Source organism: Anolis carolinensis, chromosome 2, assembly GCF_035594765.1.
Source record: "Anolis carolinensis isolate JA03-04 chromosome 2, rAnoCar3.1.pri, whole genome shotgun sequence".
NCBI classification, from domain to species: Eukaryota; Metazoa; Chordata; class Lepidosauria; order Squamata; family Dactyloidae; genus Anolis; species Anolis carolinensis.
The window spans coordinates 213,224,030-213,345,925 of NC_085842.1; the positions used below are offsets into that span (position 1 = coordinate 213,224,030).

Sequence of the window (121,896 nt, forward strand, 5' to 3'; positions counted from 1 at the left end):
AAACCAAAGGGCTTCCAGTTTCCAGAATTAATACATCTCTTTTGTCTCATTTCTTGTAGCTAACTATCCTGACACGCTGCAGTGCTTAAAGGCTCCTGTACTGTCTTCTACTCAATGCCAGAATGCTTATCCAGGACAAATCACAAACAATATGATATGTATAGGATTTTTGGAAGGTGGCAAAGATGCTTGCCAGGTAAATCTTCTTCCCCACTTCCTCAAATACAAACAGTATTTGCAACCTCTCATGACTTGTGTGTTCCTCCTCGGTCATAAGTTTTACTATCTTGACCTCACTCTGATATTGTTGGACCACACATGTCTCAGTTTCTACCTGTGACACGTTACAAAGTATGTAAGATGTGCGATTCAATAAAATGGTTATTGGTATGAGTTTATTTTAAAAGCCAGAAAAGGGCCGGAGTTTAGAAGATCAGAGCAGGTTTGTTTATAATTGGATCTTTTGTAGATCCATATGGTCTTGACAAATAATAATAATAATAATAATAATAATAATAATAATACACATCACACAGTCCTTGGGAAGTGTTCGACTTGTGATTTTGTGATACGAAATCCAGCATATATATCTTGTTTGCTGTGCCATACAATGTCATTGTGTCAATAATAATAATAATAATAATAATAATAATAATAATAATAATAGATCTCTTATGGTCTTGACAGGTTGGTTGATTTGGTAGCTCAAGTGTGGTAGATAGCATTACAGGAGTGTTCTTTGGTGCTTTATAAAGCAATTAAAGTTTTCTGTGTTCATTCAATGCAGAAAAAAAACCCTGACTTCTTCACTATAGATTATTGCACTGTATATACTTTCGTGTGACTAGAGAAAAGGTCCATGGCATCCATCAGGGTGCAGCACATTTATTACATGCTGCCACCACTAGTCCTATCTAATTTTGGGTGGTGAAGGAGATGCATTTTTGAATGCAAATAATCTTCTCTTTCTGATTGTATCATTTACATAATGTGCTTCCTTCACATTTCTTTACAGGGTGACTCAGGTGGCCCTGTAGTCTGCAATGGACAGCTCCAGGGTGTCGTCTCCTGGGGCATTGGATGTGCTCAGAGGGGCTATCCTGGAGTCTATACCAAGGTCTGCAACTACGTTTCATGGATTCAAAACACCGTACGTTCCAACTGATCACAGCTTTTCTGTTAGTTTGGACTGAGAGCTATGATTCATACAAAGTATTGTCATTAAAATAAAAGTACAATTCATGCAAAGCTTGGTTTGGTGATTATTTATGCTTTCTCTACATTGCTGGTGGAGTGGTTTTTTTCCCCTGAACAAGGTCACAGTTTCTACTTAATTTTATTTATTTTTGTGATCAATTGCTAACACTTTGTTGTTTAACAGTGTCAGCTGATATATCTTCCATGTCACCAATCACCATTAACAGCTGCAGAACAAAAGGCATTGTAAGGCCAATGTTTCATCCTCTAAGGTAAAGGTAAAAGTTTGCCCCTGACGTAAAGTCTAGTCGTGTCTGACTCTGGGAGTTGGTGCTCATTTCCATTTCTAAGCTGAAGAACCGCCATTGTCCGTAGACGCCTCCAAGGTCATGTGGCAGGCATGACTGCATGGAGTGCTGTTACCGTCCCGCCAAAGCGGTACCTATTGATCTACTCACATTTGCATGTTTTTGCACTGCTAGGTTGGCAGAAGCTGGGGTTAACAGCGGGAGCTCATCCTGGTCCCTGGATTTAACCTGCTGCGCCACGGGGGGGGGGGGCTCTATATTCTATATTTCCATATAGGGTTTTCTTGGTAAGTTTTATTTTGGAGGAGGGCTTACTTTTGCCTTCCCCAGAGGCTGAAATAATGTGACTTGCTCAAGGTTTCTATGGCCAGATGGAGATTTGAACCCAGATTTCCAGTCATAGTCCAACGCTTGAACCATTACGTCATACTGGTTCTCACTACTCATTCCCAAGGCACACTGGGGGGTTTTTGTAGGCAGTTTACAGATTCAACTGTAAGTCTTTTGTGTGACAAAAGGTAAGTAAAGAATAATATAGTGATATCTACGTGCCCTCTTACCCCACATGCCTATTAAGCTCTGTTAACTCTTCTGCTGGTGATGCTAGGAATCCTAAGAAAATAATCAGGGTCAACAGAAATGTTGTAATGTTTGGATATAAGCTCCAACATAACAACTCTCACCAATCCTAGCCAATGACAAGCAATCTTGGGAGGAAAACTCTGGCAACCATTTAAAAGGCCTCAAATTCTACATTCCTGGTGTTGATAAACAAAGAAGACATATATTGTCAACATTTTTCATGGCCGGAATCACTGGGGTATTGTGCGGTTTCCAGGCTGTATGGTCGTGCTCTAGCAGCATTTTCTCCCGGCGTTTTACCTGTATCTGTGGCTGGCATCTTCAGATGAAGCCGGAACATCAGGAGAAAATTTGCTAGAACATGGCCATACAGTCCAGGTTTTTTAAGCATGTGTAGAAGGGCCCAAAGGAGCCCCGGTGGCGAAGTGCATTAAAGTGCTGAGCTGCTGAACTTGCAGACCGAAAGGTCCAAGGTTCAAATCCCGGGAGCAGCGTGAGCAGCCGCTGTTAGCTCCAGCTCCTGCCAACCTAGCAGTTTGAAATTATGCCAATGTGAGTAGATCAATAGGTACCGCTCTGGCGGGAAGGTAAGGGCACTCCATGCAGTCATGCCGGCCACATGACCTTGGAGGTGTCTACGGACAACGCCGGCTCTTCGGCTTAGAAATGGAGATGAGCACCAACCCCCAGAGTCAGACATGACTGGACTTAACGTCAGGGGAAACCTTTACCTTACCTAGAAGGGCCCAGAGAATCATAGTATCATAGTTGCAAGAGACCCCAAGAACCATGCAATCCAGCCCTATTCTGCCATGCAGGAATGTACAATTAATGCAATCATGGTTGGTAGCTATCCATTCTCTGCTTATAAACCTCCACCACACTCAGAGATATAATAGCTGTTGCCTCATGTTACTTCCTGGCAAGAGACACTGATCTGGGTCTTTAGGTACTAAAAATATCTTGGGTAACTAACAATTCAGTTGTAAAAACAACAATAACAGAGGGTTGCTGTGATCTTTCGGGCTGTATAGCCATGTTCCAGAAGCTCTCTCTCTTGACGTTTCGCCCATATCTGTGGCAAGCATCCCCAGAGGTGTGAGGTATGTTGAAAACTAGGCAAGGGATGTATCAAATGCTAATCAAGGTGATTAATTACACCATCCACACCTTCCTCCAACAGACAAGAGTTCTTTCTCCCACCCTGGAACTTATACAGATATATAAACCTCCCTTGCCTGGTTTCCAACATGCCTCACACCTCTGAGAATGTCTGCCATAGATGTGGGTGAAACAGCTTCTGGAACATGGCCATACAGCCCGAAAGACTCAAAGCAACCCAGTGATTCTGGCCATGAAAGCCTTTGACAATACAACAACAACAGAGCTGGATAACAGCTGATTTATTTTATCGTCTTGGGTTCCCATGTGAAGAGGTTTATGTTCAGCTTCCACATTGGTTATCTCACTGTGTATTCTCTCTTGGCACAGAAGTAAGTGCCAGTGTCTTCCACCTGAGCATTCTCCAATGACAGAGGCAATTCATAATCCTTCACTCCAGTGGTCTTGAAGCGGTTTTTAAATTCCTTTTCAACATCATCCTTTCCTCCAAAACCTTCAATTGAAAAAACCACCAACTGAAGCTGCATATCCTTTCCTCTCTCTTGCTTATACCAGAACATGTAAGTATGTTGGGATTTCTTTTGAGAACAGTTCAGAGTCACGGAACTCCCTTTCTCTATTATCGTGTCCAGAGATTGTTCAAGTGCAGAACCTGTAAGGAAACACAACAGTCTGACACTGAATCAGAAGATTTGGAAACCTAGGTCCCTTCTACCCTGCCATATAATCTAGATTATCAAAGTAGATAGCCCACTATCTGCTTTGAACTGGATTATATGAGTCTATACTGTCATATAATCCGGTTCAAAGAAGATAATCTGGATTTAGAAGGGGCCTAAGAGATTTGTTATACAGTAGAGTCTCACGTATCTGACATAAACGGGCTGGCAGAACGTTGGATAAGCGAATATGTTGGATAATAAGGAGTGATTAAGGAAAAGTCTATTAAACTTTACGTATTTAGCACCAAAACATCACAACGTATTGAAAACATTGACTACCAAAAACATTGGTTACTAACAAATTGACTACAAATAAAGATAGAATTGTATAAAATGAACTTACAGTAATAACATTGTCAGAAATTAAATGCGTAAAAAGTTCAGTCCTTGCTGCCTAGAGAAACAGCTGTGGATCTGGGCGGCAGGCAGACTGTGTTGGATAATCCAGAACATTGAATAAGTGAATGTTGGATAAGTGAGACTCTACTGTAACTTGAAAAACATTCATTTTTAAATGGTGAAGATTCATCTAACATTGTAAAGTATAACACTGAAAGCTGCATTCGCATAAACAAGGGACTAGTTACATTGAACTCACATTTTCATCTATATATATAAAAGAGTGATGGCATCACGGCAATTCACAAAACAACAAAAGTACAGGCCCCCCAACCTCTAAATTTGACAACACAACCCATCATCCATGCCTCAAGGTTGATACAACAAAAAGAAAAGAAAAATAAAGTCCTAATGAGAGGGAGAGCAATAATTTTTTTTATCCAATTGCTGCCAGTTTAGAGGGCTAATCTCTGCCCACTTGGTTGCCTAGCAACCAAGGGACAGCCAGGTTTCAGTTAGGGGACAGGCAGATTTAGGCCTCACTTAGACTTCTTCCACAGATTATCTAATTTGCACTGGATTATATGGCAGTGTAGACCCAAGGCCCTTCCACACAGCTATATTACCCATTTATAATCTTATATTATCTGTTTTGCACTGGATTATCTTGACTCCACACTGCCCTATAATCCACTTCAGTGTGCATTTTATACAGCTGTGAAGAAGGGGCCTCATATAATCCAGTTCTAAGCAGATAATACAAGGTTATCAATATACAGTAGAGTCTCATTTATCCAACATAAACAGGCCGGCAGGATAAGTGAATATGTTGGATAATAAGAAGGGATTCAGGAAAAGCCAATTAAACAAATTAAGCACCAAAACATCATATTATACAACAAATTTGACAGACATGATGTCTAACATGATGTTTTGTGCTTAATTTGTAAAATCATAACTTAATTTGATGTTTAATAGGGTTATCCTTAATCCCTCCTTATTATCCAACATATTCGCTTATCCAATGTTCTGCCGGCCCGTTTATGTTGGATAAGTGAGACTCTACTGTACTGTATTTACAAATTTACCACAAAAATATCACAATGAATTTAAAACACTGACTACAAAAACATTGATTATGAAAAGGCAGACTGCGTTGGATAATCCAGAACATTGTATAAGCGAATCTTGAATAAGTGAAATTCTACTTTAATATGAAATAATTACTGGGATAGAATAATGCAGAACAATATAATCTCTAAAACCAGGACAGTAAATAAACAGGGGAATTCCACACAGGAAACAATCAGGACCAGCTAACACCTCCCAACAAAGTATTCCCATCATCAAAGGCTGGCAAATCCTCTGTTTTCTCAGGGCCACAGACAGTAGAAGCACATAAAATATCGCAAACAACACCACTCTCAAAACAAGGGAATTCCAGATAGGAAACAATCAGGGCCAGCTAACACCTCCCAACAAAAAATTCACTCAGGGAGGAAACAGCCAGGCTTTCAAGCTGCAAGCCATTACATCCTAATCATTTTGCCTCCAACAGGCAAAAAAACCAATCAGAAATATTGTATATTCACAACCTTTAGGAAATAATATCCCCTGATGGCGCAGCGTGTTAAAGCACTGAGCTGCTGAACTTCTGGACCGGAAGGCCGCAGGTTTGAATTGGTGGAGCGGAGAGAGCCCCCACTGTTAGCCCCAACTTCTGCCAACCCAGAAGTTCAAAAACATGCAAATGTGAGTGCATCAATAGGTACTGCTCCGGCGGGAAGTTAACGCCGCTCCATGCAGTCATGCCACATGACCTTGGAGGAGTCTACGGACAACGCTGGCTCTTCGGCTTAGAAATGGAGATGAGCACCAACCCTCAGAATCATACATGACTGGGCTTAATGTCAGGGGAAAACCTTTACCTTTACCTTAACTACCACCAATTCCTCAAGACTTTATCTCCCATACCACCATACTTTGCCACAGCAACGCGTGGCCGGGCACAGCTAGTTATCTTATATAGGACTATACTATCAAACATGCTATTTCTAACACAATACTACAACCAATTTATAAGGTTAGAATAAAAAGAAATACAGAAAAGGGTCCAAGTTTAAGGGGAAAAAATATTGTTTTCTTCTTGCATAGTTTCAGCATCTACTTTGAAGCCAAATTCTATGTTCTGGAAACCACACATCTGCAATCTTATAGGATTCTTTGTGACACACAATGGAATCCTGTACCAACTAAATATGAGTTACTTTATTATTACTACCACAATTTTATTTTTCAGCCTTTTGTTGATTTCCCCCCTGAACCAGCTTTAGCTGAGACGCTAATGCAAGTGATACTTGCGTTGCACAGCCTTAAATTTCTTTAATCATGACTAAATGAAATGCAACGACAAATTCAAGGACACCCACCATATTTCAATTTGGGGCCAAAAAATGCATCCCAAGTTTGGAAAGATGGTAGACCACAGATTTAATGATTGTGGCAAATGACTTACCTGATGAGAACAATAAAACAGCCAGCAAATGAAAGCCTATTGGAGTAATGGGGCATTTCATCAGCCGTTTGCCTAACTGGGCCAACTGCAGAAACAGCAACAGGAGCATTTTTGACACACGCTAAAGGGCTCATGTGACAAAATACTCATGTCAGAACAGGAAGCTGTGTGGTGGGCAAGCATCATATAGGTGCCATGGAAACAAGTGCGGTAAAGTCACAGCCTTCAGGAAGAGGATTTGTTTAGACACAATACCATAATAATATGCAATGAAGACTCATTCAAGCTGGATCTACACTACCCTATATCCCAGGATCTCATCCCAGATTATCTACACTGTCAGATAACCCAATTCAAAGCAGATAATCTGGATCTTATATGGCAGTGTAGAAGGGGCCTTATCTGGACTTTCTCCAAAAACTGTGTATTTTTATTCCAGGTGTGGAGAAGGAATGTTTTTATTAATTAAATATATTATATAACTGCTGCCACCAATGTAAAGATGTTTATTTAAACGGTGTCACCAAATATAAAGGCTTTATAATGCTGCCACCAGATGTAAAGGGGATTATCAACGCTTGCCACCACTATGGGAAGATGCAGCCACTAACTGTCTCAATGAGGAGATCTTTTAAATTTTGTTTTTCTTTCTTCTTCTTATTTATTCTTGATGGTAATATATGTGACAGAAGCTGAGATCTTTGAAAGAACAATAACACATTTATTCCGGCACAGAGCTTAGTGGTTACAATAACGTTTCTACTTAAAGGCACTTTGTTTAACAGTTGCAAAGCTAGAATGAGGTGTTTCAAACTCTTTAAAATGTCACTTCTTTCTCTATTGCTTTAAACTGCAGTCACCCTGTGAATTACAATCACAGATTGTCTGTTCCTCATCAGGAGACAGACTACCTTAAAATAAGTCACCAAACTTATTTTAAATGGACTCAAAATAAGCAACTGAGTCTCCCTGATCCCTTCAACTGAGGATCAGTCTTCATTGTACCTCATAAGGGCACAGACTAACTGCTTCTTTTCAAACCTGCACTTCTCCACCAAAACGGCAGTTGGCTCCTCCCACTTCTCCATGGCAACCAACTCTTGAGTGAAGAGATGTAATAACTGAAATGTTGACCCTTTTAAAACACAATTAAACATGACATCTGTAAATTAAAAAATTCACACTTCATTACACCAGGGCTCTTCAAAAAGTCTTGACATGTAACACCAACCAAAACTCGTGAAGCATTTATTTTCTTGTTTATCTAAATATGTGTGTAAATATGATGGGTTTTCACTTGGGTTCAGTTTAATACAATTGGATGGCCCACACCGACTACCATATCTAGAAACGGATGGCAAGTAGAACTTTTGTGGATCTTTTAAAATTAAACTACTATAATCACATGAATTGGAAATAAAGCTGACTGTAGCTTTAAAAACAGGGAAAGATTTCAGTCCAGTATGCACTGGAAACTTGGATTGGATCTATACAGCCCTATATCACAGGATCTGATCTCAGATTATCTGATTTGAACTGAATGATATGTGTCTACTAGGGTTTATTACAGATTGATAATGATAAAGTGAACCTCTTTCATGTGCCCATGACCCAGAGTCACCCGCAGAACAATGACGTACCATCCAGGTTTGCAGAACAAAAATACAGGAACTTTACTAATTCCAAGAGAGCAAAAGAAAAGTGGCATTTACAATGGTCCCTCTGATTGCTTACAGAAGTCCACAGTCATAAACAGTCCTTTCTCAGTCCACAAATCTGCTTCAGAGAAGAATATAGTCCTGGTACTTCACTCTCTTTTTCTCAGCAGCAACAAGCCTCAAAAGTAGCAAGGCGTCTCCTGAGTACACCGCTCTCTTCACCAGCAGTACTCAGTCAGTATTGAAAGAACTTGTCCAAAGTGGTTCTGCAGCAGCAGAACAGAAACAGAATCAAATCAATCCCCAGGTCTTTTGCAGGCTCAGCCAATTGGCTTCATGCACTTCATTTTCCAGTTAACACACACAGCACAGTGCCTTTGCAAACCATGACAGGGTTGTGCCTTTGGTTTGTAGTCTTTCTTGTAGTCTTTTTTTAAAAAAATGTTGTTTTAAAAAACTTTGAAAATTCCCAAAAAATTAGAGAATGTGTGAAACATCATGAAACTTGATAGGCAAATGGTGATAAGTGTGTTCTACCACTGTAGGAAGTTTCACCCAATAGCTTTAAATATGTGAGCGATAGCAGCACCTGACGTTTCCCCAGTAATAACTGAGGAGCCATATGCTGCTTTAAAACTACATTTCCCAGATGCATCAGCATCAGCATCAGAAGGCAGGCTCCAGTCAAGATAGAGAAGTTTGCCCCTCCCTAACACCAGTCACTGAATCTGCAAAGAGGATGGCTGTGAATGATCTATTTTCTTTATTGCAAACAGATGAGGAAAAACACAAAATGGAGCATTTTATTTTATGGGGCTCCTGCACTAAATCTTTCAGGATTAAGGGACATCGTTCTATAAACAGCACATTTTTCTTTGTTGAGTCTCTACCAATTTAACAAAGTTTCTGCCGCAAGAACAACGTTTCTGGAGTAGAACTATGACTATGACTATGACTTTCAAAGACCACCCAATCAAACAGTAAATAACTCTTTCAAACCAAGAACAGATTTCTTTATTAAGAGGCTGATGGCCATCTGTCGGGAGTGGCTTGATGGTGTGTTATGATTTCTTTTCCTGGGTGATAAATGTCATTTCCTAATTGGTTCTGTCATAGAAACATGGTAAAACTTTATTACACTGCCAAAATTTTGTCTTTGCGCAAAGGATATCATCCTATAAATAGCACATTTTGCTTTGTTGAGCATCCCCAGATGATCCTAAACTCTGAGGTGATTCAAATGAGTACTAAATGTATTCAGCATGAACAAAAAAACCCACCTGGCTTAAACTCAGCTGAATATGAGGTCCTTATAGATTTGACATCTCACAGCAAACTCAAATTTGTGTTTCAAAACCAACGTTCACCAAAATTCAGACTGCATTTGCAAGGTGAATTCAAAATCTTGTCTGAGAAAGCAAAATTAGTATTGCTGCCTTTCTCAACTACAGATCTCTGTGAAATGGGATTCTCCGCCTTTACAGGTACCAAAACAAAACACAGAAGCCGCTTCGATGCAGAACCAAACATTCTCCTACAATTATAATGATCTGAACTTAAAATAAGAAAACTGTGCAAAAAATACAACCATAGGTACTTCTTAAATGTTTATACATTATTTTATATTATGTCTTAATTTAAGCCGACTGTTGCATTGCAGTGCACTCTAGTTCTGTTGTTGAGAAATCTAGATGCCCAAGGTCATCCAGTGAGTTTCTATGTCTGAGCGGGATTTTGAACCCAGATCCCCAGAATCATAGTCAATATTTGGACTAATTGTAGTCAATGATGAGGAATTATAATAGGTAGGTCTGGCAGCCATCAAATGGGTTAAATATTCTACATTCAAAGAAGGCATGCTCATTCTATTGAGGAGAATGGATTTGTTGTAGTGAATAACATGGCCTCCAGACAGATAACAGAGTGGGAGGGCCATTTGTAAAACATGGGGTTCAGTCCATTGGGGAACATTCCCATAGAAGCCTTAACTGAAGTACAAGCAGCTGTGTAATGGCTTCATCTGAACATGGCCAGTGCTTGTGACCCGGAGACCCCCAGTCACCCACAGATCAGAACCATCTTAGCAATTGCCATGGATTATTCCAAATTCTTCCCAGGAATCAGGAGCAAACTGTTGCATTAGAGAGCTGAACCACCTTTTCCACCACACACGACACTTTGTCCAAATAGTCCAGTAAGATAAAGTTTATTAAAGATGAATATATAAAGAAATGAATAACTTTATAAAATAGCATCAAAGTGCAAAAAGTTATTCCAAAGGAATCCCAGAAGGCCAAAATCCAATTACAGCACAGTCTTCATAATTAATCCATAAACATGATAGCAGGAATCCAAGGCAGGCGACCTAATCTGCACATGAACTAGAAATAGGAACAAATGTGAAATCTTGGATACATGAAACAAAACCTAAGAAGGAACCGAGAGTTGTGTTTTCCCCTTGAATGCAAAGTTCCTCTCACATAGAATTGTACCAGCAGAAATCACTTAAAATAGCTCAATCCCTCCTATTACATCATTCCTCACACACCTGGCATTCCTCTCCTTATCTCTTAAGACGCTGAGAAAAGCGAGTCTGTCTCTGTTGTACATTCTGCCTCTGAAGATCTCACATATCTCTCAGCCTGTACTTCTAGCAGGTTCTCGTGAGAACTGATATGCTTTCTCTGGTCTCCTGGGAACTTCTGTGAGATTTCAAAACAACTCTCTCCACGTCACTTCTATCTTACTCTGGGCATTCAGGTTCTATCCCAGCATCCCCTGCAGTGTGGATAGGAGACAAGTTGCTGACCGTGGTATTGCTTGTATTTGGCTTCCAATAGAGCAGTTTTTCTCATCCTGGGGGTTGGGACCCCTGGGAAGAAGAAGTGCCAGAGGGGTCGCTAAAGACCATCAGATATTTCTGATGGTCTTAGGAACCCCTTTGGCAGAGAAGGCTGAAGATCCCTTTGCCTGTCCTTCCCTTCCTTTTTGGAAAAATACTGCCACCAAAAGCCCAATTTGCCCAATTCTTTCATTGGTGGGGTTCAAGAGGCTCTTTGATTGTAGGTGAACTATAAATCCCAGCAACCACAACTCCCAAATGTCAAGGTCTATTTTTCCCAAACTCCACCAGTGCTCACATTTGGGCAATTGAGTATTTGTGCTAAGTTTTACCCATATCCATCATTGTTTGAGTCAACAATGCTCCCTGGATGAAGGTGAACTACAAAACTAAAGGTCAATGCCCACCAAACCCTTCCAGTATTTTCTGTTGGTCATGGGAGTTCTGTGTGCCAAGTTTGGTTCAATTCCATTGTTGGTGGATGATTGTAGGTAAACTATAAATCCCAGCAACTACAACTCCCAAATGACAAAATACCCCCCCCCCCCGGCAACTCCACCAGTATTCAAATTTGGGCGTATCCGCTATTTGTGCCAAATGTGGTCCAGTGAATGAAAATACATCCTGCATATCAGATATTTACATTCCGATTCATAACAATAGCAAATTTACAGTTATGAAGTAGCAACGAAAATAATTTTACGGTTGGGAGTCACCATAATGTGAGGAACTGTATTAATGAGTCGCAACATTAGGTAGGTTGAGAACCACTGTAATAGAGCTAGGATGTGAACATCTCTCTGACTCATTTGTGTTTTGTTTCCCACAATAACCCTACCATTCTTATTTTGTCCTAGTTCTGAGTTGGCTTGTTTTTTGTTTTGTTTTTTTACTTTTTAAAAAATTCCCCTCATGAAAAATTGAGGGGACTACCTATATTTTTAATAGTACATTTTGTTGCATATTTTTCAGAGGCAAGATGTGCTTTATTCTATTGCAAATGCCAAGAGACACAAAATAGACATTTTTGTAAGGAGATTACATTGCTGGGGTGTTTATACAGCATTGCCCTCTACTGGAAATGATCAGCTAAAGGGTCTGATCAGAATATTGGTACAGAAACAATTAACAGACATTATTTGGACAGGTCACATTCATACTTGTCAAGGAAACCCTATGATCGGGTCATTGTAAGTCAGAAATGACTGAAGACATACAACAAAAGAAATACGTTTCTCCCAGCTCCACCCACCAGTTTTTTAAAATTCCAAATACAAAAGAAATAGGAGCTGGTTTCTTAGGATTCAACCGCCCTCTCCATTTTCACTGTCCAGCAGTCTATTTGACATAACCCAACCTGGATTGGCCATGAATGACTAGATTGAATGAGAGTCTTCTTGTGTTAACTAACACCCACAGAAAGTTTTAAGCTGCTTAAACCCATAGGAATCATAGCTACACAGCAATATAATGTGATTAATGATTAATGCATATGGCATCTTAGATAGGGCCACCTTTAACAGAAAATGTTACCAGAGCTAGCTGAAAAAGGGAAAGAGCTGGGATAGGTTCTTACACCCCAAAAGTGAACACTTCAACATATTTCTGAATTTTTTAATTCACATTAACTATGTTTCATTTCATAGATAGATAGATAGATAGATAGATAGATAGATAGATAGATAGATGATAGATATGCGGGAGTCTTCATTGGCTCAGCGGGTTAAACTGCTGGGTTGCCGAATTTTCTGACCGAAAGGTCGGTGGTTGTCCGAATCCACGGAGTTGGGTGAGCTTCCGCTGTTAGCCCCAGCTTCTGCCAATCTAGCAGTTCAAAAACGTGCATATGTGAGTAGATTGACAAATACATCTCTGGTAGAAATGTAACGGTGCTCCACGCAGTCATGCCGGCCACATGAACTTGGAGGAGTCTATAGACAACGCTGGCTCTTCGGCTTAGAAATGGAGATGAGCATCAAACCCCAGAGTCAGACACTAGTCTTAATGTCAGGGAAAAACCTTTACCTTAACCTTTACTATATAGATTTGCATATGTATGAAATGAAACAGACATATTAATTTAGGACCCTTCTACACTACCATATAAAATCCAAATTATTTGCTTTGGACTGGATTATGTGGCAGTTTAGAAGGGACCTAAACCTTGCCTAAAACTGTGAACCATCTAGTAACCATGTTAAGACTTCTTCCAAAATATTTCCAGGTGACTTTTTATTTTTCATCAACTTCCACATTTTTAGAGATCTATATGCTTTAATATTTTGGGAGTAATGAGGCAGGCTTATCTGCTCTCCTTTCCCCCCTGTGTAACTGTTCATTTGCATGCTCAGTAAGACGTGCTTATGACATATCTTGCTTACCTTGTCTTTTGTCGGAAGGCACACAGTGTCACAGTAAAATTGGCTATTTTTTTTTTTATTTATTGTGTCAGAAGTGAATTGAGACTACAGCCATAATGTACAGAAAAACCACAAAGTTAAAAACTTGGCATTATACTAAATGTTATTTGACCAGTAGCTGGCCACTTGGAGTGCCTCTGGTGTTGCTATAAGAAGTTCCTCCATTGTGTGTGTGGCAGGGCTCAGACTGTGTTGTAATAGGTGGTCTGTGGTTTTCTCTTCTCCACATTTGCATGTTGTGGACTCCACTTTGAAGCCCCATTTCTTAAGATTGGCTCTGCATCTCGTGCAGTCTGTTCAGCGCCTTCCAGGTCACCCAGTCTTCTGTGTGCCCAAGGGGGAGTTTCTCTTCCGTATCAGCCACTGTTTGAGATTCTGGGTTTTAGCCTGCCACTTTTGGACTCTCACTTGCTGAAGTGTTCCTGCAAGTATCTCTGTAGATCATAGGAAGCTTTAGCATGGCTGGTAAATCACGAGCAGTAATAAGATCTACCAATCGAAAGGTGGCCAGTTCGAAGCCTGGTTGGGGTGAGCATCCAACTGTCAAGCCCAGCTCACTGTTTACCTAAGCAGTTTGAAAACAGCTTTGAACTATAAGTAGAGAAATTAGGTACCACTAATAAGCAGGGCAGGTATTTTAAGACACCATAAAAGAAAAAGACCAGAAATGCCGGTGACCAAAAGAAAGAAGTCCTGATAGCTCTTCGTCATAGAGAATGGAGCAACAGCACCCCCCTGTGGCTGAATCCAAGCACAACCTTCATGGCATTGAAGCTGGACTTCGACACAACATACCTCCTTCCCTTCTGTTCTGTCCTGTCTGTCCAAACGGCATTGAATGTTTGCAGTGTATGTGTACTGTGATCCGCCCTGAGTCCCCTTGGGGAGATAGGGTGGAATATAAATACAGTAGAGTCTCACTTATCCAAGCTAAACGGGCCAGCAGAAGCTTGGATAATCAAATGTCTTGGATAATAAGGATGGATTAAGGAAAAGCCTATTAAACATCAAATTAGGTTATGATTTTACAAATTAAGCACCAAAACATCATGTTATACAACAAATTTGACAGAAAAAGTAGTTCAATACACAGTAATGTTATGTTGTAATTACTGTATTTATGAATTTAGCACCAAAATATCACGATATATTGAAAACATTGACTACAAAAATGGCTTGGATAATCCAGAAGCTCGGATAAGCGAGGCTTGGATAAGTGAGACTCTACTGTAAAGTGTTATTATTATTATTATTATTATTATTATTATTATTATTATTATTATTATTATTTCTTGATTTAATACGTTGGCATGCTGGCTGATATCCGAACAGAGGATGGGCCAGAATGTCAACGCCTTGGTCCTTTCATTGCTGACTGCTACTTCCCCACGGATATCAGGTGGTACAATACCAGCTAAATAATATAATTTCTCTAGTAGAATTGGCTAGAATAATTGAATATAAAGTGCCATAGGCTATGTTTCAGAGCAAAAACTGGGCAAAACACCACTGAGTATTTCTTGCCTTAGACAACCCTATGAAATGCCTAAGTTGACAGATAACTGCTGTTCTGTTGTGCTTTTGAGTAGACAAGTCCGTTATAACCTGGTCCATATCAACACTGAAACTTGCCCTACTTACTTTTTAGTTTGATTCCCATTCAGATTTATCTTCCCTACCTGTTGTATCTATTTGATGTATGCCCTATTTGTAATAGACACTCCCTAAATCAGTTTTGATTATCGCCCAGATGTTATCCTATAATGCCTGGATGATTGTTTAACATTTTAACTATGTCGATTTTAACTATGAGTTGTTTAAATTGTTTTTAAATTGTGTTGTCTGATGTCTAAATTGTTATTTTATGATTTTATGTGATTATATTGGGCTTGTTCCCCATGTGAGCCGCCCGAGTCCCCTGCTGGGGAGATGGAGGCGGCATACAAAAATATTATTATTATTATTATTATTATTATTATTATTATTATTATTATTATTATATAATTGAAGACACATACACACACATACAAATCTCATACACACAAAGGAATGCAGTCAATATTTTATTTGTCAAGTCCCAAAATATTTTGAGCTGGTGCTGTGTACATACAGTAGAGTCTCACTTACCCAACGTAAACGGGCCGGCAGAACGTTGGATAAGTGAATATGTTGGATAATAAGGAGAGATTAAGAAAAAGCCTATTAAACATCAAAATAGGTTATGATTTTACAAATTAAGCACCAAAACATCATGTTATACAACAAATTTGACAGAAAAAGTTGTTCAATACACAGTAATGCTATGTAGTAATTTCTGTATTTACAAATTTAGCACCAAAATATCATGATATATTGAAAACATTGACTACAAAAATGCATTGAATAATCCAGAACATTGGATAAGTGAGTGTTGGATAAGTGAGACTCTACTGTATTTGCATTCTGCTGTGAGAAGGTTTATGCTTGGCTTCCTCAGCAATTACCTCTCTGTGTAATCTTGCTTTGCACAGAAGTAGGTGCCCGTGTCTCCCAGCTGGGCATTCTTCAAAGACAGAGGCAATGCATATTGTGTCATGCCAGTGCTACTGAAACGGCCTTGAAATTCCTTCTCAATGGCTGGGTCTCCCGTAGAACCTTCTGATGTTAAAATAATCAGCTGAAGGCGAGCATCTTTCACCCTTTCTTGCTTGTACCAGGACATGTACACATTATTGGTTTTCACCTGTGAACAGGTAAGACTAACTGGCTGTCCCACCCAGACCACCACATCCAGAGATTGATTCAGAGCAAACCCTAGGGAAAAAAAAGAAGAACAGAGTAGTTGAAGATTTCATCAACTGAATCAAAAATAATTCATGATTAGAAAATGGAATGAATTTTCTGCAAAACCTGCCTCCCAAGGCATGCTTTTATCACAATACAGTAGAGTCTCACTTATCCAACACTCGCTTATCCAACGTTCTGGATTATCCAACGCATTTTTGTAATCAATGTTTTCAATGCATTGTGATATTTTGGCACTAAATTCGTAAATACAGTAATTACTATACAGCATTAATGTGTAGTGAACTACTTATTCTGTCAAATTTGTTGTATAACATGATGTTTTGGTGCTTAATTTGTAAAATCATAACCTAATTTGATGTTTAATAGACTTTTCCTTAATGTCTCCTTATTATCCAACATATTCGCTTATCCAACATTCTGCTGGCCCGTTTATGTTGGATAAGTGAGACTCTACTGTATGTAGAAAAGTTGGAAGAACACAGTAAAAGATATAGCACAAATGTAGATGGACAAAGACATTTTACAATTTATTTGTTATCCAGTTTCTTATCTTTGTCTAGACATTTAAATGTTGATTAAATTGATGGTTTAATTAAGTCACGTAAACTGAACATGGTGAGCAGGGTAACTATATATCACTCAGGGCCCTTCCAGATTCCCAGGATCTGATCCCAGGTTTTCTGCTTTAAACTGGATTATATGAATCCGCACTGCCAGATAATCTGGGATAAACAGAAAACTTGGGATCAGATCCTGAGATATAGCTTTACAAGGTCTCTAGTCTTCTCTGCCAAAGAGTGCTAGCGCCGTCACAAACTACAAATCCCATTATTCCATAGCATTGAGCCATCGCAGTTAAAGTGGTGCCAGACTGCATTCATTCTGCAGTGTAGATGTATCTGTACTCTACTTTCTCAGATGCATTTTAAAATATCATTTTCTCTTTTGCTTTTATTCTTCAGCTTGCTTCAGTTGCTATAAACCCAATTCAAAATGTAAAAGCAGTTTGCGCTCAACAGAGATCTTGCCCTTCCCAAAAAGGCTCAGGCAAAAACAAACATGCAGTCACAGAGTTTATGCACTCTTCCTCATTCTGATGTAGGACCCTTCCAGACAGACCCTATATCCCAGGATCTGATCCCAGGTTTTCTGCTTTAAACTGGATTATATGAATCCACACTGCCAGATAATCTGGGATAAACAGAAAACTTGGGATCAGATCCTGGGATATAGGGCTTGTCTGGAAGGGCCCTAAGACAACTGCAAAATCCTCTTAAAGGCTTTCATTGATCTTTTACAGTTTTTCAGGAACTGAATTGACACAAGACGTACATGATATAAAGATTCTGTACACAATGGCAAAGAACACCTCTATGGTGCCATTTCCACTCCTTCAGAAATTGTTGTATCTACATACATGCATAAAAACAAATAGTGTTGTATTTCAGGCCAAGTTTGAAAAAAATAAACTCCAAGACTGCAAAGGTTGATATAAGTTATGGGAGTGAATCACTTACCAGATGAAAAACATAAAATGACAAGCAAATAGGAACTTCTCAACATCTCTGCAGAAAACAAAAAATTGTCACTATGGACTTTAACCCAATTGGACCAACTGCATACAGAGCAACATCTTTGACTTGCATCAAGAAGCAAATGCAACAAAATACAGATGTTGAGAACAGGAAGTTACAAGGGGGAGGAAAGGGAAACCTCACATGCCAACAACTTAAAAGCAGAATCAACTGGGAAGATAATTGTCCTATGAGGATACACAGGCACACATATATAGACAGTAGTTTGGTGAAGCACTAGAACCCTTTAATAGAGAATGTTAGAGACCTGATAAAACTATACTGCCAATAGCTCTATAACATTGAGCAGTTGAAGTATTGATAAAATGCATTAATTCTACAGTGCAGATGCAGCCAAAGGCAAAGGCAACCCGTAATACTAATTTATGTTGAAATAAATGGTATGCACCTCAGAGTAATAAATAATAATAATAATAATAATAATAATAATAATAATAATAATAAACTTTATTTATACCCCGTCACCATCTCCCCAACGGGGACTCGGGGCGGCTTACATGGGGCCATGCCCAGAACAATGCAATATAACAAAATATAATAGAACAACAAATCATAGCACATTAAACAACACAATAAAAGAAAATATACACTACATTAAACAAGATCAAAAGAACAATAAAACCAAGGGCGGGCCACATAAACACTAGATTAAAACTCGAGGTGAGAAAGGAAATAGGAGTAAAAACCACAGAGGACAGGGTCATAAAGTGGCGGTGCAATCTGGAGGACAAATATTGAAGGAGAGCAACAAAAGGGATGTATGTAGTGATTACTCTCCAAAGGCACAACGGAAGAGCCATGTTTTCAGGTCTTTCTTAAAGGCTGCTAGTGTGGGGGCTTGCCTAATCTCACCAGGCAGTGAGTTCCACAATCGGGGAGCCACAGCAGACAACTCCCTCTCCCTTGTTCCCACAAGGCGGGCCTGAGATATTGGCAGTGGCGACAGGAGAGCCTCCCCTGACGATCGAAGGGATTGGGCAGGTTTATGATAGGAGATACGGTCACGAAGGTAGGTGGGTTCCAAACCGTTTAGGGCTTTATAGGTGATGGTCTGCACCTTGAATTGGGACCGGAAAATAAATGGCAGCCAATGGAGCTCCTTGAACAAGGGAGTAGGTCAGATTCACTTCTGGCTCTTCCCTGGTCATGAACAGAACCTACAAAAGGTTAAATAAATGAACAGATGAATGCATTGGCCAACACACATCGGTGCCAAATGTTTGCCATGTTTCTGATATATTTCACCTGCTAATTCCAAATATGATACTAGTTTCCCTCATATCAGCTCTAAACTTCATCTGGTCACCCATAAAAGATAGAACTGATGTGGTCTGTCCAATGCAATTTTCTGAATCAACACCCCAACAAGCCCAGAAACAGATCTAAAAACCAAGATACCAGGATTTTTTTGGTCAGCTGTGTAATTATTTTTATATCAAATGCATTTTGCAACTTTTGCTATAATATATTTTAAGGAAATGAATAGATCCTATAAATAAAATTTTTGTGCTTGTTCAAACTAAAGTACTACAAATTCATCAGGAATTTTAAAATCTTTGGTTTTCTCAGTGCAATATGTCCATCTCCATATACTGTATATATACCTGGGAAAACTTATTGACTTGTGTTTTGACTTCGGTTTTTAAGACTCTGGATTAACAAGGTCTAGTGAATGAAAGGACATTACCTCGGTGCATGGTAATGTTTATTATTGTATATTGGTTTTTATGATGTTTTAAATGTTTTTAGTTTTTAATGCCTATTGTATTGTTGATGTGATGGCACTGTGTTGCCAACTTGTAAGCCGCCCTGAGTCCCCTAAGACTCTGGTAGAAACACCAGAAATAAATAAATAAATAAAATATAAGATGAGGGTGGGAAATGCAGCAGCTACTGGTAAATTTCAAAAATAAAAATAAAATATACGAATAAAATTACATTAATTGAGGCATCAGTAGGTTAAATATTTTTGAATATTTACATAAAACTGTAATTTAAGATAATAATAAGACTTGAATAAGATAAGACTGTCTAACTCTGATTACCTATATACTCAAGAATAAGCCAAACTGAATATAAACCAGCCAGAACCCTCACTCGCGTATAAGCTGAGGGAGGCTTTTTCAGCCCTAAAAAAGAGCTAAAAAACTCAGCTTATACTCGAGTATATATGGTAAGTTTGGTCATACCAGTAGAGGAGGAAGGGACTGATAGATCAGAGGGAATGAGGGAAAAGATTGGCAGAGAACAACAACAAAGGGAGGAAAGACCACAAGGATTAGAGAAAGTAGGATTTAGACTGGAAATAGAAACCATTTTCTCAGGAAGTTAAAGTTAGTATGAAATCAGTATCACTTCTGATTAGGTGCATAAATTCTTCTCTGCCCTCAAAAACTTTACATTGACACTGGATCTACACTGTCCTGTATCACAGGATCTGATTCCTGACTATATTCTTATCTCAAATTATCTGGCAATGTGGACTCATATAATCCCGTTCAAAGCAGAAAATCTGGGATTAGATCCTGGGATATAGGGCAGTGTAGATTCAGCCTGACTAATCAATAGTAGAATGACAAAAATATCACAGAAAAGACCATTTTGATTGTATCACCTTTAATGCCCTTAAAAAGGGGCCATTCAGTCCAACCCCCTGCTATGCAGAAGCACACAATCAAAGCACCTCCAATAGATGGCCATCCAGCCTCTACTTAAAAACCTCAAGAGAAAGAGCACCCCTTTCCGAGACATCATATTCCCCTGCCAAAAAGCTCTTACTATCTGGAAGTTTTTCCTCATGTTTAGGTGGAATCTCTCTTCCTACAATTTGTATTGCTCCATGTCCTAGTCTACAGAGCAGCAGAAAACAAGTTTGTCCCCTACTCAATGTGACATTCTTCCAAATATTGAAACATGACTACCATGTCTTCTCTCAGCCTTCATTTCTCCAAGTTAAAGATACCCAGCTCCCTAAGCCATTCCTCATAAGGCTTGGTTTCCAAACCTTAAATCGTTTTGGTCACACTTTTCTGGACATGTTCTAGTTTGTCAATATTCTTCTGAAGAGAACAATAAAACAACAAGACATTGGTAGGGTTACCTATAAAGACTGCTTGATGGTGCCATTTGCAGGCACAAAGACATCTTTGGTGTAAACAATTAATGCAACCAAACATTGATAGGAAAGTGTGATTTCTTGTGACTGGCTACAAAATGGGCCCTGTAAAGGAGGGAAGGGGGCTAACAGGGCTCAAGCTGGGGACCCAGGATTGGGGAGAGGAACAGAAGATAAAAAGCGACTTCATTAAAGAATGACTTTTGTTTTATCCATCCAACTAAAATGAACTACAGTAGAATCTCGCTTATTCAACCTTCAGTCATCCAACGTTCTGTATTATCCAACGCAATCTGCCTCCCGCTCGGATCCACAGCTGTTTCTCTAGGCAGGCAAGGATCACAGATTTTTTAAAAATCTTCACAGGACTGAACTTTTTATGGATTTAACTTTCAATAATGTTATTACAGTAGAGTCTCACTTATTCAACATAAACGGGCCGTTGGATAAGCAAATATGTTGGATAATAAGGAGGGATTAAGAAAAAGCCTATTAAACATCAAAATAGGTTATGATTTTACAAATTAAGCACCAAAACATCATGTTATACAACAAATTTGACAGAAAAGTAGTTCATTACACATTAATGCTATGTAATTACTGTATTTACGAATTTAGCACCAAAATATCACAATGCATTGAAAACATTGACTACAAAAATGCATTGGATAATCCAGAACATTGGATAAGTGAGACTCTACTGTACTGTAAATTCATTTTATGCAATTCTATCTTTATTTGTAGTCAATATTTTAGTAATCAGTGTTTTTGTAGTCAATGTTTTCAATACATTGCGATGTTTTGGTGCTAAATTCATAAATACTACATAACGTTACCATGTATTGAACTGCTTTTTCTGTCATTTGTTGTAAAACATGATGTTTTGGTGCTTAATGTGTAAAATCATAGCATAATTTGACGTTTAATAGGCTTTTCCTAAATCCCTCTTTATTATCCAACATTCTGCTGGCCGGTTTATGTTGGATAAGCGAGACTCTACTGTATTTCCATAGTCACATATCCTCTCGTCACTCTGACATTTTGCAGTGATTCAGCACTGCCCCCTACTGGAACAGTAATTTGTATGATCCAAATCAAGAGAAATATTCATCAGTCTTGTTGATTAGAGTAGCACACACTTGTTGACAAATTCACTCATCATTTTATTTATATCCCACCTCTTTCTCTGCGGGTGTAACACACAGCTGAATCTCAACCTGACGATCAATTTGAGATGAGAGTATTTAACTTAGGTTGGGGTACTTAATGGATGCAATAAATATATGCAAATTGTATTGCACATTCATTTTAGTTTGCATTTGTCTGAGAATCTGGGATGCATGAAGCTACTGCCTCTCTCCTTGGTTCAATTCCCCTGCCTGCCCACCTCTCTTCGTATCAGTTCCTGTCACATTATTCAGATGCACAATCATAGAATCATAGAGTTGGAAGAGGCCTTGTGGGCCATCCAGTCCAACACCTTGCCAAGAAGCAGGAAATCGCATTCAAAGCACCCCCGACAGATGGCCATCCAGCCTCTGTTTAAAAGCCTCCAAAGAAGGAGCCTCTACCACACTCCGGGGCAGAGAGTTCCACTACTGAACAGCTCTCACAGTTAAGACGTTCTTCCTAATGTTCAGGTGGAATCTCCTTTCCTGTAGTTTAAAGCCATTGTTCCGCATCCTAGACTCCAGGGCAGCAAAAAACATGCTTGCTTCCTCCTCCCTGTGACTTCCCCTCACATATTTATACATGGCTATCATGTCGCCTCTCAACCTTATCTTCTGAAGGTTAAATATGTCCAGCGCTTTAAGCCTCTCGTCATAGGGCTTGTTCTCCAGACCCTTGATCATTTTAGTCACCCTCCTCTAGACACATTCCAGCTTATCAACATCTTCCTTCAATTGTGGTGCCCAGAATTGAACACAGTATTCCAGGTGTGGTCTGACCAAGACAACAGAACAGAGGGGTAGAATGACTTCCTTGGATCTACACATTAGACTCCTACACATTAGACTCCCATTGGCTTTTTTAGCTGCCGCATCACAAAAACCAGACAAATGTAGCCCATTTATCACAACCACAACCAGTTCCTCCTAGTTGGCATGAGCACACATGCCCCTTCATCCTTAGTAGTGTGGCGTCTCAATGCAGCCTTTGTCACCCATGCAGACTTAAGCTTCACTGTTTGCCTTCATAATCCATTCTGTGCCAGTTGCCAAGTCTTCTACAGATGTCTTTTTGTTCATTTTTAATTCTTTCACGTATTTTAATCACCCCTTGTTGTCTCCTTTTCCTGGAGACAACTCAGAGGTTCCTAAAGCGCCGAAATAGAGATATTCAATCTTGTTCAATATTTCCTCTTTTCAGGGACTGCTTTATTCTTATCTTTTCTTAAACCATCCCGGTTATAATCCTTAAACATGATACCTTTCCAACACCATATCAAAAGCAGGCCCCACATCAAATACTTGCGTTCTTATGCAGGAGATATTTTCTTCCCCAGAAACATAATGAAATAGATAATCAGAGCTCTAGAAATGACTGCTGAAAATTTAAGATATAGATATATAGAGTCCTATACTTAGATGTTAAGTACAGCCTATCATTCTTGGGGTGTAGTTATGCATGTTTATTTGTTGGTTTGCTTTTCTTTGCTCTGCCAAAGTACATAGCAAACACAGGTTAGATGCTGCTATCAGTGAGATAGAACATGATGAGTCATAAACATTATGCATTACATATCAACCAAAGTTGCTCACAATTTGTCACTCAGATTAACATACATAGGGAAGAATGAGGAGAAAACAATATTTTCCTATTTGCAAATTAAGGCAGAAATCTGAACTAAATGGTCTAGTCCTATATCAAGGTGAAATGGGATGGATTATTCCCCAGTGGCACTGTGGGTTAAACCGCTGAACTGCTGAACTTGCTGACTGAAAGGTTGGCAGTTCAAATCCGGGGAGCAGGGTGAGCTTCCACTTTTACCCCCAGCTTCTGCCAACATGCAAATGTGAGTAGATCAATAGGTACCGCTCCTGCGAGAAGGTAACGGCGCTCCATGCAGTCATGTCGGCCACATGACCTTGGAGGTGTCTATGGACAACACCGGCTCTTCAGCTTAAAAATGGAGATGAGCACCAACCCCCAGAGGTGGACACGACTATCACTTCATCACATTGAAGCAGGGAAGTGTAGAGCTCAGTCTCACTCAGTTTTTAAATGAAATGGATGATTTCCCTACCTTTATCACGTGGTTAAATGTATCTGTGGTACTCCATGGTACTCAGCATTCTTTCAGTAGATTTGCCATCACACTTTAATCACTAGGCACTGCCCACCATCCCTCCTTGTGGGGAAAAAACCTCTCTTTGCAATGTCAGCTGTTATGTGTCTTCAATTCTGGAAGAAAGGAAACAGGGATGGGGGGATGGAAAGTGGCGATGGTCTCTCTCTTTCTCTCTTTCTCCTCCCCCTTGGCTGCCCCACAGAGAACGATATGGACTTTGGGAAACTATAACTCCCAGGACCACATAGTATGGAGCTGTGGTATTTAAAATAAGATCCAAGAGCATTCATTCCATAGTGTAAATGCACCAAGGGAAGGGTATGGACCTTAGAAAACTCTGAGTGCATATTTTAACTAAGAGGTTTAAAGGGAGTATATATCTTTTGGGAAACTTCAATTGCAAACAAACAACCATCCTCTGCTAACCAAATATATGTTTGTAGGGACATGTCTTTACCCTTGACAGTCTAAAGACATGGTTCTTCACTTTAACAGCTGAAGTCACCTGTGTGCCATGATTGTGAATATCACTAGTTAAAACAGTTGACTTCTAACAAGGTCATGCTTTTCTTAACTAGACGTTTCCCAAAGGTGGTCTCCACAGATTACAGGAGATTCACATTTGCCAAAAGGATATGTGCCCACAGACTGGGTGCAGTTATGTTCCAATACTTATGCAATAAATTATGTTTTGCAATAGGCTATGGAATGTCCAATAAAGTGCAGTATTTTCAAATCATAAGAATCATAATAATCAGGTGTAATGAGGAGAGTGTGCATCCCATCTCAATATAGTATCCATCCAGTCCTAAAAAAATATGGGATGCATACCGATATGAATGGATGAGGCAGGCTTCTCACTAGAGTTTTCAGGAAAGAGCTTGTTCCCCCACCCCAACCAATGCACGTTGTGCCCCATCACTGCCCGCCTTGTATTCTTGGGATGCACCCGTACTTGGCAATCTCAGATTTGGCATTGTATTTGATTCTGATCTGGACCAGCATTAAAATGTGGTACACTGAGGTGCTTCTTCTAGGATTGGATTAGGTGGCACATTGCATCTTTAACATCTTTGACTATTATTGGACTATACTTTGAGGAGTCTCTTTGAAAAATAATCTAAAAAGCAAGCTTTTAAAGGGTTGTTGTATGGTCATGTTCTAGAAGTATTCTCTCCTGACGTTTCGCCCACATCTCTGGCAGGCATCCTCAGAGGTTGTGAGGTATGGAGAAACTAAGCAAGTAATGTTTATATATATATCTGTGGGAAGTCCAGGGTGAAGGAAGTACTCTTATCAGTTGGAGGCCAGTGTAAATGTTCCAGTTAATCACCCTAATTTGCATTGAATGGCTACATCTACTGGCTACTTTCTGCCTGGGGGCATTCTTTGTTAACTACCCCTAGTTCCCATGTCTCAGAATATTGCTTCTTATTTACTGTTCTGATTTTTGAGTTTTTTAATACTGGTAGCCAGATTTTGTTCATTTTCATGGTTTCCTCCTTTCTGTTGAAGTGGTTCACATGTTTGTGAATTTCAAGCTTTTAAAGATAACAGTTGTTGATAGGATCTTCTTTTCATTAGTGGTCTGTGACTCCCCTTATCTGACGGGTGTGTTTCCTGAAGACAGGCCTCAGTTCTTCCAGCCAGTGATTCATTTTTGAACTGCAAATTTTCCTTGTGTGTAATGTCTGTTTTTCTAATAAGATAACCATGGAATGGCTTTAGACCATGATTTTTTGGATGGCGTGATTTTCAACTATTTGTAATGTTTAAAATTTTTATGTCTTAATTTTTTTAAAAAAATATTTAATATTTCAAGCTTTAATTTTATATGTGTTTTGGGGCATTGAATTGTGCCATGTGTAAGTCGCCTTGAGTCCCTTTCGGGGTGAGAAAAGCGGGGTATAAATAGGGCAAATAAATAAATAAATAACCAGTCTACAGGTTTGAAGCCCACCTGTGCATATAGTTCAGGCTAAAGTGTTGTCACTTAATTTAAAGGCAGAATTTCCTTTTGATCTAATGAAAAAGGGGTCACATATATGCCTACTTTTTTGTTCCATAGGTCCTATAGAAGTAGCTGCCTTTGAAGACTGTTCAGAAGAATCAATTGGTCCAATGGGTGGTAGCCAGGTTGGTCACCGGAGCAGCGTACAGGGAGCACACAACTCCCCTGTTACGCCAACTCCACTGGCTGCCAGTCTGCTATCGAGCACAATTCAAAGTGCTGGCTTTAGCCTACAAAGCCCTAAACTATTCTGGCCCAGCTTACCTGTCTGAACATATCTCCGCTTATGAAACACCTCGTAGATTAAGATCATCTGGGGAGGCCCTGCTCTCGGTTCTGCCTGTTTCTGTGGCTGGCAGGGACACGAGGCATGGCCTTCTTAGTGGTGGCCCCTCGGCTGTGGAAGTCCCTCCCCAGAGATATAAGATCAGCCCCCTCCCTCCTGGCCTTCAGAAGGAAAGTAAAAACCTGGCTCTGGGATCAAGCTTTTGGATAACTGTGTGCAGTGCAATAATAGATGTCTAATATGTATAATGACCTCGGAACAGCTTTAGACTACGATTTTTTGGATGGCGTGGTTTTAACTGTTCGTAATGTTTTAAATGCTTATGTTTTAAATTTTTAAATCTTTAATATTTTAAGCTTTATTTTATACAGTAGAGACTCACTTATCCAAGCTAAATGGGCCGGCAGAAGCTTGGATAAGCGAATATCTTGGATAATAAGGAGGAATTAAGGAAAAGCCCATTAAACATCAAATTAGGTTATGATTTTACAAATTAAACACCAAAACATCATGTTATACAACAAATTTGACAGAAAACGTAGTTCAATACACAGTAATGTTATGTTGTAATTACTGTATTTACGCATTTAGCACCAAAATATCACGATATAGTGAAAATATTGACTACAAAAATGGCTTGGATAATCCAGAAGCTTGGATAAGTGAGGCTTGGATAAGTGAGACTCTACCGTATGTGTTTTGGATCATCAAATTGTGCCATGTGTAAGCTGACTGGAGTCCCCTTCGGGGTGAGAAAGGTGGGGTATAAATAGGGTAAATAAATATCAGGATAATTATCTCACAGACCTACTTTATCAGAGTGAAAATTACACTGAATTTTTTTTCTGAATGAAACTCTAGACAGTGATGTAATGAGAAAAGGAGAAATTTCGTTTCTTTCAGCTCAAGACCAACTGGAAAGTTCTGGTCCCAGTAACTCTGAAGATAGAAGAGAGAAAGATTATGAATATGGACCGACTTACATATTGGTTAACACCCAACCACAGCTTACCCAAGACAGAAACTAACTGGGACCTTGTAAAAGATTATCTGAAACAGGTGAAGATAGACCTCATTTGTTGAAAGTATGCAATCTCAAGGAATAGAAGAAGACAGTGGGGAAGTAGAACTGAAACGAGAATATATGGACTGGATTTAAATTATAGGACTATCAAAGTAAGAAGGAAGTCAACAAACTTTTTTTTAAAAAAAATTTAATCCTTTCTTTTTTTTTCTTCTTTTTTTTCTTTTAGAATTCACTATTGTTAGATAGAATCTCCTTTTTAAATATATACATGCATATATCTTTTTTCTTTTTTTTCTTTTTTCTCTCTCTCTTAGCCTCTCTTTTCCCTTGTATTCCTACTTTCTATACAACCAAAATGTTCTCACTCTTTCGTTGTAAACTTATTTTATTTTATAAGATTAAAAGCCCAATAAATATATATATATTTAAAAAGACAGAAAGAGTGAGCATCTCAGGCCCATTCTACACAACTGTATAAAATCCCGATTAGCTGATTTGAACTGGATTATATGGCAGTGTGGACTCAGATAACCCAGTCCAAAGCAGATAATGTGGATTATCTGCCTTGATTTTCTGGATTATATGGCTGTCTAGAAGGTCCAGCACCATACATCTCTCTTTATTTATTTATATGAATTACTCATTCAAGCATGTCAAGTTGCTTTTTCAAGACCACCTTAATACATAAAAACTATTAAAATCTATTAATAAAACTCAATATGAATAGCTTTTAATAAAACAATTTATAATGAAGCAAAGTAATATTAAACATTGTTAGAAAACAAATTTACAGATGAAGGTTTAAAATCTAATGGGTTCAACTATGTCTCTTAGGATGGTAGGTCACTGCTGAGGGAGTTCACTCACTAGTGTAAGTGTAAATGGTTTTGGGTCATCATATTTAAGCCTGTGATTCCTTATCATTGGCTTTGGGATATGATAACCATCTTTAAATCTCTGATGACAGATCCCTTTCTAGGATGGCATTAAAAATTCAGCCCTTGGAATTCTGTCCTCGCTCCAACTTAATCCTTTCCTGGGTTGGCTATTTGGGCATTGGACTGATTATATATGGATAAATTATACATGGATAGATTCACTATATATATCATGATAATCTCCCCACCAATCTCCCTGTTGATGTGAACAGGCAGAGCCAACGGCAAAAGCCAACCAACAAGTTGAAGTTGATGAAGATACATGGAATTGATAACTTAATCCTTGAACCTTCAATCCTCCCCAAACCCATGTGCTTCTTTCTCTGTGTCCTGACTCTATACCATCTCTTCTCGATCTCTCTGTCAAGGGAAAACCCTCCCGCTTCAGAGGCAATAGCAAACTCACACTGGACAAATCTTTCCAAGAAAACCCACTGTAAAATGGAAAAAAAAACTTAAAGGTAAACAACAACAAAGAAAGAGGAGAGAGCCAGGATGATGTAGTGAGTTGAATCAGGACTCTGGAGACTGGGCTTCAAACTCTCCTCTTCTTGGAAAACTACTTTGGGCAAGTGGTCCTCTCTCAGCCTCAGAAGAAATGACTTGAAAGCATGCAACAACAAAAGAAGTAGAAGCCGCATTCAGAGATACAATATTCACCTTTTGCAAACTCACTTACCTTGCTGCCTTTCTGCAGAATCGTCAGATTATTTGAGATCCTGTAGTTCTTCTTACACTATATGATGTAATGGGACAGGCTATATCTTTCCCCACAATGTACCATGGATTGGCACAAAATTCATGTCTATTAGGTACGGGTGTTGTTTTTTTTTAATTATTATTTGCAAGGGAACCAGCAGGCAACGGCTCAGGAAACAGCACTGGCCATAGGACCATCCGCTTGAGGAACATTGTTCAAGATCAATGCCATTTAAAGTAATGGATTGGGAAGCTACATGAGCCATTGGCTACAGGTCTCTGGGAAAAATATACCTGCCAACCCCACAGTTTGGATGGCTTAATGATTAATGCTCTGGCCCCAGAGCTTTTCTTGCAGTCAATGGAATGGTCTCTTGAAATAGAAACACACCTGAAAAGAGGAAAATAATAAACAGCAATGGCAGAAAGACTTTTTCTTGTTGGAGGCTGAAGTCAATTTATGTGACTACGAACTCCAGAATCCTCACCATCTGCGATTCTGCTTTGCTTTTATCTAGAGTTAAATGGCTTGGGACATCATGTGGAGTGGAGACAACTCTGAACAATGCTGAGGTGGGTATTTTTTCTTATTTAAAAAAATCTAAAAGCTTTCTGTCTCATCTCCTCCCATCCTCTCCCTTGACTTCCTCTTTTTAACAAGAAATTATTCTTATTTCTTGATGGCCTTGTCTTTTAGTAGCTCCAGTAGGAGACATGCACTCTTATTGCATGGATGATCTTGGTGGTTTTTCTGTAGTCGGTTGCTTGGCCTTTGTGGAGCACAACACTGGCTTCGATAGGTCTGGTCCAGAAGGACTGTCTCTCCCATCCTTATCTCCTTCTTCAGATGGAGACAATGGCTTTTTAAAGGCGGCAGTTTTTGAATTCAAAATCCCAAAGCCAGCAGGGAGACTTACGTTGACTACTTTTCAAGTGTCTATCCTGCTTTCTGGAGAACAATCCTCTATTTTGAATTCATTCTGACCTGTCATGGCCACAACCTTTGAAATCCTGGGATGTGTAGTTTAGTGACAGACTTAGGCCCCTTCTGCACTGCAATATAATCCAGTTTCTGATTCCAGATATTCAGCTTTGAACTGGATTGTATGGCAGTGTAGATCCAGCCTTAAGTGTTCCCTTCCAGAGAGTTCTTGAATTGTAGAAAAGTTCCCTAGAGGGTTCTCTGGTGGAGAAGTCAAAGTCCTCTGACAAACTACAAATCCAAGGATTTCTTGGAAGGATCCGTGGCAAGTTCTTTATCTATACCCATTGCTTCTCCATTCAAAGCATTTGTTCAAACCGAAAACTCTTTAAGATGACCTTAGTTGCTCAATGCTGATGATGAACTTCAGTTGCCTTGGGGTTCATGCTTAGCATTTAGAAAATAGGTCACAGAAAAGGCAGTAATAGGACACTTGCACACAATTTGCTTGCTATGGAGAAAAATGATGTGTTTCTAATTAAGGGTGCATCTACACTGTAGAATTAATGCAGTTTGGCACCACTTGAACTGCTGTGGCTCAATGCTATGGAAGCATGCCAATTGTAGATAGCTTGGTGAAGCATCAGCAGAGAAGGCTAAAGAGAACTTGTAAAACTATAGCATAGAGTCATGAAAGTTAAAGTGGTGTCAAGCCGGACTAAGTCTATGGTGAAGGTGCACTCTTAAGTTGCAGTAACTATTCCTCAGATATATAACACCTCCCCAAAAGATAGGAATTGCAGTTTCTGCTTCATCCTTTGAAATGTGGTTGGAAATGGCCCTGGATGATGTGCCACTTGATCACTTGACCCTATTTGCAAGAGCCACATGGTAGGAGACATGTATAGGGTCTCTGTATGTACAGCAGATGATGGAGAAGTAACTCCGGGACTTGGTGGCTGCTTATGGATGGCTCAAGAAATCCAACAAGATGAGACGGACTCAGTACCTCATGTCATGTACAAACGATTGTACATCCAACAAGAATTTTCTAGGATCTCAGGGAGGATTTGCAAGGGAAAGATGCAGAGGCAGCAACAGCCAGAAGAAGGGGTCAAGCACACCACTCAATTCATTCACTGTCTCTCTTCTGGAAATAGCTGCTTCAATATCCACATTTTCCCAAAAGTCTGTATTTGGTGGCCAGCATTCAATGCCCTACTGGATATTGGTGGAGCTCCCCCATTAAACTTAAGTTAACCAAGAAAGTCAACTTGTTCGTCTCAACTGTGCAACAGCATTGGGTGGATATACCCCATGGCAAATCAGTGTCCATTGGGGTGGGCAAAGGGGGACAGTTATATTGTGTAGGCAAGCAAGAAGTCTCACAGAAGGAGGTACTGATACAAGGTGATGGTATTTAAACAGATGCAACCAGGGCCGTAGCCAGAAAAAAATTTCGGGAGGAGTTTTGAAAATTTCAGGGGGGGTTGAACCCCTGACCCACCCACCCACCCACCCCCACCCCGGGTTCAGACCTGTCAATATCTGCTTGAGATAGTGCCTGGAGAGACTCTTAATGTTTTACGTCTCATAGATTTAGCATGGGGATTTGGTTAACCAGTTAAAATTCATGAGTAAACCAAGTTTTTTTTAATAACCTGAAAAATTTCAGGGGGGGATTGAACCCCTAAACACCCACCCACCCCTCGCTACAGGCCTGGATGCAACCTGTTCTTCCTCCAGCATAAGTTAATAAGATTTCTGAATCCTGTATTAATCCCAGTTTAGGATTTCTGACATAAAATGAGTTCCACCAGAGAGCAAATGTTGCCCTTTCTGAACTGATGCTTTGAGAGCAGTACAACCAAATGAAAGAAAAAGAGACAAAAAGAACTGTTTTTGTGGTTGTGGTTTTTATTAATTTTGCATGATCTAGTTGCCAAGATCGATTTGGCAAGTTTTAAACGTAATATGATTAATAACATTCCTAACTGGTGGCCGCTGCCGGATGCCCAGAAGAAGGCGAAAAACCTCCAGGGTCCTGGGCCAATTGGCCCTGGAGGAAAATTCCTTCCCGACCCCAAAAGTGGCGGTCAGTGCTACCCTGGGCATGTCGGCAAGGGCCACAGACCTCCATCCCATTGGCTCAGAGAAGAAACCCTGGCACCCATTGTGTCCTGCGAATTGGCTTCCCCCCACAAGAAAAGTTGACCCAGATCTGCAGATGATTCCTTTTCAGAGGCACCAGATCATGGCCAGATTCAATACTCTTATCCTATTCCTTGTAACTCTTTCTTCTGGACCAGTGCTTCTTTCTTTTATCTTTTTGACGTTGAGTCTTCTCAAGTGAAGAATACGTCTCTCCCATCTTTCAGATACCCACCACGAGGTATCTGAAAATCATCACTATCATCATCACCACCATCATCATTATTTCTATTATCTAAAGAAATTGAAATCTATACATTCGAACGTCAATATAAATTAATCTTCTCATAACAGGATGGTTAAAAAGGACCTAGCCAGAAATACGTACAGCCACATGTATGCTTTACTTACCTGGTAGTTAGAAATCATTCCTTGAAAATCCCTTACCTGATGATTGCAAATTGTTCCTACAGATCTTCCACTTGGTGCATAGATTCTTGGATGTCGACACGGTTATTGCCGCCAGGTGAATTTTGAATTTGAGAGGAAGAAATTCCTTCCTCATAAAGATATTAAAGAGAAATAGATGCAGACAATCACACATTAATATATTCATATATCAATGTGAAAGCAAGACAGGATGGGAAAATAAGTCCTTGCCAGAAAGACATATATCCACAAGTAGGATGGGAAGAATGAAAGAGGAATCATGCGGATTGGGAAGAGTCTCTCTGAAGCAAGACAGATCGACTCAGGAAAACAGTCTCTTCACGCTTTTCACAGATCAATATAAATGCGCCTTTATAAGGATAGCTAAAGAGAATCTAGCCAGACATATATTCACATATAGGATGAAAAGAAGAAAAGAGCGGTAAGGCAAATTAGGAAGAGTTTCTCATATGCAGATAATCGCAAATCAATACATATTCGCACGTCAAAATAAATGCACATGACAGGATGGCTAAAGAGGACCTTGCCAGAAATGTGTATCTCCACATGTATGGCAGAAAGAAGAAAAGAGCGATCATGCGAATTGGAAAGAGTTCCTCAGAAGCAAGATAAAACGGATCAGGAAAACAGTTTCTTCATGCCTTTTGCTGATGAATATAAACGCACCTCCGTAAGACGGGATGGCTAATGAGGATCTAGCCAGACAGGCATATATCCACATGTAGGACAGGAAGAAGAAAAGAGCGATAATGCGAATTGGAAAGAGTTCCTCAGAAGCAATATAAAACGGATCAGGCAAACAGTTTCTTCATGCTTTTTGCAGATGAATATAAACGCACCTCCGCAAGACAGGATGGCTAAAGAAGATCTAGCCAGACATGCATATATCCACATGTAAGACACGAAGAAGAAAAGAGCGATCATGCGAATAGGGAAGATTTCCTCAGAAGCAAGATAAAACGGATCAGGAAAACAGTTTCTTCATGCTTTTTGCTGATGAATATAAACACACCTCCGTAACACAGGATGGCTAAAGAAGATCTAGCCAGACATGCATATATCCACATGTAGGACAGGAAGAAGAAAAGAGCAATCATGCGAATTGGAAAGAGTTCCTCAGAAGCAAGAAAAAACGGATCAGGAAAACAGTTTCTTCATGCTTTTTGCAGATGAATATAAACGAACATCTGTAAGACAGGATGGCTAAAGAAGATCTAGCCAGACATGCATATATCCACATGTAGGACAGGAAGAAGAAAAGAGCGAATCATGCGAATAGGGAAGATTTCCTCAGAAGCAAGATAAAATGGATCAGGAAAACAGTTTCTTCATGCTTTTTGCTGATGAATATAAACGCAACTACATAAGACAGGATGGCTAAAGAAGATCTAGCCAGACATGCAGATATCCACATGTAGGACAGGAAGAAGAAAAGAGCGATCATGCGAATGGGAAAATGTTCCTCAGAAGCAAGATAAAACGGATCAGGAAAACAGTTTCTTCATGCTTTTTGCTGATGAATATAAACGCACTTCTGTAAGACAGGATGGCTAAAGAAGATCTCGCCAGACATGCAGATATCCACATGTAGGACAGGAAGAAGAAAAGAGCGATCATGCGAAATGGAAAGAGTTCCTCAGAAGTAAGATAAAACGGATCAGGAAAACAGTTCCTTCATGCTTGTTGCAGATGAATATAAACGCACCTCTCTAAAACAGGATGGCTACAGAGGATCTAGCCAGACATGCATATATCCACATGTAAGACACGAAGAAGAAAAGAGCGATCATGCGAATAGGGAAGATTTCCTCAGAAGCAAGATAAAAAGGATCAGGAAAACAGTTTCTTCATGCTTTTTGCTGATGAATATAAACGCACCTCCGTAAGACAGGATGGCTAAAGAAGATCTAGCCAGACATGCAGATATCCACATGTAGGACAGGAAGAAGAAAAGAGCGATCATGCGAATTGGAAAGAGTTCCTCAGAAGCAAGATAAAACGGATCAGGAAAACAGTTTCTTCGTGCTTTTTGCTGATGAATATAAACGCACCTCTGTCAGACAGGATGGCTAAAGAAGATCTAGCCAGACATGCATATATCCACATGTAGGACAGGAAGAAGAAAAGAGCGACCATGCGAATTGGAAAGAGTTCCTCAGAACAAGATAAAACGGATCAGGAAAACAGTTTCTACGTGCTTTTTGCTGATGAATATAAACGCACATCTGTAAGACAGGATGGCTAAAGAAGATCTAGCCAGACATGCATATATCCACATGGAGGACAGGAAGAAGAAAAGAGCGATCATGCGAATTGGAAAGAGTTCCTCAGAAGCAAGATAAAATGGATCCGGAAAACAGTTTCTCCATGCTTTTTGCTGATGAATATAAACGCAACTACATAAGACAGGATGGCTAAAGAAGATCTAGCCAGACATGCATATATCCACATGTAGGACACGAAGATGAAAAGAGCGATCATGCGAATTGGAAAGAGTTCCTCAGAACAAGATAAAACGGATCAGGAAAACAGTTTCTACGTGCTTTTTGCTGATGAATATAAACGCACATCTGTAAGACAGGATGGCTAAAGAAGATCTCGCCAGACATGCAGATATCCACATGTAGGACAGGAAGAAGAAAAGAGCGATCATGCGAATGGGAAAATGTTCCTCAGAAGCAAGATAAAACGGATCAGGAAAACAATTTCTTCATGCTTTGTGCAGATGAATATAAACGCACTTCTGTAAGACAGGATGGCTAAAGAAGATCTAGCCAGACATGCAGATATCCACATGTAGGACAGGAAGAAGAAAAGAGCGACCATGCGAATTGGAAAGAGTTCCTCAGAAGTAAGATAAAACGGATCAGGAAAACAGTTCCTTCATGCTTTTTGCAGATGAATATAAACGCACCTCTGTAAAACAGCATGGCTAAAGAGGATCTAGCCAGACATGCATATATCCACATGTAGGACAGGAAGAAGAATAGAGCGATCATGCAAATAGGGAAGATTTCCTCAGAAGCAAGATAAAAAGGATCAGGAAAACAGTTTCTTCATGCTTTTTGCTGATGAATATAAACGCAACTACATAAGACAGGATGGCTAAAGAAGATCTAGCCAGACATGCATATATCCACATGTAGGACACGAAGATGAAAAGAGCGATCATGCGAATTGGAAAGAGTTCCTCAGAACAAGATAAAACGGATCAGGAAAACAGTTTCTACGTGCTTTTTGCTGATGAATATAAACGCACATCTGTAAGACAGGATGGCTAAAGAAGATCTCGCCAGTCATGCAGATATCCACATGTAGGACAGGAAGAAGAAAAGAGCGATCATGCGAATGGGAAAATGTTCCTCAGAAGCAAGATAAAACGGATCAGGAAAACAATTTCTTCATGCTTTGTGCAGATGAATATAAACGCACTTCTGTAAGACAGGATGGCTATAGAAGATCTAGCCAGACATGCAGATATCCACATGTAGGACAGGAAGAAGAAAAGAGCGATCATGCGAATTGGAAAGAGTTCCTCAGAAGTAAGATAAAACGGATCAGGAAAACAGTTCCTTCATGCTTTTTGCAGATGAATATAAACGCACCTCTGTAAAACAGCATAGCTAAAGAGGATCTAGCCAGACATGCATATATCCACATGTAGGACAGGAAGAAGAATAGAGCGATCATGCAAATAGGAAAGAATTCCTCAGAAGCAAGATAAAACGGATCAGGAAAACAGTTTCTTCATGCTTTTTGCAGATGAATATAAACGCACATTTGTAAGACAGGATGGCTAAAGAAGATCTAGCCAGACATGCATATATCCACATGTAGGACAGGAAGAAGAAAAGAGCGATCATGCAAATTGGAAAGAGTTCCTCCGAAGCAAGATAAAATGGATCAGGAAAACAGTTTCTTCATGCTTTTTGCTGATGAATATAAACGCACCTCCGTAAGACAGGATGGCTGAAGAGGATCTAGCCAGACATGCATATATCCACATGTAAGACACGAAGAAGAAAAGAGCGATCATGCGAATAGGGAAGATTTCCTCAGAAGCAAGATAAAATGGATCAGGAAAACAGTTTCTTCCTGCTTTTTGCTGATGAATATAAACGCAACTACATAAGACAGGATGGCTAAAGAAGATCTAGCCAGACATGCAGATATCCACATGTAGGACAGGAAGAAGAAAAGAGCGATCATGCGAATTGGAACGAGTTCCTCAGAAGCAAGAAAAACGGATCAGGGAAACAGTTTCTTCATGCTTTTTGCTGATGAATATAAACGCACCTCCGTAAGACAGGATGGCTAAAGACGATCTAGCCAGACATGCAGATATCCACATGTAGGACAGGAAGAAGAAAAGAGCGATCATGCGAATTGGAAAGAGTTCCTCAGAAGCAAGAAAAACGGATCAGGGAAACAGTTTCTTCATGCTTTTTGCTGATGAATATAAACGCACCTCCGTAAGACAGGATGGCTAAAGAAGATCTAGCCAGACATGCAGATATCCACATGTAGGACAGGAAGAAGAAAAGAGCGATCATGCGAATTGGAAAGAGTTCCTCAGAAGCAAGATAAAATGGATCAGGAAAACAGTTTCTTCATGCCTTTTGCTGATGAATATAAACGCACCTCCATAAGACAGGATGGCTAAAGAAGATCTAGCCAGACATGCATATATCCACATGTAGGACAGGAAGAAGAAAAGAGCGATCATGCGAATTGGAAAGAGTTCCTCAGAAGCAATATAAAATGGATCAGGAAAACAGTTTCTCCATGCTTTTTGCTGATGAATATAAACGCAACTCCATAAGACAGGATGGCTAAAGAAGATCTAGCCAGACATGCATATATCCACATGTAGGACACGAAGATGAAAAGAGCGATCATGCGAATTGGAAAGAGTTCCTCAGAAGCAAGATAAAATGGATCAGGAAAACAGTTTCTACGTGCTTTTTGCTGATGAATATAAACGCACATCTGTAAGACAGGATGGCTAAAGAAGATCTAGCCCAGGGGTCCCCAAACTAAGGCCCGGGGGCCGAATGCGGCCCATCGAAGCCATTTATCCGGCCCCCACGGCACAAGGGCAGAAGGGGGTTGGGCTAAATGACCCAAGGGGTCTCTTCTTCTCTTACAACCCTTATTATTATTATTATTATTATTATTATTATTATTATTATTATTAACATTGAGGCTGGGTGGACATCTGTCAGGGGCAATACTAATGGCTTTTGGTGCACAAAGGCAGAAGGGGATAGAACTAAATGGCCCAAGGGGTCTCTTCCAACCCTCTTTATTATTATTATTATTATTATTATTATTATTATTATTATTATTAACATTGAGGCTGGGTGGCCATCTGTCAGGGATGCTTTGCTTGTGCTTTCGGTGCACAAAGGCAGAAAGGGATTGGACTCAATGGCCCAAGGGGTCTCTTCCAACCCTCATTATTATTATTATTATTATTATTATTATTATTATTATTATTATTATTATTATTAACATTGAGGCTGGGTGGCCATCTGTCAGGGATGCTTTGCTTGTGCTTTTGGTGCACAAAGGCAGAAGGGGATTGGACTCAATGGCCCAAAGGGTCTCTTCCAACCCTCTTTTTTATTATTATTGTTGTTATTATTATTATTAATTATTATTATTGCTCGGTGGCCAACTATAGTCCGGCCCTCCAACGGTCCGAAAGATCATGAACTGGCCCCCTGTTTAAAAAGTTTGGGGACCCCTGATCTAGCCAGACATGCAGATATCCACATGTAGGACAGGAAGAAGAAAAGAGCGATCATGCGAATGGGAAAATGTTCCTCAGAAGCAATATAAAGTGGATCAGGAAAACAGTTTCTTCATGCTTTTTGCTGATGAATATAAACGCAACTCCATAAGACAGGATGGCTAAAGAAGATCTAGCCAGACATGCAGATATCCACATGTAGGACAGGAAGAAGAAAAGAGCGATCATGCGAATTGGAAAGAGTTCCTCAGAAGCAAGATAAAACGGATCAGGAAAACAGTTTCTTCATGCCTTTTGCTGATGAATATAAACTCACCTCCATAAGACAAGATGGCTAAAGAAGATCTAGCCAGACATGCATATATCCACATGTAGGACAGGAAGAAGAAAAGAGCGATCATGCGAATTGGAAAGAGTTCCTCAGAAGCAATATAAAATGGATCAGGAAAACAGTTTCTCCATGCTTTTTGCTGATGAATATAAACGCAACTCCATAAGACAGGATGGCTAAAGAAGATCTAGCCAGACATGCATATATCCACATGTAGGACACGAAGATGAAAAGAGCGATCATGCGAATTGGAAAGAGTTCCTCAGAAGCAATATAAAGTGGATCAGGAAAACAGTTTCTTCATGCTTTTTGCTGATGAATATAAACGCAACTCCATAAGACAGGATGGCTAAAGAAGATCTAGCCAGACATGCATATATCCACATGTAGGACAGGAAGAAGAAAAGAGCGATCATGCGAATTGGAAAGAGTTCCTCAGAAGCAATATAAAATGGATCAGGAAAACAGTTTCTCCATGCTTTTTGCTGATGAATATAAACGCAACTCCATAAGACAGGATGGCTAAAGAAGATCTAGCCAGACATGCATATATCCACATGTAGGACACGAAGATGAAAAGAGCGATCATGCGAATTGGAAAGAGTTCCTCAGAAGCAATATAAAGTGGATCAGGAAAACAGTTTCTTCATGCTTTTTGCTGATGAATATAAACGCACCTCCGTAAGACAGGATGGCTAAAGAGGATCTAGCCAGACATGCATATTTCCACATGTAGGACAGGAAGACGAAAAGAGCGATCATGCGAATTGGAAAGAGTTCCTCAGAAGTAAGATAAAACGGATGAGGAAAACAGTTTCTTCATGCTTTTTGCTGATGAATATAAACGCACCTCCGTAAGACAGGATGGCTAAAGAGGATCTAGCCAGACATGCAGATATCCACATGTAGGACAGGAAGAAGAAAGGAGCGATCATGCGAATTGGAAAGAGTTCCTCAGAAGCAATATAAAATGGATCAGGAAAACAGTTTCTTCATGCCTTTTGCTGATGAATATAAACTCATCTCCATAAGACAGGATGGCTAAAGAAGATCTAGCCAGACATGCATATATCCACATGTAGGACAGGAAGAAGAAAAGAGCGATCATGCGAATTGGAAAGAGTTCCTCAGAAGCAAGATAAAATGGATCAGGAAAACAGTTTCTACGTGCTTTTTGCTGATGAATATAAACGCACATCTGTAAGACAGGATGGCTAAAGAAGATCTAGCCCAGGGGTCCCCAAACTAAGGCCCGGGGGCCGAATGCGGCCCATCGAACCATTTATCCGGCCCCCACGGCACAAGGGCAGAAGGGGGTTGGGCTAAATGACCCAAGGGGTCTCTTCTTCTCTTACAACCCTTATTATTATTATTATTATTATTATTATTATTATTATTATTAACATTGAGGCTGGGTGGACATCTGTCAGGGGCAATACTAATGGCTTTTGGTGCACAAAGGCAGAAGGGGATAGAACTAAATGGCCCAAGGGGTCTCTTCCAACCCTCTTTATTATTATTATTATTATTATTATTATTATTATTATTATTATTAACATTGAGGCTGGGTGGCCATCTGTCAGGGATGCTTTGCTTGTGCTTTCGGTGCACAAAGGCAGAAAGGGATTGGACTCAATGGCCCAAGGGGTCTCTTCCAACCCTCATTATTATTATTATTATTATTATTATTATTATTATTATTATTATTAACATTGAGGCTGGGTGGCCATCTGTCAGGGATGCTTTGCTTGTGCTTTTGGTGCACAAAGGCAGAAGGGGATTGGACTCAATGGCCCAAAGGGTCTCTTCCAACCCTCTTTTTTATTATTATTGTTGTTATTATTATTATTAATTATTATTATTGCTCGGTGGCCAACTATAGTCCGGCCCTCCAACGGTCCGAAAGATCATGAACTGGCCCCCTGTTTAAAAAGTTTGGGGACCCCTGATCTAGCCAGACATGCAGATATCCACATGTAGGACAGGAAGAAGAAAAGAGCGATCATGCGAATGGGAAAATGTTCCTCAGAAGCAATATAAAGTGGATCAGGAAAACAGTTTCTTCATGCTTTTTGCTGATGAATATAAACGCAACTCCATAAGACAGGATGGCTAAAGAAGATCTAGCCAGACATGCAGATATCCACATGTAGGACAGGAAGAAGAAAAGAGCGATCATGCGAATTGGAAAGAGTTCCTCAGAAGCAAGATAAAACGGATCAGGAAAACAGTTTCTTCATGCCTTTTGCTGATGAATATAAACTCACCTCCATAAGACAAGATGGCTAAAGAAGATCTAGCCAGACATGCATATATCCACATGTAGGACAGGAAGAAGAAAAGAGCGATCATGCGAATTGGAAAGAGTTCCTCAGAAGCAATATAAAATGGATCAGGAAAACAGTTTCTCCATGCTTTTTGCTGATGAATATAAACGCAACTCCATAAGACAGGATGGCTAAAGAAGATCTAGCCAGACATGCATATATCCACATGTAGGACACGAAGATGAAAAGAGCGATCATGCGAATTGGAAAGAGTTCCTCAGAAGCAATATAAAGTGGATCAGGAAAACAGTTTCTTCATGCTTTTTGCTGATGAATATAAACGCACCTCCGTAAGACAGGATGGCTAAAGAGGATCTAGCCAGACATGCATATTTCCACATGTAGGACAGGAAGACGAAAAGAGCGATCATGCGAATTGGAAAGAGTTCCTCAGAAGTAAGATAAAACGGATGAGGAAAACAGTTTCTTCATGCTTTTTGCTGATGAATATAAACGCACCTCCGTAAGACAGGATGGCTAAAGAGGATCTAGCCAGACATGCAGATATCCACATGTAGGACAGGAAGAAGAAAGGAGCGATCATGCGAATTGGAAAGAGTTCCTCAGAAGCAATATAAAATGGATCAGGAAAACAGTTTCTTCATGCCTTTTGCTGATGAATATAAACTCATCTCCATAAGACAGGATGGCTAAAGAAGATCTAGCCAGACATGCATATATCCACATGTAGGACAGGAAGAAGAAAAGAGCGATCATGCGAATTGGAAAGAGTTCCTCAGAAGCAAGATAAAATGGATCAGGAAAACAGTTTCTACGTGCTTTTTGCTGATGAATATAAACGCACATCTGTAAGACAGGATGGCTAAAGAAGATCTAGCCAGATATGCAGATATCCACATGTAGGACAGGAAGAAGAAAAGAGCGATCATGCGAATGGGAAAATGTTCCTCAGAAGCAATATAAAGTGGATCAGGAAAACAGTTTCTTCATGCTTTTTGCTGATGAATATAAACGCACCTCCGTAAGACAGGATGGCTAAAGAGGATCTAGCCAGACATGCATATTTCCACATTTAGGACAGGAAGACGAAAAGAGCGATCATGCGAATTGGAAAGAGTTCCTCAGAAGTAAGATAAAACGGATCAGGAAAACAGTTTCTTCATGCTTTTTGCTGATGAATATAAACGCACCTCCGTAAGACAGGATGGCTAAAGAAGATCTAGCCAGACATGCAGATATCCACATGTAGGACAGGAAGAAGAAAAGAGCGATCATGCGAATTGGAAAGAGTTCCTCAGAAGCAAGAAAAACGGATCAGGAAAACAGTTTCTTCATGCCTTTTGCTGATGAATATAAACTCACCTCCATAAGACAGGATGGCTAAAGAGGATCTAGCCAGACATGCATATATCCACATGTAGGACAGGAAGAAGAAAAGAGCAATCATGCGAATTGGAAAGAGTTCCTCAGAAGCAAGATAAAACGGATCAGGAAAACAGTTTCTTCATGCTTTTTGCAGATGAATATAAACACACCTCCGTGAGACAGGATGGCTAAAGAGGATCTAGCCAGACATGCATATATCCACATGTAGGACAGGAAGAAGAAAAGAGCGATCATGCGAATTGGAAAGAGTTTCTCATAAGCAAGATTAAAAGGATCAGGAAAACAGTCTCTCCATGCCTTTTGCAGATCAATATAAATGCAGCTCCATTAGGCAGGATGACCAAAGAGGATCTAGCTAGAAAGGTATATATCCACATGAAGGACGGGAAGAAGAAAAGAGCGATCATGCAAAGTAGTAAGAGCTTCTCATATGCATATACTTGCAAATCGGTTTAAACGCACCGTCGCATGGCAGGATAAAGAGGACCTTGACAGAAACACGTGTCTCCCCATGAATGTCAGGAAGAAGGAAAGAGCAATCATACTAATTGGGAAGAGCTTCTCATATGCAGATAATCGCAAATTGGTATATTCACACATCAATATAAACGGACAGCTACCGAGGACCTTGCCAGAAATCCATATTTCCACATGATGGCAGGAAGAAGGAAAGTACAATCATGCGGACTGTGAAAAGTTTCTCATATACAAGATAGAACGGCTCAGGAAAATAGTTTCTCCATGCTTTTCTCAGATCAATTTAAATGTACATCTGTAAGACAGGGGGCCAAATAGGATCTAGCCAGAAGGACATAAATCCACATGCAGGACAGGAAGAATGAAAGAGCAATCATGTGAATGAGAAAGAGTTTCTCATAAGCAAGATAAAACAGATCAGGAAAACTGTCTCTCCATGCTTTTTGCAAATGAATATTAACACACCTCCAAAGGACAGGATGGCTAAAGAGGATCTAGCCAAAATACAGTAAATATATCCACATATGGGACGGCAAGAAGAAAAGAGCAATCAAGCGAATTGTGAAGAGTTGTCACAAGCAAGATAAAATGGATGATACATATAGAAAGTATTTTCCTTCCTCATGTATATATTAAAGCACCTCCACAAGACAAAATGGGATCTTGCCAGAAAGACATACATCCACATGTAAGACAAGAAGAAGAAAAGAACGATCATGTGATTTGGGAAGAGTTTCTCATATGGAGATAATCACAAATCAACATTTTCGCACATTAATATAAATGTAGGACAGGAAGACGATAAGAGCGATCATGCGAATTGAGAAGAGCTTATCATATGCAGATAATTGCAAATCAATATAATTGTACATCAATATAAACACACCTCCACATGACATGATGGTGAAAGAGAACCTTGCCAGAAATTCGTATCTACATATATATGGCAGGAAGAAAAAAAGAGCAATCATGCGAATTGGGAAGAGTTTCTCATAAGCAAAATAAAAAGAATCAGGAAAACAGTCTCTTCATGATTTTCGCAGATCAATATAAATGCACCTCCATTAGGCAGGATGACTAAATAGGATCTAGCCAGAAAGGTTTAATATCCACATGAAGGACGGGAAGAAGAAAAGATCAGTCAGGCAAATTGGGAAGCATTTCCCAGAAACAAGATAAAACTGAACGGTCTCTCCACACCTTTCGGAGATGAATATACACTGGCCTCTGTAAGATATGATGGCTAAAGAGGACCTAGCCAAAACAGGTAGATCTACAAGTAGGACAGGAAGAAGGAAAAAGTGGTAATGAGAATTGGGAAGAGTATCTCATAAGCAAGATAAAACAGATCAGGAAAACAGTCTCTCCACGCTTTTCGCAGATCAATATAAACACCCCTCCGTAAGACTGAATGGCTAAAGAAGATCTAGCCAGAAAGGCCTATATCCACATGTAGGACGTGAAGAAGAAAAGAACAATCATATTAATTGGGAAGAGTTTCTCATATGCAGATAATAGGCTTGTCTGATCGATGGAAAAAATGTTTCAATTCTCGTTTCTAAAGTAGGGGGTGCCAGCGCTTCGATATAGAAATTATTTCTGAATTTTTCACCCAAAAATTTCAGATATTTCCAAAAATTCGTAATGATTCTTAATGTTTCTAAAATGGCGGACACGCATGCGCAATCACCCAAAAAAAAAGGAAACCGGGGGGGACTTTTACAGGGCTCTCCCGCCCTCATTTCTTGAGCTATCCTCATCAAATTTGGTACAGTGGGAGATCACATTCAACACTCTTTGCTCAACAAATTGCAGAACGTTTCCTGTCTCCTATGATTTTTGGCAACTTTTCATAACTTTTTATAATACACTATTTTTCAATATTTGAAGAAACCTGTTCCTGGTTTGAAAGTCTTATTTCCTGTTCAATTGGGTTCTTATCACTGTAAAAGTCCCTCTTCTACTTGTGTAGACTTTGGATTAGAAACGTAGCACACGCCAAGCAATGCCTTGGCAGGAGTGCCACTGTCCTTTGGAAACTATAAATTGCCTTTGAACCTTTTGATCAATGGTGCCACTGGCTGACCTTGTGATTGCAAAAATGAAACTCTGGCTGAGGACTTTGGATTAGAAATGCAGCACACGCCAAGCAATGCCTTGACAGGATTGGCAAAGTCCTTTGGAAACTATAAATTGCCTTGGACCTTATTGATTGATGGTGCCCCTGGTTGACCTTGTGATGGCAAAAATAAAACTCTGGCCGAGGACTTTGGATTAGAAACGCAGCACACCCCAAGCAATGCCTTGACAAGATTGGCAATGTCCTTTGGAAACTATAAATTGCTGTGGGCCCTCTATTGAATCAAATCAATGTCTGACTTTGTGATTGCAGAAATAAAATTCAGCCCAAGGCTTGGGAATAGAAATGGAGCGTGAGGGAAGCAATGCCTTGGCGGGTGCGCCACGTCCTTTGGAAACTATTACTTCCAGTGTACCCTTTTGGGATTTAAAACAATGGCTGATCTTGTGATTGCTGAAATCAAAAAAAAGGCAGAGGTCTTTGGACTAGAGTGGACGCCAAGAAATGCCTTGGCACGAATGCACACGTCCTTTGGAAACTATTACTTCCAGTGTACCCTTTTAAGATTGAAAAGAATGGCTGATCTTGTGATTGCTGAAATCAAAAAAAAGGCAGAGGTCTTTGGACTAGAAACGGAGCGGACGCCAAGCAATGCCTTGGCTCCCACGTCCTTTGAAAACTAAAAATTGCCTAATGCCTCTATTCAAGCAAGGACTCTTTGCCAGATCCCACAAGCCCCAAGCCAATTACCCAAAAAATACACACAATATCGAACCAGCAACAAAAGCCAGCCCTTACCAGACCCAAACCCTTCTCAGTGTCTCTCTCTCTACAGCCAGAACTTCACCCTCTCTCTCCCCTCAATGCAGGCGGCTTGATTCCTACTAGCGCTGCGAACCACCCCCTCCGCTCGGTAACCCAGCCCCAGAATGGCTCGCCAGGGTTAGGGAGGGGTTTTTTATGGAGATCTTCCACGTGGATGCAGAGGATGCTAGCCCCCACCTTTTTCAGCCATCGTGGAAGTCTCTGATTGGCCTGGGAGCGGCAACCATTTTAGGCTGCGCTAGGCTCCCATTCAAGTTAGGTTGCAGAAACAAAAAAAATTAAAAATATATTTTTTAAAAATATAAAAAAAAAAATGGGGGGGGGGATTTAGAGAATGGGCCAACGATAGTTTGAATTACATTGCCAGTTGCGCCCAGGGACAACGTCTCAATAATCAGTTCAAAAAGCAAGAACAATCCGAAATAATTCCAAAATAAGAATCATAACGAATTTTTGGACAACCCTAGCAGATAATCGCAAACCAATATATTCAGACATCAGTATAAACGCATCTCCGCATGACAGAATAGCTGCAGAGAACCTTTGTGAAAATCTTCTACTAGAAGCACCTACCTGCAGATCCTTTACTTACCTGGTGGTTGCAAATCATTCCTTTAAAATCACTTACCTGAATGTTGCAATTCATACCTTAAAAATACCTTATCTGGTGGTTTCAACTTTTCCTATAAATCTTCAACTTGGGGCACAGACTTTTCAATATCAGCTTTTGTAACATCGTTTACTGTGGATTTCTCGGGTTGATATATCTGCTTTAACTATGAACTTTCTCATTATCTCCAATAATACATTCCTTAGGAAAACTCGGTATGCCATATTGCCACAAACCAGTCCTACCACTTGACCAGTAAACTGCCATCTAGTTTTAAAATGCTAGCAAAAAAATGTTTCCAACCATTTTTTTTTCTGGTCCTTTTTCTTTTTTTCCCCCTCTTCTCTTCTTTTCTCCTTTCTCTCATTCTCTTTAGTTTATCATTCATATTTCTGGCACTTCTCTTTCTTTTGCCTTCTCTTCTCTCCTTCCTTCTTCTCTTTTCAGTTTAACATTCTTATTTCTGGCACCTCTCTTTCTTTTGCTTTTCCTTCCCTCCTCCTCTTATCATTCATATTTTCTTTTTCTTTATTCATTTCTTCTTCGTTTTGTGTTGTCAGGATGAGGCTCCTTTTTCTTTCTATGTCTTTCCCCCAATTTTTACTTACTTCAGGGGTCTACACCCTTACATTATTGTTATTGTTTTTGTTTTTGTTCTTGTTCCTTTTGTTATTATTATTTATATCCCGCTTTATCTCTCAAAGCGGCTTACAACTAAAAGTATGATCACAAAATTTAAACTATACAAATATGCAAGCATTCAAACAGAATTAAACATAACAGTATTACAAATCCACAATCAAAATCCATTAAAATATACTCAAAGCTCAAAATCACATTGGGAGGAATGAGCCTGGATCCAACACTGGGCGGTGTCTGCCTCTTCCAAACAGCCTGCCAAATATACAGATAGATTTCCATCAAACTCACCCTGCAGGGCGGAAACCAAACTGACAAAGCTGAATAGGGCAGGAACTCAGAAGCAGTTGATATCTTTCTATCCCTTGGGCTGATTCCCCTTTGCTTTTCCCTCTGGGCTTCTCTTCTTCTAGAGAGATCTAACACTTCCTCCAAACTCCCGCTTTGCCTCCTTCATGGCAAAAGGAAGGACACCCCTCTTCTTTTGTCAAAGGAAAGTGGCAACATCAGGACAAAATGAGGAAAAATCATCCACCCATTGGCTGTTTCTTCATGATCCTTGTTGATGGAGAGAACCTCTTCACCCTGGGTCCCTGCTCCAGACTTAACTGCCATGGAACATCCGGTGCATCACAATGGAAGGCACGGTGCATCATTCATGCGCAGTTAAAGCCATAGGTACCTTGTATGGAAAAGAGTATGACTTGCCCAAGGCCATCCAATAGGTTTTCATGAATGATCAGGATTCAAGCACTGATCTCATAGAGTATAATACCCAAACCATTACACCACAGATGTGTATTAGATACGCTTTTTAAAAAAAAAAATCACAAAACAGGTGTTGATGAAGATTGCAAAAACAAATTAGAGTGCCAAATTAATCTGTTAATACAGTATTACAAGACTGAGCCTCCGGTGGCCTAGGGGATAAAAGCCTCGTGATTTGAAGGTTGCTGACCTGAAGGCTGCCAGGTTCGAATCCCACCCGGGGAGAGCGCGTATGAGCTCCCTCTATCAGCTCCAGCTCCATGCGGGAACATGAGAGAAGCCTCCCACAAGGATCAAAAACATCAAAACATCCGGGCGTCCCCTGGGCAACATCCTTGCAGATGGCCAATTCTCTCACTCCAGAAGCAACTCCGGTTGCTCCTGACATGAAAACAAAAACAAAAAACAACAACTGTTATCTAAGAAAATCCAAAGATTAAAGTGATGATATAAGCCACTGAAATCCTTTCCTAAAGACAGATTAAATGTCCTCTATTTGGTGTGCTCTTTCCAAAAGCTTAGAATATCCAGACTGCGATTGATCTGCCTAGAGGCACACACACCCCACTTATTGCAAATGTACAAGAACAGAGGTATCTTAGACAATGCTTTGTAATAAACCATGTGGAAAGGAAATAGTGACCAAATGGAAGCAAAAACTAATAATCAGCTGAAACCAACTTGCTTTTGCTTCCCATGTTTTTCCAACAAAGAAATACTTGTATCTAGGAACACCTGCATCTTTTGGTAATACAGTAGAGTCTCACTTATCCAACATAAACAGGCCGGCAGAATGTTGGATAAGCGAATATGTTGGATAATAAGGAGGCATTAAGGAAAGCCTATTAAACATCAAATTAGGTTATGATTTTACAAATTAAGCACCAAAACATCATGTTATACAACAAATTTGACAGAAAAAATAGTTCAATGTGCAGTAATGCTATGTAGTAATTACTGTATTTACAAATTTAGCACCAAAATATCATGATATATTGAAAACATTGACTACAAAATGTGTTGGATAATCCAGAATGTTGGATAAGCAAGTGTTGGATAAGTGAGACTCTACTGTACAAGCAGCCCTCTGCACTGACTGGAGCTAGGGGCACAAACCTCCCAGCAAGTTTACCAGTTGTTAGGATTTCTTGGAGTTGAAGGCCAAAACATCTGGGGACCCACAGGTTGAGAACTACTGACTTAGGGATACCCAGAGAGGTGTTGCCTCAGCTAAAATAATTGTCTTTTAAATTTTATATCTTTCGCTTTGTTTGTCAAATGAACAAGCTTAATCCTTGTTTAGGAGAAAAAACTAACCAACTTTGTTTTCTTTCTTTTTTATTATCAAATCACCAAACAGCAACATTATAGTAAACACATCTACATGCTTTGGGAACATATTGCTTAACCGTTTTATGAAGTTTTTCCACCACCAAATACTTTCATAAGAGAAGCTTCTTGTTTGAAGAACATACTTGAAATCAGCAATCCTTTTGGAATGATCCCATCTCATTATATAAATAAAACTAAGCTTATTATGTCTCCTTTAAAAAAAAAAAAGAAAAATCTGATATGGCAGAATGAAAGCCACAGCCCCTCCCCTCCGGGCCTGGCTCCATTCTGTCTCATATTTTATATAAAGCAGTCATCCTCCGAGCCCCAGGTTATCTCAGAGAAATCTCTTCAAGGGAGTGTGTGAGAGCAAAAGAGGGCACATTGTCCATAGGGTGATGCACCACCAACTACTGAATATGCCGCTGTTCCTCCTATCTGTCTTGTGCCTTTACTCCAGCCATGCCTCTGTGCCTCCATTGCGTTTCTCTGCTTTCCTGGACCCCACCCACCAGATCTACTTGCGATGGGACCACAATGCCGAAGAAGCCATCATGACATTTGAGCTTCAAGCCCACTCAACAGGATGGGTTTCCTTTGGCTTCACCAATAATAAAGAGATAACAGGAGCAGACTTTGTGATTGGTGGCATCCTTCCTGATGGCAATGTCTATTTCTCGGTAAGCTGAAGGCTCAAACTGCCTCTTCCACTCCATAGGAAACCTGCCTCTATATAGTAGTAGGGCAGAGAAAGGAGAATGATTCTATTTTGATTGAGGTTACACATTAATTTAGATCAGTCGTTCCCAACTTTTTTTTGACCAGGGACCACTTGGACCAGGGACCACTCACCAACATTAGTACCAAAAGGGTTATGAATCGGTTTTTGGACAACTTTAAATTCAGTTTGATTACCTGGGGCGCTGACTCAGAAAATTGCATTGGATAGATCACATCAGCTCTCATTTCTGATTCAGAACATATGCTCACCCACAGAAAACCATATTTAATCATCTAGAGCTGATGTGGTCTATCCAATGCAATTTTCTGAATGAGCACCCCAAATAACCTCAGGAACAGGCCTAAAAACAACACCAAGATGCCCCACATTTCCAGGCGCCACATGGAACAGCTCTGCTCAGGGAGGAGGAGGAGGAGGAGGAGGAGAAGCAGCAGTCAAGAGGCTTGTTGTTGCACTTTTTGTGGGTAGTCAGCCTCTCTTCTCCCAACATCCTTGTTGCCTCGGCCCTATAAGAGGGTTTTGCCAGACCAGTCACTCTCATTGCAATGGTGTAGTAATGGTGCGACCTGCAAATCATATTTTAGTTCTTGGTGACCACTGGTGGTCCATGGAACACAGCTGGGGAACAACTGATTTAGATATTCTTCCACATAAACACTAGAACATTATTATTTGCTAGTTATCTGTACTACCTACAATTGAATAATCATTCAGCTTGTATCTAGGGCAAACTTCACCAATTTGAAAATTCACATATGTTCTTGAGGGATTTTTCAGTCTGGTCTGTCTGAGCATACGTAGTATGATCTATTGGCATCAATTTTATCTATCTCTGTGGTCAAAAAACCAAAGAGCAAAACACAAAACACACATTTTGCTCCAAAATGGAAGAAAGAGAGGAGTATGGAGGCAGGGTGAGATATTTCTTCCTCGTATATTTAAAAACCTTTAATCTAAAAACCATAATCGCACATTGTAGTAATTTTTCACAAAATATATAATTCACATAAATTATATATTTTGTGAAAAATGCAAATAATAAATAAAAATATCTATTTTTACCAATACCTATACAGCATAAACATTTGGGATCTAGAATATATACAAATATGCATTCTAATATAAATATTTACAAAAACATAAGCTTATGGGAGGTGATACAATAAAGTTATACGTGCAACCAAAACCAATTGTAAAAGCAGGTATAAGGGTAAACACAAAACAGTCAAAGGTATTTTGGTAACATCTTTCTTAGCAGTGTAGCAACAATGTAGCACCTTTTTTCCTTTTCTGCTGAGTATTTGTACAGTATTTGGAATCCATTTGAGACAGAGGAGAAGATGGTTTTTAATAGTATTTCCCCAAAATGTATAAATTGTGGATAAACTTGAAATTTTGTCTTCACAGAATCCAAAACACACATAACAAAGGGCAGCTTCACTATTTCTGTTGTTTTTATTTGTCTTTCTGTTTTAAACATTTTACTTTAGATCAGTGGTTCCCAACCTTTGGGCCTCCAGGTGTTTTGGGCTTCAGCTCCCTCATTTCCCAACAGCTGGGAAAATGTAGAAACTGCATCAGAATAAAATAGAAACATATACATTTAGGTATTAAAAACACACTGTCAAAACAGGGTTGAAACCCAGTATTGAATATGGTTGTTAAAACGGTATCAAACATTTATATGCTAAAATGACAAAGGTAAATGCTGAAGTAAATAGTAAAACCTTCACTGTGCCCCTGGTGGCACAGTGTGTTTAAAGCGCTGAGCTGCTGAACTTGCAGACCGAAAGCTCCCAGGTTCAAATGCTGGGAGCGGAATGAGCGCCCGCTGTTAGCCCCAGCTCCTGCCAACCTAGCAGTTCGAAAACATGCAAATGTGAGTAGATCAATAGGTACCATTCTGGCGGGAAGGTAAGGGCGCTCCATGCAGTCATGCCAGCCACAGGACCTTGTCTATGGACAATGCCGGCTCTTCGGCATAGAAATGGAGATGAGCACCAACCCCCAGAGTCGGTCACGACTGGACTTAACATCAGGGGAAACCTTTACCTTTACTAAGACTGTGACAACATCTTACACTGACAAGCTATTGCTGCTGCACAAAAGCTAGCAACTTTGGCAGTAATTTTGGGGTCTTGGTCCGCCAAAAGATAATCAACATAAAACCTTACAGATCTCCCTGGTAAACTTTCTAAAATTGGATTTATAAAATGTTTACGAACACCTCGGTAAAAAGAGCAGTACAAGACATGCTCCACAGTTTCCACTGCCTCAGCCTCACAGGGACATAGGCATTCATTGTCTGGTACTTTGTTATATCTTCCCTCAAGTACAGCGGAAGGGAGTACATTGAATTTGGCCAAAGAGAAGGCCTTCCTATATTTTGGGATAATAAGGTTATCTAAGTTCTCTGCAGGAAGAAGTGCCCTCCCATTGTCTTTAAAGACTGGAAGAATAGAAGCTGTGTTTAGGTAGTTTTGCAGCTCAGTGTCCCAGATCCGCTGTCATATGTTTTCTTTGGCTTTTGTGTAGCCGATAGTTAGAATGGTGTTTGGTGAGAATCCCAGGTTTAGGATTTTCTCATCAACTAACTTTTTCCATCTTGAATGAAATAGGTTGTCAAGGACAGAACGCCACCAGATAAGATTCAACAAAGTTTATTGGAGTTACAGAACCAAAAACGCCCGTAAAAGACAAGGGCTAGGCAAACATTGGGCTTTGAAGTGAAAAGGATACTAAAAATCGTTCAAAAGATAAACCGGATTAAACTGGAGTTTAATCCGGGTTAAACCAAAAATGCTTGCTTCAGCCTGGGACTTTAAACAAACAAAAGCTGGTGAACAAAGGTTCAAAGAAACACAAATAACTGGCAGCAGATACTTCTCTGCTACCAAAAGCTGTGATTGAGTAACTAAGAAGTTACTCCTCCACGCAGCAAACAATCTCCGAGTTCAAACACATCAATCAGGGGCAGCAGCGGTCAGCGAGGTCCCAATTCGGTCTGAGGGTCGACAGCCAGGTACAGATGTTTGTAGTTCACCAGTTCCAACGATAGCCACAGGAAGGATAGTCCGAGGTCGTAGTCAGTCAGTCAGTCAGTCAGTCAGTCAGTCCAGAGTAAACAATTGGCGTCCGTCAAGAAGACGACGGAGGTCCAAGCTATTAAGATTAAACACAGGTTGCACAACAAAAGCCCACACAGTACCTCCCGCCGCCTATGCCCAGTGTCCTTGGTAACTTACGTATTCAGCAAACGAAACACACCCGTCTTCAGGAAATTCCCAGCAAGAGCCCAAGCGTTCGTCCAGATTACCTTGCCCAACGCAATTAGCCCTAGATTCTAAACCCCATTTTATGCCAGTTTACAACTCCTCATCGCTATCAGCTGTTACCCTAATTCCAGGTGCCTCATCGTCATCCTCCTCATCAGAGCTGAAACACCTCTGACTACGCCCCACAGCATCCCCAGCTGTGGATCCCGTTCCATCCCTCCAGCTTGTCCACGGGTCTAATCCTGAAGGTCCCCAATCGCCTTCCATACTATCATTGCCGGTGGCACCCAAATCCTCCCTCACACGAGTCCATTCCATGTCATCCTCCTCTGAGCCAACCATCTCTTCCTCCATTCTCTCAGTAAAACCCTCAAAGAAGTCCTCGTCAGATGGTTCTGCAAATAAGTCCCGCAGCCGCTTCCTTTCTCGCTCCTCGAGAGTGTCTGACTCCCGAGGAGTCTTACGACCACGTCTCCCAGAATCAGAGCCATAAGGCTCAACCATAACATAGGTTTTTGTTTTTTGTTTTTTGGTATGTGCTTATTTGATCTGATATTATATATTAGATATTTGATATTACATATTATCTTCAATAAACAGTTTGCATTACTTATTGCCTGGGGCTCCAGCGTGATTTTAAGGTGTCTTTGCAGCCTAAGGGTGCAACACGTTGCCAAAGGAAAATGAAATGAAATCCTATATATATATATATATATATATACATAAGTACATCCCACCGGGTTTAATGCAGCTTATGTCTAACTACCCTGTTTCCCCTAAAATAAGACATGCCCAGAAAATAAGGCCTAGTAGAGGTTTTGCTGAATTGCTAAATATAAGGCCTCCCCCAAAAGTAAGACCTAGCAAAGTTTTTGTTTGGAAGCATGCCCATTGAACAGAACACCATATACATGGAAATAATTGTAGTAATAAGAAATTCATGATAGGATTCCCAGTTTGTCTGGTTGTGCTGGTTTGTGATGACAACTACTGTACTGTATATAATAAATGTTCATTTTTTTGTTCGACAATAAATGTGAATTCTTCTCTCATGGAAAAATAAGACATCCCCTGAAAATAAGACCTAGCGCATCTTTGGGAGCAAAAATTAATATAAGACACTGTCTTATTTTCGGGGAAACACGGTATGCATAGATAGGATTGCACCCCAAGGGGTACATGGCAGTTGTCCCATATTAACTTGCTATCAATTTTGAAGCAAGGTAAGTCGGCCTTGATTGTAATGATTGGCCAATACTACCTAAGAAAATATATAACTAAATAGAATTTGAAATCAGGCCTCCTCAATGGAAATTTGTCATTTTATTTCCTGGGCTTTGTGCATTTTTTCCTGTTTCACTTAGGACTGGCATGGTGTGAGTGAGGATACAGTCTTGGAAGATGAAAACCAAGACTATGAGTTGTTGTCATTGACACAGGATGCGACTTCTACTACCATGGCCTTCCGGCGATATTTCCGAACGTGTGATGAAGATGACCTGGACATCACGGTAACAGAGAGACAAATGCTTGCAATATCTACAAGGACACAGACAGGGTGCATCCAGAATTATCAGAAAACAAATAGATTTGTTCTTCTTTCTTCCAGTTTTATGCTGGGGAGCTGATATAAAAAGTTTCTAATCATACTGGAAGCTGGCAGAAAATACCGTAGGCTAAAAAATGTTTGGATCTTTAAAATAATATCAGAAAGAACAGGAACAAAATTTAGAACTTCATTTTTTCTATGGACTTCTTATAATTTTAATAGCTTGTAACACAGGTACTGTAGTTGGTGCCCCCGATAGTGCAGCAGATTAAACTACTGAGCTGCTGAACTTGCTGTCCAAAAGGTCGGCAATTCGAATCTGGGTAGTGGAGTGAGCTCCTGCTATTAGCCTCAGCTTCTGCCAACCTAGCAGTTCAAAAACATACAAATGTGGGTAGATCAATAGGTACCATAGAGAGGTAACAGCACTCTATGCAATCATGTGGGTCGCATAACCTTGGAGGCGTCTATGGACAAAGCTGGCTCTTCGGCTTAGAAATGGAGATGAGCACCAACCCCCAGAGTCGGACACGACTAGACAACGTCAGGTAGAAACTTTTTCCTGTGTTTTTCCATAACACAGATAGTTATGCCTTTCCCAATCTTCCTTTTTCTTTGGTCATATTTTGATTGTTGTTGTTGTTGTTGTTGTGTACCTTCAAGTCATTCCCAACTTATGAAAATGTTATAAAGGGATTTTCACATTTCTTTCTTCTTCTTTTTTTTCTTTGTCAGGGAGCAGATGGCAACTAGGTATAAGACAGTTTCAGCCCTACCATTTCAAATATACAAGATTCCTAAGAGAATCACTGGGTTGTTGTGTGTTTTCCTGGCTGTATGTATTTTCCTAAGGAGATAATGCTTCTGGAACATGGCCATACAGCCTGGAAAACAGACAACAACCCACTCCTAAGAGTCTTCCCTGACATTTGGTGGCAGGGAAAGCCGCAGAAGCTTTCAAATTTTTAAACGTTGCTGACTATTTTTTCACCTGCAAGTTCTTGAATCTACTTATATTTTGTACATTTTGACCTTATATGCACACCTTTGAAATTTTGATAAAAGGTGCCATATAAATGGGGAAATGAAACAATGTTTTCTTCTTTATCCTGGCCAATTTACCTGTGTGTGTATGTGTGTGCACATATATGGTAACAGTGTGATCACACAGGTAATATTTTCCCTTTTAATTTCTCCCTGCATAGGGGGATACGTTAAGACTGATGGCTGGCTATGGCACAGATGACACCATCAATTTCTTCGAAGGGCGAATAGTCCACAAATCTCTCTACATGATGCTGTTGTCAACTGAAGACGAATTGCACTCACCCAGTATCTACCATGTATATGATCTGAAGGTAGATGATGTGAGTATCACATCACTTAAAACAAAGATAACTCTTGTGAAATGTTTCCTTTCAACAATTTCAAAGGACTCTTTTTCTGATAGATTTAATGCATTTGTTCATTTATTCATCAACAACGATCATCATATTATTTATAAGGTAGTATTTACTCCACTTCTTATCCTTCAATGTGTGTGTGTGTGTGTGTGTGTGTACACACATGTCCAAGTAAGCTGATCTATAAAATAAAAATACAATGGCAATCTTGCAAAAATAGACAAAATTATCTTTCAGACAAATATATTAATATGGTTTTCAACCACAAAACTAAATTTGTTTGAAACACATCAGAACATAATGCATATGTGAGCTTTCTCCATCCTTTCCTTCTTCAAGAAAGATAGTCCATCTTTGCACAAGGAAAGGACAGTCTCCTAAGATCTCATCCCATTATGGTTATTACTGTCTATATTCATGTATAAGTATAGAAATTTTAGTCAAAAAATGAACCCAAAAAACTGGGTCAAATTGAGATTTGTAATTATAGAAATGTGTCCTTTCCTATTGACAACCAAAGACCCAAAAGTATGATATTTGACAAATCAAAACAAACCCTTAATTGGTTTGTTGTATGTCTTTCAGGCTGTGTGGCCATGTTCCAGAAGTATTCTCTCCTGATGTTTCGCCCACATCTATGGCAGGCATCCTCAGAGGTTGTGAGGTTTTATCCATACCTCACAACCTCTGAGGATGCCTGCCATAGATGTGGGCGAAACATCAGGAGAAAATACTTCTGGAACATGGCCACACAGCCCGAAAGACATATGACAACCCTGTGATCCTGGCCATGAAAGCCTTCGACAACACATTAAACCCTTAATTGGTCCTTCGATGGAAATGTCCTTGAGAGAGTCCAAGAAATGTAATAATAATAATAATAATAATAATAATAATAATAATAATAATAATAATAATAATAATAATAATATACTTTATTTATATTCTGCTCTATCTCCCCAAGGGGACTCAGAGCAGATTACAGGTACATATATATAGCAAACATTCAATGCCATTATACAATTGACAGAGGCAGACAATACATAAACAGAGGCAGGCTTCTCACTTTCATTTTCGGCATCTGGAGGCTGTGCTTGACTCTTTCATGGGGAGGTGCTGCTGTTCCATTCTTCTACCTATTTATCTACTCACATTGCTGTTTTCAAACTGCTAGGTAGGCAGAAACTAAGTTGATAGCAGGAACTCACCCCACTCGCGACTTGAACTTTCAACCTTCTGGTTCACAAGGTCTTCTGTAGCTGACAGTTTATCCCGTTGCAACAGCCCTTATGTGATATTGTCTGTATATATTGTTTCAATACTGCAAGGTTTAAAGGCAGTATAGAAAGTTATAAAAAATCTAGGCAGAGCTTTAGAATTTTATTTATTTATTTATTTATTTGCAGTATTTATATTCCTCACTTCTCACACCGAGGGGGACTCAGGGCGAATCACAATGTACACATACATGCCAAACATTCAATGCCATATGAACATAAAGAGAGAGGCAGACACAGAGGCAATTTCACCTTCTCCAGCTTCCAGCTTCCTGAGGGTATGCTCGATTCCGGCCACAAGGGGAGCAGCTTATAACGCCATAATGAATTATTTCTAGAGTTTTAACTGTGTATAACGGCAAACTGCTAAGATACAATAAACTTCTGTTCTGTTCTTACTATGTATCTTGACTTGGTGTTTCAGTTCCCTGTCCCTGAGGAAGACACCACTTACGCCTGCACTTTTCTTCCACTGCCCATAGTCAAGACAAAACATCACATCTATAAGGTAACAATGGAAAGGGCCGTAGCTACACTTATTCTCTTAAGCATCTCTGTAAATCTTCTTTTAGGGCAGTGGTTCCCATCCTGTTGGTACCCAGATCTTTTGGCCTTCAACTTTCAGAAATCCTAACAGCTGGTAAATTGGCTGGGATTTCAGGGAGTTGTAGGCCAAAACACCTGGAGAACCACAGGTTGAGAATCAAAGTTTTAGAGGATGAAATGGATGGTTACTGTGTATGTCACATCCAGCAAAGCCAATATCACTACTGACAATCAGAACAGCTCCAATTTAGGGAAAGATAATGTTTTTGTACTCAGACAAGGCAGCACGAAAATCCCTAGAGGCTCAACAGGAACATTCTGGCTATTCATTTTCTTTAAAAAAAAGAAAGAAATGAAGTAAATATGGATTCTTATTTTTATCTTACAGTTATTTTTAGTGGTATAATAAGCCCTCCACATTTGTGGGTCTTACTTTCGTGGGTTTGGTTATTAGCAGATTTGATGCATATGTTCACTCTCGGAATCTATAGTTTTTTCAGTCAAACTCTCTAGTTAACATCTGCCAGATATTGTCCATAGAGTTGCACTGGAAGAGCTAGAGATTCCTAGAGAAAACACTCCTCTTGACAAAGGATTCCCCCAGGCAGGAAGAAGCCAGGCCTTGAAGCTGGCAAGGCCATTAATGCTAATCAAGGTGATTAACTGCAACTTTCACACTGGCCTCCAACAGACAAGAGGTCTATCTCCCACCCTGGACCTTCCACAGATATATAAACCTCCCTTGCTTTGTTTCCAATATACAGTAGAGTCTCACTTATCCAACATAAACGGGCTGGCAGAACGTTGGATAAGCGAATATGTTGGATAATAAGGAGAGATTAAGGAGAAGCCTATTAAACACCAAATTAGGTTATGATTTTACAAATTAAGCACCAAAACATCATGTTATACAACAAATTTGACAGAAAAAGTAGTTCAATAGGCAGTAATGCTACGTAGTAATTACTGTAATTACTAATTTAGCACCAAAATATCACGATGTATTGAAAACATTGACTACAAAAATGCGTTGGATAATCCAGAATGTTGGATAAGTGAGACTCTACTGTACCTCACAACCTCTGAGGATGCTTGCCATAGATGTGGGCGAAACATCAGGAGAGAATGCTTCTGGAACATGGCCATACTGCCCAAAAATCTCACAACATCCCACTGATTCCAGCCATGCAAGCCTTCGACAACTCCTCTTGATATATGTCGGTCCTCCAGCATTATTCTGTGGTCACCTTCTGCATGGAGTTCCAATGCTTCTATGCCATTAAGCCATTGTCAAACTGCATTAATTCCACAGTGAAGGTGCAGCCTTGGTTGTTGTTGATAATGCTATGTGTTTTTTCTGTCTGTAGTTTGAGCCTAGGATCACACCTCGAAATGAAACCCTGGTACACCATATCCTGGTCTATGCTTGTGGGAATGCAAGTGTGTTGCCCACTGGCGTCAGTGACTGCTATGGAGCTGATCCCGATTTTGCCCTGTGCTCCCAAGTAGTTGTGGGCTGGGCTGTAGGAGGAGGGGTGAGTATGTGGAATTTTCCAAACCAAGCAGACCATATCCATCCCATAATCAAACTATTGCACTGAATTGTTATCTCTGGTGGATGAGAACTTAACAGTGGAATTTTAACTGATTATTTTATTTGATTGCTGTACTATTGTTTTTTACCTAATGTTATGTGTTTTAATTTGTTATACTCTATTTTTGTGTTGGGCTCAGCCACATGTTAGCTGCCCCGAGTCCCTCCGGGCAGATGGTGGCAGGACAGAAAAATAAAGTATTATATTATTATATTAACAGAAAATACTGGAAGGGTTTGGTGGGCAAAGATCTTGAATTCTGAAGTTGTAGTTCACCTACATTCAGAAAGCACTGTGGACTCAAACAACAATGCATCTGGACCAAACTTGGCATGAATACTCAATATTCCCAAATGTGAACACTGGTGGAGTTTGGGGGAAATAGACCTTGACATTTGGGAGTTGTAGTTGCTGGGATTTATAGTTCACCTACAATCAAAGAGCCCCTTGAACTCCACCAACATTAGAATTGGTCCAAACTTCCCACACAGAATCCCCATGAACAACAGAAAATACTTGAGGGATTTGGGAAGAATTGACTGTGATTTAGGGGAGATGTAATTCACCTACGGAGAGCACTGTGAACCCAAACAACGATGGATCTGGACCAAATTTGGCACAAATACCTATGTGTTTTCTGATGGTCTTTGGGGATCCCTCTGACACCCACACGTGCCCCGACTCCCAGGTTGAGAAACGCTGCTCTAAAGCTAAAGGAACAAGTGACAAAACTGTAGCATGATTTTTCAATTGCAGTTTTCCTTCTCCTCCTCTGCCTCCTACCTCTAGTCCTACATGTTCCCAGATGAAACAGGAATTTCCATAGGCACACCATTGGATGCCCAGTGGGTCCGCTTAGAAATCCACTACAGCAATTTTAATTTAATTCCTGGTGAGTATGTTATATGTGAACAAGATAAGGAAGGGTCTGAGAGGCTGTGGTGGGGTAGGACCCAAGAATGGGGTGGGAAAGAGGAAACATGCATTTTGCTAGATTCTAAGACAAAGGTTTATTTATTTTATTATTTATTACAACATTTATATCCCGCCCTTCTCACCCAAGAGGGGACTCAGGGCGGCTTACAATAAACACACATATAAAAATTATACAATGCACTATAAATCAGATTAAAAATTATTAACTTACATCAACATTCATAAAAACATTCCAAAATACAAATGGACATGTTCAAGGTTCTCAACCTGTGGGTCCCCAGATGTTTTGGACTTCAACTCCCAGAAATCCTAACAGCTGGTAAACTGGCTGGGATTTCTGGGAGTTGTAGGCCAAAATACCTGGAGAACCACAGGTTGAGAATCAAAGTTTTAGGGGATGAAATGGATGGTTACTGTGCATGTCACATCTAACAAAGCCAATATCACTACTGACAATCAGAACGGCTCCAATTTAGGGGAAGATGATATTTTTGTACTCAGAGAAGGCACCTGGGGACCCATAGGTTGAGAACCACTAAGAGAACCCAACATGGGTTTAAACTGTATGAGTCAAATGCATGGCCCACAGGCCGAATCCAGCCCACTACGTCATTTTATGTAGCCCGCAAGGCTTTCAATGCCAGGGCAACATAATTACATTTGTACAGTCTTATAATTACAAATGGCCCTTTGAAGGCAACCATAAGGCTGATGTGACCCTTGGTAAAAATGTGTTTGTCATCCCTGGTGTAAGGAACTGAGGTGGCAGAGGATGGAATCCCCTTGAATCCCACCGCTGCCACCAATTTATGTAGAGATGCTGAGGTGACAGAGGAATAGAATCCCTTTTAGAGTCCTGTTCCGTCCCCCAGGACGATGGTTTGCCTTACCTATTGGTCGTTTGTTTGTTTTCCCTCCTTTACATTTTGTTTGAGCCTCTGGCTGCAAAAGCCTAGGAAAAATGGCTTGGAATCTGCAAGAGCTGGCTGCAGTTTTCTTTGCAGTGATTGGTCAAAGAATGCAACATCTTAGGACCGCCCTTTTTACCAGGGTCTAGTCTCCATTTTGGAGCTTCATTCTGGCTATAGTCTTCCAACGTGCTGGAGCTGTGCAAGGCTAACTGGGACAAATCATCCTCAAAACCAGGCCAATCTAAGCCTATCCAAATTAGATAAGTATTGAATTATATTGATCTGGAATAGGAAATCTAGTTAGAGGAGCAGGACTATTCTGTCGCTTCTAGAACTAATCTTTGCTGTAAAGATAGGGAAGGAAAGAGTTTCTCCTTCTAATATAGGCAGCGTGATTAGGGTATAGTGGTTTTATAATCACCTTTGCCTTCTGGAACCAGGGATAATTCTGTACCTAAAACCTATAGAAATTTGTTTCATTTTCTGCAACTTTAAGATCTGTGCCAGGTTTACAACCTTGTATGAATAAACATCCTTTTTTGAAGTTATCCAGACTCAGTCGTTCAATATCTATAGGACAGCTTATAGGGATTTGCAGTTCGCCCGGATAAAGGACAGCACGTTTCAGTTTTATAGTTTTTTATTGTCCGGCGGACGGCACAGTTTTGAGGTAGATCAGCGGTTTTTCCGCTTGAGCTAGCTTGCACGGCTTATAGTTTTTTATAGTTTAGGAAGTTTAGTTTAGGCCGCGGCTTTTCCGCCTGAGCTCAGTCTGCATACCTAAAGACTCTACCAGCGTCTGAGGCAGTGGAGCCCGCTCTCAGACCTGAAGGAGTCAAATAGTGGGGCTCTATTTCCTTGCTATTTGGCTCGCGTGTGCGCACGTGGCCCAGTGGCTTTCTGGGTTTGCACAGGCTGTGCAGTTCCCAGCAACGTCCAGGGCTCCCTCGGCGGTAGACCTCGAGCCGCGGAGCACCAGCGACAGTTCTTTGGCTGGCTCTGAGGCGTGAAGCCCACCAGAACCAGGCTAGAACCTGGACAGGCCTGGCAACGCTGCTGCGAGTTCGGCCGGAGCACTCGGCCGGCTTCGACCTGCCTCATCGTCCTGCGGTGGTGACCTGCCTCATCGTCCTGCGGTGGTGACCTGCCTCATCGCCTGGCGGTGGTGACCTGCCTCATCGTCCTGCGGTGGTGACCTGCCTCATCGTCCTGCGGTGGTGACCTGCTTCATCGTCCTGCGGTGGTGACCTCCCTTCACAGCGGGGAGGAGGCGTCTTTTCTCTCCTCCTTTCCAAAGCCAGCCTCGGTGCTCCTTCGGCGGCAGGCCTCGAGCCGCAGAGCACGAGGTGCTTGAAAATTTGGCGAAGTCGCCATTTTGGCAGTTTACGTCACTCGGGCAAGGGAGGTATCAAGTGGCAAGTTGCTGTCAGTTGGCATTTTGCAGCTTGCCTACCAAAGTCTGGCGCCAAAGGTCACAATCTTTGTAAAGTATAGTTACTTAGTGATATATATTGCTATGGTTAAGTGTTGTGCATTGTATTATATATTGCATTTGCTTTTATTGTAAATTTACTTGCTGGTATGTTGTATTTGCCTTTGTTGTAAATTTACTTGCTATTAAGAATACATAATGTCTATGCAATTTCAAGATGATACAGATGGTATACCTCCTTCTGAGGCTGAAAGTAGGAATGAAAGGCCCCAAAGGATAAAGCACCCTTCAGCCAAGATGCTAGCCCATCTAATAGGTGAAAAGGAGCTCCTCCATGTGAGGTTAGGTTCGGCATGGGAGCGAATTGTAACATTGATGGACAGAATTGAGAGCTTGGGTATTACAAGGGTGCCATCCATATTACAGACCGACCTTGAAGAGACCTTCGGTATTTGGAGGGGTTTGGTGTCTAAGATAGTCCAGGTCCTCGAGCGCATTAACGCCAAGGATTCAGAGTTAGAAATAGTGAGTGTCTTAGCTGACACTAATGAGAAAGAAAATAAGGTGAGGGCAATTCTAGATGCCTTGGAATTTAGTTCTCCACCTGTTAATCTAAGGTCTGAGCCAAAAGGAAATCAGTCTTCCTTATGCAGCCATGAGACCAATCTTTTAAAATCACCTGCTGTGGCACTTAGTCTTAAGTCCAACCGCTCTAGCCAGGTATCTAAGCTAAGGGAGTGTGCATCATCTAAACATAGCCACTCTAGCAAGTCTTCTGCTGCTGGGAGTGCCATCTCTTCCCTAGCTGCCTTGCACATTAAGGAGGCTGCACGTCTGAAGCTAAAGAGCAAGGTAGCGGGGGCGGAGGCTGATGCTAAGGCAGCTGATCTCACCCTTCCCTTTAAAGAAGAAGAGCAACGACTGCAAATAGAACAGGCCCGTAGACAAAGCGAAATGCAAATAGAACAGGCCCGTAGACAAAGCGAAATGCAAATGGAACAGGCCCAAAGGCAAGGTGAAATAGAAATGCTTAGAATAAGGATGGATGCTACTGCCAAAAAGGTAAGGGCTGAGACTTTGGCCAAGGCCCTAATTGAGCCACTCACAGAAGAAAATGTAAGTCAGTTGCCGAAGCAGGACCCTTCTTCCAAGGTGCTTGTGCATCTTAATAGCTTAAACAGCCAGTTTTCGGATGAGGAACAGGAAGACTTCTCTCCTTACCCAGAGCAGGGCCCCAAAGTCACTTTTGAGTTTCCTGCAGAGCAGAGCGTCATAGCGGGGAGCTCACCCTTGCCCGAGCTACCTGTGCCTCCTGCTAAATCCCTAGGTCAGTCAATCAGGGCCTCAAGGCCAAGTGCTAGTTGGCCCTTACAGACAGCTGCACAGGGAGCCACCGATTCGTCAGTGGTCGATGTCATCCCTCCAAGAGGCCAAAGGTTGACGCAAGGTGCACGGTGGGAGTCCACTCCACAACAGCAAACTCCTCAATTGTTCCCTTCGACGCCAGAGTCCCAGCTTGTCTCCATCATCAGAAGCCCCAGAAGAGATCTTAAGGACAAGGGTGTCGAAAAGTTTTCGGACAAGCCTGAGGAATTTCTTCTCTGGAAGGCCACCTTCCAGAGAGCAATCAGAGACTTAAAGTTATTGCCTGAGGAAGAACTGACTCTTCTGGCTGCATGGTTGGGCCCAGCCTCATCCTCACAAGTTAAGAAGATCTACGCAGCCCACGTAGCCGATCCCGACAAAGCCCTGGAAAAGGCCTGGGCCAGGTTGCAGCAGAGGTATGGGGCCAGCACAGAGATTGAAGCATCTCTTATGGACAAGCTCCAAAGGTTCCCAGCTTTGAAACTCAAAGACTTCAAACTCTTGTGGGACCTTAGCGATCTCCTTACGGAATTAGAGTCGGCCAAGGAGAATCCAGAACTGCCCGGTTTGAAGTGCCTCGATCAGCACCTGTCCCAGAGGCAGATCTTGACCAAGCTGCCCTTCACTTTGCAAGAACGCTGGGGACAGGAGGTCTTCAACTACAAGGAGGCCCACTCCCAGGCATACCCTCCATTTTCTCATTTGGTCCAGTTCATCACCAGGGCAGCCAGAGAAAGGAATGATCCGCAGACGGGCCTCCCCACCTTATACCAAGGGACCCATCCAGGGAAGGCATCTGAAGTGGACAAGAAACCACCTAGAGAGGCCAATAGACCTGTCAGCGTAAAGGCAGTCGAAACTCAACACAAGACTGATGAACCCAGGTCGGAGGTAAAAGAGGTGCTCTGCCCCATTCACCAAAAGCCTCACAGTTTGGCCAACTGCCGGGAATTTGGCAAGAAGCCTTATAAAGAAAGACAACAGATTGTACAGAAGCTGGGCATATGTTTTAGGTGCTGTGGAGCAACTCCTCACTTTGCATCCAACTGCAAAGAGGACGTCAAATGCGCAAGGTGTAACAGCCTTAAGCATTGCACCGCGATGCACAACTCTGACGCTGTCTCCCGCGCCAAAGGGGACACGTCTTCCAAAGAAGGGTCATCTACTGAAGCCACCAACATGCAGACCACGTCACGGATGCAGGAGGATGCTCCATCGGTCGCCTGTACTGAACTATGCTCTGACGTGCACCAGTTCAGAGTCTGCCATCCCATCTGCCTAGCAGATGTATATCCAGCCAGAAGACCTTGGCTTAAAAAGAGACTTTACGTGGCTTTGGATTCACAAAGCGACGCCTCCCTGGCGACTCCAGAGTTTTTCCAACTGTTTGACATAAAAACCCAGACGGTCGACTACACCATGTCCACCTGTGTAGGGAAGAAGAAGTTGCAGGGTCGCATAGCATCCGGCTTTGTTGTCTCCTCTTGTGACCAGAAGAGACTGTTCGAGTTACCAGACCTCATTGAGTGTTCCTCTATTCCCCGGAACAAAAGGCAGATTGTCACCAGAGAAGTCGTGGAAGCCCATCCTCACTTGCGAAAGCTGAAGAACGCCTTACCTGCTTTCCGTCCAGATGTGGACATTGCCCTTCTGCTTGGTGCGGACTGTCCGAACTTGTTCTATGTGAACGACCAAGTTAAGGGACCTCCAGGGGCGCCCATTGCTCAGCTGCTACCACTAGGCTGGACAGTTACAGGCCCAGTGTGCATAAATAGGATGCACCCTCCATCGTCGGTGGGCACTCGTCAAGCGCACGTGCTTCAAGGCAGTCGCCCCACACTAATGCATAGCTGTTTGAGTCATATCTCGGTCTATTGTCAGGGGATAACACCAGAGTATTCTTCCATCTTTGAAGTCTCCGAAAGGGATGAAACTACAGCGCTTTCCAAAGATGAACAGAGGTTTTTAGAGATCATGAACTCTCAAGTTTCCCGGAGTCCAGAGGGACATTGGATAGCCCCTCTGCCTTTTAAAGCAGAAAAACCCACTTTGCCAAACAACAGGCATGTGGCAGAAAATAGACTCTGGTCACTGAAGAAGAAGATGCAGAAAGACCCCAAGGTAAAGGAGCAAATCGTTGGCTTTATGGAAGACATGTTCCAAAGTAACTACGCCGAGGTCTCTGATCAAAGTGAGGTCAATGAAGAAAACTGGTTCCTGCCTTTCCATAAAGTCACGCATCCCCAAAAGCCTAACAAGGTCCGAATTGTATTCGATGCCAGTGCCGCATGCCAAGGCATTTCTACGCCTAGCCAGTGGCACCACGTCGCCACCAGCAACAACCCAGCTGACATCGCTTCCAGAGGAGCTTCAGCTCAACGAGTGTTAAGTTCAAGTTGGCTGACAGGCCCCAGATGCTTGACCGAAGTCAATTTTCCATCAGCCTTTTCTCCCACCGAAAATACAGAATTGCCCGAGTCCGTTCCAGAGGTGAAAGTTTGCAAGATGACCACAGAAATCAAGATGGGCCAAAGATCTTGCCTGGAACCACACCGTTTTGAATGTTTTTCGGAGTGGCACAGTCTTCTTAGAGCAGTTGCTAGGCTTATACATCGTTTAGCTTGCAAAGATAGTGAGCCTTTACAGGTCCAGGATATGATAAAGGCTAAGAGCGTCATATTCAAGTCAGTACAGAGATCTGCTTTCAAGCAGGAAATAGCTAGGCTAGAGCAAGGGCTCAACATCCCTAATCAAAGTCTTCTAAATGAGTTAAACCCATTTCTAGACAAGGAGGGTATTTTGAGAGTTGGAGGAAGGTTAGCCAAAGCTAAACTCAAGGCGTGCATAAAAAACCCCATCATCATACCCCCTAATAGTCACACTGCATTGCTGCTCGTTCGGCATCACCATGAAAGGATCCATCATCAGGGTAGAACTCTAACTGAGGCAGCCCTTAGAAATGAAGGTCTGTGGGTAGTTAATGCCAAAAGGTTGGTCAACAGTTGTATTTTCAAATGTGTTAAATGCAGGCGCCTTAGGCGAAACTGTCAAAGTCAGTTGATGGCAGAACTACCTCAGGATAGGACTTTGACAGACCCACCCTTTTCCCATGTGGGAATCGATGTGTTTGGTCCTTGGGAGGTTGTCACTAGGAAAACCAGGGGTGGTGTTGTAAATAACAAGAGGTGGGCAGTTTTGTTTACTTGTTTAGTAATACGAGCTGTCCATATAGAAGTCATAGAAGGGATGGACACTTCATCATTTTTAAACGCATTGAAAAGGTTCATAGCCCTCAGAGGGCCAATTAAGTCAATTCGGTCGGACTGTGGCACCAATTTTGTAGGTGCGACCAAAGAACTCAATTGTGTGTCTAGGTTTGGGAGAGACCCAAAGGTTCAGAACTTTACGAATACTGAACAAATTATGTGGACTTTCAACGTTCCTCACGCCTCCCATATGGGTGGTGTTTGGGAGAGGATGATTGGTATTAGTCGCAAAATCCTTAATGCCATGTTTTTGAGTCATAGGTCATTGACGCATGATGTTTTGGTGACACTTATGGCGGAAGTTACCGCAATTATCAACAACCGGCCGCTGGTTCCCCTTACCAGTGACCCTGAGAACTTACAACCACTGACTCCTGCACTTATTTTGACACAAAAGGTGCCAGGATGGAAGGACGTCATGTTGCCAGTTCCGGACGGAACTCACCGTGCCCTGTGGAAACAGGTGCAGTCCTTGGCCAACCACTTTTGGAAAAGGTGGAAAGCCGAGTACTTAAGCCAGCTTCAAGCTAGAAGAATCTGGCAAAGCCCACAGGACAACATTGAGGTTAACAACGTTGTGTTGTTAAAGGACAAAGACTTGCCCCGCCATGCGTGGCCCATGGGCATTGTATTAAAGACCTTTCCTTGCCCGGACGGTAAGGTCAGGAAAGTTTAATTAAAGACTTGCAACAGAGGCAAAGTGTCCATTTTGGACAGACCAATTAGTGACCTCGTGTTGCTTATTGGAGATGTTTAAAGTTCTAGTGTTTGTATTGTTGTGTATACAAAGGTGTTTGTATGTTTTTGATTGGTAAATTCCCACATCCTGGGAATTTAGCGGGGAGTGTTCCGTCCCCCAGGACGATGGTTTGCCTTACCTATTGGTCGTTTGTTTGTTTTCCCTCCTTTACATTTTGTTTGAGCCTCTGGCTGCAAAAGCCTAGGAAAAATGGCTTGGAATCTGCAAGAGCTGGCTGCAGTTTTCTTTGCAGTGATTGGTCAAAGAATGCAACATCTTAGGACCGCCCTTTTTACCAGGGTCTAGTCTCCATTTTGGAGCTTCATTCTGGCTATAGTCTTCCAACGTGCTGGAGCTGTGCAAGGCTAACTGGGACAAATCATCCTCAAAACCAGGCCAATCTAAGCCTATCCAAATTAGATAAGTATTGAATTATATTGATCTGGAATAGGAAATCTAGTTAGAGGAGCAGGACTATTCTGTCGCTTCTAGAACTAATCTTTGCTGTAAAGATAGGGAAGGAAAGAGTTTCTCCTTCTAATATAGGCAGCGTGATTAGGGTATAGTGGTTTTATAATCACCTTTGCCTTCTGGAACCAGGGATAATTCTGTACCTAAAACCTATAGAAATTTGTTTCATTTTCTGCAACTTTAAGATCTGTGCCAGGTTTACAACCTTGTATGAATAAACATCCTTTTTTGAAGTTATCCAGACTCAGTCGTTCAATATCTATAGGACAGCTTATAGGGATTTGCAGTTCGCCCGGATAAAGGACAGCACGTTTCAGTTTTATAGTTTTTTATTGTCCGGCGGACGGCACAAGTCCCTCAGCTTTGCCACCAATATTGTACAGAGGTGAGGTGTCTGACAGGAATGTGTGTCAGTGATGGAACCCTTTTTGATCCCACACACACCCACACACAGATACCACCACTTAATAAAGATGTTTTATGAGAGATGATGTTAATTAATGATTTGTTTGATTATCTTCTTCGCTGCCACCAATGGAGAGACGTCAGGCAGATGGTACTGGTTCTTATAAGCTTTCTCTATTTGTTCCACTTCAGGTGTTGATGTTACTTAACTTAATATGAGAGTATGACAGAGGCTTGATTTGAATAAAATCAAAACAAGTTTATTGCAGGTACAGAGCTTGATGGTTTCAGATAACTTGGTAAAGGCACTTCGCTTAATGGTTACAAACGGTTATGAGGTGGTTAAACTTTCAAAATACTTCTTTCTTTAGATTACACTAAACCCTGATCCTACTGGATCCCCTGGGATTAATTCTCCCTAATCCACAGGCTCTATAAAAGACCCTAGACAAATCACCTAACTTGCCTAGTCTGGTCTAACCTAAATCTGACTCAAATCTTTCTATTTAAGCCAGTCTGATTCTCCACACAAGAACCAGATCCTTCTCTGTGACTGGAAAATCACAGGCTCCTAAAATAAATCCTTTTATTTTAGGCCTGACTCAAATTCTTCTGAGTCACCCTGATTCTCTACCTGAGAATCAGTTCCTTCACTGTGGATGGAAATCACAGACTGCTGGGTTTTAAAACATTCCCCTTTTCCTTTCCAAGCGGCGGTTGGCTCCGCCCCTGTTGCTATGGTAACCTATTCTAGCATTCTAAGATGGCTACCTTCCCTCATACATATCAATTCAAATACTCACCATTTTAAACTTAGCCAAACCTGACTGTTTAAACAAAATTAAATACACATTTCATCTATATACAGAATATAATTATACACTTCTTCACACCTGGGTTAAACTAAAGGGGACGAAAAAAGATCCTCAGTTACAGAGAATTCTTGAAAATGATTTATTTTCCTGTGCGCCTCTATTACATGAGCTGGAGAAAAAAGTCAGACTAGAAGAGATGTGAGTCTATTCCAGAGCTCTAGGAACTGTAGTATGAGAGATGCATGTCCTTCCAGCACCACAGATTTCACAGTTCTTGGTTCTTGCTGGCATTTCCTATGAGAAGCCAATTAAACATAACCCCCACTGCAGATTTATAGCAGTTTGACGCCACATTAACTAAGGAGCCCCCATGGCCTAGTGGATTAAAGCCTTGTGACTTGAAGATTGGGTTGCTGACCTGAAGGCTGCCAGGTTCGAATCCCACCCGGAGAGAGCACGGATGAGCTCCCTCTATCAGCTCCAGCTCCATGCGGGGACATGAGAGAAGCCTCCCATGAGGATGGTAAAAACATCAAAACATCCAGGCATCCCTATAACATTATTCTCCCTCACAGATATGCATGTATATATAAACATACATACATACACACACACACACACACACACACACACATATATATATATATATATATATATATATATTTAATTTTTATTTAATTTTTATTTTGTTTTGCTCCCCTCTTCTCCTTCTTCTATCTTTTCTTCTCTTCTCCCCCTTCTTTCTTTCACTGGGGGACTCACAGGGGTGTTTCTATGTTGTTGGGGTTTTTTTGTCTGTTTGTTTGTTTTTTCTTTTGTAAAGTCTTACCGTGTGTCTATATTGTTTTTGTGTATCATAATCTTCTTGGAAAGCACTAATAAAAATATTTTTTTAAAAACAAAAACATCCAGGCATCCCCTGGGCAACGTCCTTGCAGACGGCCAATTCTCTCACACCAGAAGCAACTCAGGTTGCTCCTGACACGAAAAAAAAACCCCACATTAACTGTCATGGTGCAATGCTACGGAATTCTGACACTTGCAAGCAGGACTTGAAGGTGCTGGTTTTTATCTGTTGGTCATTCCTAGGATCTGATATTCAGAGGTATTTTAAATTTACAGATTAATGTATAACTTAAATTATGTGACGCCTCTTCATTTTCCACACAAACAGCAAAGTAGCTTTAGGCTAGTCTGGAAACCTGTGAAGAACCTACTACTCAGGCTGTGTTTTTCTTTTTTAAAGATTTAATTGACAACTCAGGGATAAGGATATACTATACCCCAGAACTGCGTCCATATGACATGGGAGTACTACATACAGGATTATTCACCTTTCCTATCCATTTTATCCCTCCTGGAGTGGACTCTTATATGTCATATGGCATCTGCAATACCAGTCAGTTTGAGGAGGTAAGTTCTCAAGAATCCCATGCTTTTTCTTTGGCCAGTATCAAGTGAAATTTCATTGGTCTCTTCTTGTGGCTACCTTGAGTCCCAGTTTTTGGAGAAAGCCTAGGTCAAGTAACAGTGATTTTATAAGCACTTGTAAAGCCAATTGTTCTGTCAGAATGAAATAGAAATGTTGGAGTTATTAAGCTACGTACAAAAAGGCTAAATATACCCATTTGCTAAGGTTTGGAACTACTAGGGTTGAGGGTTCCCAGGTGAAATTTCTCAGACATTGCAATACATCCCAAGACATGGAGGCAAATCTTGAGAGAAGTGGCCAATATTAGGTTTTGTTATGTAAAGTCCGAGCACAAGGGACATAAATCAACACTTGTTTAGTTTAATTCCTGCATGCAAGGGTGACCATTTTTAAATTGTCTTCCTGCTGCATGAGACTATGGTTTCTACATGGTTTTCCCTAGTTATGTACACTTCAAGACTTTTTGATAAATTGATGTATGCAAAAAAAAACCCACTTTTTGCAAAACATATTGGTTTGCGGCATTTTGCTCAAGAAATTGTGTATTTTGTGCAAAATTAATTATTTCTTGCATAAAAATATTATTTTTAGCAGAATTTTAGCAGAAACATATCCCAAGGTTTCAAAGTATGAATGATTTCTTTTAGTGATACATTGTGATGGATTATGTCAAGCCATTTTTTAATCAAAGTTGAAAAAATATCCTTTGCCTCCACCCTTAGCCATTTCCAGGTTTTGCCTAAATTTGTTGGACTATTAGAAAGGTGCTTGTTTATATGTTGTGCTTGTGCAACATTGGTGCCTCAAATCTCCAAGAACCGGGGGAAGGAACTGAGGAAAGGGACAGCATGTGTATGCACTGGCTCTGAATTGCATTGTAACCTGATTTTATTCATAAACTGGCCCCTTTGATTTGAAAGGCTCTTTCCATTGACTAAGAACAGTTCTGGCTAACTTGCCAATCTATTGTGTCTCTGTAATGTCAAAATGACATAATCCCCTGACACATCGCAAGGTTTTGACTCTCACATCTTGGGAAATAAGAAAGAGCTGAAGCACATGTGCTGTACCCCAAAACATGTATTTTCCTCCCTTTTGGACTATAGATGAATGGGGCCCCAGTGCCTGATATGCACATGTTTGGCTACCTGCTGCACACCCACCTAGCTGGAAAGGGAGTGAGAGGGGTCCTTTACCGGTAAGAAAAATCATTTCACATGTGTGTCCGACCTAGACATGACAATTGTAATTACAATTACACATAATAATGACAATTGGAATCACATGGTTTCATCTTCAGGCACTATAGCCCTAAAGTAACCCAGACGTGACAGTTACAAAATGTTCCTAAATGTGGTTTTTGCTGCTGCTGTAGGTTTTTTTTTAAAAAAGTATTGATTTTATCAAATTTTCTGGAATTTTAGTTACAATGTTGTGGTATGATCTGGTGTGAGAGGAGAGTCATGGGTTGATACCACAAGTTACTACACTAGCTGACATGTGCCCTATTTTTATTTATTTATTTATTTCCAATATTTCTATCCCGCCCTTCTCACCTGAACAGACTCAGGGCGGTGTACAATTGGCAACAATTCAATGCCAACACATCATTAAAACAAACAGCATATAAAATCTATTACAAATAGTTAAATACAGTATAAAATATAAAACATATGGTTAAAATCTGTTCATCCAATATCCTTGTGCTTTATCCATACATCAGTCTAGGTCGTGTTTGTCTTTTATTCGTTAAAAGCCTGAGCACATAGCCATGTTTTTAAGGCTTTTCTAAAACTCAAAAGGGTTGGGGCTTGCCGTATATCTTTGGGGAGGGTGTTTATTTATTTGCAGTATTTATACTCAACAGCCTGCTGTGGCGCAGGCTGTTGAGTATAAATACTGCAAATAAATAAACAAATAAATAGATTTATTTGCAGTATTTATACTCAACAGCCTGCTGTGGCGCAGGCTGTTGAGCAGCTGCAATAAATCACTCTGACCATGAGGTCATGAGTTCGAGGCCAGCCCGTGGCGGGGTGAGCACCCGTCAATTAAAAATAAAAAATAGCCCCTGCTCGTTGCTGACCTAGCAACCTGAAAGATAGTTGCATCTATCAAGTAGGAAATAAGGTACCACTTATAAAAAAGTGGGGAGGCAAGTTTAACTAATTTACGACCTGGAATGAGGAAGTGCCATCAGAATGGATGATGAAGCAGCAGCTCCCCCCTGTGGCCAGAATCGAACATCCCCTCAGAAGAAGGTTAAATTGCCTCTGCGTCTGTTTGTCTCGGTCTCTGTTTGATGTGTTTATGGGCATTGAATGTTTGCCCTATGTGTGTATAATGTGATCCGCCCTGAGTCCCCTTCGGGGTGAAAAGGGCGGAATATAAATACTGTAAATAATTAATAATAAATAATAATTCTGCCCTTCTCACCCTGAACGGGACTCAGGACGAAAACATACATATGTGGCAAACATTCAACAGGCAAGACAGACAATTAAACATAAATAGAGGTATATAGGCTTTTCCCATTTTCAGCTTTTTGTAGGCTTGTGCTCGGTTCTGGCACGAGGGGGTGTGGGTGCTGTCGCTCCATCTCCCTGTCAAATAGCTTTGTATGTAACTTCCTCCTTTTGATCAAATCACCGGCATTTCCTTATGGGTGCCTTAATATTTCCCCACTTTTTAAGTGGTCCCTATTAATCTACTCACATTTTGCTTTCAAACTGCTAGGTAGGTAGAAGCTGAGCTAAAGGTCAGGAGCTCACCCTGATCCAGGTTCCGAACTGTCAACTTCTTGACTGACAAGATTTATTGCAGCTGGTGGTTTAACCAGCTGTGCTAAAGCCTGGCCCTAAGGTTACCCCTGTGTGAACACTCCAGATCTCCCAGTCTTCCTGGACAGAATCTGGAGATTTGAATCCTTCCCATCCTCTGCAGAAACATAGGTGAGAGCCTTGATTCTCATACTGAACCTCCTGTGTCTACAAAGAGTGTACATCATGGACATGCCATTGTGGCCAGAAGAAGTCTCTGTGGCAGCATGTTCTCTCCAAACACACCAGGAACATGAAAGGATATTGACATACATTAATAACATGCCTCCCATTGCTTATGATGGATAAAAAATTATAATAGGAAGGACAAATTATGATGGGCTCCAGGAAGAGCAGAGGATCTAATGTCAAACCACTGTGATCTTCCATACCAGATATAATGTAGATATAACAAAGGATCATCCTTAAATCTATTTCTGATACTTAAATCTATTTCCACTTGTAGATATGTACCTATAACTTTTCCCTAATTTGTATAAATAGTGATATATAGAGATGATTAAGTTAAAAGCTATCCGTCTCGTATAAGCATCTAGTTTTCAATAGTGGCCAATGACAATGAAATTTTATGAGCAAATGAGCCATATAAGAAACTTGGTTTGGTGAATTCTAGTTTTAATGCCAATCTGTTTCTTTAGATGAACCCGAGTTACTGTAAAAAAATAAAAGGAAGAAAATATTTTACTTAAACATGCATATGTGTCCTATTGTCCATAAGCATTGGAAAACAAATGGTGAACTGTTACAAGAGCAGCTCCAAAATTCAGTTCATTGAGCATATGGACAAAATGTAATTGAATCCATAGTTTTTGTGGTTTGTTTCATTTTTGCTATTGTGATTTTAGCTCTGGGTTCTCAGAAATGTTCTATGACATATTGGTTGGTCACACCTATAACTGGTAAATTCATTCCAGTAGTACATATGTTGCTCCTGCCTTACTAACATCTTTGTCTTCATGCCAAGGAATGGGGAGCAGGTGACAGTCCTCTGTGAAGACAACAAGTATGATTTCAATCTCCAGGAGACAAGAAACCTGAAGGAGACTGTTATTTTCAAGCCGGTATGTTTTTACAGGTCTCTCTTTGAGCCAGTTAGATGGTAAACCATTCATTGCCCACTCCCCCCACCCTCACCCACTGCTTGCCCGCTCACCTTATAGCTAATTTTGGATTTGGGCACTCGGTGTCTTAAAGGTTCACCACCACTGATCTATGGACACCATTGTTTTACAGGGAGATGAGTTCCTGGTGGAATGTCAATATCAGACTCTTGATCGAACAGATGTCATCTTTGTAAGTCCTTGACTGATAGCCATCTGAGCATTAAGAAAATGTGATGGGTGAAAGCTTTTAGAAATCAAGTTGGTGTCCCTATAGCACTATACAAACATCTGAATAATTATTTATGAGATCAGTAAATTTTACATTACTGGGCAATGGAAAGATGTATTCCATGCTGGAGGGAGACCATGGGAGAAGAAGTAAGGCAGCATATACAAAGAAAAGGATAGGGTATACATTTATTCATCTGGCATATGGCAAGATGATTTAGGAGACTGACTAGAATCCTGTTGGTAACATACACTCACAGACATTCACTGAATAAGAAGATAAGAAGATATGCGCAATGAAACCTCAACACAATTATATCCCACTAGACCTAGGGCATATTCCCATAGTGAATTTGTTCTTGTGGGACAGTAGAAGGACACCAGGATTATGTATATCTATGCTTCCACAGCCAGCAGAAGAGAAGTCATTTTCCTGTCTCTCCAAACAGTACATGTGAACATTCTTGGGATTCAAAAGGATAGCCTCTTTCCCTCTTACACAGATAGCCCACCATCCTCCAATCATGAATCTTGATAAAGAAATTAAACAAGAAGAGTTTTGATGTATCTTATGAAGGTCTGGTTTTGGTACTGCTCACCACCCATACAAGATTGTTTTTGGATGGTCTACCTTTACCAGAACTGTATAGATTACACTGAATGTCATTGGCCCTTCTTGTTCTTTTTCTGCTAGGTTGAGGATCAGGAGTTAAAGGAGGGAGCTATTTTGGAATAGTATGTCCATTTGCTTACAATGCATTAATTACTTTTTTCTTCCATCATTCTTCCATCAAACCTAGTTTAGAAAGATAGACGAAAAACAAAAAAATAGTTTCAACGGAAGTTATCAACCTTCAACTGAAGTTTATCAAACTGAAAGAAGTGCTCCAGATTAATGAGAAGTGGCAAAGTGCATTAAAGCACTGAGCTGCAGACCGAAAGGTCCCAGGTTCAAGGCCCAGGAGCGGCCGCTGTTAGCTCCAGCTCCTGCCAACCTAGCAGTTCGAAAACATGCAAATGTGAGATCAATACATAAAGCTCTGGCGGGAAGGTAATGGCGCTCCATGCAGTCATGCCAGTCACATGACCTTGGAGGTGTCTACGGGCAACGCTGGCTCTTCGGCTTAGAAATGGAGATGAGGACCACACCCCAGAGTCAGACATGACTGGATTTAATGTCAGGGGAAACCTTTACCTTTTAAGATCTGTGAATACAGTAGAGTCTCACTTATCCAAGCCTCACTTATCCAAGTTTCTGGATTATCCAAGCCATTTTTGTAGTCAATGTTTTCAATACATCATGATATTTTGGTGCTAAATTCGTAAATACAGTAATTACAACATAACATTACAGCGTATTGAACTGCTTTTTCTGTCAAATTTGTTGTATAACATGATGTTTTGGTGCTTAATTTGTAAAATCATAACCTAATTTGATGTTTAATAGGCTTTTCCTTAATCCCTCCTTATTATCCAAGATATTCGCTTATCCAAGCTTCTGCCGGCCCGTTTAGCTTGGATAAGTGAGACTCTACTGTATTCACAGTCAATTCATTCATGCACATGCATAACCTACAAATCTATTCACTAACCTAAACTGATTCACTACTTATTTCCTTCCCAGGAGGACATGAGAATTGTGAATGGAGAGACTGGGATCCCCTATGCAGAATTCCCAGCATTCTTGATCAAAAAATGAGAATTTTTCTTTGAAAGACTTCGAGACAGTTAAAATGCAATATCATTTTATGGTGTAAGCCTGAACTAACATTCCCGTAGAGCATTATTTTCAATATGTATTTTTATGTGTTTTTCAATATGTGCTAATTTTTGTGATTATGGAATTGATAGGTAAGGGTAAAGCATTCTCCTTTCTTGCATCTTAGCTGAATTTTGAGTTGTTTTCTCTCTTTCTCTCAGGGAGGACCAAGTACCCTGAATGAAATGTGCCTGATATTCCTTTTCTACTATCCTCGCAACAACATCTCCAGCTGCCTAGGATACCCAGACATTCAATATGTTGCCAATGAACTTGGGCAAGAGGCCTCTGAGTGAGTGCTTCCGATGCGGGGTGAAGAGCAAAGCCCTTGAACGGCCTAAGAGGGAGAGGAGGAAACAAGGTTGCTGTAGTTGGTAACAGAGTGGGGGAAAATACCAGAGGATGAAGGCAGTCTAAAAGTGATGGAAAGGAGGAATCTGAACAGACATTGTCTGAAGTAAATAATGGGCATGCAGAACTTGGATCGTCTCTGCCATGTTTTACAACAGCCGTTCCTGACCTTGGAGCCCCTGGTGGCACAGTGGGTTAAACTGCTGAGCTGCTGACCTTGCTGACCAAAAAGTTGGCGGTTTGAATCAGGAGAGTGGGGTGAGCTTCTTCTGTTAGCTCCAGCTTCTGCCAACCTAGCAGTTCAAAAACATGCAAATGTGAGTAGATCAATAGGTACTGCTCCGACAGGAAGGTAACGGCACTCCATGCAATCATGCCAGCTACATGACCTTGGAGGTGTCTATGGACAGCATCGGCTCTTCAGCTTAGAAATGGAGGTGAGCACCAACCCCAGAGTCAGAAACGTCTAGACTTAATGTCAGGGAAAAACCTTTACCTTTACTTTCTGGACTTGGATCCCCAGATGTTTCTGGATTGCAGCATCCACACCATATCTTAGCAATTGCCATGTTAGCAGAGGATGGTGGGAAGTGTACTCTAACAACATCGGGGGGAGCAAATAGGGGGTGGCGTCAGAAGGATTAGGAACATTTTCCCACCAGTGTTATAGAATGAAGTCTACTATCTGCCAGTCATCTGAGTTGCTCCTGCAGACTTCTTGGAAATGTTGACTTTTGGAATTTTCAGCTAGAGAGGTCCTCAGCTTCCCTAAACTACGTTTCCCAGAATTCTGCAGGAGTAGATCAGACAATTGGCAGACGAAAGCCTTCATTCTATAACACTAGTGGGAAAACATCCCAAATGTCTTCAGCTGAAGATTGTCTGTCATCATCTACCACTGGCTTCTCTTGATATTTGTGGCCACCATGATATCTCTCTTCATTCTCTCCACTGTGTCCTGCCTCTCTGTCCTTAGTCATCCATCTCTTCCTTGGTGTCTCCCCTGCAGTGAAATGGAAGGAATGATGGCCATTAACTTGGTGGACTGGGACAATGAGACCATCAAGAAGGCAGAGAAAGCATGCAAGGAGGCGGAACAAACTGTTATAATTAAAACAATCGATGTAAGCAGACTTGACATAATTTTTGGTGCAACCAATGTCTTTAGCTGAAAAATCAGAAATGAAGGATCTCCAAGTCACAAGTGAAATCTTGGAATCTTAACACTTGTCCCGACCCCCCCCCCTCGCCCCCAGGGAGACAATCAATTTTTATGTCAGAAAAGGCATGTACAGTTGGCCCTCCACATTTGTGAGTTTCACTTTTGTGGATTTCATTGTTCATGGATTTGATAAGACGTTCTCTTTAGGAATCTCTAGGCCCTCCGGTGCAATTCTATGATTAACTCCTGCTAGAACAGTGGTTCTCAATCTGTAGGTCCCCAGATGTTTTGGCCTTCAAGTCCCAGAAATACTAACAGCTGATAAACTGGCTGAGATTTCTGGGAGTTGTAGGAAAAAACACCTGTGGACCCACAGGTTGAGAATCACTGTGCTAGAAGCTGACCTGTGGCGAACATTTCTCTGGGCTTTTGTAGATCCTCCAATATGTTCTAAGTTCTACTCCCAGCAAAGTTTGACCTCCAATTGTGCTGGAGGACCTAGAGCAGTGGTTCTCAACCTGTGAGTCCCCAGGTGTTTTGGCCTACAACTCCTAGAAATCCCAACCACATTATCAGATGTTCTGGGAGTTGAAGGTCAAAACATCTGGGGACCCATAGGTTGAGAACCACTGCCCTAGAGGTTCCTAGGTCCGGAGATTGTCTCAGTTTTTCCACTTTTGTAGAGATCCTGCCCCTCTAATCCAACAAATGTGAAGGGCTGATGATAGTAATACTTGTTAATGGTGAAGAAAGAAAATGCATCTTGAAGTGATGAGTGATTATTTCTAAATCCATCTCACATTTTACATTGACAAAAAGATGCAGAAGCTGCCAGTAGAAGGAAAGCACATGGGTGGCACAATCATTGAGAAAGTTTTCTAGCAATCAAAGAATATCACTCTGCCTTCTTTATCATTGAGCCACAGGTACAAACGGGCAATAATTCATTATATTATTATCATTATCATATGATTTCTAAAAGATTCAAAGAATCATAGAGTTGGAAGAGACCTCATGGGCCATCCAGTCCAATCCCCTGCCAAGATGCAGGAAATCGTATTGAAAGCACACCTGACAGATGGCCATCCAGTCGCTGCTTAAAAGCCTCCAAAGAAGGAGCCTCCACCACACTCCAGGGTAGTGAGTTCCACTGCCGAGCAGCTCTTGTCAGTCCATCTTGTTTCCCTGTTGTTCTCCCTTTCACTTAACACTTGAAGCTACCACACAGAGCTTGCCCGGCATTCTTTTACTCATACACTCAGTCTCTCTATAGGTTCAAATACTGATTCTACAGTGGGATAGGCTGGGGTGCTCTCTAGTGCAATATGGCAGAATGGCTCTCCACTTCTTCCCCCAGAGGTTGGTGGACCACAATTTCCATCAAGTCATGAACATTGTCTATAGCAGGCATGGGCAAACTTTTTTGTCTTGGGGCCGCATTATGGGCCCACCCGGGAACGCTCTGGGTTGGACAGGCCCGGGAGGGACAGGGCCTGGGTCATCCACAAGTTGTCCTGGCATAAAGATGATGATGCTTGCCCCATACTTATGCCGGGAGGAAAATGAGACATGTGGCGACTGCTTCGATCCTCCTCCCCGATCCTCCTCCCCCGATCTTCAGGCTGTCCTCTTGGTATTATGCCGGGAGGAGGGCAATACACGTGGTGGCTGAAACCACTTTAGAGGGCTCTCAGCTTCTGCGTGCCTTCCTCCCTTGTCCTTTCTCCATAAGAATGTGGTGGGCTCTCTATTCTATTTCCGTTTTCTCCTAATTTTCTTTTAAGAAATAGCAAGAACTCTGTCCTCTATACAGTTCTTTCAGAACAGAAATGACTATTAAGAAAATAATATAAATCAGCATAACACTCTGTTTCAAAACCACAGTTGTATAAGTTCAATATAGTCTGGACTAGATATGCTAGCAGATGCCCAGTTTCACCCAAAAGCAAAACACTTGTTGGGGAGATTTGTCTATTTTACTGTTTTTACTGATTAACTAAACAGGGTATAGGGTGTTTTTTAAAGCTGTGTACTGGTGGGACCAGAGAGCCCAAATTGATGCCTAAAAACAAGCAATATGTACACGAGCAGACAAGTATATCTTTCACTCCCTTCAATTTCTTTGCTTTCAGGAGCTGGTGAGAAATGAAACAAGTTTCATTCGAGAGATTACTGATACTATACCTGCACCCTGTAAGGATATTTCCAAAGCCATCCCTGCACCTCGGTTGAAAAGACAAACTGTGTACAAGGCAATTCCACCAACGACTGCCAAAGCTCTTGGGGCAAAGAGCATTTTTCCACTTCCTCCCCTGCTCTTCTTGTCTTGGTGTTTTACATGGCTACTTACTTCCTCAGTATAGACTCTGAGCATCATATATCAAGTTTTAGTTGCAGAATATTATTAACATGCTAAAGCTCTTGTGATTTGACTTTCTCTGTGGTCTGATGGGTGCGAATTTATTTGAAATCACACTTTCCCAAATATGTGAATGAAGTACAAAAGTGAAGCAAGCAAACCATCTTTGGAAGGAAGTTTGGATAGATCCCTTTGCATTTAAAAACCATATATTGTGTTTGTGTACATTTAAGTCATTTCTGACCTATGACCACCCTAAGGCGTCCCTATCTCAGGGTGATCTTTGTTCAGAAAAACTTTGCCTTTCTCTGAAATTGAGAGAGTGTAACTTCTCCAATGATTTTTTTTTCATGTCAGGAGCAACTTGAGAAACTGCATTTTAAAGATGCCTGTGCTAACTCATCTTTCTTTTCTATGGCCTGATCATCTGCCAAGTTGGGAAAGCATTTTAAAAATGCCTGTGTTAAGCCATCTTTCCTTTCTATGGCCTGATAATCTGTATTTTCCCTTCTTCCTCTTGCACATACTAGCAGCTTTTAGGAGCTTGGCTGAGTACAAGTGAGAGAGACACTCCAGAATTCATCAGCTGGCATACAAATACCCCCACCTTCCTTGTTTTTTCACTTGTCCAGGAGGTTGGAGTTCCACTGTATATTATACACAATTTTCAGTGATAGATTTATAGCTTTTATTAATAGTGATTTCCAGTTGCACACCCACTGCATTCAGAGAGATCAGAAACACGTAAAACATATATCTATACCTACAGACAGTCACCAATTCTTATCCTCAACTTGTTTATTTGGAACCAGATATTATAGGAATAATTCACCAACCACTAGTTAAATCTCAACTTTAGATGTGTAGAGAGATGGATGGGACAACAATCATACTAAGCAGCCTCATCTCATTAGGGAAGAAGACCATAACCCAAGTCCTAAAAGTGTGGCTGACTGTAGGTATAGATAAATGTTTTACATTCTATACCAAAATTCATAGAAAATGATGCACGTTGACCCTTGTATAGATGTTCTTCATAATTATAGATATCATAAGCCTTGGATATCATGTCCATAGGCCCTTCACATATCTGCATAGAACTCTAATCACAATCAGCTTGTCCTACTGATTTTAAGAAGAACTTTATGGTTCATATTAGTTGTAAAATAAGCCTATGGAAATGAATGAAATTTGGAAGTAAATTATTGCACTGGCTTTACACAGTGGTACACACCAAACCTGCTGCATATAATTCATGCTCACAGTATCAATCATTGGCATGTTGTTGTTTTTTTTGTGCCCCACTGAAGAGAAATAGTAGTTACTGTCATGGAAAACCTAAGGTTGGGTGACCACATACCAGAGATGATTTTATCACTGGGCATCAATTCTGCCTGGAGTCACAGACATCATGGTTACAAACGGGGGTGAGACAATAGGGAATGAGAGAAATCTACCCCTTGGAAGGAAAATTCAGTCCTGAAAGAGTTATCATGGGGAAATCCTTGTTTCCACAACAAGCCAAATTTTCAAAATTCTCACAGGGTTAGAAAGTGAGGGAAAATCTTCTGAGCAGGGGTACAGAGAAGCAAAACAAACACCACATGGGTGTTAACACTTCCCTATGCTATCCAAAACATACACATGTGTGCATACATATAGCTGGAATTACATTTAAAATGTACCTGTTCCAACTAAAATACAAATTCAACTTAAGAAAAAAACCTTACAGAACCATCTTGTTCTTAACTTCGGGACTGTTTGTATAGTCATTTCATGTAAACTCTACATTATTCCTTGATGCCAACCTTAGGGGCCCTTAAGTTCCTTAAAATACATTGCTAAAACATCTGTTATAGAACTTCAATATGCCGATGATAACGTAGTCTGTGCTCATTCAGAAGAAGACCTACAAGCCACTCTAAACACCTTTCCAGAAGTATATGAGAAAGCTTGGCCTCTCACTGAACATTGAGAAAACCAAAGTGCTCTTCTAGCAGTCACCAGCCAATCCCTCTCCAATACCAAATACACCTTAATGGTGTAACATTAGAAAATGTTGACCATTTCTGCTACCTTGGCAGCCACCTCTCCACATCCATAGGGATGCCAAAGTGCTTGTTTATAAAGCTATTGTCCTCCCGACCCTGTTATATGCCTGTGAAACATGGACTGTCTCCAGATGTCACACTCAATAATTCCATCTGGCCTCATTGTCCAAATGCCCGATCACCATTCCCAAAACAGTTACTCTACTCCCAACTCAAGAACGAGAAACAGAATGTTGGTGGAAACAGAAAAGAGATTTAAAGATGGCCTTAAAGTTAACCTTAAAAGCTGTGGCATAGACACCGAGAACTGGGAAGCTCTGACCCCTGAGCACTCTAACTGGAGGTCAGCTGTGACCAGCAGTGCTGTGGAATTTGAAGAGGCACAAATGGAGGGCAAAAGGGATAAACATGCCAAGAGGAAGGTGCATCAAGCCAACTCTGACCGGGACCACCTTCCACCTGGAAACCGATGCCCTCACTGTGGAAGAACATGTGGGTCAAGAATCACCCACGTATCCAGTGCCAGGGCCATCATACTTAGTCAACAAGGGATTGCCTAAGTAAATAACTTTAGGAGATAGTGAAACTACAAACTGCTGAATCAGTGCTATTGTGTGAATGGAGAAAGGTGTGATATCCAAGGTGGTCGTCCCAGTAGGTGTCCACTAGGGTTGGGCGAAAATCTCGGATCCATCATTAATCGGATTATATTCGGATTAATTCATACTTGCAAACGTGGTTCCGACACGGGTTATCGCAGCAGATCTAACCTGCGATTTCAAACTGTTATAGACATTTTTTGTATTTTTTCGTAATTTTATTGGTAATAAATAAAGCCATTTTTAATGCAACCAAACTTGTTTTGGAGGGGAGCGTAGCCTAGCATGGGCTTGCCTCCTGGACCCTAACCAATCACAGTGCACGTTCATGTAAGGGGAGGGGTTTGTATGTCCCCATGTTCCTCTGTACATGCCTCCTTGAAAAGTGCCTGTGGAACGCCACAAGGCTGCATTCGCGTCGGGGTGTCGGAGAGGGAGGTTGGGCCCGGCTGGCTGGCTGTGCTGTGTGGGTGGGGTGGGTGGCTATTTCTGCTGCGAAATAGCCTTGCAGCCCCTTGCAGCACAGTGCCATTGCTGCCTGAGTGCCTGCTTGGCCTTGGGGTCCGGGCAGCCATTGAAGAAAAGGGGGTGGTGAAATGGGAAAGGGGTGTGGGGGTCTTTTTTTTCTTTTAAAATTTTAAAATAATTAGGAGATGTGTTAACTAAAGAAAAGTTTCATTTTTGATAATAAAGATGTGGGTTGGGACCACGAAGGAGAAGAGTGTGATGCATTTTTTAAAAATTCAATAGCATAGGCTATAGCCATAGGTGGGGGCTGGGGCACCCAAACACCAAGCGTGCCCTCCTCGTTTTGCATGTGTTTGGGTGGGTCTGGGTAAAGCAAAGAGTCTACCAAGTTACAATCTCTTACTTGGTATTTGCTTGCGTGGGGTTGTGTAGTCCTACAAGACCCATAACTGCTCCAGAATCCCAGTCATTGGTGGCCCATTGTAAAGCCAGGAGTGGGCTCCAAGTTACATTCTCTGCCCGGGTTCAAAAAACAAGTCCCTTTTGTGGTTTGTGTGTGTTTGCTTACCAAATTTGATCAGGATAGCTCAAAAAATGAGGGCGGGAGAGTCCTGTAAAGTCCCCCCCCCCAGTGCTGTTTTTCGCAATTGCGCATGCGCATCCGCCATTAACAAATTAATTATGAATATTCCTAATTTTCATAAAGTTTCGAATTTTTTGGGTCAAAAATCGGAAATGATTTTAGAAATGAAGCGCCAGTGCCCCTACTTTTGGAGCAAGTATTGAATCGTTTTTTCCATGAATCGCACATGCCTAGTGTCCACTATCAAAGACCGCAGTGAAATAGCAGGTCTGTACACTGAAGTCTTTAATGTTTAAAATCTTGTACCAGCTCTTATATATGAACTCTGACATCTCAAAATAGTTATCATGCATGTTTAAAAACTTGGTTAAATAGTAAGTACTGGCAGCCATCTCAATACGATACTCAGCATTGTTAGTTGTACATTTTTAAAAGAGAAAAAAAAACATTTCTAAGCTTGTGAAGTGTAAGGCATTACATAAACTGGAAACTGGCTAGTAAAAAAGGAGAAGTTTGGAGAGGCAAGCATCAAACGAGGGTCAGGAACTTTAGAATAAGTATTTCGAAGGAAGAGTGGCCATAGAAAGTCTACTGCAGAGTCAAGAGCAATTCTGGAAGATGTGACTAATTCTGCACAAGACGAAAGCAAGAAGGCAACATTTCAATGAAAACCAAGAAGAGAGAAATACAATCACAAAGCCATTCATTGGAGCCAGATTCTCAAGAATAACGGAGCAATAAGTGAAAAACAAAATCATCGCTTCATTCAGGTAAAGCTCCTCTGTCTCTGTGTTTACACTTAAGGTTACATGTAGTACATGTTACTTATGATTAAGTCCCAAAGATTGCATAGGGACCTTTGAGTGTCTAGCCAAGACTTAAGCCAATTCAAGAGCTGTTCATACCGTAGTAGTAACAGGAAGAATTTTGTTTGGTTTGTTTTTTAAAAAAATAAGAATGTATGCATTCACATACACAAATTGTTGCATAAAACCAAAAAAGAGAATTTTTTAAAGTTCCAATTATAGGAGAGAAAAAACTTGACAGATTCATCCACCCAGTCAGTGGGATTTGAGCTTTTAGAATACGAGTGTCTCTGTCACTTAGTATCAAGCCATGCTGTGGTGGCCACCTCTTTTTATCAGTAAGTCACAGGTTATGTTGTGTTGGAAATATTTTCAAAACACTGGCTGAAACTTGGCTGGTTGGGTAGATGAAGGATTCTGTTCTGGGTTTCTTTGTTTTCTGAACTGAAGGATATTTATTTCGGAGTAGATGGGTACAGAAATCCAACCCTTATTCTCTCCCTTTTGCAAGAATCATCTTATTTCCATTTTTATTCCATTAATTCCCATATGTTTGATATTTTATTTATTAAGCTTGTAGTCTCTTCCCCAAATTTAGTGGTAATGAATTTTTTTTAATTTAATCAAGAATTATGAATGTATAAGTTTGTAAAGAGAGACTTTTATCACTCTCAGGCACCTTATTGTTGTTAAATCTGTGTAACAGATCTGGAGGCATATTTATTTGTTTGTTGATTCTTTACTGTATTTATATCCCGCTCTCTCTCACCCCAAGGGGGATTCAGAGAAGCTTACAACACAGAAATATTCAATGCCACATACACAATCAAATAAAACACAATATATCATATATCTAAGACAAATAAAAACATATAAATACTGTAAAACTGTTAAAAACCATGATATCTATTCCAGAAGTCATTATTTGTGGTGCTACCATTATGTTAGTTCTATATTGCACTATCCAAATGCCTGATCCCATAGCCAGGTCTTCACTCTTTTCCTGAAAACCAGGAGGGAGGGGGCCAGTCTGATATCATTAGGGAGGGGGTTTCACAGCCAAGGGACCACCACTGAGAAGGTCCTGTCTCTCTTCCCTACCAATCGCGCTTATGATATGGGTGGGACTGAGAGCAGGGCCTCTCCCACAGATCTAACTCTTTGACACAGTAGTTCTCAACCTGGGGTCCCCAGATGTTTTTGGCCTTCAACTCCCAGAAACAGCTGGTAAACTGACTGGGCTTTCTGGGAGTTGTAGGCCAAAAACATCTGGAGACTCCAGGTTGAGAACCTCTGCTCTAACAGGTTCATAGGGAGAGATACATTCGGACAGGTGAGTTGGACCAGAGCTGCATCAATTGTTAACATGGCAAATGCATTGCAATGAATAGTATGTTTCTCTAGGAGATGTTTATTAAAAGAAATCTCTGTAGCCCATAGAGCGCATTACCAGTAACACAATCTGTGCTAATATTTACCTTACAGATCCAACCTGGAAGTAGAGTTAATCAGATTTCAGGTATTCAGAAGACTGTACTGCCTAAAATCAGAATATGAACTGGAAACTTGTGAGCCATCTTATGACAACTGTGTTTATTAAGCTAATAGGCACATCTCTGTTGCTTTTCTATTGTGAGTATCAGAATGAGTCTGAAAATCTTTCAATGCAATTTTCTGATTTTAAAGAATAACTAAATAACTCTGAATTTCATTCATGGTCATTTCTATGCTGAGTTCATATTTAAAAACTTTGTCTAACTTTTTATCATTACAGAAGTAGTAATATTTAGTTGTAAATTTTAAAGTTGCAGTAAAAACTCAATTAAACATTGCAAACTGATGCTCTACTACCTGATCTAGAAATTAGCTCTCTCTTCTTCTCTGGAGCTAAACACATACAATTTGGAAAATATATGCACTCATTTTCTGCCTAAAGATGACTTACAAAAGCTGGGGACTCATGGCCAGGTCCTGAGATCTGGAAACCCTAACAGAGAATGAATCACCGTGAGAGCTATCAGAGCTATTTCTCAATAGTACGCAATCGCATAGATCTGCACTACAGAGCAGGTAGTCTCTAGTTTCCAGTATTGAATTTGTTTTCTGAGGCCACAACCTGATATAGAATCATAGAATCATGAAATGGAAGAGACCATAAGGGCCATCCAGTCCAACCCCCTGCCAAGCAAAAACACACAATCAAAGCAGTCCTGACAGACATCTACCGGTTTTTTAAAAAAAAATAGGAACATGTTGGGAGAGAATCTAACCAAAATGACAGTGTGGGACAAGAACCTCAGCCTCTCTCACCATACATTTTCTGATTAACTTCAACTACTCTTTGCCTTGTTCTTGGAAAATTGCAAGTTCCACATTTTGAAAAGAAAGACACTTTCCCAAATTGCTCAAAACATTATGACTAAGATGTCTTTCTTCTTAAAAGAGTGGACACTTTTTTTGAAAAGTAAACACACACAGAGTTGAGGCAATCCAGTGGTGTCTTGCGATGTGGTTTGTTAGATGGCAATAAGCTTCTGAGTATGACTATGTAGGGAAGGAACATCATCTGACTCGTTTTCAAAAGTTGTCAGTTGACTTCATGTATTTATTTCCTATGCCAGGGCATTATTAACAGCATTAAAAAAATGCGAACTTCAGTGGATTGCATAAGATTCCCGCCACACACACACACACACACACACACACACACACACACATTCCCTGGGTGATCATACAGATGGCCAAAAATACAGACACAAATCCACACACATAAAAGAACTGTGAAAGTAGATGGAAGGCATTATTAACATCATGTTTAAAAAATGCAAATCAGGAGTGGGCAACTTCAGTGGATTGCATAAGATTCCCGCCCCACACACATACACACACACACACACACATTCCCTGGGTGGCCATACAGATGGCCAAACATACAGACACAAATGCACACACATAAAAGAACTGTGAAAGTAGTTAGAAGTTGACCTCACATTTTGGAAAAAAAATGTTATTTTAAAAATATTAATCGAGAAGGAGCTGGAACCTATTTAAAATGTGAATTGTTGTTGCCAGATGTTTCAAGGTGGGCTATGACAATCTGATTGCTACTTTGAAAAACTTTGGGAAATTCAAATGTTCATCACCTAATATCAAAGAGGCTGTGTTGAAACCCCAAACAAGTCTCCTAGGTAGAGCTTTCCACAAACATAGTGCCATAAAGATTTTCACAACCGTTGAAAGTGAAAAAAACTCAAAGAAGAAGGCTGCAATATTGGGGCAGATACATTGTGAAGGAAACAGGGTGGGAATGGTGCTCAGTCACCTAAGCCCCCAAAATAGCTAGGGTTTTAAATATAACCACAATGAAGAGTACAATCTAAGGATGCTAAAACAATGGTCACTAAAAAGTCTAATGCATTGTGCCTGTGAATGCTCTTCAGCAATGAAAGGGGCTGTATCAGTGGTTCCCAACCTGTGATCCATTGACCACCACCATTGACCCAAGAACTAAAATATGGTCTGTGGCCTCACCATTACTACGTCATTGCAACGAGAGAGACTGGTCTCGCGAAGCCCTCTTATAGTGCCAAGGCAACGGGGATGTCGGGTGGGGAGGGGCTGACTACCCATGAAAGGCACGACAACAGGCCTCCTGATTGCTGCTTCTCCTCCTCCTTCCTCCCCCTGAGTGGAGCCGTTCCATGTTGTGCCTAGAAGCAGGGGCGCTTTGGTGTCTTCATTTTTAGACCTGTTTCTGGAGTTATTTGGGGTGCTGATTCAGAAAATTCCATTGGCTAGACCACATCAGCTCTAGATGATTAAATATGGTTTTCTGTGGGCGTTGACTACTGAATAGTATATGTTCTGTATAAGAAAATAGGGATGATGTGTTCTATCCAATGCAGTTTTCTGAATCAGCACCCTAGATAACCAAACCAAATCTAAAGTTGACCAAAAACCAATTCGTAACTCTTTTGGTACTAATGTTGGAGAATGGTCCTTGGTCAAAGTGGTCCCTGGTCAAGTGGTCTCTGGTCAAAAAAAGTTTAGGAACCACTGGGCTATATAAAGAATCCCATGAGGATAGCACACATGACAGTGATTTGCATGGGAGTACTAACATATTTGTTTATTATTGATAACCTTACATTTCCACTTCAAATAAAAGCTATTGAAATTCCTGAACTAGGAAATCTGAAGCTGCTTTCTGATTATTTTTTATATAGCCCCCTGAAGAAGACTTTAAGAATATGAAACGATGGAAAACCTGTGGATTTTTAGCATCTTGACGCATGTCTCCTTTTTCTTTATAGAATTCCGGTGGAAGCTTTCCAACTTCTTGCTATGTCTCTATATATACCGTATTTCATCACGTAATAGTCATACTTTTCCCTTTTTCTATCAAAATGGGGGTGTGGTTATTATGCAAAAAAAAATGTTGTTCAGCCCGCCAACTTCCACCACTGAATAGCACTGAGGAAGGGGATGCCATATGCTTGATGGAGGGGCTGAGAGACAGAAGTCCAATGGTTCCTAGCTTAGCATCATGGTGGTGCTTGGTGGTGCCTGCTGGCATACATACTGCGGCCTTTGTGTGAATAATTTTCCCTCAAAGTAATATGTTCAACACAACCAGCCTTCTCATTCAGTCTGTTCTTTCATTGGGATCCCATTTCAATACTGAGATTTTATCCAGCACAATAATCTGCACCACCAATAAGGGAAGTATTCCCTGAAAGTAGTCTAAAACATTTCCAGACAATTATTGTACACAGTGCTTGTTTACTATGTGGGATCGACTTTGTGTTAAGAAAATGTTCTCTACAGTTTCACAGATTTTTCACAAAGCCTCCAACGTCACCTCAAAACCAAATGTTCCTGCTAAACAGAAAGGTAAGTTTGCAAAAAAAAAAAAAAAACTGGGCATGGGCATCTTTGCTGTGTAATAATTTTGATTGCCTCCCGTTTCTCCCACTTTCCACAGACTGTCCTATAAGATGGGTACCTTTTGATGGCAAGTGCTACTATTTTTCTGCTGCAGAAAACACATGGGATGAAAGCCAACAGGACTGTGCACGGTCAAATTCTCATCTCGCAGTAATCAACAACAACGCAGAGCTGGTGAGAATTAAAAAAAAGTGCTTGGCTATATCTGGGCCCCAAAACACTTTGCTGTGTGATCTGTTCTTCTGAAATGAAAGAACTGAATTCTAGGATTTTTACAGACTTGCCTATTCCCCCCCCCCCCCCGCCCCAACACACACACACACACAAACGTAATTTTCTCATGGTTGCCTTCAATTTTGGAAACTAGCAATGCTAAAATATAAGGTTTTGCAGTCCTTAAAATATATTTTTCAGTTATTTATTTATTATTTATTTACTACATTTATATCCCGCCCGTCTTAACTCAAAGGGGACTCAGAGCGGCTTACAAGTTATATGTACATACAATCTATCTATATAATAAAAGTCAGTGTTTGTATGTATGTGGGTATGTGTGCGGCGGATAGCGGTGTATGTGGCAGCTTTTTGATTGGCTGCCACTTTCACAGGCCCCTGAGACCACCAGGAATGACGGATCTGGACCAAACTTGGCACACTTAATCCCCATGACGCACTTTATGCCCTGGTGCTGTTTGTGGGACGATGGACCATGTGTGATGGGATTTGTACTACTTTCAATTGCTACGACTCCCACAGGCCACTGCGAAGCCCACCAGCAACGGAACTTGATCAAACTTGGCACACAGAACCACCATGAACCCCTTTCCGTCCTGGGGCAGATTGGAGGAGGATGGACCAAGTAGCTTCACTCACTTCTTGCTCTGGGAGTTTTAGTTCACCCTTATACAGACAGCACTGAACCCAGCCGACTTCGGATCTGGACCAAAATTGGCACACTGCCTCATCATGCCCAACTGTGTGCATACAGGCAGGGTTTTGGGGTGATTGGCCTTTGGCTCTGGGAGTTGTAGTTCACCCTTATCCAGACAGGACTGAACCCAGTCCACTTCGGATCTGAACCACACTTGGCACACAAGTTTCTCAAATGACCCGGACACTGCCGGGTCCCCAAGCTAGTATATTATATATTAGCATAGCACAATATTAGCATTAGTGTTGTACGCAGTATTTGTTTCATCTGTTTCATTCGTGTATTTTTTTTGTACCATCCATTCGGATGCATGAAAGAAAAGACGCAATTTTCGGATGAAACAAAAGGCGACACGAAAGCACAAACACTGTGTTTTGCTTTCATTTTCAGGCTGTGTGACATCCATTCCTGCAAACTTCTTCAGGCAGAGGAGGTGGGAGGAGGTGATCCTTGGCCAATCAGAGGCCAAGGAAACAGTGATGTGGACTGGACAGGAAAAGTATATTGGGGGGAACTGCCCTTAAAGTGGCCATTGTGGTCACGTCCTTTGCTGCTGCTACTGCTAGGTGCTGGTAGGCTGGCAGGCTTGCTCTCTCTCTCTCCGCTTGGCTTGGCTTGCTGGTTGCCTTGCCTTGCCTTGCTGCTTCCTTGCCATGCTGGTGAGGACACTAGGCACTGGACAAAAATTTGGGTTTTATTTTTTGCCTGGCCGCTTGAAGAAAAGGGGCTGGGATTTTTGAAGTGGTAGGGGTGGGTTTGGCAGGGGAGAGCATGTGGGTTTTTTCTTCTTTATTCTTTGTGTAAAACCCCCTTCTTCCTCCTCGCTATTGGTTTTTTTTTTAAAGGAAATATTTTTCAAAGGAAAGAAATTGTTGGGCTTCCCTTCTCTGTTTAAAAATCAAACCTGTCTCTTTCTATATAACTGATCCTTGGAAAAACTACTCTTTTATTTCTCCCTATCTTTCTGTAATGCTTCTGGCTTGGTCCTCCCTCTCCTTTGGGCTGTATAGAGAACAAATACACTAGGATAGTCTTATTATTTGTTATAGATTACATATATTTTTGAAAACACTGGACGAAAATCCCATTTGGATAGGCGCCCTGTTTTCAGAAGCGGAGACGAAAATTAAAATGAGCCAAAACGAATAAAACAAAACAGATCATGATTCCATACAAATGCACACCACTAATTAGCATTATATATTACTGTATTGTACTATCCCACTATACTGTAATATTATTAGTAATATTACATGTAATATATAATATATAATTAATATTATTATATTATTGGTATTATATTGTATTACATTATAATATTATTATCAGTATTATATGTATATACAATATATTGGAGCACCGGTGGCGAAGTGTGTTAAAGCACTGAGCTGCTGAACTTGCAGACCGAAAGGTCCCAGGTTCAAACCTCGGGAGCGGCGTGAGCAGCCGCTGTTAGCTCCAGCTTCTGCCAACCTAGCAGTTTGAAAACATGTCAATGTGAGTAGATCAATAGGTACCGCTCCGGTGGAAAAGTAACGGCGCTCCACGCAGCCATGCCAGCCACATGACCTTGGAGGTGTCTACGGACAACGCCAGCTCTTCGGCTTAGAAATGGAGATGAGCAGTTGAGCACCAACCCCCAGAGTCAGACATGACTGGACTTAACGTCAGAGGAAACCTTTACCTTTACCTATACAATATATTATATTATTAACATATCACAATAGTATAATATAGTATTGTATTGTTGCTGGGGGGAGGGGCCCCCAACTGATGGCACAGGAAACAAGGTGGCACTGTTAGCAAGTACAGGCAAACAACTGCAAAGATGCAAAAGAAGTGTAGGCATATATTGGAAGCGTCATTTTCCCAAAAGTTGCTTGAGTTAATGCCTTTGCACTTCATGGCCACAGGAAAGTGTTCAGATCTCATTATGTTTTTCATGACTAATACATATGCATCTTCCCCAGATGTTCATACTGAACAGAACACAAAATGCGGACTACTTCTTGGGTCTGACCCACAGTAGTGTCAACAAACAGTGGACATGGCTGGACAATACGAAGTTTGACCTCAAACAGTATGTTTATTCATCATTATGATACTAGAGACACAAGACTCTATCCATCAGATTTGGTTACTATAGGTTTGCAGTTGGTGCCACTGACATGTTTTAGATGAGCACCAGTAAAGATTAGGACTGTGTGGCATGAGGAAGCTTCACATTTTTGAAGCAATCAGATTTGTGCCCAAAACAAAATTGTTGTGGTGCACAAAATAGAGTCCTGGCAAGAGTGGGTGAGTGTTAATAGGATATTTGGGGTTCATTTTTAATGGAAATGGAAACAGAAATCTTCTCTGCCACACAGGGCCTGTATTGGGGGTCTATGGAAGGCACAACACACATATAAACACATCTTGTTAACCCTATTCATAGCATGTTGATGAGCACCAAAATTAGGGGTGCATCTACACTGTGGAATTAATGCAGATTGACACCACATTAACTGCCATAGCTTTATGCTTTGAAATCAGGGAAGTTGTAGTTCTACAAGGTCTTTATCCTCCTCTCCCAGAGCAGCGGATTAAACCACTGAGCTGCTGAACTTGCTGACCGAAAGGTTGGCAGTTCGGATTCAGGGAGGGGAATGAGCTCCCGCTATAAGCCCCAGCTTCTGTCAACCTAGCAGTTTGAAAACATGCAAATGTGAGTAGATCAATAGGTACCGCTTCTGCTGGAAGTTAACGGCGCTCTATGCAGTCATGCCGGCTACATAACCTAAGAGGTGTCTACGGACAACGCCGGCTCTTCAACTTAGAAAAGGAGATGAGCACAAACCCCCAGAGTCGGATACAGCTAGATTTAATGTCAGGGTAAAATCTTTATCTTTACCTACAGGCCAGGACTCCTACTTAGGACCCATAACAGGGAGAGAAAGAATGCTTTCTCCAGTGGGTACTTCACAATACAAAATTATAATACAAGAATTTTACTTTAACTGTCATGACAACACCCTATCAAGGCTTGGGGTTTGCAGTTTCGGAAAGGACATTTCGGATTCTCAGGCAAAGAGCTCCTGAGTGCTTCTGACCAAACAACACATTCTGACCAGTATTTTAAAAGCCAAATTTGCAATTTGATCAAATATCACGATTTTATAGAATTATTTGCTCTAACCTCATAAACACTGTCCAGTGTCCGTTTATTTATTTATCATGTCAGAAACAAACCAAGGGTACAAGTTGTAATGTATTTGAAAACACAAAGTAATAATAATAATAATAATAATAATAATAATAATAATAATAATAATAATATATTGGCATTATACTAAATGTCCTTTGACCAGAAGCTGGCCACTTGGAGTGCCTCTGGTGTTGCTATAAGAAGGTCCTCCATTGTGCATGTGGCAGAACTCCGACTACATTGTAATAGGTGGTCTGTGCTTTACTCTTCTCCACAATCGCATGTCGTGGACTCCACTTTGTGGCCCCATTTCTTAAGGTTGACTCTGCATCTCATGGTGCCAGAGCGCAGTCTGTTCAACGCCTTCGAAGTCGCCCAGTCTTCTGTGTGCCCAGGAAGGAGTCTCTCATCTGCCGTCAGCCACTGATTGAGGTTCTGGGTTTCAGCTTGCCACTTTTGGACTCTCGCTTGCTGATGTGTTCCTGCAAGTATCTCTGTAGATCTTAGAAAACTATTTCTTCATTTAAGGCGTTGGCATGATGGCTGATATCTGAACAGAGGATGGGCCAGAGATGTCAATGCCTTGATCTTTTCATTGCTGGCTGCTACTTCCCAGCAAATGTCAGGTGGTGCAATGCTGGCTAAATAGTATAATTTCTCCAGTGGTATGGGGTGTAGACATCCTGCGATGATGCGGCATATCTCATTAAGAGCCAAGTCCACTGTGGCTCTTAATGAGATATGTGGAAACATGAGGTTTCCTCCCTGTACAGTGTCCCCAGTTATTATATTTGCAGTAAATACAGAGGATATTTATTATTGATATATCTGTTCGGTTGGATGCAGAAATCTTCATTCTTCCAATTTTTGCTTCTTTTCCTTTCTCAGATTTCAAATATTTCATATGAAACATTCTGACTGTGCCTTGGTTGGATTTAAAGGATTTACTTCCCAGTCTTGTTCTGTGTCAAGCCGCTGGATTTGTGAAGAGAATGAATAAGGATTGCCCCAATGAATGGGAAATTCTGAGCAGCCCAAAATTGGAATGTCTTTTTCAGCTAAGAAACTTTGCTGAAACTGAACTCTTTTCTCATATGCCATGAACAGTGAATGGGCATAGATATCTCCATTCACATCAAAAGTTGCATATAGGTACTGACTAGCAGAGCAGAGCATGCAAATGTACTTCTGTTTTCACAGCCTCGTGCATCTCAATGTGTATCAACTTGTCTTGTTGTGCTCTCTTACTTTGGTTGTCCCCACAAACAGACATTCCACCAAACAGCCAAAAAAGGAGCTGATATGGAAGGAAACTTTTATCCCTAGGGGATTTTTTTAATTCATGTCAGGAGCGACTTAAGAAACTGCAAGATGCTTTTAGTGTGAGATAATTGACCATCTGCAAGGACGTTGCCCAGAGGACGCCTGGGTGTTTGATGTTTTGATGATTTTTTTTTCATGTCAGGAGCGACTTGAGAAACTGCAAGTTGCTTCTAGTGTGAAATAATTGACCATCTGCAAGGACGTTGCCCAGAGGACGCTTGGGTGTTTGATGTTTTACCATCCTTGTGGGAGGCTTCTCCCATGTCCCCGCATGGGGAGCTGAGGCTGACAGAGGGGGCTCACCACTGTCCCTGGATTCGAACCACTGACTTGTCAGTCAGCAGTCCTGCCAGCACAAAGGTTTAACCTTGAGTTTTCCCAAGTCTTTGCTTCTACCCATTTTTTTTTCCATTTGTGCACCTGTGGGCATGGTAGGTAAAGGTTTCCCCTGACAATAAGTCTAGTCATGTCTAACTCGGGGGGGTTGGTGCTAATCACCATTTCTAAGCCGAAGAGCCGGCATTGTCCAAAGAAACCTCCAAGGTCTTGTGGCTGGCATGACTGCATTGAGCATTGTTACCTTCCCATTGGAGCAGTACCTGATGACCGAAACCCCGGCTTTTAAATTAATTTGAACTCGCAGCGGAGAGTTCCGCAGATCACTCACCAAAAGGGAACGGAGCGGGACCGCAGCAGACTATTATTAAAAGATCTTTTTTTCTTCACTTTCCCCTTCCCTGCACTATGTAACAAATCCCCCAATAAAAGTAGCATTTATTTTAACAGTAACACTCTCTATCTGGTTATTTTGTGTCATTCTCTGGCTCCTTCCTTTGCATGTAATTTCTCTCTCTCTCTCTCTCTAACCCGTCTGATCTTTAAAAACCCTGGCGGAGGCTTCTCCGCCATAGATTAATACGGCGGGCGGTACAAATTGGCTCATATCTTTATCAAAACTACCCCTAGCATGCTCTTCTTTTAGTCCTAATCCTTTCTAAGGCTCCTGACTCAAGGACCACCAGCGGAACCGAAATCGGTCCAGTTCTCGGCACCTCAACAGCTGACTGTCAAACGGGACCGACTGCTCCTTTCAAGCCAAACTGCTGCCTTATCCCGGACTTTCCTCTCCCCGCGACCCGCGGAATGGTTTTAAGAGATCCCTAGCCCCTTTCTGTGAACTGGGGATGGGGGGATCGCTCTCTCGCTGGGGAGACATAGTTCTCCAAGGACCCTCACCCTCTCTACAGCTGCCAGGGGGTGCCCGGACGGGCGCCCTCCACGTTTCATTCATACCTTAATAATTTTATGAAGGAGAAGAACACTCGTCCCCAGACCTATCCCTGGACTTATGAAATCTTATACTTCCCAAGACTGCAACCCACATGTGCCCCTTCCCCATGCCATCTCTATGGATTCCTTCCATCACAGATGAACTCTTTTTCCTCATGTATCCGTGAATTTTCATATTCTATGTACCCGGACACCCTCATGACTCACTGTTGTATGAATTTCTAATCGTTGGGCTAACTTCATGAATTGTGAAATCATGCTGCTAGAACTCCACTCCTATGACTTTCCATATTGGGTTCCCCAGATGTTGTGAACTTCGTTCTTATCAAATGTTTTCAATTGTTTATATCATTCATGATTCCCCTTTATGCAATGTAACCCACCTTTATGGATTCTCCCTTGCTTCCTTGAAATCTATCTATCTGCCTATATGTATTTGTACTCTTTGGGATCCCCGGAAAATATGTGTTTTTCCCAGCTGGGTTTATGTTCTAACTTTATTTTAATTTTCATTCTGTTTCATATAATTGTCAAATCATGAAATCAAATGGGAAATATTTTGACCCCAACATGAACCCCTGCTCCTATGACCCAGGCTCCCTTTCCCAAAAAACAAAAGGATAATCTGCCACAGTTTAACCCAATCTAATTCAGATTGCATGGACAATATAAGGCTTGAGTCACCAAATTCGGAGTATAGTCCTAAAGGTGATTCAGCCCCCAGAGCAAACATTGTCATATCCCAGGAAATTCCAGGACACCTCAGGAAGGCGCCCTGTGGAGCCTGTCAATTTTGGCTCATCAACACCCATCACCACTTCCCCTCTGACACCCCAAGGCATATCTAAAATCTGTGAACGCGACAGGAACCCGGACATCCTTGATGGGTGCCATTAATTCCTTTAGAAATCGGTCTGGCAGGAGTTAATCTGATATTTCCTGCCCTGGCATTTCATTGTTTCAATAGCTCCCGCCTCCTCCTCTCTGATTGGCCCGAGTGGGGACAAAAAGCGGCTCCCCATTGGGCCAGCAGAGCAAGGCGGGAAACGAAAGCCCGCCTCGTTCAGCCTTCTAGCCTATCCGCGATCAGATGGGCGGGGGAGCGGGGCGGGAAATTCAAAGGGCTGTCAGACCGAAACATTGTATAAATATGGCTTTATTTTGAATGTATGATACGCTAGTAGACTGAATGATCGCTACTAGTGTCCTTTTCAGCTGAATCGCTCAATAAAGACTCCTTGGCGGATTTTCCTTCATCTTTGGCGGACCTTCTTCATTTCGGCTCCAGGTTGTATTGCGGCTCATATTCTCTTATTGGCTCCGCCAAGGTCCGTTCTCTCAGGACCGGATCGGCTCTCTCCTTAAGGGGCCCGATCCCCTAGAAACGCGGTCGACAACATACCTATTGATCTACTCACATTTGCAGGTTTTCGAACTGTTAGGTTGGCAGAAGCTGGGCCTAAAAGCCCAGCCCGCTCCCCAGATTCAAACTGCCAACCTTTCCATTAGCAAGTTCAGCAGCTCAGTGGTTTAATCCATTGCGTCACCAGGGGGCCCACCAGTGGACATGGACTGTGGGCTAATATCTATTAGTGGTATGCATTCGGGACTTACCTTGTACCATTTCGTGTTCCGGCTTTCAATGGGGACCTGTTCCATTTTCGTCTGACCTCCCAGAATTAGGAGATCAGACATTTGTTATGTTTTGTCTTCTGGGCTGAAAGATCTCTTTTCTTTCGGCCCAAAGCACCTGGGTGTACGGGTGCAGGCTTTGGACCTAGGCACCCAGGCCTCGCAGAGCCTACTGCCGATTGCCGAGTAAGAAACGCTCCTTACTCAGCAATCGGCTGCAAGCCCTGCGAGGCCCGGGTTCCTAGACCCAAGGCCTGCACCTGTATGCCCGGGTGCTTTGGGCCTACGAGTGCAGGCTTTGGGCCTATGCAGCCAGGCCTCGCAGGGCCTACAGCTGATCGATCTGAAAAGCAGACTTGGAGCCAATACCAGCTCCCGCCTGCCTTTTGTTTCGAGTCGGTTTTTGTTTCGTTGGGGGTCTTTCCATTTCATGCCATCCAAATGGATGATACGAAATGGAAACACGAATGAAACAAATAGGAAAAATACCGCACACATCTCTAATATCGATACTTGCCTGTGTCAGACAAAGATCCCTGTAAGACCTGAAAGAAGGAAGAAGCAGCATGCTAGTTGTGCAAACTCCCCATTCTGTTGAAAGCCAATGTTACCACAATGGCCGTGAGTTCGCACAGAGTTCTGTGCCTGGCTACGGGTGGCACCAGCCACATAAATTATAGCATCATGGAATAATTGAAACAGAGTACAAACAGAGTAAAAACCGATGAAAGCTCCTGTATCTTTCATGGTTATGTAGAATCATAGAGTTGGAAGAGACCACATGGGCCATCCAGTCTAACCCCTGCCATGCAGGAAAAGCACAATCAAAGCACCCCCGACAGATGGCTATCAAGCCTGCCTGAAAGTCTCCAAGGAAGGAGCCTCCACTACACTCTGAGGTAAAGAGTGCTGCTGCTGAACAGCTCTCACGGAAGTTCAGGTGGAATCTCCTTTCCTGTCATTTGAACCCAGGCCATTGAAACCATGGCCCCAGATCTGTCATCTACAAGATTGATCCGAAGTATATATAGACTTGGTTAAACTGCCTGTTGTAGATGAACCCTGTATGATTTTTTTTGTCTGTATGCAACCCATTTCAAGAGTCATTTTGGCAGATAAATCAGATAAAATGCCTTAAATTATCAATAAAGATGTGCACATAAATCTTAAGATGCCTTTAAGCATTTATCTACCTGATTTACTATGGAAACTAAAGCGGAGGACCCACATCTGTAATGTCAATAAGCCTTTTGACAGACAGGGAGGTTCTCACATTAAAAGTAACTGAAGTGAAACAACTCTGAATTTCCTGGGTGAAATGCAATAAAAGAGCAATTAGGTGAATTACTCTAATTAATCCTATGTATTCTAGGGCACTGTTTCTTAAACTGTGGGTCCCAATGTTTTTGACTTTTTATGAGATCATAACCTTCTGGAAAACCAGAATCTCCATAGCCATTTGGAAACGTGTCTCTTTTTGGAACTCAATTGGCATTCACACTATTTGGAATAATCATAATCTTTTTGTAAAGCATGATCTTCCTGAGAAGAGTTAAAAACTCACTTGAGTCAATCTTTTCCTTAGTGGTAAATATAGACTAGTATTCACGCAAGGCATTTTAGGTTTCTCTATTGTTAAAATGATATCCCTGGTTTTCTCTTTGAATTGTTAGGAACAAATATATGCCAATGCATAAAATATATAGCAGATCTTCAGAAGTGTTATTTTCAGTTACCCAAAAAAATCTACTCTCCCATAAAACATATTGCTTTTAAATCATGCTCTCAAGAGACCAAAAATAAGTAGAGTTCGTTAAAAGTCAACATAGTTGATTTACTTACAAAGCTTTATGTATTCAGCATACAGGTACATTGTTTATTGGTTTAAAGTTTAAACAGTCCGTTATTTAAGCATTTTGTTTCAGTCTCTTCTCTGTTGCATATAGACTAACATTATCTTCTAATGCATACTGTACTCAACTAACTTCTAATGTGTACGGACTGACTTCAGAAGCATACTTAACTGCATACTGTACTGACTGATGCATACCGACTTCTATACTATACTCAATTGTACTGACTTCTAAAATGGAGTCTCAGTCCAAATAGTCCCAGATCTGGTTACATAGCCTGTAGTTTCTCCCACATCCTCAAACAACAAAGAGTAAAGGGAAAAACTGCATACTAATTTATACATTTATTTATTTATTATTTACAGTATTTTTATTCTTCCCTTCTCACCTCGAAGGGGACTTACGGCTGATTACAATGCACATAAACATGGTAAACATTCAATCCCATTATCAGACATCTGACATATACAGACAGACAAAGAGAGGCTATTTAACATTTTCAGAGCTTCCTGCTTCACGAGGGTATGCTCCATTCCGGCCATTGAGGGAGCTGCTGCTTCATCATCCACTGTGACGCCGAGTCCTTTTTTGATGGTAGTACTTCCTCATGTTCTTCACATGCCGTTGGCAGTTTTTTTTATGGTATCATAAATTAAGTTAAATTAGCCTCCCTGCATTAAGCGGTACCTAAAATTTTCTACTTACAGACACATCTGCTTTTGAGCTGCTTAGGTCAAGCTAGGTTATTAACGGTCTGGAATTTTAACCCTGACCCGGGCTTCGAACCAATGTCCTCACGGTCAGTGGTGATTTGTTGCTGCTGGCTACTAATCAGCTGCGCCACAGCCCGGCCTTACAATATAGTAAGCAATCTCAATTATATACATAACAAATACAGTAGAGTCTCACTTATCCAACACTCACTTATCCAACGTTCTGGATTATCCAACACATTTTTGTAGTCAATGTTTTCAATACATCGTGATATTTTAGTGCTAAATTCGTAAATACAGTAATTACAACATAGCATTACTGCGTATTGAACTACTTTTTCTGTCAAATTTGTTGTATAACATGATGTTTTGGTGCTTAATTTGTAAAATCATAACCTATTTTGATGTTTAATAGGCTTTTCCTTAATCCCTCCTTATTATCCAACATATTCGCTTATCCAACGTTCTGCCGGCCCGTTTATGTTGGATAAGTGAGACTCTACTGTAGTATAGAGCGCTTGTAGAAGGTTGCTATTTCCAACACAAGGTGGTCCCTTTCATTCAATGTTAAGATCCCCAAAAAACTTGCAACAGTATTTTTTTTCCGAATGGCAGATGTTTCAGACATTTACATTAAGCTGTCGTGCAGTGTGTAAATTGGACTCAACAGAAGATGCCTCAGCTATACTTCATACAAAGGAAAATCAGTCCAATTTGTTATCAGTAAATGTTTGGGGGTCACAAATGGAGAAGTTTAAACCGATCTAGGAAATGGTGCTATGAACCTGAAGAGGACATCTTTGCATGAAGATGGGTATGTGACTTGGATCGCCCTCCTCACAGGCAGAGCAGGAAATCTAATCTTGAATATTTGTGAATAAAACATTAGAAAGCCATCATTCATTTATGAAATTCTCTTGCCCAAAAGAAATGATAATGTGCAACATTGCTGCAACTGCGTGGGTGGTGCAGTTCAGGAAAGAGCACAAGAAATGACAGGAAGATTACTTTGTTCTTTTGTCGGGTGATGCAATAAAACCACATTATCCACTTCTCCTTAGCATGAGAAATCCCCCTCCACTAAAGGGAATGTTTTGTTCGCCTCCCATTGGGCAAGAATGCATTGTTCTACACATCCCTTTACTAGTCTGGAGTGTCTTGTAGTTGTGGTTTGCTATGTTTGCAAAACACTCTCACTGTAGGATGTGAAACGAATATGTCTACGCACGCACACTTTCAGCAGTAGGAAAATGCTGAATCAAGGGAAGTGTTGAAATGCCACTGCTGATCACAAGTGCCCTCTTTTTCAAAAAAATAAAGTTTTATAATGACAACTAGAAGCCCAGTTGATGTTCAGGAATATTTTGATTTAAATCTATACACATAATAAAAGTGAAAATGTGTATATGTGTATGTGGCAGGGGTGTCCGCTCACACAGCCAGCCTCCAGCCTCCACAAACAGCTTTAACCCACAGTGCTGGGGAGCCACCAAAGCCCTCCCTCCACTGACATTGCAGTTTATAGCAAGCACCACATTCCAGTGTTCCTTTCTCTCTCCATTGGTGTGGAATTTGCATGATCCCGCCCACTGCCTCTCCCATAACTCTTCCCTATTCTTTTCTATGGCGCACAGCAACTGAACATACTAGAGAGAAAGGTTTGGAAAGAATTCATCATGATTTATAGGAGTTGTAGGCACTGGGATATATAGTTCACTTGCAACCTAAAAGCACTCTGAACTCCACCAATGACGGGTCTGCACCAAACTTGCCACATAGACCCAACATGCAGGTAGGGTTTGGGGGTGATTGCCCTTGGCATATGGGAGTTGGAGTTCACCCGCATCAAGAGAGCCCTGAACACAGCCGACATTGGACCTGGACCAAACTTGGGACAACATCTGGGTCAGACCCTATTTCTCCAGCAAGATTGAAGAAGTGTTTACTTCTACATCTTTAACAGCATGGACAGACTTGGGGGGGGGGGGGGGGGCGGTGTTAAGTTTATCTGGCTGTCATAATGGTTTACCAACCACCACCTTCTGTCTCAACTGCATATCTCTTACATTCTGTGGTCAAGAATTTCCTTAAGGGTCTGGTACATTTACCCTCTAGTGGCGTCTCCTATCTCACCTTGGTTTTCTCACAATTGACAGGTAAGGCATTGAAACATTTGGCCACTTCTCTTCATCTTTTATTCACTCTACAAAGAGAGCAAGTGAATTGGTGGAACTATGTACACATTAGTTTTCCATTGTGTTCTATCATGACATAGTAATTATACGGCCAGACATTTTCTTCTTCTATAATTTATTTATTTATTTATTTATTTATTTATTTAATTTATATACTGCTCTTCTCCCCCAGGGGGACCCAGAGCGGTCTTACATAATGGCAAGATTAATGCCACATATAATACAAAATATAGTAAAACAAACAATCGTAAAAACACACTTAAAAACCAATATCATACCCCATTTAAAACAGTAAAACACTGTGTGACCATTACAACAGGGCCAGTAGCATTGGGCCAAAAGTCAGAGCCAGTCTGTATTCAATTTCACATTAATCCAATAAATGCATCAGATTATATCAACCGTATCTTAGGATGGGCCAAAAGCTTGGTCCCACATCCAGGTCTTCAGCTGCTTCCTAAAAGACATGAGTGAGGGGGCTCCCCTAATCTCCCTTGGCAAGGAGTTCCACAGCCGCAGAGCCACCACCGAAAAAGCCCTGTCTCTCGTCCCAGCCAAATGCACCTGTGACGGCGGCGGGACCGAGAGCAGGGCCTCACTGGAAGATCTTAATCTGCGGGGCGGCTCATAGGAGGAGATACGTTCGGAGAGGTAAGTTGGACCAGAGCCGTTTAGGGTTTTGTAGGCCAAAGCCAGCACTTTAAATTGTGCCCGGAAGCTAACAGGCAGCCAGTGGAGCTGCTTCAACAGAGGAGTTGTATTCTCCCTGTACGGTGCTCCAGTTAATAACCTGGCTGCGGAACGTTGGACTAGTTCCAGCTTCCGAACAGTCTTTGAAGGCAACCCCACGTAGAGCGCATTGCAATAGTCCAAACGAGATGTAACCAGAGCGTGGACCACCGTGGCCATGTCAGGCTTCCCAAGGTACCGGTGCAGTTGGCGCACAAGTTTGAGTTGTGCAAAGGCCCCCCTGGCCACCGCCGAAACCTGGGGTTCCAGGCTCAGCGATGAGTCCAGGAGGACACCCAAACTGCGAACCTGCGCCTTCAGGGGGGAGTGTGACCCCATCCAGCACAGGCTGTAACCCTATACCCTGTTCGGCCTTACGACTGACCAGGAGGACCTCTGTCTTGTCTGGATTCAACTTCAATTTGTTCACCCTCATCCAGTCCGACACAGCAGCCAGGCACCGGTTCAGGATCTGGACGGCCTCCTTGGAAGCTGGAGAAAAGGAGTGATAGAGTTGGACATCATCTGCGTACAGATGACACCGAACTCCAAAACTCCGGATGATCTCACCCAGCGGCTTCATGTAAATGTTAAACAACAAAGGGGACAGTACTGAACCCTGTGGGACTCCACAAGACAATGGTTGTGGGGCCGAACAGCTGTCCCTTATCAACACCTTCTGGGTACGGTCCTCAAGGAAGGACTGGAGCCACTGCAATGCAGTACCCCCAAGGCCCATTCCCACGAGACGACCCAGAAGGATCCGTGGTCTACGGTATCGAAGGCCACTGAGAGATCCAGGAGAACCAGCAGGGACACACTCCCCCTGTCGAGCTCTCTGCGGAGATCATCCACCAAGGAGACCAAGGTCATCTCAGTTCCATGCCCCGGTCTGAAGCCAGACTGTGCCGGATCCAGATAATCAGTTGCTTCCAAGAATCCCTGGAGTTGCGAGGCAACCACGCGTTCCACGATCTTGCCCAAAAAGGGAAGATTGGAAACAGGCCGAAAGTTATTCCAATTAGTGGGGTTAAGTGATGGCTTCTTCAACAGCGGTTTTATTACGGATGGAACTGTGATGTCACAGTTCCATCTCACTCAGAATATCATTTGGCCAACATCCTATCTTATCCTATTCTTTAGAGAAACCTCCACACTATCCTCATGCGAGCTTTGACATTTTATATTCAATGCAGTTTGTTTGTTTGTTTCTTATGGTGGACCACAAAAAGGTCAACAAGTGTCAATGCTTTCCTAAATGGGTGGTTCCAGCAATTTGTCTGGCTTATGAACCAGCGAAGCAGCCTTTCCCTGAAAGCTGATAAGCTCATTCAATGAGCGCTCTGGTTTTATCAGCAGCACTCCTACATGGAATATTATTACCTGACCTTTGCAAATCCGCTACGTGATCACAACCACCCACTTTCATTCATCAATATAGATTAGACTGCAGGTCAAGAGAAGATGCTAGTTTTGACTCTTTTATATCCTTGAGTGACCTGACCATCCACTGACAAGCTTCACAGAGACCATGAAGAAGAAAAGCAAATTGCTTGCCTGTAACTGTGGTCATCTGTGTCCTCACACAAACTGACCCTCCCTTCCCTCTTTGAGATCTCTGATATTTTGTATTTTATCAGACTTGGAAACAAAGAGGAGAGTAACTTAACAGGCAGGAACACTTTTAATGTGTTGTCAAAGGCTTTCATGGCCGGGATCACAGGGTTGTTGTATGTCTTTCGGGCTGTGTGGCCATGTTCCAGAAGTATTCTCTCCTGACGTTTCGCCCACATCTATGGCAGGCATGTTTGGTAGGAAGGAAAGGATGGGGGCGTCTTGCCAAGCTACAAGTTCTAGAACTTTTCAAATTGAGTGTCTGCGTAAGCATAAAACCCATTTGTGCACAGATGAGCACGTGGAGAATCAGTTACAAGCAAGCAACCTGTTCTTATACATTTCAAACTGCTCGATAGGATGCCAGCCACCATTTCCTAGTACTGTACCTCATTCTGAAACACCTTGAAAGCCCTTCAGTTGGATGCTGCCTGGTTGCAGAGACAGGTTTTCAGATCATTGGCCCCATGTAAGCCGCCCCGAGTCCCTCCGGGGAGATGGGGCGGGATATAAGAATAAAATTATTATTATTATATTATTATTACCATAAACATGAATCCTAAAAATGATGAGGCCATATGTCTGACTTACAAACTTTGAAATACTGAACAAGGTGACAAATGCTACTTTGATCATTGATGCTACTGAGGAGAACATTTACAACGGTGGTTCTCAACCTGTGGGTCACCAGATGTTTTGGCCTTCAACTCCCAGAAATCCTAACAACTGGTAAACTGGCTGGGATTTCTGGGAGTTGTAGGCCAAAACACCTGGGGACCCACAGTTTGAGAACCACGAACATATAAATCATCTGCATGGTTTCATGCACACCCTGCTTTCTGCATGAAGAGTCCTCAGAATTATTTTATATATAACATGTTTAGTTGAGATTCATGTTATTACGGCTTTAAACTGTATGAAAACCATGATGAACCTTTTGTGAAGGGGATGTCTAAAGTTTTATTTCTCATTCCACATCTTTAGTGGAACATCAAACAAAGTCTGTCCATCCACAGCTGGGAACTTCTACTTCAGTAAAATGTTTGATGTGATAACATATGTGATAGCAAATGTGTATAGCGGATTAACAACTCTTTGGACACTTTAAAATCAGCAGTGTGTTCCTTGTGAAAATTGCTTGATGTAAGATTTTGAGAGCAAAAAATACTTCCACAGTATACTCTACTAGTAATTGACAATGACATGCCAATAATAAAACAGAAATGAGTACGGTAACAGAATGCTGACAATGGAATAAGATCATGGTAAAATATACCCTTTTAATAATCAGGAATTTGTGCTCATAGTTTGTCTCTTCTGGAATGTCACTGAATTGGAATCTTTTGGCGGTTATAATTTCTTGCAGATCCAGTGGCTTTCCTGAAAGCATGATGTTTGCCTCACTTCTCTTGCCATGACAGACGCACACTCATTTCCCACTTCAGTTTGTTTCATTGTAAAGCTGAAACCAAGAGGCAACAAAGCAATGAGGGAAACAGAACAAAGTATGATGAGCAATCAGAAATTATTTTCGCTAGAAAGCTAATAATAATTATAGGCAAGACCTAGACTACCAACAACAAAAAATATGTGCAGGTATGCTTTATAATAAGTTACATATCCTGGGCCATAATCTTTCTCTAATGGTTTGAGAATCCGCTCTCAATCCACCCAACTATATTAGGTAAAGGTTAAGGTTTTCCCCTGACATTAAGTCTAGTCGTGTCCGACTCTGGGGGTTGGTGTTCATCTCCATTTCTAGGCTGACGAGCCAGCGTTGTTCATAGATGCCTCCAAGATCATGTGGCTGGCATGACTGCATGGAGCGCTGTTACCTTCCCGCCAGAGTGGTACCTATTGATCTACTCACATTTGCATATTTTCGAACTGCTAGGTTGGCAGAAGCTAGGACTAACAGCGGGAGCTCACTCCGCTCCCTGGATATGAACCATCAACCTTTCGATCAGCAAGTTCAGCAGCTAAGCGGTTTAACCTGCTGCACATTTCAAATATAACAATTACTAAATCTCATTTCTGTTAACCCACATATGTTTTGTCTTTCTGGGATTCAATCTAGATCATAAATTTATCACTTAAATTGAGAAAAATGTCAGCTTGTCATGGCACATGATTATTTTAGTAACTTACAGTCACATAAAAGAGGGGACCTTAGAGCTCCTGGCATACTATGTGAGCATTCTGCATCTATATATATAAGTCTGTTCTGACCATTTCTACCTTAATAAAAACAGTGAAACTACAAAACCCAGAACCACGAAACTTGGCAACACAACACATGGTCCTCCCCGCTGTGTTTAGATGACAAAACCAAAAGTCAATTCAAGATCCATGTCCCTCAAAATCCCAAATTTCAAAAAAAAAAATAATGTGTGCATGCGCGGAGCAGGGCCCAGCCCCCACCCTTGCAAGACGCAGCACACAAAAAGCCCAACCGCCACAGCAGAAGGTTAACCTCCAAACAGCGACAGGCCAAGGGGGAAAAGGAAGGGGCGGGAGGATCTAAGGAATTGTGGGAGGGCCCACAACGGGAAATCCAGACAGGAAACAAACAGAGCCAGCTAACACCTCCCAACAAAAGATTCCCCCAGGGAGGAATCAGCCAGACTTTTAGGCTACAAGGCCATTACATGCTAATCAAGGTGGCCAATTTATTATGCCACAATAACACATGGCCGGGAACAGCTAGTCTGGTTATATGGGCATAGGAAGACACTTCTCTGATGCCACATGCTCTCTACTAGCCACTAAATGTTTATGGAGTGGGAGCTGCAACAGCTAAAATGTGAGTTCTGGTAGGAGGAGAAGTATCATAATTCTGCCTGTGATGAACTTTAAGATACATCTCCTAAAACAGTATCTCAGCCATGGATGGAAATGCACCCACCCTAAGGCTCATGCCATGCACAAACTGCCACTTCCCATCCAGTTGGTGAAGGGCTAAAGCTCAGTGGTACAGTGCCACGTTCAATCTCTGGCATTAAAAGGGAAGAAACGACCAGTTAGCAGGTGCTTCTACACTGCCTTATAAAATCCAGATTATCTGCTTTGAACTGGATTGCATGACAGTGTAGACTCATATAACCCAGTTCAAAGCAGATAATGTGGGTTATCTGCTTTGATAATCTGGATTATACAGCACTGTAAAAGGGGCCTCAGAGAGTCAGAGAAGGCTATATTGAGCTGGATGGATAAATGGTGTGATATTAGAACTTCCTGAACTGAAGTCGAAGCTTGAAAAATACACTTTTTTTTACTGTATTTTCCCAAACCAGCCAGAAAGCACTTTGGGTGGTTGTCTAACAAAGAGGGATGAGATAAAAGAGGGAACTTACAGATTTTTTTGGAGTTCGGTCTGATCAGTCCATTCCCATTTTCTGTCATCCTCTGAATATGACAGCCCAATGAAATATTCCAATGATATTGTTTTATTAAAAATAAATTCCTGGCAGAACAAAAAAAAACAATGGAAGTGAACATCAAGTATGCATGTGTACTGCCTTGTAAGTGTAATTCATTACTTTTAGTCAGGATAGCGTGGGGGAGATGCATTGATTTACATTCCCATACATACAAACGTTCCCTTTAAAAGTAAAAAAAAAATCATATAAAAACAAACATATAATAAGCAACATAAATACATACCAATACTTTCAATACAGTACAAAAACAAAATACTAACTACATATAAGCAGCCCTCAGTGGCGTAGCAGGTTAAACTGCTGAGCTGCTGAACATGATGACTGAAAAGTCAGCAGTTTGAATCTGCAGAGTGGGGTGAGCTCCAGCTATTAGCCCCAGATTCTGCCAAACTAGCAGTTCAAAAACATGCAAATGTGAGTAGATCAATAGGTACTGCTCTGTTGGGAAGGTAATGGCACTCCATGTAGTCATGCCAGCCACATGACCTTGGGGGCATCTATGGACAACGCCGGTTCTTTGGCTTAGAAATGGAGATGAGCACCAGCCCCCAGAGTCAGACATGACTAGACAATGTCAGGGGAAACTTTTACCTTTACTTACTGCATATAACTAGTAACTACCCCAAATTACCTACCCATCATAAACTGATAGACTGTCTCTTTTGTGTAGGGAATTTATTGCATGGAGGTGGAAGCTGGCATATCACCAAAAGTTACAGTGCCTATTGCACAATATCATGCAATACCCATCTGCCACGTCCTCGCAATGAAGCCATGATCTCAGGGCTTACTTCTTCCAATTGTGGCCAGGGCTTCTGTTGTGGCATCCTCTCCTCCCAGCAGAAAAAAAAAGTTTTAAAATAATTTTTTTCAAGCAAATCACACCTGCAATGTCACCCATTGTGATCCTAAAGAGCTGCTGTTCCGGGTTACAGTGCTGCAGGATACTGCCTTGCACAGTATCCTGCAGCATTCCTAATGTCGTAGAATTTTCTGCAGACATTTATACAAACTCTCCTCTCAGGCAAAGCTAACCATTTCAATGTGTGTGCCCTGTTTTCCTGAAAATATTCACAACCTCACCAGTTCATTTTTGTCCCTGATGATCACTAGGTCAGAATTCTGCTGCTTGCATCTGATTCGGCTGCCGGACCAGATTTCCATGGTTTCAGAAAACCAGTAAAGACTCCCTTGATATCCTTCCCACTTCAAAGGAAGAGGAGCTGCAGGAGCTTGCAATTTGACAAAAGAACACACAAGAGACAAGGTATGAATTAGTACAATCCTAGCTGTGCGGAGGTTAAATGTAGGAATGTGACCAACAAACTACAGTTAGTACACCTTTTGCTGCCTTCAAACATCTTCTTTGGAGACTGCGTCCCCACGGTCAAGTCTTTCACCCTAGCTTTTAGGTTGCCATACTCCAATATGCTGATGATAACATAGTCTGTGCACATTCAGAAGAAGACCTAAAAGCCACTCTAAACATCTTTGCAGAAGCATACAAGAACTCAGCCTCTTACTAAACATTGAGAAACCCAAAATGCTCTTCCAACAGGCACCAGCCAATCCCTCTGCAATATACCTGCTAAACATGGACTGTCTAGACGTCACACTCAACTTCTGGAAATATTCCATCAGTGCTGCCTCCAACAAATCCTACAAATCTCTTGGGAAGACAGACGTACAAATGTCAGCATGCTGGAAGAAGCAAAGACCACCAGCATTGAAGTGATGCTCCTTTGCCATCAACTCCACTGGACTGGCCATGTTGTACGAATGTCTAATCACTGTCTCCCAAAGCAGTTACTCTACTCCCAACTCAAGAATGGAAAATGGTGGACAGGAAAAGAGATTTAAAGATGGACTTAAAGCCAACCTTAAAAACTGTGGCATAGACACCGAGAACTGGGAAGCCCTGGCCTTTGAACGCTCAAACTGGAGGTCAACTGTGATCAGCAATGCTGCAGAATTCGAAGAGACACAAATGGCGGGCTTAAGGGAGAAACGTGCCAAGAGTGTGAGGATTTGTAAAAGAGGCACCATGATGTGGTGAGTTGACTGGAAAGGGCATGTGGCAACACCTTATTGGCTGAGCCAGTCAGGAGCCAGCATTTCGATTGGCTGCTGCCTCTAGCTTGGCACTGAGGCAAACGGTTTTAACTGCCACTTTCATCTAGGAGAGGGAGGACAGCAGCTGACTGAAAATTGGTCAGGAACGAAATGGCTGCCATACTATCTGAAGCCTGATCATTTATAAGGCTAACGAGGCATATTTTAAAAGACTGTTTACTCCTATGTTCTCTGTGTGAATTCAGAAAGAATATATTGTTGCCCTGTTTGTACTTTTGAACTGAAGTAAAGGTACTGTTATTTGTTGCACAAGCCTTATTATACTGCAGGATTTATCTTGATTCAGAAACTATGGTAAAGCTTCTATTTATTTATTTACACAACCATCAACAAAGAGGAAGGCATGTCAAGCCAACCCTGATCGGGACCGCCTTCTGTCTAGAATATGATGTCCTCACTGCAGAACAAGCAGGTCAAGAATAGGTCTCCACAGTCACCTACGCATCCACCGCCAAGACACTACACTTGGAGGGCCATCATCCTCGGGATACGAAGGATCGCCTAAGTAAAGTACATTGGAAATGACTTGAAGACACCTAATGACAAAATGTGTGTGAAGTGAACAGCTGAAATACACTGAATGGCCACATCGTTTGGATCAACCCCCACTCTACCTCAAACTATTTCCATTCCATCTTAGTGTGAAATAGATTCTATTCACATCCAGTCCAGCCCCTGGTGATCATGCTCCAATTGTGGTCACGTCATGCAAAGAGCATGTTTGCACACAAATGGACTTTTTTTTTTTTTTTTGCACTAATGCTCAATACAAGGAGTGAGGGATTTGCAGAGGCACTAGTAGCAGGATGTGAACAGTGGTCATGGCATCTCTCCCTGTGTCTTGCATTCGTCTAACTCACATGTGTCAACCTCAAGGATTGAAGGCCAAATCTGGCCCACCATGTCATTTTATGTGTTCCTCCAGATGCTGGACTACAACTTTTGTATTTCTCCTCATTAGACATCACAACTAGATCTGATGAGCATTGTAATATAGTAACATCTGGAAAGCTGCAGTTTGTTCTGTTTGGTCAGCATAGTAAGATCTGAATTTAGATAAAAAGCTTGGAACATGTGGATATGATGTCTGACTTTTAAAATGTCTTTTAATTTTTGCCCAACCTCAGAGCCACAAGTGCTGTGGGGTTGCAATTCCCAATATCCCCAATCCACATGAAGGGCAATCAAACGCGATGGGAATTGTTGTTCAGTAACATCTGAGGACCTAAACTGGGCAAAAACAAAAGAGCATTGAGCACTATGTTTAAAAATTGTATAGTTGGACCTCTGTCTTCACAGATTCTCCATCCATGGATTCAATGGCCTTTTGAAGGCAACCTTATACTATGACTGGTGTGGCCCTTGATGAAAATGAGTTTGACACCCCTGCTCTAGATTCTCCAACATGACTCTATGGGCAACTTCTGGAAGAAATTGACCAAAGAGCTTCACTGAAACATTTGAGCCCCTTCTACACTGCCATATAATCCAGATTATCAAAGCAGAAAGAGCCACTGTGGTACAATGGGTTAAACCCTTGTGCCGGCTGGACTAATGATCTGAAGATTGCAGGTTCGAATCCGCAAGACAGGGTGAGCTCCCATCTGTCAGATCTAGCTTGCAGAGACACAAGAGAAGCCTCCTAGCCGGATGGTAACACATCCAGGCATCCTCTGGGCAATATCTCTGTAGATGGCCAATTCTCTCACACCAGAAGCAACTCGAAGAATCTCAAGTCGCTTCTGACATGATAAAAAAAAATCAGTGCAGATAATCTGGATTTTATATGGCAGTGTAGAGATTTCTAGAGAGACTATTTTAATAAAACCCATAAAAGTAAAACCCACAAATGTGGAAGGCCTACTGTATTCTTAAACTGTGTATCTTGTTTATCTTCCTTTTCTATCAAGCCTACTAACCCAAGTAGATCCACATTAATCAGAAGAGCTGTCTGTCATAGAACGTTGCTTACTACTGAGACTGCAAACAGTATACAGAAAAAATATTGGGTGCTACAGTGATTTTACTTGGATAAATCTTCCACCTGGATATTCTATCTCTCGCTCGCTCTCTTTGAGGATGCTTTCCGTCCATGCAATCCATTTATGTATAAAGTAACATTACATTATGAAATGCATAAGTATTCTTTCCCCACAATATTACCTTTTTGTGTGGTTGAAGCTGTGGTTCTCACAGGAATATTAGTCGTCACCTTGGGCAGGCTTTCTGTAGTATGCAATACTGTAAAATAAAATATCTTTATCATCCGTTTACCTTGAAAACATTCGCTATAGCACTGCCACAGACTTTAAAACTGTAGATCAGTTTAGTAAGGACTACAACTCCAGGTACAGTATTCCACAGCATTGAGCCATGGCTGTTAAAGTGGAATCAAACTGTATTAATTCTATACTGTAAATGCATTAAGTGAATTGCACTTGCTTCCACTAAAATGAAAGCCTGTTTAAATGGACCTACCATACAACTAACTAATCTTTCAGCCATGCTGCATAATTACAGCAGTTTGATTCCACTTTAGATGCAATTACTCCATATTATGGGGTTATTGGCTTTGGTGTTTGTTGTGGCAATAGGGTTCTCTGAGAGAGATAGGCAAATATATTACAAAACTGCAAATTCCAAAATTCCATAGAATTGAGTATTGAATATGGTGTCAAAATGCTATAATTCTGCAGTGCAGATACAGCTTTAGATTTGAACCAGCCATTCCATTGCATATTTATTTTAAAATCTGTTCCTGTAGTATTTTTCCTATTGCTTCTTTCTGTTTTAGCCCTGCATTGCTACACCCACAATTCTTCACCATTAGCTGTGCTCATTGTGGCTAACAGGAGTCACATTCAGCAACATCTAAAAGTCTGGAGCCTACAGTGGCGCAATGGGTTAACCCTTGTGCCAGCAGAACTGCTAACCTAAAGGTCGGCAGTTCGAATCCGGGGAGTGAGGTGAGCTCCCATCTGTCAGCTCCAGCTTCGCATGCAGGGACATGAGAGAAGCCTCCCACAGGATGGTAAAACATCCAGGCATCCCATTGCAGACGACCCATTCTCTCGCACCAGAAGCAGTTTGCAGTTTCTCAAGTCACTCCTGATGTAAGAGAAAAAAATCTGAAAGGCTGCATGAGTCCCATTCAATATAGTTAATCACACTAGACCATACTATGATTTTACTGATGAACAAAGGCAATGATTCATCATTAAATGACATGACCAAGGACTTCATCACATTGAGATGGAGAAAATGAGGGAAAGCGGGGGGAAAGGTGTTGTATGGGGTTCTGTCTTTAAAGAAGACAAAGAATTTACTCACTCCTATCACACTAAGATCGCTTCCTCCAGCTTCTAATTCAGCCATCTGTTTTTATTTCCCTCACATGTGTAGGCGATGACTCCTCCCATTTCAAGGATACCAGCACACTTTTTAAAACAAGCATCCTTTAAGGCAGCCCTGCCTTCAAACCCCTTTGACTGAAAAAGAAGCACCTTTCTTAAGGTGGAATTGGAGTTTATTTATTTATTTATTTACAGTATTTATATTCCGCCCTTCTCACCCCAAAGGGGACCCAGGGCGGATTACAATGAACACATATATGGCAAACATTCAATGCCAACAGACAAACAACATATATAGACAGACACAGAGGCATTTAACATTTTTTTCCAGCTTCACGATTCCAACCACAGGGGGAGCTGTTGCTTCACTGTCCACTAGTGGCTGTACTTCCTCATTCCTTTCCTCGTGTTTTGCTGGCAGTTTTATGATGTTGTAAATTAGTTAAATTAGCCTCCCGCATAAAGCATACCTAAATTTCCCTACTTGACAGATGGAACTGTCTTTCGGGGCTGCATAGGTCAACAGCAAGCTGGGCTATTTAATGGTCGGGGGCTTAACCTGACCCGGGCTTCGAACTCATGACCTCATGAGTCAGTAGTGATTTATTGCAGCTGGTTACTAGCCAGCTGCGCCACAGCCCGTTTGCACTCAAGACCCTTGACTAAAACAGAAACACCTTTCTTAAGGCAGCGCTTTCCCTGGGGTCATTTGAATTGAAATTTCTCCCCATTGTCCTTCCAGGATTTCGATTATTTATCTTTCTAAAAAAAATCACCCCAAATCGTAGTGGTTTTAACTTAACCCTCATCTTTCCCAGAGTCTTTTCATTGGTGGTCAACCCTTTCCCCAAGCCTCTGCATTGGCAGTCCAGGGAAATGGGCATTTTGGCTCCTCCTACGCCCAACGTCATCATTTTATTTAAAAACAGGCAACAAAAGCAGGCAACAATAATTAACATCACACTGGGAAATTAGCCATTTGGCCTACCTCACTTAAATCACTTGCTAATTGGGCTGGGCTGTGGCGCAGCCGGTTAGTAGTCAGCTGCAATAAATAACTACTGACAGAAAGGTCATGAGTCTGAAGCCAGCCTGGGTCAGAATGAGTGCACGACCATTAAATCGCATAGCTTGTTGTTTACCTAAGCAACCTGAACGATAGTTGCATCTGTCGAGTACAAAATTTAGGTACCGCTTTACACGAGGAGGCTAATTTAACTAATTTAAGACACCATAAAAATGTCCAGCAGCATGCACAAGAATGAGGAAGAACTCCATCAAGGACTCGGCGTCACGGTGGATGATGAAGCAGCAGCTCCCCCTGTAGCCAGAATCGAGCATACCCTCATGAAGCCAGAAGCTGGAAAATGTCAAATTTCCTCTCTGTCTCTGTGTCTTTAAGTCGTATGTCTAATGGCATTGAATGTTTGCCATATATATGCACATTGTGATCCGCCCTGAGTCCCCTTCGGAGTGAGAAGGGCAGAATATAAATACTGTAAATAAATAAAACAATCAACTCTGGAATTGTTGGAAATACCAACACTTTAGAAACAGCAAAATACCTCACCACCACAGTTGAAGCTTGTGTCGATTGAAGGGCACAGTGAGTCTAAAACGACCCACAAACACTTGAAAGGCAGAATTTATTTGGAGCATGAGTATGTCAAACCATGGAAATTGAGTTCTAAGATAAGGGGTTTGAAAAGTAGTTTCCTCTCAACCGAAATGAGAAGCCCAATTAACAATTGCCCAAACTCTGAAATCCCCAGATTGTTGAATTACCTGTCCAGTTGTCCTCATGAACAAAACTGACATTCCCATGAGGGAAGATGCCTGGCACTAAAAACAAGAAGAGTTTGAATGCTTTTGTGATGAGTATTTCTTTAAAGTACAGAGTTAAAAGCATTTATGTAGGAGACAATGCCTAAGAATAAACATGGGGAGGGGAAATCACTAAGCCTAAATCCAGTTGTTAGGCTAAATTTAAGTAGCCAACATTCATAGTTTACTAACATTTATGTCAATCCAATTGATTCATTGGTTCTGCTCCAGATTGGGCCAGCCATAGAATTTAGGCAGTTTACACCTCTGAACATGAAGAACATCCACACTTCAGAATTAATGCTGTTTAACACTATTTTAACTGCTATGGGATCCTGGGAGCTGTAGTTTGGTGAGCCAGCAGAACTCTTTGGCAGAGAAGGCTAAAGGACCTGGAAAACTATAGCTCCCACCCAGGATTCCATAACATTGAACCATGGTAGGTAAGCTGGTGTCAGTCTGCAGTAATTCTGTAGTGTAGGTGCCCCCGGTAGTGCAGTGAGTTAAACTGCTGAGCTGCTGAACTTGCTAACCGAACAGTTGGTGGTTTGAATCCGGAGAGCGGGGTGAGCTCCCGCTGTTAGCCCTACCTTTGGCCAACCTAGCAGTTCAAAAACATGCAAATGTGAGCAGATCAATAGGTACCCCTCTGGCGGGAAGGTAACAGCACTCCATGCAGTTATTCTGGCCACATGACCTTGGAGGTGTCTATGGACAACGCCGGCTCTTTGACTTAAAAATGAGATGAGCACCAACCCCCAGAGTCGGACATGACTAGACTTAAATGTCAGGGGAAAACCTTTGCCTTTACCAAGATGCACCTACAGTATTGACTCCTTTTGCAATATTGCTATAATAAATATTATTTGCATTAAAAGGATATATAAAATACAGCAGAGTCTCACTTATCCAAGCTAAACGGGACGGCAGAAGTTTGGATAAGCGAATATCTTGGTTAATAAGGAAGGATTAAGGAAAAGCCTATTAAACATCAAATTAGGTTATGAATTTACAAATTAAGCACCAAAACATCATGTTATACAACAAATTTGACAGAAAAAGTAGTTCAGTATGCAGGAATGTTATGTTGTAATTACTGTATTTACAAATTTAGCACCAAAATATCACGATATGTTGAAAACATTGACTACAAAAATGGCTTGGATAATCCAGAACCTTGGATAAGCGAGGCTTGGATAAGTGAGACTCTACTGTACTTCAAACCATTTCGGAAAACCCTTATATAATCACCGATCATTTTATTGTTGTTAATCATAGCCTCATGCATTGAGACATGGAAAACATGTAATTAAAGTTTCTATTGATCCATTGTTTTTACTCTATCTGTGACGGACAGTGGCATCTAAGCAGAGCCGGCCCTAGGTATTTTTCAAGTGTAGGCGAACAGAATTTTGGTGCCCCCCTCCCCCCCAACCAATCACTGAAAAATAAAAGCGTTGGATAAGTGAAAATGTTGGCTAATAAGGAGGGATTAAGGAAATGCCTATTAAACATCAAATTACATTAAGATTTTACAAATTAAGCACCAAAACATCATGTTGTACAAGAAATCAACAGAAAAAGCTGTCTCAACTGCGCCCCCATATGTTTTGCGCCCCAAGCGACCGCTTAATTCGCCTTATTGTTGGACCTGCTCTGCATCTAAGCAACAGATGCTAATCGTGTTTACAAGCCCATAGGACATGAAACTCTCAGTACAGTAGAGTCTCACTTATCCAACATAAATGGGCCGGCAGAACGTTGGATAAGTGCATATGTTGGATAATAAGGAGGCATTAAGGAAAAGCCTATTAAACATCAAATTAGGTTATGATTTTACAAATTAAGCAACAAAACATTATGTTATACAACAAATTTTAAAAAAAAGTAGTTCAATATGCAGTAATGCTACATAGTAATTACTGTATTTATGAATTTAGCACCAAAATATCATGATGTATTGAAAACATTGACTACAAAAATGCGTTGGATAATCCAGAACGTTGGATAAGCGAATGTTGGATAAGTGAGACTCTATTGTATTTATCTATATTGGCTTCTGTGTGTACATCTTTGTCCCAGACAGATGAAAAAAATCCTTATTTTAAAACGAAAGAATTCTCACTCTGTGACAAAGGTCTACATGATGAAAAGAGGAAGACATTCTAAATTAGAAGATCTGTTTCCAGATGAATACTCAAACTAAAAATTGTGCAATACTCACTGAAAACAAGAAACAGGGAGGTCCCCGTAAGTTTGACGAATAGTAGGATTATTCCTGGAGCCAGATGCCGGCAGTCCATAGCAGCTAATCTGAAAAATGTTAATAGTTTCACATTTCATTGGCACTCAGTGGACACAATCAGAAGTCCCCTGTAGTCATGTTTCATTGCAGCAAATTGTAGAAGATTGTACACGAAGACTCCAATGAAATCAACAGTGGTGGTTGAACCCAGCTCCCTTGAAATCAGTTGGTCTTTTGACCAGAGATTTTAGAGGGAAGGGGTTAAACCTGTATAATTTCATCCATATGATTGTAGTAAAGGATTTCCACCACCATCACAGTTCCCATATCTGCAGGAGATACACTTTTGAACTACTCTTCAACCGTGGATAATATTGAATCATGTTGAAATAATCAACTTTCGCCAAAAGTTACCATAGAAACATGCTGGAGGACCTAACAAATTCTTAGAGATGGATCCTCTCTAGATATTTACTAGGGCTGTGCGAATCAGATCAGCAGCCAGTAGACCTGCCGTAAGAGAAGAGTTGTTCACTCCCTTAACATCGCCCCAGTTAGCAACCTGGCTGCCGATCTTTGGACTAATTGAAGCTTCCAAGCGATCTTCAAAGATACCTTGCTAAGAAAACCCAAGATATGTCATCTTAGGTCAAACTTGAAGACACACAACAACAGCCAGAAACACAAACACAACAACAATTTTTAAGTTAACATGTTATGGGGAAGGAGGTTGCTTTGATTCTGTTATGCCTCCAACAAAATGTTGTTCTCTCACCCAACAGCTACCCTGTTTCCCCTAAAATAAGACATCCTCAGAAAATAAGACCTAGTAGTGGTTTTGCTGAATTGCTAAATATAAGGCCTCCCCCAAAAGTAAGACCTAGCAAAGTTTTTGTTTGGAAGCATGCCCACCAAACAGAACACCAGAGTGTGCAGGATTGGCAAATATATGTACCATAGAATTGTTGTACATGGAAATAATGGTAGTAACAAGAAATTCTTGATAGGATTCACAGTTTGTCTGGTTATGCTAGTTTGTATGATATCTACTGTACAGTATATAATAAATGTTCATTTTTTTTCAACAATAAATGTGAATTCTTCATGGAAAAATAAGATATCCACTGAAAATAAGACCTAGTGCATCTTTGGGAGCAAAAATTAATATAAGACACTCTTATTTTCGGGGAAACACGGTAGCTGGTATTTTAGCTTCTTCTTTTAAAAAAGGGGGAGGCATGCATTTATTTTACAGCTCTACTTGGGTCAAGTATATTACTGATGGACTTCCAGTTGTTTAGCAGTAGCAAAAAATTAGGGTGACACCACACCAGTCCACTGCTGAAATTTAAAAAGTTTAACTAAGAGTAGGATTTTGTGTGAAAGAAATGTGAACTCCATTCAGTTCTGGTGTTTCACATTAAATGCTTAGGCTTCATAATGTTCTATTCCAACTTTATGTCTTTTTAATGAGGTCCCTGATGTGGATTCTAGGCTTTTTTAAAAAAAGTTCTGTTTCTATTCTAGTGACCTCATCAGATGGGCTGCTGGAATCACCACGCATCATGGCGAATCCGGCAGTGCCCGTAGCGAGGCGTGGAAAACCTGTCACCCCATGCCCTGCATCAACCAGATCACCCGTCGTCCAATCCCACGGGGGAAGCGTCAGCGACCCAGCTTTCCCCCATTGATTTCAATTGAACTCAGAAAGCTTCCCGTGTTGCCACCATGACGGGATATGCCGGTTTGCCTTCTCTTTTACCACAGAGTCCCGGAAGTAGCTATGCAGCATGAAATGGAAGCCAGTGGGCTCTGTGACAAAAAGGAAGTCAAACGCTCATCTGATGAGATCTTAAAACAGAATCTACACTGCCAGATTATTTACTAAATCCAGATGATCTACTTTGAACTGTATTATATGAGTCCTATATCAGACTGAGCTTGTCAGAATTATTTTCATATTACATTTCCTAAATTATCAAAATTGTATTTGAAAAACAAATGAAAAGCAAATGTTACTTATCAGGAGGAATCCGTTGAGATGAGAAACCTCTTCAGTTCAATTACTCAGCAGCGTTTGATCATTCTGCCTTGGCGTGTTGAAATCATGTGGTTCTCCCTTTAGTTCTGGTTTGTCCCTCTCTTTCTCATGAGGAAACAGCTAAACCCTGGTAGGCAATGCCACTTCTTCTTCTTCACTGTCTTTGGTGTCAAGAGGTTTGCTTTAAATATTCCACAGTCCCAGTGATGAAACGTCCTATTTCTCAAGACTTCCGGACAAACAAGGGCTTCGTAAAGCAGGCATTACAGCTGGACTCATGATCACACAATATGACACAAACTTGATATTTCTGAAGCTGTAGAAACACAGTTTCATGCCTTTGGGGCATAAGCCCCATGTGAGATTTGGCGCTCACCCAAGGAAGATAAATTTTTGAAAGGAAACTAGGTTTGTTACTGTATATCCCTACATGTATATGTACATATAGGTTAGGTAAAGTAAAGGTTTTCCCCTGACATTAAGTCTAGTCATGACCGACTCTGGGGGTT

General features: G+C 41.2%; 4 protein-coding genes and 1 gene segment (V, D, J or C); 3 read left to right on the plus strand and 2 right to left on the minus strand.

Moving 5' to 3' along the window:
• Positions 1 to 1,248, plus strand: part of LOC100565795 (trypsin I-P38) — a 5,726-nt gene extending 4,478 nt beyond the window's left edge. The window contains exons 4-5 of the mRNA XM_003227576.3: positions 60 to 196; positions 1,016 to 1,248. Coding sequence (XP_003227624.1) covers positions 60 to 196; positions 1,016 to 1,165 — 287 coding nt within the window. The 3' untranslated portion in view covers positions 1,166 to 1,248. The remainder of the gene's footprint in view (positions 1 to 59; positions 197 to 1,015) is intronic.
• Positions 1,249 to 3,475: 2,227 nt separating this feature from the next.
• On the minus strand, positions 3,476 to 7,074 carry LOC103280778 (T cell receptor alpha variable 5-like). The segment is given in 2 exon segments: positions 3,476 to 3,861; positions 6,786 to 7,074. Coding segments are annotated over 2 exon segments (423 nt in total).
• A 42,517-nt stretch (positions 7,075 to 49,591) lies between these two features.
• LOC100565000 (putative DBH-like monooxygenase protein 2) lies at positions 49,592 to 81,833 on the plus strand. Of its 2 annotated transcripts, XM_062971700.1 has the most exons (13): positions 49,592 to 50,149; positions 54,851 to 54,997; positions 56,241 to 56,402; positions 58,140 to 58,223; positions 59,629 to 59,796; positions 60,646 to 60,748; positions 71,443 to 71,609; positions 72,735 to 72,826; positions 75,433 to 75,529; positions 75,702 to 75,761; positions 77,720 to 77,850; positions 78,919 to 79,033; positions 81,204 to 81,833. In XM_062971700.1, exons 1-13 carry the CDS (start codon positions 49,868 to 49,870, stop codon positions 81,432 to 81,434), a joined length of 1,839 nt encoding a protein of 612 aa, XP_062827770.1. In that variant the 5' UTR covers positions 49,592 to 49,867; the 3' UTR covers positions 81,435 to 81,833. The 2 variants fall into 2 exon arrangements, with proteins under 2 accessions (XP_062827770.1, XP_062827771.1); XM_062971701.1 differs by lacking the exon at positions 56,241 to 56,402 and having other exon boundaries at positions 49,593 to 50,149.
• Positions 81,834 to 85,616: 3,783 nt separating this feature from the next.
• Positions 85,617 to 97,114, plus strand: LOC103279826 (C-type lectin domain family 5 member A). 2 transcript variants are annotated; one of them, XM_008116654.3, is made up of 6 exons: positions 85,617 to 85,901; positions 87,423 to 87,569; positions 90,765 to 90,830; positions 90,922 to 91,058; positions 93,786 to 93,895; positions 95,891 to 97,114. In XM_008116654.3, exons 2-6 carry the CDS (start codon positions 87,491 to 87,493, stop codon positions 96,000 to 96,002), a joined length of 504 nt encoding a protein of 167 aa, XP_008114861.2. In that variant the 5' UTR covers positions 85,617 to 85,901; positions 87,423 to 87,490; the 3' UTR covers positions 96,003 to 97,114. The 2 variants fall into 2 exon arrangements, 1 of the variants encoding a protein (XP_008114861.2); XR_010003309.1 differs by lacking the exon at positions 93,786 to 93,895 and having other exon boundaries at positions 85,623 to 85,901.
• Positions 97,115 to 107,611: 10,497 nt separating this feature from the next.
• On the minus strand, positions 107,612 to 121,564 carry LOC100560330 (C-type lectin domain family 5 member A). Its single transcript, XM_003224644.3, has 7 exons — positions 121,366 to 121,564; positions 119,326 to 119,414; positions 117,063 to 117,119; positions 114,088 to 114,165; positions 110,875 to 111,023; positions 109,705 to 109,814; positions 107,612 to 107,813 (listed from the first exon to the last, which is right to left on the minus strand). Exons 2-7 carry the CDS (start codon positions 119,402 to 119,404, stop codon positions 107,702 to 107,704), a joined length of 585 nt encoding a protein of 194 aa, XP_003224692.1. The 5' UTR covers positions 119,405 to 119,414; positions 121,366 to 121,564; the 3' UTR covers positions 107,612 to 107,701.
• Between the last annotated feature and the right edge of the window lie 332 nt (positions 121,565 to 121,896).

What these genes read in the sequence shown, in the direction of transcription:
- LOC100565000 (XM_062971700.1), top strand. Translation starts at nt 49,868, where the DNA reads ATGCACCACCAACTACTGAATATGCCGCTGTTCCTCCTATCTGTCTTG. An exon ending in ATGGCAATGTCTATTTCTCG is followed by an intron (nt 50,150 to 54,850) that starts GTAAGCTGAAGG and finishes TGTTTCACTTAG; the next exon opens with GACTGGCATGGTGTGAGTGA. An exon ending in GTGAGAGGGGTCCTTTACCG is followed by an intron (nt 72,827 to 75,432) that starts GTAAGAAAAATC and finishes CTTCATGCCAAG; the next exon opens with GAATGGGGAGCAGGTGACAG.
- LOC103279826 (XM_008116654.3), top strand. Translation starts at nt 87,491, where the DNA reads ATGAACTGGAAACTTGTGAGCCATCTTATGACAACTGTGTTTATTAAG. An exon ending in TCAACAACAACGCAGAGCTG is followed by an intron (nt 91,059 to 93,785) that starts GTGAGAATTAAA and finishes CATCTTCCCCAG; the next exon opens with ATGTTCATACTGAACAGAAC. An exon ending in ACGAAGTTTGACCTCAAACA is followed by an intron (nt 93,896 to 95,890) that starts GTATGTTTATTC and finishes TTCCTTTCTCAG; the next exon opens with ATTTCAAATATTTCATATGA.
- LOC100560330 (XM_003224644.3), bottom strand. Translation starts at nt 119,404, where the DNA reads ATGGACTGCCGGCATCTGGCTCCAGGAATAATCCTACTATTCGTCAAA. An exon ending in TCATGAGGACAACTGGACAG is followed by an intron (nt 114,166 to 117,062) that starts GTAATTCAACAA and finishes TTTATTTTACAG; the next exon opens with TATTGCATACTACAGAAAGC. An exon ending in ACCGAACTCCAAAAAAATCT is followed by an intron (nt 107,814 to 109,704) that starts GTAAGTTCCCTC and finishes TCTTGGTTTCAG; the next exon opens with CTTTACAATGAAACAAACTG.